The sequence below is a fragment of the Gigantopelta aegis genome, chromosome 6 (genome assembly GCF_016097555.1).
Source record: "Gigantopelta aegis isolate Gae_Host chromosome 6, Gae_host_genome, whole genome shotgun sequence".
In the NCBI taxonomy this organism is placed as follows: domain Eukaryota; kingdom Metazoa; phylum Mollusca; class Gastropoda; order Neomphalida; family Peltospiridae; genus Gigantopelta; species Gigantopelta aegis.
The window spans coordinates 22104011-22230312 of NC_054704.1; the positions used below are offsets into that span (position 1 = coordinate 22104011).

Below are 126302 nucleotides of genomic sequence, written 5' to 3' on the forward strand. Positions count from 1 at the left end.
TACCATGTAACACAGATTATTAAATAGAGGATATAATATTTAATTTTATTAAACGAGCTACTATGTATTAAGTTTAAGTCCAGATTGAAATAAGTTTAAGTTATATACCCGTGACAAAGGAAACTTATTTCACGAGAGACATAATCTCGATAATACATAGTAGTGAGGTTGGTATTATTTTTATTACCCACTGTCTGGATGTGCTTATGAGCTCCCATGAACTGTAACAGTTCTGTGTGCCAGTATCTAGAAACAGACTATAACTGTGTGAATGTACATTTACTTTCATCCGCGTTTAGTATATAAAATATATTACTCCAACTTAACTCTTTAAAATTAAGTGTGCTGATGCGTTCTTTATTTACTGGCGTGAACAGACTACCTCTTGCAGATAACTGATATGAGGTGTGTGTTTGAAAATGATAACGACAGACAAGCTGCTACCTGTGTTACTTTATTTGGATCATTATTATATAATTATGGGCCAAATTTACAAAGACTCTATTTGTCTTACACGTATCTGACTACAAATATTTACAATGCTTAAAAAAACAGCGTTTAAAAAAAAAAGGCTTTGTAAATTCGGCCGTAATATGTATTTATACATGTAAATGTGTTGGTATAAAAACATCGTCAAAACTGTTCTCACATGAATACTCGTTCATATATGTATATAAGTCTGGTGGATATAACATAACATTAATTTTGACGTCGCGTGAATTGTTTTCTTAAAATTTCCCGAGATTGCCACAAAACAGCAGCGCCATCTATAGCAGAAATAATGGTGCGCCACGTCAAATAATAATAGTTTGACGCACTATGACAGTGTGGGTCCAAATGAGGTTATTGGGGAGGGTGGAGAGATTCAAAGCATAAACGTACTTAAACAAATGGGAAAATGGGAAGAAAAACATGCAGGGTACCAAGGCAAATAAGGGAACACCCTGGCCAATGAGAAAGAATCGGGGCAGACAAGGACAAAAAAACAAAATATACCCACCTTTTCTGTGCAATACATGATTTAAATATATATATATGTATGTATGTATGTATATATATATTAAGAAACGCGTCATCACGTCAATTCTATAACCTTGGGGGTTGGGTTTTTTCCTAAATCTGAATTAAAATATTTGTAAATACTTGACTGGCATATGCTAAGCTTTAACTTCGCGTTTAACGATTCGGTTATACTAGGATTGCTAAATTAATTATGTTCGTTTCTGCAAAAATTCTTCATCATACCTGAAACCTCCTAGGAATCGGTTATACATTATATTAGCTATCTATATATGTCTCGAGGCCGAATGAGTTCGATTTAAACTGTGTTTAGAATTGCCCTACAACATTTTATTGAATTACTTTGCCATGGGAATTCTAATGACACTAATGTAATTTTTAAAATACCCCACGCAGTGTCATTCTTAAGCAAATGGACGAAGTATACTATTACTTTATAACTGTGTAAGACTTTTCAAATCATAAAGATACATAATAAAACTAATATAATACAAATTATATTGATTTGTTGTTTGTTACGTATGATCGTCTTTTGATGTATTTCAAAACAGCATGCAGACGCGTGTGCAGAAAATTGTGCATGTCTAGACCATTTAGAGTGGAGTTTAAATACAAGGGGAGGGGGTCGAGTCATGCAGGAATGCTCCATGACTGGTGCATGTATGTCAAATGTCGTGGTAGGTACTGTCCTGTTTATGTAAAAGTGTATAAATACATATAAATTAAATGGGCCACTACTTTTGTACCGAGTGTTTGGTAATACACATTTTTAACTAGAGTTAAATGGGACACTACTTTGTATTGAGTGTTTGGTATTACACATTCTTAACTATGGTTAAATGGACTTCCATTTTTATGGATGCCTAATGGTCAAGTCCTCAAGGTCCTGCAATGGCATATGCCATGCGAATCGGTGCAGTATATTCGAATCTTTTCAAAGGACACTGTTTTTAAATTTCATGATGAAGTAATAATTTTAGAGGAAAAAACAGTGATCATCAGCTTTGGAACACCAAAGATTATTTTCTGAAGAGATATAAGGGGTTTAAAACTAGGACCTACTGACCTTTTTTGCATAGGGTCCCAAGAACCTGAAGGGGACTGGATTTATCTCAGTCGGTGGAGTGTCCACTTGAGGTACTTGCGTCTCAGGATCGGACCACCTCGGTGGATCCATTCGACTGATTGGATTTTTTCTCGTTCCAACCAGTGCACCACAACTGGTCAAAAGCCGTGGTATGTGCTTTCATGTCTGTGGTAAAGTGCAAATAAAAGATCCCTTGCTGCATTAGGAACAATGTAGCGGGTTTCCTCTGATTACTACGTTATCAGAATTACCAAATGTTTGACATCCATTAGCCGATGATTAATTAACCAATGTGCCCTAGTGATGTCGTTAAACAAAACAAACTTTAACTTTTTCAAGAATCTAAATCTCTCCGGCAGTAGTAGTTTGTCTGAGGTGTATTCGACCCGCCCCCCCCCCCCCCTTCCCCACCCCAGTACCCACTTCATCCTCAACAACATATATACACACGTGTCACTTGAAACTGTCAAAACAATATGGTAGACATCCGATATTAGTGATTAAACGATATGCTCAAATACTAGTATCGTTAAACACTTCTTTGTTTTTCCTCTTTTTTTACTTTCTTTTTTCCTTTTTTTTTCTTTCTTTTTTTCTTTCCTTAGCGACAATATACCGGCACTCTATAATCGCCTAATCTCTAGGGAATGAATTTTGAGCTAGCGTAATGCCATACGAGTCTTCGGTAATTGTGTGGGATGAATTTCAGTCTGGCACGTAGCATTATTGCAAGTCCCAAATAGTTATGTCAAATCAGCGTCATCGACATACTGTTGACAAAGCATATCGATTAATTACCGATACCGTTATGGCGGTTATAGTTTATAGACACAGTACTAGTGTACGTATAAATATATATATATATATATATATATATATATATATATATATATATATATATATATATATATATATATATGTATGTAGTGTTTTATGGGTTCAAATAGACCAAAACAATTCCTATTGCCGATAATGTTAACGCTTACTAATAAAACTGATATAAGCAGCGTATCAACACACCCAGGAAGTACAGCAATAAAAAGTGTGGCAACTCACATCTAATCTACCTGCAAGAAAATGGGGGGTCACATACCATTTAAAAGATTTAATTAATGTTTTCAATAGCAACCGTCATTTTGCTGAAAATTGCAGTTCCATTTTGTTGAACCAGTTATGGATCACTGGTCGGTGCAAGTGGTTTACACCTACCCATTGAGCCTTGCGGAGCACTCACTCAGGGTTTGGAGTCGGTATCTGGATTAAAAAGACCATGCCTCGACTGGGATCCGAACCCAGTACCTACCATCCTGTAGACCGAGTGTGTTTGAAAATGATAACGACAGACAAGCTGCTACCTGTGTTACTTTATTTGGATCATTATTATATAATTATGGGCCAAATTTACAAAGACTCTATTTTTCTTACACGTATCTAACTACAAATATTTACAATGCTTAAAAAACAGCGTTTTTAAAAACAAAAAGCTTTGTAAATTCGGCCGTAATATGTATTTATACATGTAAATGTGTTGGTATAAAAACATCGTCAAAACTGTTATCACATGAATACTCATTCATATATGTACATACGTTTGGTGGATATAACATAACGTGACTATAGAATCAATGTAAGGCAAATATATATAGGTATATTGCTGGTCTCTGGTCAGCGCGCGCGTTAATTTTGACGTCGCGTCAATTGTTTTCTTAAAATTTCCCGAGATTGCCACAAAACAGCAGCGCCATCTATAGCAGAAATAATGGTGCGCCACGTCAAATAATAATAGTTTGACGCACTATGACAGTGTGGGTCCAAATGAGGTTATTGGGGATGGTGGAGAGATTCAAAGCATAAACGTACTTAAACAAATGGGAAAATGGGAAGAAAAACATGCAGAGTACCAAGGCAAATAAGGGAACACCCTGGCCAATGAGAAAGAATCGGGGCAGACAAGGACATAAAAACAAAATATACCCACCTTTTTTGTGCAATACATGATTTAAATATATATATATATGTATCTCGAGGCCGAATGAGTTCGATTTAATCTGTGTTTAGAATTGCCCTACAACATTTTATTGGATTACTTTGCCATGGGAATTCTAATGACATGTAATTTTTAAACTATCCCACGCAGTGTCATTCTTAAACAAATGGACGAAGTATACTATTACTTTATAACTGTGTAAGACTTTTCAAATCATAAAGATACATAATAAAACTAATATAATACAAATTATATTGATTTGTTGTTTGTTACGTATGATCGTCTTTTGATGTATTTCAAAACAGCATGCAGACGCGTGTGCAGAAAATTGTGCATGTCTAGACCATTTAGAGTGGAGTTTAAATACAAGGGGAGGGGGTCGAGTCATGCAGGAATGCTCCATGACTGGTGCATGTATGTCAAATGTCGTGGTAGGTACTGTCCTGTTTATGTGAAAGTGTATAAATACATATAAATTAAATGGGCCACTACTTTTGTACCGAGTGTTTGGTAATACACATTTTTAACTAGAGTTAAATGGGACACTACTTTGTATTGAGTGTTTGGTATTACACATTCTTAACTATGGTTAAATGGACTTCCATTTTTATGGATGCCTAATGGTCAAGTGCTTAAGGTCCTGCAGAGGAAAAAACAGTGATCATCAGCTTTGGAACACCAAAGATTATTTTCTGAAGAGATATAAGGGGTTTAAAACTAGGACCTACTGACCTTTTTTGCATAGGGTATCAAGAACCTGAAGGGGACTGGATTTAGCTCAGTCGGTGGAGTGTCCACTTGAGGTACTTGCGTCTCAGGATTGGACCACTTCGGTGGATCCATTCGACTGATTGGATTTTTTCTCGTTCCAACCAGTGCACCACAACTGGTCAAAAGCCGTGGTATGTGCTTTCATGTCTGTGGTAAAGTGCATATAAAAGATCCCTTGCTGCATTAGGAACAATGTAGCGGGTTTCCTCTGATTACTACGTTATCAGAATTACCAAATGTTTGACATCCATTAGCCGATGATTAATTAACCAATGTGCCCTAGTGATGTCGTTAAACAAAACAAACTTTAACTTTTTCAAGAATCTGAATCTCTCCGGCAGTAGTAGTTTGTCTGAGGTATACTCGACCCACCCACCCACCCCTTTCCCCACCCCAGTACCCACTACATCCTCAACAACATATATACACATGTGTCACTCGAAACTGTCAAAACAATATGGTAGACATCCGATATTAGTGATTAAACGATATGCTCAAATACTAGTATCGTTAAACACTTCTTTGTTTTTCCTCTTTTTTTACTTTCTTTTTTCCTTTTTTTTTCTTTGTTTTTTTCTTTCCTTAGCGACAATATACCGGCACTCTATAATCACCTAATCTCTAGGGAATGAATTTTGAGCTAGCGTAATGCCATACGAGTCTTCGGTAATTGTGTGGGATGAACTTCAGTCTGGCACGGTAGCATTATTGCAAGTCCCAAATAGTTATGTCAAATCAGCGTCATCGACATACTGTTGACAAAGCATATCGATTAATTACCGACACCGTTATGGCGGTTATAGTTTATAGACACAGTACTAGTGTACGTATAAGTATATATATATGTATATGTATGTAGTGTTTTATGGGTTCAAATAGACCAAAACAATTCCTATTGCCGATAATGTTAACGCTTACTAATAAAACTGATATAAGCAGCGTATCAACACACCCAGGAAGTACAGCAATAAAAATTGTGGCAACTCACATCTAATTTACCTGCAAGAAAATGGGGGATCACATACCATTTAAGAGATTTAATTAATGTTTTCAATAGCAACCGTCATTTTTGCTGAAAATTGCAGTTCCATTTTTGGGGGTACCCCGCATTAGTTTCATCCTCTGGTATATACTGCATAACAACTGTATAACAAATAAAAGTGTATTTATTTATTGTCAATGTATAATAGTATTTGCACAAATAATCAATGTCACATATTAGCTACTACCAATCACACCCACAGCTGCTTTTACTCCGTAAATTTTTGACAGTGCACATCGAACTTTGGTGCACCGAACTTTGACACGGAACTCTCTTCTTTGGTTCTATGCAACCTTTATCGCTGAAAGGTACCGACTTCGGTGGCATCGTAGTTAAGTTATCGGACAAAAGGCTGGTAGGTACTGGGTTCGCAGCCTGGTACCGGCTCCCCAACCAGAGCGAGTTTAATTACTCAATGGGTAAGACCACTACACCGACTTCTCTCTTACTAACCACTAACCAACTGTCCTGGACAGACATTACAGATGACCGAGGTGTGTGCCCAGTACAGTGTGCTTGAACCTTAATTGGCAATCTGATTAAAGTTAGTTCTACTGGTCTATCAGTAGATCTAACAGCAATGCGTGGACTCCCATGTCTAGGTGACATTTCATCTATAAATAACAATTTAAATATCGACCAATTACACTTCGCCTTTTATAGCGTTATTCGGGAGCATACAAATTCTAAAAATATCAGGCGAGACTATCTATGCAATAGGCGAACTTGTTGGTATATTTCAACATTAAAAAAACAGGAGGAAAAGTGAAGTAATAAATTCTGGATTGTATACTAGTATAAACAGATTTTATGGCTAGACCATGACGGTTTTGTTTTCGTTTTGAAACGAATTTTATATAAAATTTGATATTGAAATTAGTTTCCGGCATACTTCGTAATTCACCCGAATCATTTCGTATACCCTCGGCATAATCCCGAATGTTTTCAAATTCTTTTCAAATCATTGGCATGATTTTGCAAGTAAGGTTTTGATTGGTCGAATGAAAGGTCAACTGGACATGAGCTCCAACGAGCTGCTGTTAGATCCACATGTAATAGTGGAGCTAATTTTTTTGTTTTTTTGTTTTTTTTATTGTCCCCAGACCATTAGACAGTGCCAAGGTTGGGGAGCCCTGATACACCGCCTTACAATTTATCTTAAAATTAATATTCATACATGTGTAAACATACATACATATATACAAACATACACACATACATACGCATACACGCACGCACGTACGCACGCACTCACATTACATTCTATTCTGATATATGTAGGTACAAATCAAAATAAAATAGTATTTCCTTTTATGCACGTCTTATGGTCCAGGACTTTTAAAAAAGAAAAAGAAAAAAGGGTAACAACGAGAGAAGAAGAAGAAGAAAAAGAAGGAAAACAAGAAGAACAAGAAGAATAAAAAAAAAACAAGAAGAACAAGAGGAAAAAACCCTAAAGTTGATAATGAGTAACGAAGCAGAATTAAACTGATGATAATAACAACAGGAACAGCAGTCGGGCCTGTGTTGGAATGTTAATTTTAATTAGATTGCTTTATTGGATATAAGCACGAAAATAAGTTGAAATGAATGAATTTGAAAGGTGTTATTTGTGTACCTTTGTTATACAGTATTATGATTTTTTGTTTTCTTTAACGACACCTTTGAGCACATTGATTTATTAATCATCGGCTATTAGAGGTCAAACATATAGTCATTTTAACACAGTCATAGAGCAAAAACCCGCTACAGTTTTCCATTAGTAGCAAGAGATATTTCATATGCACCATCCCACAGACAGGATAGCATATACCACGGCCTTTGATATACCAGTCGCGGTGCACTGGCTGGAACGAGAAATAGCCCAATGGTCCCACCGACAGGGATCGATTCTAGACCGACCGCGCATCAGGCGTGCGCTTTACCACATAGTATTATGAGGGTAATTAGATGGCAATGTACATCACTGTCACGAAATATAGCGATGGCAAGCAGATCACATCGTGTCACCACTGTGATAATAGTTTAAAGGGACATTCCTGAGTTTGCTGCATTGAAAGATCTTTCCGACTAATAAAATATTTTTACGATTAAACTTACATATTAAATATATTTTCTTGTTTAGAATATCAGTGTCTGTATATTCAATGTGTTTCTGGTCGTCTTAATATTTGTAAAAAGCCCAAACTGGATTTTGTCTTTAGATTTTTTAGGAAATAAAATGAAATTTAACCTAGTACAACTATTAGAACGATCAGAAACACATTTAATATACAGCCACTAATATTTTATGCATAAAAATATATTTGATATGTAATTACGATCGTTAAAAAGTCTCCGTTAGTTGATAACGTCTCTAAACTTGCAGCAAACTCAGGAATGTCCCTTTAAGAAGACAACATTATCACATCTTTCCAACAGTCTCTGATCGATGTTACTCTGGCCGTGTCTAGCTGGAACGCAAGTGGGCGCCCCCCCCCCCCCCCACACACACACACACACCCCTCACCCTCACACCCCCACCCCACCCCCACCCCTCCACAGGAAAATACGATAAAAGTACAGTTTATTTTGCTTAACGACACCGCTAGAGCACATTTATTTATTATCGGCTATTGGATGTTAAATATTTGGTAATTTCGAGATATAGCCTTAGAGAGCAAACCCGCAACGTTTTCCCATTAGTAGCAAGAGATATCTTATATGCACCATCCCACAGACAGGATAACACATACCACGGCCTTTGGTATACCAGTCGTGGTGTACTGGCTGGAACGAGAAAGAGCCCAGTGGGCCTATCGACAGGAATCGATTCCAGACCGACAGCTTTACTACAGGGCCCATTCAATAATTATGTAACGTTCTAGGGTTTACGATAAGGTACGTTACTGCATGGGATATTCCAAAGTGTTACGTAATATTTTCAAAGTAATTGTCTCATTTCTATTCATTTCCCAGTCTGTAGCTCCACGCGGTAAGACGTGTTTGTTTCGCTGGTGCACACTGCACGTGCTTTCATGTGCTCGACTTGGGGATCCTTAATTTTGTTGTTTTTGTCAGCGAAATGCAGTTTTCTACTGGGATGTATGCGGCCATTGGAACTGATAGAACGCTGGAACGCTTCTCGTTTCGACAGTCTGCACCACCAGGTTGGATTCTTTTTTAGCGAGATTCCTCGCCTCCACGTCATTTCTCCGTCTAACTATGTTGACTTGTTTTTTCGTGACTCGTATGACGGCCATTCTGCAGAACGCCACGGTTGTTCGCGTTTAGTCTCTACATGTCCGAGCCTGTCCTAGCAGCACTGGAAGATTGACCGCCCCACTCTAAGAAGAAATAGGAAGCGGGGTCGGCCCCTACTACTCTTTTTCTAGACTTTATTTGCTTTATAGTGATACCATCTCGTATCCTCCGGAGTCGGGCCCGTCCGCACCACTATACCAACCCATGACGACTGGACTATACCCTAGTCTGATACGCTCTCTCGTTCAGACGGATCCGGCTTCTCAAGATCTGTATTTCAGCACAGCACTACACCTTCAACGTCTATCGACTGTCAATCTAGGGGTTTTCTTGACGGGATGCAACCCATCTCGTCCCTATAAGCTGTGCACCCAAACGGCCTTAACGAGGCCACTCACGTGGACATATCAATCGGACTTTAAACTTTTAGATCTGCGTTCAAAAGATTATGTCGAAATTACTCTCTTTTTTTTTAAATTATTATTAAATAGTCCGATCCTCTCTTCTTTTTCTTATTTAATTTTGGACCGTCCTTCTAAAATGCTCCAAATTATATAAATATTATTCGGCCGAGCAGTCAATTTTTTTTTTTTTTGGCATGTAAGTTTTGTTTTTTTTAAATTTATTCTATTAACTTTTTTACTAATTGCTATTTTCAAAATTCTGCCCATTTTCAACTCTTCCCCCCCCCCCCCCCCCCCCCCCCATCCCGAGTCAGGTCACCGATCTTATCGGAGGTCGGACTCGGGATGGGCGTGTTCGAAACCCTAGTGGTATATGGGCACGTTAAACAAGTTATCATCATCATCATCATCATTTCTATTTATAAAGTAAAATGTAGCCAGTCATTACAATACTATTTTGTTCTTTAACGATGATTTTCTATATCTAGTATTTATCAGCCCCCCCCCCCCCCCCCCCCCCCCAATAATTTTAGCTTTTTCTTGATATCCTTTAAATTTCGACTGCATTTAAAAGTTGTATCGAGACTAACGGATCGAGATTAATGGCGAAAGTTACTGTAACGGGCAAATAACCTTTGAATCATGCCCCCGCCCCCCCCCCCCCCCCCCAAATTAAATAAATAAATACCTCGAGTCTTCGGCGCTCATTCAATCCCCCCCCCCCCCCCCCCCCCCCCCCCAAATAATGTCCACCATGCTACGGGTCTGTATTTATTATCAAACCAAACAAAGTACATATAGAAAGTCTAATATTAATCTAATATTGATCGAAAAGCTGAAGTTTGTTTTGTTTAACGACACCACTAGAGCACATTGATTGATTAATTAATCATCGACTATTGGATGTTAAACATTTGGTCATTCTGACACGTAGTAATCAGAGAAAACCCGCTATATTTTTCCATTAGTAGCAAGGGATTTTTTATATGCACCTTCCCACAGACAGGAAAAAACATAACACAGCCTTTGCCTAGTTGTGCATTTGGTTGGAATAAGAAAAAAACGAAGCAGTTGAGTGGAACAACCGAGTGGTTCGATCATGCGACGCAAGCACCTCAGCCGAACATTCAACCAACTGAGCCAAATCCTGTCCCCAGTATTGTTCAAATTACATCATAATATTATGACACAATTTTAGAGAGGAGAGTGGTCTCGGTGTTACAAAAACGTTTCATGGTGGGGATAGGGGTATCAAATGTCAAAATTTACATTGGTTTTATATTATTGTTGAACTGCCGTACAGGTGAGAGTGGCTCATGAAGTCACGACATTGTCAAAACATTCTTTTGACTTCGTTTTTCAAACTGAATTATATTCCAGGATCGATCCCCGTTGGTGGACCTATTAGGATATTCCTCGCTCTAGCCAGTGCACCACGACTGGTATATCAAAAGTCGTGGTATGTGTTATCCTGTTTGTGGGATAAAAGATATCTTGCTACTAATGGGAAAATGTAGCAGGTTTCTTCTCAAAGACTAAATAATCAAATGTTTGATATCCAATAACCGATGATTAATAAATCTATCAATGTGCTTTAGTTGTATCGTTAAACAAAACAAACTTTAACTTTTTCGTTGTTCAAAGATGTGATTTAAAATGTTAAAGCCGCACGCCCTAGTTCCATCCAGCAAAAATAAATTATAATTTGGTTAATCTACAAACCTGTAACACACTTAGATCACGTTTTTATCAAATGGAGCGAAAAAGCAGGTTTTATATCGATAAATAATATGGGAATCCCCATGTCCCAATTGCTTGAAATAATTTTGAAAGTTAGTATTCTGATGTCACCGGTAGATGTCGCTCGAAGCACAACAATGCCTACGTCACGACAAATTTCACAGAGTGCGCACAGACTTGGGGTGCGTTCCTTTCACCTCTCCTGGACATGTTCCAACTGTTCTGTCCTGGTTGTATTCCCTCTCCAGATATCGTAAGACTTAGCAAAATTATTGGTTTTAAGGGTTTGTAACGTTTTGTATTGAGATACTTACTTGTCTGAACTTTATTGTTACTGAAAATGTTCACGAACTGTGAAGAAAAATCTCACAAATGAACAACAAGCAAACGACAACAAATCGGATGTTGATTGCGCGAACCGTGCACGAGAAAACAAACCGAACCAAAATGATAACGGTCACGTGGTATACCAACGTCTGTGACATTGAAATGGGAATATCCCCTCTAAAAATAGATTAGACATTGTCTGCTCAACGGTTTGTTCTCAGAGGCCCGTGGCATTTTATGAAATACGAAAAATGCATTTTGTGGTATTACAAACACCAGGATTACCAGGATTACCAAAAAACACTTCAGGTGAATGGAAATGTATATTCTAAATAATAAACGGTAAGTAAAGTGCAATTTTATTTGTGAAAAAATGGGTTTAATAGCGAAAAACAACGGCGTAATGGTTAACAACTACGGCGTGTCCCTTTAATGGTCTTTGCGTTCAGGTTTGAAACTACTTTGAAAGTTATCAATTATAAAATAAAAGAATTCTTCATATTCTCAACACAATTAAAAGGGACTGCTCCATTAGTTATTGTCTCACGTTTGCGAACTTCCTGACTGAAAGATTTTTGTCTGTCGATGCTAACGAAAGATTTGTGTCCGGCAGTGTCTCTCTGTGGATTAACAAAGGTGACAAAGTGGATTACTGGACTGTAATGACTTGGGATATACATTATTTTCATACTTGAAAACTCGTCCTAAGAGGAACATTATGATCAGGTTGCAACTGATATACTGGAAACGGACATCGTATATAAGAGTACATACAATCATTAAGGGATAAGGTCATTCTATACTCTTCCGTGTCAATGTAACTCATCACGAAGTATCGATCGCATCACTCGCGAACACTGTCGCTTGGTTTGGAAATCGCTTGTTAAGTCGGCTGCACTTTTATGGAAACAAGTAGAAATACCTGGGGCTAAATAGGGTTGTCGTCATATCTTAGAAGAAGGCCCGTGAACAGCTTTAAGCCTATAGATTTTAAAAAATTATTATTATTATTATTATTATTTTAACATCTACTTTTCTAAAAAGTTAAACTGTTTCTAACCAATATGACGGCCCTTGGCACAACTTCCGCTTTTAGTGTAATTACAATTGTATATCAATTACGGTGTTTGGGAAGACAGATGTTTCCAAGTTTAGTTAATGTGTCGCTTGCATGCGTCACAGATGAAAAGCTCTAGGTTACTTGTCTTGTAGCTGATAAATATTACACCTAATTACATAGGATACTATATGTTGAACAAATAACAGAAATGTAAATAAGGAATTAAGACTCGCAAAAAATTATGTCACCCGATTGCTTCCCCATGAGAAAAAAAAGATAAATAGGTTCAGTTTCACTGAACTGTAATTTACTTTCCATTGCAAAAAGATGATGCTCTCGCCGGCATAGGGAAAAACAATATAGCTGAAAACCCAAATACAAGTTACTTCCCTTTAATTTGGGAGTAATCATTGTTTCAAATATAGTTATCTATAGCTGTCTGATTTACGCCCAATTAATAAGACAATTTGTGAAACCAGTCTGTACATAATTGTAGCATTTAATGGCAAATTGTTTTCTCTGAGATACTTTTGATTAATTAAATGGGAATTTTAAATACAAATTTATCACCAGTCTATGCTCTCTGTGAATAAGTAAAATGGAGTCCAAACGTAAAAACGTGGTTTCTAAAAGATCAAAAAAGCCAAAAGATACAGAAAATGAAGATGTTAAACCTATTCAGACTATACCGACACCTAACATATCTGCAATTAAAAATAAACAACGCCGTACGGAACTGTATCGTGAAATGAAACGTCAAAAAAGAAAAGTAAGTGTGGTAAAGTAACAACCTGCCGTTACCTGGCAAGACTTCCGAACGCTTCATTTCCAACATTCAGTTTATTCAGGCTTATGTTTAGGGTTATCATGTTGGAACGTTTGGAAGTATTTCCGTTAAACTGATTGCACTGGATTGCATTTTGTTGATGTCCCAGTTTTAAGTTTAAGCATTTTCAGGGGTGCACAAATGTGAAATTGTGATAGTTGCCCGGTGGGCAACCAGTAGCTGAAGTTTGGTTGCCCAACATCATCTCTTGGTTGCCCACATATTTCATAAAATGTTTTATGAATATAATTTTGAACTGTCTTTAAAATGAAACTGAAATTTAAAATGTTTTTATTATCATTACTTATCAGTTTAGTTTTATTTCTTTTTTAACATTATTTATCTACAGCTCATCTTCGCTTAGGCTGAAAAAAAGTTTGTTTTGTTTAACGACACCACTGGAGCACACTGATTAATTAATCATCGGCTATTGGATGTCAAACATTTAGTAATTCTGACTCGTAGTCATCAGAGGAAACCCACTACATTTTCCCTAATGCAGCAAGGGATCGTTTATATGCACTTTCCCACAGACAGGAAGGCACATACCACAGCCTTTGTCCGGTTTTTGTGCACTGGTTGGAACGAGAAACAACCCAATTAGCTGAATGGATCCACAGAGGTGGTTCAATCTTGCTTGGGCTGTCACAGTCATAATACTTGATGAACTCAGAGCTCATCCAAGATTAAAAATACCTGTTGCCAAAAAAACTGCCAAATGGGATTTTTATTTGCCATAATGAAAATGTTTTAGCCAAAATTGTTTTGTGTAGTACTGTATAGAGTATTTATATATGAATATAAAACTTGTATCTTTTTCAGCTAATTATGTATAAACTGGAATACATCTGAATAACAAAATTATCCCCAATCAAAATCAAAGACAGCAATGGGGGTAGGGGCAGTTAAAGGGACACGCCCAAGTTGTTAACCATTACACCGTTGTTTTTCACTATTAAACCCATTTTTTCACAAATAAAATTGCACTTTACTTACCGTTTATTATTATTTAGAATATACATTTCCATTCACCTGAAGTGTTTTTTGGTAATCCTGGTGTTTGTAATACCACAAAATGCATTTTTCGTATTTCATAAAATGCCACAGGCCTCTGAGAAAAAAATGTTGAGCAGACAAGGTCTAATCTATTTTTAGAGGGGATATTCCCATTTCAATGTCACAGACATTGGTATACCACGTGACCGTTATCATTTTGGTTCGGTTTGTTTTCTCGTGCACGGTTCGCGCAATCAACATCCGATTTGTTGTCGTTTGCTTGTTGTTCATTTGTGAGATTTTTCTTCATAGTTCGTGAACATTTTCAGTAACAATAAAGTTCAGACAAGTAAGTATCTCAATACAAAATGTTACAAACCCTTAAAACCAATAATTTTTCTAAGTCTTACGATATCTGGAGAGGGAATACAACCAGGACAGAACAGTTGGAACATGTCCAGGAGAGGTGAAAGGAACGCACCCCAAGTCTGTGCGCACTCTGTGAAATTTGTCGTGACGTAGGCATTGTTGTGCTTCGAGCGACATCTACCGGTGACATCAGAATACTAACTTTCAAAATTATTTCAAGCAATTGGGACATGGGGATTCCCATATTATTTATCGATATAAAACCTGCTTTTTCGCTCCATTTGATAAAAACGTGATCTAAGTGTGTTACAGGTTTGTAGATTAACCAAATTATAATTTATTTTCGCTGGATGGAACTAGGGCGTGCAGCTTTAATATATTACTTTGATTTTTCAGTGGGTGAGGGGAGATATGCAGAGTTGGAAGCCAATGCCCTCTGCAAACACACCCAAAATTCTAAGGCCTAAGGCATTAATAAAAATCTGAGAGCCAATACTCTTCTTATTTTTTTAAACAGTGCTCATTATTTCTGTAAAATAGCAATCTTTATTTTGGTTTGAACTGCTTTTAATTGTATTTTAAAATAACCCATCTATTCCACACCCAAACAATTTCGTAATTTGCACCATTTTGTTGATTTCCACGTCGTGTTAAATGCTTGTTGATTTCAGCTTGTAAAATACGTAGCTTTGAGAATGCTGACTTCACGTTATGACAACTATCCATTTACGTCAAAAGGTTTTGATTAAAAAGATAATGAATTCAAATTTTACGGTCTTTTTAAAATCTAACAAATTTATATATTTTATCTAACAAATATCATGATTATTGTAAACTAATTGTATTCAGTGTACGTTTAACCGCAATTTGTATAAATACTGCATGTTCCTTTCCCGCAATCGCGAAATGCATGAGTGCGAAATTAACAAAGACAACGGAAATAAACAAACGAAACAGCAATTACCGGGTAAGTATTCATTAATGCGAACAACTATTTGGTGGTGGGGTTTTTTCTCACAAATTTACATCGAGATTTACTTGCGTGTAATCGTATTGTTTAATGTCTACAACAATGTCTTTTGACATGTGCAAGTCTCGGCTGACTGTCAAGCGTGACCTATATGCACACTGAGAACAGCCAACGAACGTTTTCCAAACGTTCGCGAACTATGCAATTGGTTCCCGACGTGGACATTGGGTTTAATGTGAAGCGCATAAACCAGTTTAGCGGACATTTTTGTTTTGCTCGGTCTACCTGAACTCGGCCCTAGCCTACTTGTCTTTGGCCCTGAACTAGCATGTGTATTGAAACTGACAAGCAATTTCGGTCCGTTTTTATTACTTTGGCTCAAAGACTTTACAGAGTTAAAATAACACGCTACAGATTTTTCTGACTTTTCTTGCATACATGTTTACTTTAAAATTAATAACTGTGATTATTAAAATAAGCAAACATTGTTATGCTGAATTCTTGATGACACCGCTTCTCGTTATCAGATCCCTGTTAATATTTGGTATTATTATTATATGTTAGGTTTCGGATAGATTATGTAACCGATTGTTCACATCGGAAGATAGAAAATGGCTTAGCCAAATTTTAAGCTCAGAACTGGATGCTTGTTGGTGTAGTTTGTGGCCTTTCACATGTCTTGTGTCCTTTGCTAATAGCCACCATTCTGAAACATATCTGTCTGCATTGAACTCGTCAAAATCATGCACGGTGGACGCTGAGTGGATGGCAGCGTTAGGGTGGATATTTATATTGCCTGTCAGTCAAGTTATTAGTTTCAATACTTTTGAATTGCCTGTTACTGTCCAAGTGTCGGGAAGTTTTGTTTTTCATTTTACTTGTTTTATGATTTTCTTGGTTGCCCGTCAGGGCAACTGTTTGACAAAGAATGGTTGCCCGCAACATATTTTGGTTGTCCCGGTTGCGCGGACAACCGATTTGTGCACCCCTGATTTTAGTGACCAGTTATCATTGACTCATTGTAGAATGAAGGAAGGCTGGTCAACTCACCCTAGCGGACGGACAACTCGCCCCAAACTGTTTAGTCAGCTCCAGGCCTGCACAACTTGCACGAACAACCGTTTCGGTTATGCCAAATAAAACGGATTTACCATTCATGTAAAATTTACTGAATGATTATAGTGATATCCCTAGAAATTTGACAAGGCATGGTAGACCAAACACTTTTGGGGCATTTTCACCATTTTCGGGGCACTTATTTTTCATTAAAAATACACAAAAATTAATTGAAATAAACATTAATGTAATTTATGTGCTTGCTTTAATAAATGAATGGCAAAAGATATAAAAGGCATATTTTATTAATTAATAATAGTACCTTTTTTGATGTTTTATAAAGGCAATTTTAGAATTAATTAGTGAAAAGGGCTTGTTTAATCTCAGGGCAGCATGGTGCTGATAAAGGCAAGATGGTGTTAGACTATTGAGACATGGTGCTGCACCATGCTAAAACAAGCTAGGGAAAACACTAGATTAGTCCCGGCAATGTACCAACATATCTTTATCGCGAGTAGAAACATTAGACTTGTTCCCGATGCAGTGCTTTTTCGTAGCTCATAACGTAACCAGTCAAGTTTGTATAAATATCTTGCAAAATAGGTGCATTTCCATTGGTTGTTAGAAGGCGTTATTACGGTTATAGCCGAATTTAACCAATCAAAAATGGCGATATTGTGATGGTCATTACAGTCTCAAACTGGATCAGCAACCAGGGTAAATCAGGGTCACAGTGACCCTAGTATTAACTGTAATTCCGAATCGGGTAGTGACAGTGATAATAGGATGATATGGCAGTGACAGTATCAGTATCCACTGTTCCTCAGGTGAGGAAGATGGCACCTAGTTTCCCACTCAGGACTGAATGCCATGACATATTATATACACATAAAAGACTAATATTATAAAATTAATGGTAAGAGAAAGAAAGAAATGTTTTATGTAACGACGCACTCAAATCATTTTATTTATGGTTATATGGCATCAGACATATGGTTAAGGACCACACATATTTTGAGAGGAAACCCGCTGTCACCACTTCATGGGTTACTCTTCCGATTAGCAGCAAGGGATCTTTTATTTGCGCTTCCTACAGGCAGGATAGCACAAACCATTTCCTTTGTTGAACCAGTTATGGATCACTGGTCGGTGCAAGTGGTTTACACCTACCCATTGAGCCTTGCAGAGCACTCACTCAGGGTTTGGAGTCGGTATCTGGATTAAAAATCCCATGCCTCGACTGGGATCCGAACCCAGTACCTACCAGCCTGTAGACCGATGGCCTACCACAACGCCACCGAGGCCGGTAAATAATGGTAAGCGATTGCCTTGCAGTGAATTCTTATTTATTCACACATAGTTATATGCACACATGATGATGTGTTTTATATAATAGGTCAAGCCTGACATTCACTATATTTTGGTAATTTATTGCAATAGTCTTAAAGGGACACGCCCTAGTTACGGCTAGTTGTTAACCATTACGGTGTTGTTTTTCGCTATTAAACCCATTTTTACACAAATAAAATTGCACTTTACTTACATTTTATTATTTAGAATACACATTTCCATTCACCTGAAGTGTTTTTTGGTAATCCTGGTAATCCTGATGTTTGTAGTCCACGAAAAGCATTTTTTTTTATTTCTTAAAATGCCGCGCGCACTCGAGAAAAAACCGTTAAGCAAGCGAGGTCCAATCTATTTTTAGAGGGAATCTTCCTGTGTAAACGTCACAGACATTGGTATACCACGTGACCGTTATCATTTTGGTTCGGTTTGTTTTCTCGTGCACGGTTCGCGCAATCAACATCCGATTTGTTGTCGTTTGCTTGTTGTTCATTTGTGAGATATTTCTTCACAGTTCGTGAACATTTTCAGTAACAATAAAGTTCAGACAAGTAAGTGTCTCAATACAAAACGTTACAAACCCTTAAAACCAATAATTTTGCTAAGTCTTACAATATCTGGAGAGGGGATACAACCAGGACAGAACAGTTGGAACATGTCCAGGAGAGGTGAAAGGAACGCACCCCAAGTCTGTGAAATTTGTCGTGACGTAGGCATTGTTGTGCTTCGAGCGACATCTACCGGTGACATCAGAATACTAACTTTCAAAATTATTTCAAGCAATTGGGACATGGTATTTATCGATATAAAACCTGCTTTTTCACTCCATTTGATAAAAACGTGATCTACGTGTGTTACAGGTTTGTAGATTAACCAAATTATAATTTATTTTCGCTGGATGGAACTAGGGTGTGCGGCTTTAATCATTATTATTTTTAAATATCTTAAACATTTGTATACATATACTTTTTACTTACAATTGCCACTCTGTTGTTTTTCAAAATTTAGTAAAAAAAAAAATTAATTATGTAAACCAAAATAGGTTATGCAAAAGCTTTTGGCATAACCCCTTTTCAGGTTATGAAAATTTTAAATTTGCGCAGGCCTGCAGCTTGCCTCAGCATTTAGTCAACTCGCCCCAATGGCCAATCCAATTTTACTAGATCCAGAAATGTTTGTTTACCAGTCTACAACCCCCTGCAACATTTTCTGCATATGCACCCATATTGGGGTGGTCTTAATATCGAATTAATTACCAATAATCTTTTAATTAATATGATTATTGTTTGGTACAGTTTGATTTTTTTTCAGTTTGTCTTAAGTAACTTATTATATACTCTTCAAAAAAAGTAGGGGAACCTGAAGTATTAATATCAACTATTAGACCGAACATACGTTTATGTTCAGGTCTGTTTATCAACACACCGAAGCACATTTCATAGTTTGCATGTGCATCACGCAGTTGCCCTGTACACGTGCGTGGGGTGTCATTCTCAGTTTTGATAATTTCCAGGAAGGTCAATTGATCACTGTGGAACATTATTTCTGTCAATCGTTTTCATTCTGTTGATCATACAGTTGTTATTGTTTTGTTTAAAATCATTTTTATTGTTTGAATTTGCAATTTACTGATAAAAAAAAGTTAACTTTCAAATTTCACTTTTGACCCCAATCATCCTTCAAGATCTTTGGTGGTCATAAAAACTACTGTAATACTGAACTACCAGTTGTAATGTTTGCCCAATTAATTCACTATTATCATATAACCATTCCCCACAGCTAATATACATGTACCTTACAATTTTTGCAATTGTAAATTCTTATTAAAGTTCCCCTACTTTTTTTGACGAGTATATAATTCATTAATTGATTAATTGATGGTATGTTAACATTTACAAAGTTAAGATATTACAATGAACTGTCAAACCTCCTTTAAAGGTTTTTTGTTTTTTTGTTTTTTATAAAAATATAAGTCTGTATCCCTAATTATTTCCTTAATTAGTTTACAAACTTTGAGATTGAAGACAGTCTAGACAGATGATACTGTCTTGAGGATCAACATTTTGTGACGGCAAAGCACCAATCAGTGAACGTTGCAGTCATCATTCATGCAAGCTTGGCATGTGTGTATTGATAAATATTTTACATTTTTCAAACACTTTGGGTTGGTTAACTGATAATTGGTGCTGGGTTGGTTAACTGATAATTAGTAGCACCAACTTTTATACGGTTTGGTTAGTACAGCAGATCAAAGCAGTTTAATCATTGTTCATTGCTCGATTTTTTTTTACCACGTACAACAATTCACGCCTTTGAACCCCAGTGCATGTTCTGGCATGAAATATATACACCATAGTAGTGGACGACTACATGTATACATATGAATATCTTCACAATTATGGACAGTAAAGTGTGATTGGGGTGAGTTGACCAACTGCTGGGGCGAGTTGGTAAGGGGCAAGTTGACCAGCTTCTGAATGAAGTGACCCATGTAAAATATATATCCCCCCACTATATTATATATATATACTCTATTTGATGAGAAAATCTAGCTATATTCAGGTTTCAAATTATTGCAAAACAACCAAAATGTGATAGTACATACAGTACATGTATTTTCAAATTAGCCTGGGCTTTAGATTGCATCTAAGTCACAATGGTAAATGACGTGCCCAAAATAACTATAAACATATCGATTACAAAACAATTTCATCTCAAAATCTATTTAAATGTTAAGCCTAAACTAGCTTGAAATAAACACAAAATAGAGTTCTGAATATTTACATCAATTTCAATTTCAGATCCTCAATATTAAAATGTAAATGTGCTCCTTAAAGATTTCGCTATGCTCAGAACACTAAAAAATATATGTTGTGTCCAGATTAGTGAGATCTAAAGCCCTGTTAATTTTAAACTCTGTATCTGAATTGATAGGCCTATATGTACATGTATCCAAAACAAGAAGGCTTTCAAGGATGAGCAAAACATTTCGGAAAATTATGTATATATATGAAATTTTTAATAAAATATTTTTCATTAGTATATATATATATAATTATTTCACCAATTTTTAAAATTGTTTTAGAATTGATGAGTGATACTACATGTAGCCCTACAAGTGCAAATGAAGGACATATAGTTATGTTGACATTGTATTTATTCATTTTTGTATTTCTTTTTATACCTGTAGATAAAGAATGCAGAAAAAAAGAAGAAGCAAAAGGAAGCCAAAGCAATGGGAGATAAGGTGATTATCATGTCAGGGTTTGCGCTTATGCAAGTGTTGTCACGGTTGTTTTCTCAAATTAATTGTATAATGCAAAAAAACGCACCTTATTATCTAAAATATATATTATACAAGAACACATTTGATTTTGAGGTACTAAACATGAATTCACTGAATATTGCTACTTGCATGACTGACAAAACAATTGATGCATTTAGGAATTTGAATTGCCCACAAATTATTTTCAATTGCTTGGAGCGATCAGGCGACTGTTACATTTTTTCATCCCTGCTTTGCTGTAAAATAATTAAAGTACATGTATTGGAAAGAAAATTTTAGGGTTTAAATGATCCAGCTCAAGGCTTGACTTACACAAATCCATGCTACATGTATGTCATTAAGTAACGATACTGTACATGTTGTGTATATAGAAATGTTCATTGTGACATCCTAGGTAACATACATATACATGTACAAAATAGTTTTGTCAGACACTCAGTTTGAAGAGAAAAATAGGGTAATATGAATGCATTTTTATTACGTAACATGCAGCACGCTCTGTTCCTGTTTTGTCTTTTTATTGATGTGGTGTATTTTATATTAATATTGTCAGATATATTCATGTTGTACAGGTATTTATATTGTATACTTCTTTTGTAGGCACCTCCGAAACAGATTCCCAAAACTCTAGAAAATATGAGAGTATCTGATGAGACAATGGTGAATCCACAGGATGAGGAGGTAAAACACATTACCCCAAATTAGTTAAATATCTCAAACTTGTTTAGACAATTCTTCAAATGGCAGTGTGTTATAAGTAACTTTTTAGAATGTACCTTTAAGCTATGAATAATTATTGCTTGACACTGTACAGTGTACAGGGCTTCTAGAATTTTTATAAAGTCCACTAGCCATGGGATCAGTGATTTTTAAAATTTACTAACCACAATTAAAAATTCACTAGCCTTACTTTACTTTAAGTTAATACAATTTTACTAAATAATAGTAATAATTGGATATGTCACCAAAGAGTGAGATAGAGTTTAAAAACACTAACAGTGGTGGGTTAGGGTGGGGTAGGATATTCATATTCATTTTAAAATAAAATTAACTGAAATATTTGACAATTTGTTTTCACTAGCCATTGGGCATGGCAATAGTAGTTATTTACTAGCCCAACATTGAATATCACTAGCCATGGGAGTGGGACTACCATAATCTAGAAGCCCTGAGTGTAGTTTTATATATCGCCAATTAGGCTGGGAAATTTTTTTTTGCTTGTTTCCTATTACATGCTGGAAAAATATAGGGTAGGTAGGAAAAACATTTTATTTTGGAAAATAATTTTATTTATGGATATTAAATAAAGGTGTTGACTACCGGTATCCAAAATATCCTCTGCATGTATAGAAATGCATCATGCAAACCAACAATATCATTCATCACAGTGTTTTCCCTAGAAATGAAGTATGGCATGGTAAAGTGACGTTTTGGGGGCATATTTTATGTGCAGTTTTAAATATAAGGTGGGTTTTTTTTCCATTTTATACAATTTTCAAAAGGACAAAAACCTTATGGCCATTTTCTTTTCTTTATCTATTTCATAACTTAATTTAAAAAAAGGAAAGTTCCCAGTGACCACTTACAAAAAAATAAGGAAACGCATCGAGATCTTACTGACATATTTAATCATTTGATTTGGCAGTAAACTCCATCAGTATCGGTAAACATTCCCTCCCCTAGTTTATCGGAAGGTCACTAAATTTCTACAAGGCCAGTTTGTAGCTGGAGTAAATCATTAAATATAGTTATTATTATCATTATTATTATTATTAATCGGAATACCTCGCTACGCTAGATGTAGAGTAAATCGGAAAAGATCGCATATATTTGTGAAAACAATTTTCCGACTCTTTGCCCGATATCTCACGAAAGTTACCGAACTTCAATTTGAAGGGAAATAACTCCATCAATCAATTGTGAAAACATTTCGTGGCTAACGGATCGCCAATAAAACTAAATTTGCGACAGTAAAACCACCGATATACGTCCGCAAATCGGAAAACACAGTATGGTTATCCCCTAAATGACACCAAATTAGTGATTGTGATAGTTTTGGAATGTTTTCATGGAAATTGTTGTTATATTAAAAAAACATTTTTGGATATACAAAAAAAGTTTTATGGTCGGCAGGTTCAAATTAGGGTCAGTCGGGTAACCGGAAACAAACAATATTTTATGATACGCCTTATCGAAAACCGTACGAAATCGAAAACCGTATTATTTTACTTCCGGGTATTTTGTAATGTCTGTCCATGTTCGATCGTTGACACGACAACAACTTCTTGTGAAGAAAGTACACTTCAAACAAATTTCCTTAAAAATGCGGAAAAAAAGGTAAGAATAAGTTTTATGCACAATGAAACTTATTATTACAGTTAATTTGTGCCCTGGAATCTTACTGAATGCAATGCAAATGCATGCCTAAACAGTAACAGGTGCATGACGGAATCCACAAAACCAAACACGTCTGCTAGCACTGCCGATTGAGTAATGATGGTCACTTCCGAATAGCCACTTTCAGGTCACGTGACTGTTTTCGAGGTGAAAAGCGAATTTTGTTTTGTTGCCATTACGTTGATAACGTCATAGTACGGTTTTCGATAATGCTTTTAAAATGACGTTTTCTTACCACCTGGTGCAATTCGTGATGGAACAGAGATAACTTGTGAGTATGTACTTACCTTTTTATACATTTTATTTCTAAATTGATCAAGGTAAACATTAATGTCGTTAAATTGATAGCCTGACATGACTGAGCATGCGCACCAGCCATTTCCTCTTAGTCGTACGGTTTTTGATTAAACGAGGATACATGTACTTGACTTTTTATACAAAGTTTTAAAATATACCTTTTTTAATATTTGTGTCAATATATTCTATTATATTGTGCTCTTACCCACAGCTCTTTACACTGGGGGGGGGGGGGGGGGGGTTTCAGGGTTTTTTTTATATACATAATGATATATATATATAAATGTTTTACTTTTCATTTAATCCTATTCACATACCTATAATTAAATTTTGTTTGCATCTATACACTTTACGGCAATCTGATTGGTCCACAGGTGTTTACTTTTTTGCATTCAAGTCTTGATGAATCGAAAAAATGTAAGCCACACCTACCCCTTCCCCGCGACTTGCACTACTTTTCTGTAACTAGCCGGATTATTCAGACAACCATAATTAGATATTTTGAAGAAAGCACACATGAAAGATACAAAAAGCAATAAAATTGTGACACCGATTCCATGTAATAGTGCACTTTTTATTACGATAAATTAATGGAGAAAACTATAGCAGAGTAGACATATAAGCATTGATGGAAAGCCATTGCTAATGTAATGAGACTCAGTCAGTGGCCAAAGAAATGTAGGAAAGTTCACACCTGAAAGTTACTTGTAAGCGTTCTTCTACAGCTGTTGACGGAAATTAAACGGTTCCCATGACAGTGTATATGTTTGACATGTTCCCTTCATGCACATTCATGAAATACTTGTATAAACTAAACACAAATTGGACAAATCCTTCAAACATAACTAAACAAACCATCAAAATGCAAACAGCTAAGACTAGCGAAACTGATGTCGCTTACCAAAATTGCATCATTTTCCAAATGACATCATTTATCAATCACCTGTTTAAAATAATAGTGAATGAAAATTTACATTCTTACGGGACATGAAGTTTAAACAAACAATACTACAGGCGAGAAATTTATTGTTAAATTATGTCTATAAATTTAATTACATGTATAAGATTTGACCACAATTGTTTTTTCATACAAGTATGAACCAAAAAAACAATGTGCATACTGTTTTATAACCCCCACAAACACACAGCCATGCAGTGTGCACATCGGTTTTTTTGGTTCATACTTGCATGAACCAACAAATAATTGCGTTCAAGTCTTAATTGTTGGACTCCCAACAGCCGATGTGTATTTTTGTGCTGGGGTGTTGTTAAACATCCATTCATTAATTCAAAATATAATATAAACACAGTCATAAGTAGTGCTGCTGGTACAGACATTAACTATTAAACAATAGTATAATGCAGGACATCCATACCAAATTGTTTTAATTATCTTAGGCCTTATTATAACATGGTTTTATTTATTTGCTTTAATTAATACTGAGTAAACATTTGCTAGAGATTAATAAATTATTTAACAAATAAGGAAAGGAATATTTGTTTCACAAAATTAGAGCACCATTCTTTTTTATAGCTATGGCTGTTTTGTGTAACTTAGTTATATCCATAGTAAAGTGGACAGTGAGGAAATCAACTGCCATCAGTTTTCACTGATCCTATTATCTCTTCAGATAACTAATTGTAATTTATCTCTCAGCCATAGTCTAATAATCTCTCTTTGGCTACATATTTTAATTTAAGCCCATAAAGATGACTTAAATACATGTATAAAACTAGCGATTACTATCATATCGTTTCTGTTTGGTTGTTTTAACAGGTCCTTAAGGATGAAGCTCAAGATGAATTGTCATCATACTTCAATCGACAGACAACACCCAAGATTTTAATAACCACAACAGACAGACCATGTCTAGTATGTTAATACTGCCTTATTATTCGTTATAAATTACCTATTTAAACAAGTTGTTTAGAATATACAACCTAATGAAAATTGTATGATCAATAAGAGTATATTAATTTTTACAGTTTTGTGTCAAAGTTAGGTCTTAAGTTTTTAATGACTTGTTATATATGTAGGTTATACTGGACTGCTTTGGTTATAATGAAGGAGACCTTTATTTTATGATTTGTTTATTTTTTTAGTCCCCTATTGCTCGAACAGGAGAGGACTATAGGTTTCATCTCTGCCCTTTTATATAATTTTCCAGATGGGGTTTTTCAGTGCTTTGAGATATTGAGCTGAAATGTTATGTATAGCTTTTTCATTACTGTTACAGATTAAATTTTAACATTCATGGCGATTTTATCCATTTTTGACAGTTATGGCCCTTGAACTTCCAGACTTTTTTGCAATGCTCAAAGATATTGAGATGAAATTTTGTATATAGCTTTATCATGTAGTTACATATCAAGTTTAACTTTCATAGTGATTTACCTATTTTTCACAGAGTTATGGCCCATGAATTTAGGAGATACAATGATTTGTTTATGCCTGGTAGGGGACATGTATTGCTTTAAATAGCAGTACTCAGAATGCTTGTTTCCTTTATTTTTTTATTTTTTTGGTGTGTACCAACTGGTGATGATTAAAAACGAGAGAAGGTGAGTCTATTGGAAAGAATTAGTTTTGTATCTTGTTCTTTTTTTTTTTTCAGCGCACCAATAAATTTTGCAAGGAACTCAAGCAAGTATTTCCAACATCTGTGATAAAATACAGGCGGGGTCTTGATTTGAAGAAGATTATTCCACAGGCAGTGGCTCGAGACTTCACAGATCTGCTAGTCGTCAACGAGGATAGAAAAACACCTAGTATCCTTCCTCTAGTACCTGTATGCTTTTCACTACTGCAGAAGGAAATCATTTTCATTGCATTATTTTCATGCTTATATCCAATTAAAGTTCAAGCACATTATCATGGGGTACACACTTTAACTATCTGGGTAAATCCAGGGGCATAGGCTGGGGGGGGGGGGGGGGGGGGTCAGATGACCCGCTGAATCAAATGGTCCACTTTCAGAACTAAAACATACAGGTTTATACATGTGAAGTTTCTGGTGGTGCAAAAACAAAATAGAAAAAGGGTCCACTTGGTTCATATTCGAACTCCCTCCAGGTCCAGATCACGCTACACCCCTGAAATTGTTAGTGGTTAGTGAGAGAGAAATCAATATAGTGAACCCACGGCTTCACAATGGGCCATTACAATGATCAGTTTAGTAGTACCGTAGCCAAGGTCGACGACAGTAACTTTTTGCACCCTTTTTTTGGCTTTGTACACAATAAATATAACAATGAGAGAAGATAAGTCTTTTCTTGCTATAGTTTTATATACATGTAACCTTTAGCTTATGTAAAAATCTGTTGATTGATTGTATTCATGACATAAATCAGCTTAATAATAAAAATAGTTTACTTTTGTACCATGCAGTGTGTCTAAATAAACAGAGTTGGGGGTGGGGGTTAGTAGAATTTGTTTAGTAACATTTGAGATGCCAATTTGATTTGAACAGGTACATAGCTTGTTTGGTTATAAATGGGAAGTTATATATTATATGGTATTAAATAGAATGTAAATTGTTTTAATATTCTTCATTTCAAACAGAAATATTTGACAGGCAGAGGATTCTTTGTTGAAATCTAGAAATAATGGCTCGGGTATCATAAATATTGTATAAAACAGTCTGTATTATTAAGGTACCAATAAAGAACCTTATTTATTATACCTTAATTTTGATTAGATGGATTAGTGTTTACACATTTACCAGACGGTCCAACAGCTCATTTCAAAATGAGTAATGTAAGGCTTTCAACAGAAATCAAGGTATTATTATTAATTATTACATTACCATAAATCGATTGTGTTTGTAGGAACGTCTTTAGAAATATTGTTTTATGGAATTGGAATTACGTATTGGTCATTTTCAAATGCTTGGATGAAATCTTTGTAATCTGGCACTTCGTGTATACTGGACATTTGAACAGTCCTCCTTGAATGTGAAATCTGTTTTATATCTATCGTATTTAACATCTGGACTACACTCATGAATTCTCCGTGTGGATCATTCGTACAAAATTTGCTGGCCTAATTGTTTCTTTGAACATGAATTTCAATATATATTTTATATCTCACTTGATTAGCAGTAGTATACATGTCACTGGGTACACTAATAATGGATCCATTGATGATGCAGCGTGATCTATTGATAGCACATACCGGTTGATGGTGCATGACATATTTACTTAATATCTAGTTATTGTTGTTACAGAGAGTTGGTCGCATGTCATCACATTATCCAGAGGTGATTCTCAATAATTTCAACACAAGACTGGGTCACAGTGTGGGCCGTTTGCTGGCCACATTGTTTCCTCATGACCCGCAGTTCCATGGGCGAAGAGTGTGTACCTTTCACAACCAGAGAGACTTCATATTTTTCAGACATCACAGGTAATTGCATTTATGGTGCTGGTTATCTATACACTTTGTTGCTAAGGAACAAACATCACCAATATCGCACCTTTACTGCTATTCATATCAGGGCTATTTAAAAAAATATCACAATGGATAGGGGCAAGTAACCCAATTACTCTTTATCTAGTAGATTTTACACTTATGCTGTAGCCCAGTGGTAAAGTGCTTGCCTGATGTGCGGTCAATCAAGGATCGATCCCCATCGGAGGGCACATTAGGTATTTCTCACTCTAGCCAGTGCACTACGACTGGTATATCAAAAGCCATGGTATCTGCTATCCAGTCTGTGGGATGGTTCATATAAAATATATATTGCTACTAATTGAAAAATGTTGTGGGTTTGCTCTCTAAGATTATATGTTCAAATTACCAAATGCTTGACATCAAATAGTCGATGATTAGTAAATCAATGTGCTCTAGTGATGTCATTAAACAAAAACAATCTTTAACTTTACACTTAAGCCTGGTATACATTATTTAGACATTTTGGCCCGAATTTACGAAACCTGTTTTTCTAAAGGAACACAGTGTAAGATATAAACAAGCTTATGGGTGTGGGTAAAGTTTTGTATGCTTCCATCAGAACTGTTCAAGCACGCCTGTCGTGGGCACAACCTTTGACTTCGCCATTGTTTTGTCCATGATGGGTAAACAGGCTTTGTAAATTCAGCCCTTTATCTTGTAATACAGTTTGCTGCATGCAGAAGGTGGGGGGGGGGGGGATTACTCTGCATGTAAATCTTTTTTTGTTTTTCTTTTTTTTTTAATGCTTAACAGTATGTTCATTAGTAGGTGGTAGGTAGTGAAAGCAAACACTCTGCTTAGTGGGTGTTAAAATTAAATTATATTTGATGAGTCCGACAAGTTTTAATCGCTTATTTAAACCTTACCAATGTCCAATAGTCTATCCTGACTTGTAATCTGCATTATCTTTTGTTTCTAACCAACATGAATCCAGTTGACTATTTGTTTTGTTGTTAAGTCCATGCATGTTTTTTTACAAATAATTATATTCTTCTCTTTATGTATTTATGTGTGTATGGGGGGGGGGGGGGGGGGGCGCGATGTGGAATGGCAGTAGGTGGACAGTGTTTGAAATAACCACTTGTCTGTTTTGTCCTGACATGTAAAAATCTGCTTGGACAAGCAAAATGTACCTCAATGGTAAACATTTTCAATGTAATTTCATTTTGAGCAAACAAAAATGCGGTCCTTGTACTTGAATAAAACATAACATTTATTTGGAAAATATTGCTGGTAGATTTCTCAGTGTACTTGTCTGGTGGCCTAATGAAAAATTTGGCTCATATCTATCGCTGGTGGATCTTTGTTGTCTTGGAGAACAATTACAAATTAAAAAAATTTCAAAAGTAATATTTTTATTCACAATTTATACAGGAACTGTAATTTAGTAATATGTAATCTGATTCTTCTTTTCACAGATATATATTTAGAAATGCTAAAAAGGTTGGAATTCAGGAACTTGGGCCTCGTTTCACACTCAAACTGAGATCATTACAGAAAGGAACGTTTGATTCAAAGTTTGGAGAATACGAGTGGATACACAAGGTGAGATATTGCTATGTTTTACAGTTCTGGTTAATCTCTGCATCATCTCATGTCTACACATTTGATACAATGTTATCTGAAAGCCCCATTCCAGGTTTTCAGGTAACCAGTGAAATTTATAGTTTTGAAATTTATCACACCATCTTGTTCTAGTATAAAAGAAATAGACAACTGTAACAAAAAACAGTGTTACCATTCAGCACTTGATTTTGGTGGTACAATGTATGACATAACATAATAATAATATTCTTTAGGTTCTCGTTAGGAATGCAATTAGATTAAGAGCCAACAAATTTATTCCCATTTCTAAAACACATTTTGAAATATTCATATCTTTGAGGTTTATAACATGTACTTCGATACTTGTTTCTTAATTCTTTTTTTATATACATATTTTTTCTTATTTATTTCAGCGACATGAAATGGAAACAAGCCGCAGAAAATTCTTCTTGTAGTCAAGTGGCATAATAAGACTTGTATATAAAACAAACATCATGTGTGTGATCAAAGAATGATTAAAAAATAAAAGTAATCTGTTCAACATCGAAATTGAATTGTTCTAATGGTTTTAGAATTTAAAAAAATAAAAAATTCAGGATTGAAAATTGCAGGAACGATCATTTCATTTGTGCAAAAGTTAGGGCACCATTTACATGGACATAATGGATTATGCGAAAAGAAAATTGGTTACCTAAATATTGTTGCATAACCCATAAAGGGTTGCACATGTTTTCAATTCTCAAACCTAAATTGTTTTGTTCTATCCACAATACCTCTTTGGGGTGGGTAGGAGGAGAGGCAAGAGATACAAGAATATTCAGTGCAAACTAAAGTTGCAGACATTCACTGTTTACCACCCATGTTTATGAAAAATGAATGGAGCAAAATGTTTTAAAATCTTAAAACATTTAGTGAAATGCAGACCATTATGTTGTCAGTGTACACTTTTTATTGAATTTTTAGTCTGCAAATGTTTCGGATGCATATGGCAATTTAATGTCTGCAATATATAACAACTGGTAAAAAAAAATTTGAAAAACAATAAAAGCTTAAATTAATTCCTATTTATATTTAAAACTAGTGTATCTAATGTCTCTGTCAATAAAACATCTTTTCTTCAATTCGACAGTATTCATCTGAAAGTTAATATTGTTTGTCCAGACTGTTTGCCTGGAAGTGGCTTGTACGTGAGTTTCTTTTTCTTTGATGATGCAAAATCTTCATTTACAATGTCATTTCTTCCATACCAAGAGGTATGTGAATCTGAAATTACAAACATTTTATTGCACAAATGAAATCTGAAGTATCAGAGTTGTACATAGTACTCTTTATAATTCATAGCAAGTACAGTGAAATGTTAAATATATTTAGGAATTATGAGTTTAAACATATTTGGGCATGACATAAATATTACAAAAGAGAAGTTGTGAATTTTGTATGTCGTACTGCAAAAAGCTTGCTTGTGTATCGAGCATAATGAATAAAGCTGATTTCCCCACTTTTCTTGTTGAATTTCAGGATAAAACCAATAACAGATTAATGATGTACATGTAGGTTATTGGCATATCCTTTTCAGGATGAATGGGGAATTCTCCAATATTACCTTAAAAAAATAAAGCCGATATCCTATATAAAGCCGATATCCTATGCCTGTACTCTATTTATTTAAAGTCCTCTGAATTACATTAACAGTTAAAACCAATTCTGTCACAAACCTTTCACAGCTGCACATTTTTGCCACTGGCTAGTTATTGGCATCAAATACTCCTCATCCTATAAAAATATTATACACATTACTGACACAGACTATCAGGATAGCTCACCTAATGGACAAAATTAAATGAACATAACATAGTATATACTAAAGAAAAATCCAGGTTGTTTTTGATGCTAACTGTTCCAGTACAATGATAGGGCAATCACTAAAGTCTCATTTCACAAAAATAAGAGAAAAAATAAATTCATCAGACATTTTGTGGCTGTATGTAGCTCAGTGGTAGAGCACTCACTTGAGTTGCGATGTGTCGAAGGTCTCTCTTTTTGTTACGTATCCAAGCATTTTCCTACAATTGGTACATCAAGGGTTGTGGTCTGTAGTGTTCTGCCTATGGGTAAGTACATGTAAAAGATCACATGCACTGCTGCTTTATCAGTAGTGGTAGCAGATGTCTTTTCTTTCTCGTGACCAAATGTCGAAATTAGCATGTATCAGACACCAAAATATGTTAAGGGTGTAAAACCAAAAAACGTTTCCTTTAATTGGATATTTTAATTTCAGAATACTAATAGGTTATACATATATTTCACATGGCCATCAATATATTTAGGCCTATGCATAGTCTTAAAACTGCAGAAGCAAAGCTTTTATAAGCGGTAAAACATAACTTTTTTTTTAACTAGGAAATGTTAATGCTGTTTCTTAATCTGATTTACTTAGCCGGTATATTCAAGATAGCATTTACTTACAAGTGCCCACAGTTGCTCATTACGGAAACATGTTCTAGGTTTTACTTTTAGGTTACCTTATTTTTTGCAGTGTTGTAAGTGTGTAGTTTTGGTGACTGAGGTTCAGGCTCGAAATCCATCGGAGGAGAATCTGGTCCTGTTGTCCACCTCTCGGTCTGGTTGTGCTGTGAATCTGCAGATTGTGTTGATTCAGCTTAAAATTAAAAACTGATATTTCAACATTCAGTGTAAATCCACTGTCTGTTTTTCTTTTATTGCAATAGTTACAATTACTGTTATCACATGTACTGTTGAACCATAAATAAATTATAACTGCGAAAAAAAAGAAGAAAAAAGACCCATTAACATTTATGTACAGAGAATATATACACGGTCCATCAATGAGTTTCAGAATTATGGTCATTAAAATATATTTAAGTAAAGTGTAATATTTGACGGTGGTTGTGAATCACTTTTAGTAGAAAACAAGTATTATGAGTCTATTGCTAAAGCAATACAAAAATGTGTCCAAAAAATGTCATATCATCTAAGTTCAAGGGCCATAACTCTGTTAAAAATTATCAAATTCCGGTGAAAGTCAAATGATCATTAAGTTTACTTGATAAAGCTATACATAAAATTTTAGCTCAGTATTTTGAGGCACTCAGTGTTCGAGATTAACGGTATCCCGATATCCCGGGGATACCAGAATTTAATTTTGGATACCAGACTTCAAGAACCCAGTATCCCACCGGGATACCATATAATGGGTTTGTTTTTGTGTTGTTGGGGTTTCTTTTTGGGGGGGAGGGTTGTTTTTTTTGTGGTTTTTTAATCCTGCGTTTTTATTTTTCACTGAAACAATGAAAGTCGTCATTTACTAGTGAAGTTAAGTAACGGTGTCGTCCACGTTTGTTACAATGTTATTTATGAATTTCATTTAAGTGGGATACTAAATTATCAGGTGGGATACCAGATTTTGAAATGTTAGTATCCAACTGGGATACTGCCCAAAATTTTTAATCTCGAACTCTGGCACTGCAAAGAAAAAGAAGAAACGTCTGGAAAACTAAGTATGAGACGAATGGACAGACGAGTGGAGAAAAAACCTACTGCAGAATATATAACTGTCATTTGTTTTATTTTCCAAGTAACTTACTTTCCACATTCCTTGTTCTTCTAAGTGGTTGAGCAAGTCCTACACTGATTCTTTGCAGTGGTGGTCTGATCAGGCTGTTAGCAAAGTGATGTTTTAAAACTGGTCTCCTTGGCAGTGATGTCATGCAATAAGAATCCTCTTTCAATCTTGTTAGTGGAGGTTGTCTCGACTTACGGAACTCTTCTGACCAGAAACTCTCACTAATCTTTTGTGCCTTTCTGATATAACTTGGTAGAGATTGTGATGATAAACCATCTGGCACAATATTAAAATCATCTTGCTTCTTAAACTCTTTAGATCTTGAAGGAATTTCAAAGTCAAATGGTCTTTTGTCAAGCATTGGCATTTTAAAACCTTTTCTTCTAGAGTGGGTTTCTGGTAGACATGTCTGATATTCTTCTAGAATTGTGGCATGCTTGATGGAAATAGGTGAGTCAGACTCTGTCAATTCAACAGAATTAAAATTACCCTTTTCCTTACTTTGAAATTGCATCCGGTTGTTAAAGAATTCATCAGAGGAATAAATACATTCTTTTGCCGTTGGTTTTGACTCTGTTTCTCTTGGATTAATTAAATGATTTACATGTGGCATGCTTTCCAGTAAGTCCCCTGGTCTTGTGTTGCCATGAACTGGTTGAGAGCTTCTACCTTGAGAATGAACTACAATTGTATTTTCAAAATCCAGATCACTGTCCAGGTCTCTGTGAAACTGTTTAGTTTTTATTTGTAGATTTTTTGCTTCCATTTCTGCCAGGACATACTGATTTGGTTTGTGATATTCCTGGGAATTGTACAGATTTGTGCTGTCATGAAATTCCTGGCTAGGATGTTCACATTGCTTCATACATGGTAAAGACATTCCATCTTCTGTGTCTGAAGTATCTGTTTGCAAATCATAAAGCTTGTGTTTACTTCCCAGTACCACTTTACATTCAGTGTTAGAAAAGTAAGTCTCTTCTTGAGGAATGTCGGTGATATCATATCTACTTGGAACTGCCTTTACTTTAAGAATTTTCTTGTCAATATCTTTTTCACACTTTTCTTCAATATTAGAGTGATCTTTTGGAAAACCATACTGTTGTGAGGGCATCTCTGCATAGTGAATTATTTCCCTTGCTTCGGGTTTGCGTATCATTGCTCCAGTACAATATCCTAGTTCTTTTTTATTATTATCTCCAGGAAAGGAATTGTCTTCACTTTTTGGACTGCCAGTACGTAACTTCAAACCAGAATCACACCTGACCAATTTTTGAAAGAGCTGTAAAAAGTACAAGAAAAATAACTTTTATTTAATTTTAATTAATTAAATACTTTAATTCTTTTTTAATAAACTGGTCTCTTACTAGCATGTATAAATGTATATTATATGTACAGCCTTCAATGGTAACATACATTTTTCTTAAATGTAACTGCAACTTCACATTCAGTGTCATTGAACATAACATTGTAATAAAAGAGATGAAACTAAAACTTACTGTATGACAGTGAGATAGGCCTGGCCCTATGCTATAAAACTTAGTCTAGACTCAAAGCGTTAACAGTCTTACATGTGTCTATACAAACAGCATGTAGTTAAAGGCTTGGTTTTATTACAACAAGTCTTCATCAATAAGCAATAAGCCATCATAATCAGAGAGGTAAACTTAAAGCAGATATTTACTGTAATGGTCTTGTTTGGTAGTTCTGGGGCAATGGTTGATAAAGTCCTAAAATCAGCTGACAGAAGTTGACCAAGTGAAGCCCTTGATAAGAGAAGCTGTGCACTGCAACAAATACAATAACTATTTATAAATCCTTTTTACTACAGTTTTCAAATAGTTTTGAATATAAAGGTATTTTTTCCTTAAAAAATTAATTTTATCATGGAATAAGCTTTAAGAATGTCTTACCTAAATGAATTCAGGCATGGAAAACCAAGCAGAAAACATTCTTCCTGTAAAATAATAAATTGAACAAATTACAACATGGCAAAGTTATATCAACTTAGTATGCAGATGTATATAATATAATTCAAAGTAGAAATGCATATATACCACACAGTAATTTCAAACAGAAATTAATGTAAATCTTTTTTCTTTTTTTTGAATATCGAAATGAAATAACAGCTTTAATACCGGACTCGTTTCTTCTTTCATCCATTTGCGACTCCAGTTGTCTTCCTTCCACACTGATGATACGTCTATGCAGTGGTTGCAACATGATCTAACCAGACAAGCCATGTCATCTTGGCTGGAGCTCAGAAGAATCTTTAAAAAAAAGAAAGTTCAATTGTTTATTTCCACATTGACTTTGTTGTCTTTTCTAATACCTTAAAAAAAGGCTATATGCATGAATACAAACATTACTCATGTTTACAAATATCCAGTGACTCCCCAACACACAAACCCCAGGTTCACTTAACTGCTCTTTGGTATAAATTAACAAATTGGGAAAAATTTACTTTTGATCATAGATTCCAATTAAAAAACACATCAGTAAAAAATAAGTTTTCAAAGTAGGTGTCAAATTACACTGTAATTCAAGGTTTTTGTAAATTTCAAGCACTTGTATAAACAAATGAAGGTATTTTTTAGCACAAAATCTATATTTATAAAATTAAAGCACTTTTCCTACACCATGCATTTACCATTTTTTATGTTATATTTTAGTTAGTATTAATTACCATAGTCACAAAAAGTCACATTTGTGTCATGGCCTAGAAAATCTATTAATTGCAACAAATTGCATGTCCGTATCCCATGTTGGCGTGTCATCTACATGTATTTAAAACGGTCTCATTCTGTCAAATCTAAACTGTGTAACTCTTCAGGTTATATGCATCTAAACTACTTGCCTTAAAAGTACACTGGAACTGGTCCGACTTGTTAGATATGTTGGCCAAAGCTGCCTGGAGCTTCCAGACATTTGAAATAACACCACTGGAGAATATGTACCTGTTGGTGTAACAAATATAATAAGAATTCCTATTGGGATAATTAAGGATATTGACACGATTAGCTTCATCAAAAGAAAAATGACAGACATTGGAGATAATTTTATTTTAAATTAGGTGAATTAGTTGGCACTGAAGTAAAATAAAAATGCTCAGTGGTATGTTATGCACTTTATTTGATAATATAAAAACAGTAGAGTAAACAGTAATGTCACATTTGAGTGTCAAGAATACTGGCCTTTCTGAATGTGACTGGCCTCGGTGGCGTCGTGGTAGGCCATTGGTCTACAGGCTGGTAGGTACTGGGTTCGGATCCCAGTCGAGGCATGGGATTTTTAATCCAGATACCGACTCCAAACCCTGAGTGAGTGCTCCGCAAGGCTCAATGGGTAGGTGTAAACCACTTGCACCGACCAGTGATCCATAACTGGTTCAACAAAGGCCATGGTTTGTGCTATCCTGCCTGTGGGAAGCACAAATAAAAGATCCCTTGCTGTTAATCGGAAAGAGTAGCCCATGTAGTGGCGACAGCGGGTTTCCTCTCCAAAATCTGTGTGGTCCTTAACCATATGTCTGACGCCATATAACCGTAAATAAAATGTGTTGAGTGCATCGTTAAATAAAACATTTCTTTCTTTTTCTTTCTTTCTGAATGTGAATGGCATAGTTTTTTTTATTGTAGTTATGAGTAAGCAACAAAAGAATGCAAACATGTGAATCAAATTTTATAGGTTATATGTGCAATATACCAGGTATGCAAGTGCAATTGAACTTACTGAACATAGGATTAACATAGCTCATCCTTAATCCGCAGACCCTAATAATGCAAATACAATCAATGTCATGCCTATCTGAGCTATAGATCTCATATTTAGTAAAAATCGAAATCCATTAGTAGAGTGATGGAATTTGATAGGCCACATGTACATGTATTAAGTAGCCTACTGTATGTTCTATGTACAGCTTATGTACAGGTTATATAATTAATTTTGTTGTATATTTTCTAATAGAGAAGATTTTTTTTTTAAAGTGAAAAGTGTCCCAATGAACCCCACTCCCCCTACTGTATGTTCTATGTATGGCTTAATAATAAAAAAAATTAAATAATTGAAAAAAAGAAGACTAGTTTCACATAATATATTGACTGAAATTTGCTTTCTTTGGTTACTAAAAATGCTATTCAGTTTTGTTCTGACATACTATAAGATCTAATTTGGCAACTAAGTACATTTAAACACAATTTATATTGTTCATATGTATGTAGTATAAAGTGCTCCTACTGGCACTATAGTGGGAATTTCCCTATTAGCTCAGTTGGTAGAGCACTGGACTCTCGTACTGAGAGTCTATTGTTCGAATCCCCTAAGTGGATGTTGATTTTTATCTGTTACACATAAAACATTGAGCAACATTTACTCACCCTTCTGTCTGAAACGAGTAGAGAATTACCCAGCAGAATGACAGCTGTAGACTGAGAGAAACCAGTCTCCGGGTTAGCTGTTCTACCTGCCAGTCTTCAGTAAAGTCTTTTAACAGGTGGATTACAACGCCATGCTTTTCATCAATCACTATATCAGCAAAGTAAAGTTTTTTGTCCAATAGCAGATTTTCATAGTCTCTTTCAAAGACAGCAATATTATGTCTGAAATATAATATTTTTTAAAGCTGTTTTCTCAACTTTAAAATATAATATGTTTTAAAGCTGTTTTCTCAACAAAATAAAATCACATATCAACATGGATATTTAGAAAAAGAAATAAAACGTAATTTTTTTATTTAGCAGGCAGACAAGATTCTGAATTTGCGCTCTAAAATTAGAAATGATCATAGAACAATTATTTCAAATATAATTCTGTCTGTATAAACTTAATTTTTGGGGTTTTTTTACCTTTTCTGACACCCATTAGCCAATGTTTATTTTTGTGCTGGGGTGTTGTTAAACATTCATTCATTTGTGTAGACTTTTAAAACTATTTATGGACATATGGATTATTAAAGATGGACAGTGTTCCGAAAGAATAGTTTAATACCATAATGATGGTCAGAACGTTCACCTTGACTCAAGAATCTGCAGAAGCACCTTTTCATGTGTGATTAAGTGAGACCCAACAACAGTAACTTGAATTAGGATCTCTGGTTTGAAGTCTTTGGTTGAGACTCTAGTATCTACAAATTAAAATAATTGTGATTCAATACGATATGACATTAATTTGGATGTTATTTATTAAGTAAAATAACAAGACAAAGATCAAAACAGAATTAAAGGGAATAAATTCATTTCTAAATGTCATTTAATTACGGTTATTGTTCTTTGCATTTAAATACATTATATATAAGCAATTTGCAGTTCATCATATGCACTAAATCTAATATCTAAATATTAACAAAGTTATTAACAAATAGACTTAGATACTAAAGGCCACGCTTAATTTGTACATAATATTTGTAACCTATATGTATATAATTTTATACACCTCTTTTTTTTAAGACAACCTCAAGAATATGGATACAATAATGAATAATTATTACTCAAGATTTACCAGAGGATGTCTTGCTAGCTGCATCATGAACATGGTATCCAATGAAGTCTATGTTTTGTGTGGCACAAGTATTTTCCAAGGAAGATCCCACTTGATACTCATATTCGATAACCAGAGTAAATGAATCCAGTGAAACACATTTTGTAATGTGTGTTACAGAAGCTAGCACACAGTTATGTCCTTGAATACTGAAATAAAATCAAAATAACATAAATGAAATAAACCATAACACTTGGGGGGGGGGGGGGGGGGGGGGGGGGGGGGGGGGGGAATTATGATTAAAAACAAATTTTGCCTATCACATGTAAGAAGTAAGAATATTCATTCATTAATATTTCTTTAGGTAAGTCTAGTCATGAGGTGAAGGGAATTAGTTGGGCTAAAACTGCCAAGACTGAAATCAAATGAAAGTTAATTAGTTCCAATTGCTTTTTAGAATTGTTGCAGAATGAACAGTCATGTTTATCAAAATAATCACATTTATTTTCTAAAATATAAGATTATGAAGTTTCTCCAATATACTGTATAGACAAACCTTTCTGTAGAAAAATCATCAGATGACTCAAGTATAACAGGAGTAATATCACTGTTGGTCGATAAAGCATTTTTCAGTGATAGCATCAATGTCTGCAGTGGTCGTTTAAGTACTATCAAGACCTGGAACAAGAATTCTGCAGAATTAAATGCTTTGTTTAAAATTTAGTGGAAAATATCAATTTTTTTTAAATTGTTTTTAATTAAACAAGTGAATGCAACTACATGACCAATGTTTATTGATTTGGAACTACTTATTTGTGAGAAACATAGTTAAATGGAATACATTAATGTTTTGCACTGGCTATTTCTCATTATGGTTTTATGAAATTATGATTATCATAAATACAACTGCAAAGACGTACTGGTGGGTACAAACATCTTTTATTTCTGTATTTCTTGTTCCAGCGAGTGCACCCCGACTGGTATATCAAAGGCTTTGGTATGTGCTATCCTGTTTGTGGGATTGTGCATATAAAGGATCCCTTGCTGCTAATGGGAAAATACAGCGGGTTTCCTCTCCAGGACTGTAAGTCAAAATTACCAAATGTTTGACATCCAATAGCCAAAACAAAAACAAACTTTTATTTCTGGGAAATGTTAATTATCTACACATGTATTATACATGTATGTCTGTAGTTGTGTATTTCTCTTACATCAGACTAAGTACTAAATGACAAGAAGCCAATTATACTTACCTGTACTACGTTTTCTGGAAGCTTGCTGTCTGTATTAAGAATAATTTCAACCTCCTTACAAACTGATGCTATTTTTGGGTGTAAAATGGATTTCTGATGGAAGCTGCATTGATGCAAAAACAATTTTTGTCTGACATCCTGCAAAGATCCTGTAAGTATAATAAATCTTGATCCACTTTACATTTACATTATAGCATTAAACCATCACAACAAGAAGCAAATATCTAAAATATACTTAGCAATAAAAAAAACAAGAGTACCGGAGAGGTACATGATACGCCCATCAGGAGTTTGATGGAAAACCCAAGATATTAATGAATATGTTACGGGTATGATTCAATTCTAATTATGTGAATTTTTTTTAATGGGATGGATGAACAGTAAACAGTGCTGACTTCTTCAAAGGCTAAACAAGCTTTTCCTATGATGTTCAGAATATAGACAAATTATTTTATTTATTTGTATCACAGTGACCTAGTAATCATATGTGACACACCACCATCCCAAGTTGTTCCTACATGTGAGGTTTGATGATCCTGTATGCATCTGTATGCAAGATATGATCCGGACAAGTATTTACTGTTATGTGCAGCAGACCTTGATAAGTAGGTCACAGTGACCTAGTAATAGTATGCGACACACCGCCATCCCAAGTTGTTCCTTCTTGTGGGGTTTGATGGTCCTGTATGCATCTGTATGCAAGATATGGTTCGGACAAGGATTTACTTTTATGTGCAGTAGACTGAAAAGTAGGTCACAGTGACCTAGTAATAGTATGTGACACACCGCCATCTCAATTTGTTTCTACATGTGAGGTTTGATGGTCCTGTATGCAAGATATGATCCAGACAAGTAAAAATAAATATTTACCACCCAGTACTGTCCGATGTTTTTCCTGCATGGCACTGAGGTAGCTTATTGCTGACTTGAGACAGCAGTGAACTAGGAGATCAGCAGCACCACAGAGCGCATGAACAATCAGCAGAGTTCGATATGTGTCATCAGACGAACCTGAACACAAATAACAGCAAACAGTGTACCAGGACAATTTTACAGTTCCTCTCCATATAATAACCATACTAGTCTATGGCAATACCATATTCAATAAAACGTCTTAAACAAATGTGCCATTTATTTTCATATTATAAAAGATAAGATTCTAATTTGAATTGCATTAACAACAGATATTTGTCATTTAAGTTGTTATTTTTATAATCTTAATTGTTTTGACTTAGACAAGCATTTTAAAGTATTAATGAAAACCAAAATTTTACCATGATTAAAATCATCAGTTTAATTTTTTTTAGATATTTATAATATTATCCCGGTACCCTATGTTTTACCTACATATTTACCCCCAAGAGACTGTTCCAACCCTATACCTAACCCTATTGGTGACAGTCTGCTGGATAAATTTCTGGACACGACATTCCCAGTTCCTAAATGATTTATTATTAATTACTGTCTTCATGCAAGTCGAGGACACTCTTTTCTCTTTGCTTCAAGAGAAACTTGGTGCTGTCTGGGTCCAAGGAATCGAAGTCTTGTTCCCTGCTGATCTCTCCTCTGTCTTTAAGAACACTGATGTATGGCTCTGCACAATTTCTTAGTGAACAGTAAACCTTTTCAAAGGGTTCTGAAAACAAAGATACTTTCTACTAAAAAGATTATTCTATTGAAAATGTTTAAGTAAATTCCAAAGCAAAATATTCCTTTGATCAGTTGAAGGAAGGAAGGAAATGTTTTACCGGTATTTATACACACTCAACACATTTTTATTTACGGCAATATGGCGTCGGACATATGGTTAAGGACCACACAGATATTGAGAGAGGAAACCTGCTGTCGCCACTTCATGGGCTACTCTTTTCAATTAGCAGCAAGGGATCTGTTATATGCACCATCTCACAGACAGGGTAGTACATACCACAGCCTTTGATATGCCAGTTGTGGTGCACTGGATGGAATGATTGATCAGCTGAATGACTGAAATCCCTTTTATTTTAAAAGTGGATTTCAATTAACCAGTCATCAAGTATACTTATTTTGTATTAAGATTGTTAAGTTCAGTAAATGCAGCTTCAAAATACATTAACATTTTTTAAACCAAACAACAGCACAGAAGAACCAACACTTCATAATAAACAAATGACCTTGACCTTAGCATGGGACTGGACTTTTAAACAGGTTTCAAGAGGTCCATTACAAAGAGTGTACACACTAATAACTGAAAAGTATACATGTATATAAAACAATTCCTGTTATTATATTTTTAGAGCATATGTAGAATAATACTTTTAACACAAAATAAATACCTGCTAACTTGATTTCCATCACTCTGTGTTGAGACTTGTGTTCTTCAGTAGATGGTTGGCAAGTCATGGGAGTAATTGGCTTTACAATGCATTGTGGACTTTTACTGGGCTTGTTGCACACTGTATCTATTGCTTAGAAGTGAAAAAAAAGAGGAAAATTATAATTTATTCGAATCAGATTCTGAAATTTGGTATTACTAACTCAAGAGTTATTTTAACTAAAAATAAATTAATATTAAACATTAAAATACATGTTGTAATTAAGAATCAATTTTCTAAATATGTTTAATCCATGTTTATAAGCTTCACACTGAACACTCATTTTCATCCAAAGCCTGAGACAGATTGTGGTAATTTAGTACTGAGGGCTGACAAAAATTAGTTACATGATGTACGTGTGTAGGTATATAAAACAACCTACCTGGTTTACTTTTAGAAATTATAGAAATGTTTCTCATTGACAAGAAGTTCTGAAGAGGATCCATGCATACTTGATCAGATGATACACCTTAAATGAAATGATATCTTATTTTATCAAAGACTATTTTAATACACATTGCCATCAGCTGTTATTTATATTAAACTTCTTGTAACAATTCAGTATCATTATCAACAAATTTTAACATCTTCATTAATACTAACACGGAAAATAATATTGGCAAGAACAACCACCACAACAACCCCTGCAATTGCTCACAGCAAACGGCAATGCTGTGGAGTTTTTCATTCTCCATAGCACTTTTTATTTTCACGCTATGTTCATATACCTAGCTGCAGGGGTTGCATAAAAATTGGTAGGGCATATCAAAGATAACGTACATTTTAAAATTATATACAGAAATAAAAATTAATTAAGGTCACCTAAAATGGCAGCTGTATTAGTGTCTTCCCGGACTTTCTCAGACTTGGGCCTGTTTTCAGAACCTGTTTCAGTTTGTTTCATAAATCCCAACATTTGGACCTGAGGACTGACAGCTTGGTAATAAAATGGTAATAAATAATGACTTATACAAATCAATATTTCTACAATCTGTTAACAATATCAATTACACACAGTAGGAGTAGTGATATCTGTACTATATTCAATATTATTGTGTATGCTACAAGTTTAATTCAATCATGTTTTGTTTTGACATATACCTGGCAACATTTATTTTCAGAAATGAAAAAATATATTAATTTTTTTTTTTAATGTTCTTGTAATTAGACATTTGATAGTCTTCAAACCTGTTTACAAAGATATCTACTGTTTACAAAGATACCAATGGATATCTGATACCTCATAACAGTATACACTTCTCATGAGTATCGGTACAACATATACATCAACAGGTATCAATCTGTATTGACCTTGAACTATGGCTGATAAACCTGATATATTGGCTGTTGAACATGCTTGTCTATCCATCATGCTGTCGGTCAAATCTGATTTTAAAAAATAGTGGAAGGTGTAATTAAGTTTTTTCTTAATTTTTATGTACATTTCACCTCCATTACCTTCATGATTACCTTCTTTTGGCTTTCAAAATAAGAACCATGTTACTGATTTCACATTGTGAGATATGCCCAAACAATCATATGAAATACTTTACAATTATTTATGCAGCTACTTTAATGTTGTGAATGTTATGTAAAAAAATATGTATTTTATCAAAGAAAGACAAATTAATAGGAAATTAAGTGAATCAAGTGTTAAATAATGTTAATTTTGACCCCATCACTAAATCTGGATTCCAGAAATTGGGTCTTTTAAACTTGCAAAGATTTCAAGAAATGATCAAAGCTGGAGCATGTAGTCATGTTTCGAAACCCATAATAATTATTCATCATTAAAGAAAAATGTAACTCACCATAAAACTGATCACTATCGAATTTGTGGAATTCTTCAATGAAAGATGAAACACCCTTTGTATGTTTTTCTCTTACTGTGTAATCCAGATTTTCAAGTTTCGATGCACTGACCATCAAATCCTTGATGATTTGGAAAATATCCCATGAAAGTTGTAATTCCAGTTCACCAAGTCCAGTTTGTGAGACAAGCTGCAACTGTTGTTTTACGTCTCTGATGGCAAGAAACTCTGTATTAAGACAAACAGTTCCACCTTCAGTATCAGGTTCTGAAATGGAAAAGAGTCCAGGTCCAATTTTTAAAGTCTAACATCACTATTTTGGTGTCTAAAACACAATTACGGTAACACTTGGTCTTGATATTGTCACCACTCCTATTGAATAGCAGCAAAGAACCTTTTATTGCACTTTACCATCATATAGCATAGTCTTTGGTATTTAAATCCTATGGCATTAAATCTATCATATCTATAGTCCTTCCCATAGGAAATGCCTTTTTTCATACTATGGAATTTACTACAAGTGATTTATTTTTGAGCTGACTGTTTTTTAAATTGCACACAAAAATAGTATTTTTTTGTTATTTCCAAAACAATTTTACTTTAAAAATTTCTTCTTAAATCAAACCAAACTGAAATTATTTACAAAAAGTATTTTTGTAGGAGGATGAGACGGATTATAAGTAAGTTCTCGACCACTAAGCTATATCAAACTCCCTAGGTTAAAAACAAATCAGAAGTTGTGCAGCACCTCAACTCTAAAATAACTAATGTTTCTAAAAACAATGCTTCCAAATAGATTTCCTTGTTGTTCAGTTTAAAACATTGCTCACAAATAGATTTCCTTGTTGTTCCATTTTGAACATTTTGTTTTAACTTGTTATTATATATACATGTATGCTAAAATTATAACAATATGAATAACACCTTGAAGACGTAAGGCTAAGATTTCATCAAAATACTTTTCATGTTGCCAAACTTTATTTGTCAATGTCTTCATCTCAAACTGTCTCAGAAAAATCCTGTGAAAACAAAGAAATATTTTAGACTGGCCAACTGAATGAAAACATACGAGAACATATTAACACTTGTAAACATAAAATGAATGACAATATTACTTTCTCAAAAGGTTGCTTTATTTAAATAATGTCAACAGATAAAATATCAAGAGGTTAAGAATTTCACTTCCTTTAAGTAGGTGGGAAGCAAAGGAATATTAATCACACGGTTATCTGGTGTCTAACTTACGGTTTATGCAATTAAGAAACTATAGTCATTGATATACCAGACATGGGACACTAGTTGGTTCGGAACAAAACTTGGCATTTAAGAAAATGAACATGGTAAAAACTGCTGTGCAAAAATATAATCTCCACAAATTTTTCTACAGCAGTTTTGCGATAAGTGTTTAAGAGAGGAGTTTAATTTGTCAGTATTACAAAAATAAATAATTAACTAATAATTTTCATTGCAAAATAAGAAAATTTAAAAAGCTGTGGCAATTAATCTCCATGGCATTGCCGAATATCGTGAGTAATTGCCAGAGTTGCACAAAGGACGATAGATTTTATGAGCCATTACACATCAGGTGACTACTCTATCTCTTAGGTATATGCACCCTATCCACCCTTTGGGAAAATACATGTATTTCAAATAGCTGGATACGGTATTTGTGACCTGACACACAGAAAGTTTATGCTTACACTTTATCTGTGGGTGAAAATGATTTAACTAGTGGTTGAAGAGCTTGGAACCTCTGCAGAAAATCTTCCGTTTTATTTTCTAGCTGAACAGCCAAAGCAGGTGACAGAAGTGGTGATTCCATGAAACCTTTTGATAAATCCAATTCATCTTTGGGGTCTAAGCACAACATAAGAATGTAATTTCGTTACCATTCATACAAATGAACATAGCCTATTTATCACACTATGATATTGTCAAATTTGCAATGATGCATTTAATATTTGTAATTAGACCGTATACAAAAATATATACATTTTACTTCAATTTGGCAAATAAAGCCAAACAAAATACATTTCTGGTCTCTGGTCAGCATGCACATCGATTCTGACCTTCGCTCGTCAAGCTTTTTTAATTATTATTTCCTGTGGTATGACGTCGATTTTTGACAGGCTTTTCTTGCTACTATGTAAAACCACATTTGGAGCCAAAATGCCATTGCCCATGAATTAGGACATGCATTCTGATTTCAATTTAAATATGTCCCTTATTTCCACTTTTTCTGTTCAATCCATACTTTAAAAAAAAAAAACTGCATCATCGCATCAATTCTGGAACTTTGGTCTGACCAGAGACCGACTTGTTTTTGTGCCTAATAGCTGGTAATATTATATAAAAAGTTTGTAGCTTTAACCGATACATGCTTCTATCAACATTAAAGATGAAGCTCATCCACCGTGGATGAAAGTTCAGAAATACTGAGAAATTTGCCCAAGGAAATAGCTGATAACATACCTGTACCATATGCTATTTTATGCTTATTAAGTGGCCTTATTCGAACACTGATATTAAAATATTAAAAAAACAGGGTGCATCCCCCCACCCCCCACCCCCCAACAATCCTAAAATTAACTTGTAAAGATCTTTGAATTTGTTTGTTGATTTTTCGAAGGGTGGGTGTGTTATATCCATAATTAATGTACTAGTACCATTATTAAGTTCCACAAATGTCCTTGTATTTATGACTATGGGTGAGAATGATCCAGATTCAATGTTATGTTTTCTTTCTGAAAATAGTTCATCTTGCACATCCTCAGAAGATTCTAAAGAAAAAACAAAAAAAAACATAATAAATGTGGTCATTTGAATAACGTATTCTAAAATAGATCATTCTCTTCATTTCCTTGGACAATCATGGTTTTATTTATTTATTACTGACTTGATGCCCATGGCATTGATTTGGGGAATTTCAGCGTCCTTTTACAAAACAAATGGGAATTTTTAGTTTCATTTCAGAAACATCTTAAGCTAAGTTAGAATTGTTTAAAAAAAACACACAATAAAAACAAACAAACAGAAAATAGGAATTATTTATATTTAGATTGGGATTTTTTACTCGAAAATTGGGAATAAAAAACAACATAGCCTTTGGGGAATGGTGCCATTTATCAGTCTCAAAACATGGGTGATAAAATCCTGATAATTTTGTTTTTTATTTAATATTTCTGATACTCAGTGCTGTAAATTAGTACTGAAATCATCAAATCATGATAAATCATTATACTTACAAAATAAAACTGTTTCAAAATGATCATTTGTTTTAATTTTTTTATTTAATTTTTTAATCAGATTTGTTTGGTATTTATATCAGATAATACTTACCAAGAAGTGGCATGCTTTTCAAGTAATTTTCATCTGTGTCTTTAATGAAAAAACTTCTAGACAATTCATTACTTGTTTCATGTTGAAACGGAGTAAGTATTTCCTCAAGTTCATTCTAAAACATATGTAAATAAAATATAACATATGACAAGTCTAGACAAGTATTCAAATAAGTAATTATAAGTAGAAAAAAGAAAAAAAGAAGAGTATTGAAAAAGTAAAATCTCATAACCTTTTTTCAGGCTCATGTTTTTTATTTATATACATATTTTTTACTCCAGTTATCTTAAGTGTAGATTTATAATATATTTATATAATTAAATTTTCTTTGCGTCTATATATTCTTTACAGCAATCTGACTGGTCCAGAGGTGCTTACTTTTTTTTTTTCATATCTCGATGAACTGAAAAAAATTAAGCCATGCCTACTATTCCCCACCCCACTGACTTGCACTACTTGCAACAAGCCGGATTATTCAGGCAACCATATTTTGATATTTTGAAGAAAACACATGTGAAAGCTACAAAAGCAATTTTAAAAAATGTATACGATAAATTAATGGGAAATGCTATAGCAGAGTAGACATGTAGATCTATTGATTTAAAAATAAAAAAAAAATAAAAAAAATTCTTCACTAATCATGACATGAGACTCGTTTGGTGGCCAAAGAAATCATGTAGGAAACTTCACGCCTGTAACTTATTTATAAGCGATGTTCTACAGCTGTTGGCGAAAATTAAACGGTTCCACCGACAGCATAAATGTTAGACACGTTCTCTTCATTCACTTTCATAAAATATAAACTAAACACAAATAGGACAGTTCCTTCCAATATAACTAAATGATCCATAAAAATGCACAGCAGCTAGAGGAAATGGCGTTGCTTATCACCTGAATCAAATAATAGTGAATGAATGTTTGCATTCTTACATGACATAAGTATCAATGAAGTTTACATAAACAATACTACAGGCGTATTTAAAGCTAAACAAAATAAATTCAGTTATGTATTGTTAAAGTATGTATAAAAATTTAATTATAAGATTTGACCGCAATTATTTTTTGGTTCATGCAAGTATGAACCAAAAAAACGATGTGCACACTTTTGTATGACCCTCTACGTGGAGTCATACAGTGTGCACATAATTTTTTTCCGTTCATACTTGCATGAACCAAAAAATAATTGCGGTCAATTCTTAAATAGACATATATGCTATTCTGACAATCTGCAATGTACATGTCTATGAATGCATAATTCAAAGCAGCATGTTAAATTGTTTTACTTGCCAAAAACTAGTCTATGAGTTATATTTATAATACATGTACCTCTTCTTTGTTGTTGTCCATGTGTTTTTCAAACACTTCAAAACCAATCAATGTACAGAGATCAGCTCCAAACTGATTTTCCGATGTGGTAGAAAATTTCAAACTGTCACTGAAAACAAAAATATATTCTAGGGTAAAAATTATCTTTCTTAAATTATATGTGAATAGAAGACTAAAAAATCAGTATATAGGTAACAAGTAAAAGTTATTTCCATATATTACGTTTATTTCTATATTAATTAATAATTTTAAAATACATGTATCAATCATACACATAGTTTAAAATTTAATTTATAATTATTTTCACATAAAACACAAGTTAAATACACTTTCCATATTTAAACTATTTGTTTCTAAATCACAATTCTAATTTTATTGTGACAGAAAACAAAGTTTACAATAATATTCATTTATAAAAACTTAAGTCAGTTTCATATTGTTTATGTTGATTGTTCATTTAATTTTATACAGTATGTAACATCATCAAGTGAAGAGGCATTCATATATATTCATATACATGTATATGGCCTGTTTGCCAATCCACTATATTTAATAAATTAATATCGGCTCTTTTTCTTTTTTTTTTAAAAAGAACTGGAAAACAAATTTTCATATCTCCTAAATTAAAGGGCCAAAATTATGTCAAAAATCTGTAAATTGTCATGAATGTTAAACATCTCAAGGCATTGAGCGGAAAACTCTATGTGGGACAGACAGATGGACAGACAAACACAGAGACAGAAGGACAGAGATGAAATCTATAGTCCCCTCTGGTTGAACGAGTAGGGGACTAATAAACCAGAATTACAGTTGACCTCTTTATACTTAATCTTAGCAATATTTACTTAAGATATGTACCCAAAAATAGTTTTTTCAGTGTCAACTTGACCATTTGCATCAGCCAAAGGATCCTGCAATGATTTGGAGTGTAGTCGCTTAAGTAACAGATCATGATGAGGAATTTTGTCTCGGATAATGCTGAAATTGTCACTGGTGAAAACATCTTCGAGGCAATCTGAAATTTATGTATTGGAGGTGAATACAAAATCTTGTGATGAGGGTAAGACAAACAAAAGGAGAATGAGTGTGTAATCTTGTAATCTTGTTAACAAAGTGCTTTTCACCACCAAAGGGTGGGTGTGCAACCTCTAAATCCAACCATATATCTAATGAATCATATCAGTGACGAAACCTGTGATCAATAAAACATAAAATATATATTACATTTAAATTACTTAAATGTCACCAGATAATTATTTTTAATCACAAGGTAATAATATCAATATACAAGTGTCTACATCAATTTGAGATACTTCATATATTTACAGTTAATCTATGTACCAAAAATTTTATCTTACTTTTCATTACACCTCGTTTCTGATAGGTGATTAGTTTTTCTCAAGTCTAGAGTTGTCAGGGATCATTGTTCAAATTAGTCAGTAATTTATTTGTAGTAATATTATAGGTCATACGTAATTACCTACATTTTCACAAGTGTACAAACCATACACTAGTGGGAATGTAGTTTGGCCAATGTACACTTTGAAAACCAAACACAAAATGTTAATAAGATTATCACTTATTTTTTATATATGCTTTTAGGATGGGTTGTGGAGGTAGTTAAAATAGTATAGTTTGTATGCTCATGAAAATCTTGATAACTGTGAGTGGTCCTTAGTAGATCTCAAAAAGCATTGGCATTGATATTGTAGACAAACCTTTCTCAAATCCATTTTGGTAGTTATCAAGATTTTCTTCTTCAAACACTTCAAATCTCTTTTCAGTGGTAAAGTCACAAGCACGAAGAAGGTCAACCTCATCAGAATCAGAACTGAACAAAGATTCTGGGTTGGAATTGGGAATAACTTCAAAAACACCTCCAATTTGCTTTGAAACAGCATCACTAAAATACAAAATGTTTAAACATTCAGTGGATCATTCATTTAGAAAATAAAAGAGATATAAGAATAAAATACTGTTTAAATGTTTTTATCAGATATATTTTAAAGCACAAAAGGGAGAACTTGTTCACAAATTACAGTAAGAAAGCATTTAGACACAGATATATTCTGAGAGGTCAAACATACCGGTACATAACATAGAAATTAATATATTATTCAGCTTACCTTTCAAATTTCTCTAGTATTTCATCTTCATCTATGTTACAAAGAACATTAATTTCCTTTAAACAGGTTCTTTCTAAAGTTGTAGTATCGTCATCAACTGTTTCTGAAAGATATAACATCATTTGTTTAATCGAAATACACGTATATACTATACAGAGAACACAGGTTGTATTTTTAAATTATCCACTTTCAACTGAACTTCATAGGTACAAAAAAGTTACAAAAAAGAAATAACCTATTCTTCAGGCAAAAAAAAGAAAAAAAGAGTCAATAATGAAATCAGAGAAAAATAATTTTGACAGGCATGATGAAGGTACTAGGAAAACAAATATTCACATTGGAATGCCTAAAAATGGGAACACTTTAAAAAAAAATCAGAACAATAAAACTTATTATTCTCAATTAGTAACAATACCTTGATAGTGCTCACTAAGCACAGATTTCCAAGATGAATAATCTCCTTTGTAGTCTTTGTGCACATAAGTTTCAGTTAGCTCCAGATGGTGTGGCACCGTTAGTAAAGATTGGCTGAAGAACTCACGTCGTTGGATTACTATCTGAAATAAACAAGAAATTACTGTGCTAATTCAACACTATGTTAATAAGCATATTATAGTTAATACACAACTGAATCATGTAAAATATATTAATAATTTAATAAGTAAACTAATAACTAATTATGTTTTACCTGATGCCAATAATTTAACCCAAGGTATCTGGGCATGGCAGGTAGGCCTACTCAACTCCAACTGAAAAAAAAATGAAACAAAAAAACATCAAATTACAATTGAGTTCTTATCTAACAAGCCTATAAAGCATGGACAAACATTCAAAGGCATTTTGAATTCCATATTGGGGCTGTTCAAGTTACAATTCACTGTGTTGAAACAATAATCTGTTTTAGCTGAAAAAATTACCCAGTGTGTGTTTTTATCCACACCCCTGTGTTTACAAAAAAACCCACCTGTACTTGCGGTACAAATAAATTTGTTTATTCCATGTGATATCTGACTATCATCTGGTCCCTGACAATTAACATATGGCTACAAGATTATTACATAAGATTTAGAATGTGACTGAAGTACAAATGTATGGGAGCATTACATGGTAAAAATCTATTCTTCAGAATCTGAAAATATCATTATATTTTATCATGATAATTTGAGACGATGCTGTAGTGTTGTAAAATGTGCAATTTGTCTTCACTGGGATAAATGTCCATCTTGACTATGATACACTGGCCTGGTTTTACATGCTGCCAAAATAAACAGATGTTTTTAGCTGATTCTAGTAAATTTTGTGTTAATATTTTTTTTTTCTATTTCAATATAACTTTAACAACAAAAAGTAAATATTTGAGCCTTGATTGATTATCACCACAAATTACACGTTTTTTGTTTTTAACGACACCACTAGATCAAATTGATTAATTAATCATCGGCTATTGGATGTCAAACATTTGGTGAAACATTTTCCCTAATGCAGCAAGGGATCTTTTATCCTTTCCCACAAACACTTGAAACAGGAGAGTAGGCTACGAAAAACACCTTTTTTCATACTATTTAGTCACAAAAACTAGGGTCATAATGTAATATATAGGACCAATGCATTTTGTTTTTTAATCGATGAAAACATTTTTCTTTCTTTTGTTTTTGATTCAAGAATATTGCACGAAAAACAAATAAGATCTACATTGAACTTCTCGCTTTTCCCGCCATCATCACTCTCGTCTGCTTTTATGTTTTTGCTAGAAGAGTTTGCAGTGATTATCTCCCTTTTTACCTTATCTACTGTACCTTTATAGTAAACAAGGTATGCAAACAGCCTGGTACAATAATACTAATAATAGTAATAATAATAATTATAAATTCTTGATCAATAACGTTACTCCTAATGTTCAATGGTATTTGGCTTGTTGGTTAGCTGTTAAATAGGCACGTGCTAATTTTCCTATATTGCAACAACGGAATCTGGCCTTTTCAACGAATGAATGACGTTTCACCGTTAACGTTCTATATTATCGGGGTTACCTGGCTGCAGCTATAAAATAATAATACATGACGAAATCAGGTCCAACACAATTGATATCTTTATGTCCCAATGCAAGAGCATAAATGCAATTTTAATGCAATACATGACATGCTTTGGCCAGATGACAAATGAGCGTTGCCATAATTAAGACAGAGAGATCCGTGACACTAAAGGATTTCTAGTGAACTGGTTCATGGGCATCAATCCAGCTTTAAAAGTGTGGGGGGGGGGACGTGTGTGTGTGTGTGTGTGTGCTAAACAAAAGGGGGGGGGACATTTATATAGATTGTCCCCCGGTGTTGAAAAGTGAGGGGGACGCGTCCCCCCTGTCCCCCACCGATCGACGCCCATGAACTGGTTATTTACCCTATAGGCCTATTATAATGATGTCGTCGGAACATGTCAAATTAATTTTATTTTATATATTTGTTTTTTGGTGTTGGGTTTTCCTTCATAATTTGATATGAAATATTTCACCTGTTCTTTTCATATCATCGTGTAAAGGGTAACAAAGAAGTGTGTTAGGAAAGCTTCTATTTGATAAATTTATATTTGAGAAGGTATAATTTATTTTGGGTCGACTATTAGCAGGCCCGTAGCCAGCATGTTTTGCGGGAGGGGGGGGGGGGGGGGAATCGAAATTCCATGTAGACGGAACTCATCAAATTTTATGCGAACGGAGCCAGTACACCGGGGTGTGTGTGTGTCCCTAGATTAGGCTATATATAGGCATATATATATATACATACATATATACATCATACATGTATATATATATATATATATTTATACAGGGTTTCTGCCAGAGTAAAATGGCTTTGGCGCCATACTCAACAGGGGCGTAGCGTGATCTGGACCTGGGGGGGGGGGGGGGGGGTTCGAATATGAACCAAGTGGACCTTTTTCTATTTTGCTTTTGCACCACCAGAAACTTCATATGTTTTAGTTCTGAAAGCGGACCATTTGCTTCAGCGGGTGGGTTTGTCCGAATCCCCCGAATCCCCCTAGCCTATGCCCCTGCCCAAATATGTTTGCAGATTTTTTTTTTGATTTTTTTTGTTTGGGGGGGGGGGGGAGGGGTTTGTTAACCTTTTGACAAAATTAATTAATCTTATCATTACTGTATGCTTTTCTTAACCCTAACCCTAACCCATTTTCATTCTGGAGGAGGTCCCCCATACCCCTTATTGACTGTGGTTGAAATCAATTCCATAGTGCCATACCCAAAAAAAAAAAAAAAAAAATCTGGCAGAAACACTGATATAGAACCCTTTGCCAAACAATGAAATATCTTAAAATGTCGCTGAAATAAAAGTGTTATCAGTCACTCAGTGACGATAACACATTTTAGAGTAAAAAAATTACTATTTCACTCAAAAAAAATGTGTTATCGTCACTGTAGAAAGTTTTATCTTCAATGTAAGAAAGCCAGGACTATTTTGAATCTGGCGTTTTAAAAATAAAAGTAAATTGCCAAAAGTTATATAATACATAGAAAATTTCATGTTTTTTGTCAAATATGATTTATATCTCATCTTGTGATGTTTGCAACCATATCACACTCGTCAGGCTATCCTCTATGTATCAGCTGCGCGCAAAACTGTCATCATCACGTCATGTGACCTTCACTGAATTAAATTGTGTATATACTCTTCAAAGAAAGAAAGCATATTTTGAATCTTTAACGATATTTACATGCATTTGTGTCTGACCAAAAAAGAAGAACAAATAACTGCAGTTAATCTATGCTTCCACTCTAATCTGTAAACTCACTAATATTGTTACGTGATATGTTGTCAGTTTAGACTGTGTTGACTTTCTGAAGACCTTTATGTATCTATTATCTTGTAATAAAATGCATTTTTGATCTAACTATGCCTTTCTCTTTTTGAATCGTATATAATAGGCCTACATTATTATTATACCGCTATAACTGATTTGGTGACTGAGGAGTCCGATGGGTAGCAAACCCGGCTACGTTGTCCCGGTCATTTGGGGACAAGGACTTTTATATGTAAAATCCGCTAGCGACGGGTCTGATTAGACCTATATGTATGTGTCCATGTCTTTGACTTTGATAGTGTGCAAGTGCAGGTCCAAGAAAAAGGATGAAGCAAAGTCTACGGTATGTTAGAAAAGCTTCCAGTTGATATATATTGTCACGAGAAGCTTTAATTTAACATGGAGTTCATAATGACTAGTAGGCCCATGTATGTGTCCATATCTTTAACTTTGAATCAAAGTTTAATCGTTTTCAAATGCGGATCCAGCTTGAATTGTTCAAAGCCCTTTCCCTATCCGTATTTTAAAGTGCTCCGAACATCTTCGGATAGTGTTTAATGTATGAATAAAAATTATTTCTTTCCTTTTGGAATCATGTAATATCTTGGGCGGGATAAGCGTTTCTGCTTTTATTTAGGCCTATTTCCACAATCTTCACGTAGGACTACGGTTTAGCCTACTAGTCAGTCGTGTTTTTGTTGTGGCTGCTGTTACTGCTGCTGCTGCTTAACCAGTTTCAAAACAGTCGTTGCAGTTTAGGTCTGCCTACTCATAAATCTGACAATTTTAGCTACAGTCATTCGACTTAATTAATCCTGGGCGTTTTAAAGGAGAAAAACATTTTCTTACACACCCGTTGGTGAGAACACCATGCGTTATTTTTTATAACACATGGTTGTTTACACATGTACGTGTGTTAACAATTTCAAAACATACGACTGGCTACTCCTAGGTGATGACCAAGTCACCACTGCCATACACCCAATGAAAAACTATACACGATGGAAATCGATTATATTGTGACGTATAGTTAACCTGACATCATGGGTTTGTGACGCGTAAGTTAACCACAAATGCAACGGCTGTAAATAACTTTAAGTCGAAGAAGACTTAAAAACCTGGATTTTGAGGATATGCAAGAAATAAAATAATACATTCGTGTCCGTTAGATACCATTTGTCTCACAATTCGTTGTTTAAAAACGTATTAAACTTATCGTTAAGATACATTTTAAAACAACTCGTGAAATAATGCATGGTATCTAACGGCCATTCATGTATTATTCTCTGTCACACCGGCAACCAAAGCATCTTAATTAGTGTATGGTGTCGTTTCTTATTATATACTTTCCTCAAAAATCAGATTTAATAATTTTATGAAGAAATATATTTTAATTATATATACCAAGTGCACATAAATATTTGTAAAAAAAAACCCCAAAACTTGCCAATATTTATGATGTAATTTGTTTTGAAGATGGCTAACTGGACTATTTAAAAACATTTCAAGGCCAGAAGGTGCAGTTAGAATGGGTTTTAATTTAAATGTAAGAAATAATATATATATTTAAACCTAGCCAAAAATCGGCACTGCAGGTGGGTTTGGTTTTGGGTTTTTTTTTATTATTTTTTTATTGTTTGTTTAGTTTATTCAAAATGTTAAATTTATAAGAATAAAAATTTTGACATGCTTTTATAAGGCCAATTCATACTATCCTGGGTAGTCCTTGGATACAGGCTAATGGTTAGTAGTAGTGTTAAAATTAACAGAGTTGGAGCTGGTACCAGTCAGCACAGAAGTCGACGATATAATTTGATATGATGTAATTTGTTTTGAAGATGGCTAACTGGACTATTTAAAAACATTTCAAGGCCAGAAGGTGCAGTTAGAATGGGTTTTAATTTAAATTTAAGAAATAATATATATATTTAAACCTAGCCAAAAATCGGCACTGCAGGTGGGTTTGGTTTTTTTTTTTTTTTTTATTTATTGTTTGTTTAGTTTATTCAAAATGTTAAATTTATAAGAATAAAATTTTGACATGCTTTTATAAGGCCAATTCATACTATCCTGGGTAGTCCTTGGATACAGGCTAATGGTTAGTAGTAGTGTTAAAATTAACAGAGTTGGAGCTGGTACCAGTCAGCACAGAAGTCGACGATATTACCACAATATCACCAAAAGCTGTGGAATGTGCTGTCCTGTCTGTAGGAAAATGTATACAGAAGACCCTTCTTGCTAATGGGTAAATGTCGGTTACCTCTGAATACAACACGTCAGAATTACCAAATGTTGGACATCAAATAGCCAATGATTAATTAAACAATGTGCTCTGATGGTGTTGTTAAACAGGGAGAGAATTCAGTGGAATCATATTCAGACTAAATCAAAGGAAACGTCTTGTTAATTACAAAACATTTAAAATATTCACAACAAATAAAAAACTAAGAACAATTCCTGAAATAATTTATTTCTAAGACAGGATCAATGTAAATATTACAGTGAAGGACGGTATACTAATATCACAATACATTATATATCACAGTAGAGCCTAACATTATTTGTTTGTAAATAAATAACATATGTCACAGGAATATGAATAAACTAATAAGCAAAAATTACTTAATTGGAATATATATCACAGCCATGGGGAATAAAAGCTTTACAAAAAATATCAACAAAATAATTTGTAACAACTAAAGAATATTTTAAATCAAACTTTAAATCATGGATACATGTAGTTTAAATGTTGTTAGGTTTGGCTTTAGTAACTGTAATTTGAAGATCACTCATAATTATGTAATGGGGCAGCTTATAAATGGAAACAACTTGTATCAATGGAAATGTTTTCAATGTAGCTATAAAAAGTAACATGGAAAAACCTGATCACAGTATTCTATGTGTTTTTGTTAACAATTAACAGTCTGTAACAGATTATATTATATCGTATACATACATGAACAAATAACTTTACAATTTTAAACCTGGAGGTTAACTACGAGATGTACATGTACATGTATATAGATTGAAAGAACTACACCAGTTCCATTCTTATCGTTAATAATAATAACTTTTTTTTATATAATACTTTCTTGAGTTATGTATGACAGCCACTGATGTTAAAAATGTTGGACTACATTGTTAGAATACTGAATATGAGAAATGCATATTAGTCTCAGTTATATGAGGTAGTCTATATTGTACATTGAGACAAAAAAATAATATGTAATTAATACACACTATTTATATATTTGAAATGGTGCATGTACAATCAATTTAACAACAAGAAAAATACTAACACCGATTTAAAGTTTAACCAAATATTGTAAATATAATTTATATATGAATCAGTATCATATAGGCATACCGGTATGTGTACATTTTTGTGCTGTGTGTCTATAACTAGTGGTCATCCACCCTCTGTGGGGCATGTCAACAAGTCAAAACCAACACAAATTGGTTGTTCATGATATATCGTAATACTTTACTATTTCAAAGTATTTTAGTAGTACAACCCACTAACAAACAATATGTTCCAAAGAGGTAAAACACTATAATGAGATGTCAACATGAAATTTGTCAGTTTCTATTCCTTATGATAACTTCACTGCAGTCTATTCTTTTAAACATAATTATTTAGTAAAACAAAAATCAGTATTAACCTGACTATCCTTTCTTAGGATTATGTCCTTTCTAAAATAATTTTCAATAAACATTCACCAAAGCATATGACAAATGAAAATTATTTCACTCAAAATATAAACTTTATTTAATCTGGATGCAAATAAATAAGCTTTCAATAAAGTATTAAAAACAAACCAATGCATAGTTTATGTTCATCTTTTTCTGAATGATTCTTTTGTTATCATTAGCTGCTTTACCTTCAGGACATCCTGGGTTAAACATTTCCAGACATTTCCCACCAAGAAAACTGCATTTGGGTTTTTTCTACAATGTGTGATTTGTGACAGATCATCTGCATTTTTATAATGCACATATATTACAATAGTGATGGGTATCTTATCTAGATGCAACATGTATGTCACCTATCAAAAAGGAAATTAAAATATACACTTCGTTCATTTGATGCACTACCTAAATGTTTGTTGGTGATAATGTTTTTGGATTGAATTTTATTTCCATATTTCAAAGCCAATCTCGGCTGCCTAGAATGGTAAGATATCGATGGATGTCAACTGTTGAACCATGGGCAGCCTCACCAATAATCCTGGCAATTACATGTTCTGGAATTCCAAGGTCGTAGCCTTCATTGTGAAGTTTGGTACTATCCCAAACTCTGTTTGTTGGAAGTGTGCCTGCAATGTAAACAGAAAAATTATCAGATTATACATGTATATGATTTGTCCTGACAGTTCTTCAACCCATTTTAATTGTAATTTTTTTTTAAAGTTATTGTAGGCTGGTTTGGAGTGCCAATGTTTTCCACATGTATTGAGACAAGATCAGAAAACACTGACTGTTACCAAATGCTAGCTGGCTGGCAGAAAAATATAATTACATAATATTGGACAAGATATATAGAGAATAATACATGAGTGGCCGTTATATATAGGCCATTGTTTTCAAATATAACTAACAAGCAAAAGCGAGTTTGATATGTTTTTAAACAACGAGTTGTAAGATAAATGGTATCTAATGGACACAAATGTATTATTTTATTTCTTACATAAGTTTTAAGCAAATTTTAACACCTTTTAGGACTAAAAGTTATTTACAGCCCTTGCACTTACATGTCACAGACAAATGATTGTCAGGTTAACTATACATCACAGTGTAATCAATTTCGATTGTGCTGTTTTTTCATTAGATGTATGACATCAGTGACCTGGTCATCACCTAGGAGCAGCCAGATGTATGTCTTGAAATTGTTGACACACATATATGTGTAAACAAGTATGTGTTATAAAAATAAACCTGAATCATGTTCTCAGCAACAGGTGTGTAAGAAAATTACGTAACACACATAAGGCAACTATGAAAATGTAAATTTAAAGTGTATGATAATACAGGCTGGTTAATATACTGACCTGTATGTCCTCTATCCTGATCGTACAGAGCATTTGCCAAATGCATAAACCTGGGGAACCATTCCGCTTCATTTTCACGATGAGAGACATTTCCTTGGTTCACCTGTCTTCTCATATTCTGAAGAAAAAACCCACAGATATCTTTTAAAGTACTGGTGTTTAAAGTATTTGAAATATAAAGTCAATTAAAACCCAAAACATATTCCTCACCTCACAAAAAAGTAAAGAGGCACATATATTGGCCATCTCAAAAGTTATTCCTGGTCCATTTGTATATTCAAATGTGTTGCATTTCTATTTACACTCTTCATCAGTGTTTCTCATATTCGAAACTAACAGGCTATTATTACACGTGGTTAAAAATCTCTTGGTTCATATCAAAGTGTTACATCCCTCTAGCAACATAAAGTGGGACGTAACATGATGACATTATACGATTGGCACACTATGACCGTACCGGAATGTTAATCAAACAAGTTCAGTTATATAAATTGAAATTAATTATGGGTAACATAAAGCTCATGACAATTGAAAATTATTTCACGAGGGACATAAATATGATACGAAATGGAAGCTTGTTTGATATTTTATAAATTTGACATAATGCTGGTACTTACTTCATACTCAAGTTCCAGACCTTGCAAGTTTTGATTCATTTTGTCAATGTTATCTCTATGTGATTTCTGGGGCTCATCATACCGCTGGGATTGGACATTATGATCTCTGCGAGGTGACTGAAAGAACAATCAAACACATGTTGCTTACCTTTTGTAGTAAGATTATGCTGAATACTAAGAACATAATTATCCAAAGATAGTCCAAATTAACAAACTGAATGTATTTGTTTCATTTTGTTTTTAAATTTACAATATTACATCCATGCCAAGTATTACATTAATTATGTGCAATAATGATGACTACAATATACATGTACCAGTATGCTATCACATGGAGGTGTTAAATGATCTAGTAACAAATGTAAATATCCTCAATATATTAGGACAAATACATTGCTAAATTAACCCAAATCAATTCATCACATATACTGCAACACATTTTGTTATTGTTATTGATGTGCCTAGGTAAAAGTGTCTAATAGTTATCGCCATTACTTGAAGATCCTATTTGAAAAATGCAGGAATATATATATTTTTAATTTTCCGCTTGCATAATAAGCAAAATGTGAGTCAATGACTGCAGTCCAACTTAAAACAACTTACATCTTCCTTCCTCCAAAGTGGTGTGTCAGGAAGTCCACCATCAGCTGGTTTTGGCCAGTTTGGCACAGGAGACCGGTACTGTTTGGCATAGTCTAACGGCTTCTTGCTGTCTGGCAGATGCAAACCAGTATGAGCGGGTTGTACACGTTCCAAGAACTGGACAAATTTTATCCAGCTGTAAGGTAAAATACCAAATATTAGAACACTGTTTTTAAATAGGAAATGATAATTCAAGAAATGTAACTGAGGAAATAATTAACTCTTCTTCAAATTGTTTTTACATATTAATACTGATTTTTAGATTTTTCAATTACTTATATATGTACATGTATAATAAAATAATCAATAATGTCCAAAACTTTTTTAGGAACCTGCAATTAATTTAAACTAAAAATAATCAAATAACTGAAAGATAATTAAAGTTAAGATGATAAAACTTCTAATTTTAATTTCTGTGCAGTTTATTAACATGCATGAAAACAGCTACCAATTAATGTCTTAAAGCTAACATGGCATTATATGTCAGTTTTATACATTACAGATCCGCAAAACTAATGTAAACCTGCTTTAAAAAAAATTTAATCTCATTCCCAATACTTATTATCTGCACACTATGTTTGTATTAAACTATGACAAACATTAGACCTGCACACTATGTTTGTATTAAATTATGACAAACATTAGATCTGTACACTATGTTTGTATTAAACTATGACAAACATTAGACCTGCACACTATGTTTGTATTAAACTATGACAAACATTAGACCTGCACACTATGTTTGTATTAAACTATGACAAACATTAGACCTGCACACTATGTTTGTATTAAACTATGACAAACATTAGACCTGCACACTATGTTTGTATTAAACTATGACAAACATTAGATCTGTACACTATGTTTGTATTAAACTATGACAAACTATTAAACTATGACAAACATTAGACCTGCACACTATGTTTGTATAAACTATGACAAACATTAGACCTGACAATTAAATTATGACATTAGATCTGCACCCTATGTTTGTATTAAACTATGACAAACATTAGACCTGCACACTATGTTTGTATTAAACTATGACAAACTTAGATCTGTTATGTTTGTATTAAACTATGACAAACATTAGATCTGTACACTATGTTTGTATTAAACTATGACAAACATTAGACCTGCACACTATGTTTGTATTAAACTATGACAAACATTAGACCTGCACACTATGTTTGTATTAAACGATAACAAACATTAGACCTGCACACTATGTTTGTATTAAATTATGACAAACATTAGATCTGTACACTATGTTTGTATTAAACTATGACAAACATTAGACCTGCACACTATGTTTGTATTAAATTATGACAAACATTAGATCTGCACCCTATGTTTGTATTAAACTATGACAAACATTAGACCTGCACACTATGTTTGTATTAAACGATAACAAACATTAGATCTGCACCCTATGTTAGTATTAAACGATACCAAACATTAGACCTGCACACTATGTTTGTATTAAACTATGACAAACTTTAGACCTGCACACACTGTTTGTATTAAACAACAAACATTAGACATACTGGTACTGGATTCTTGGTCTTGACCCATCTCGACTAATGTCTTCACAGCGGTTCAAGATCTGGTTGAGAAGAGAGTCCTGGAGGGGAAGTCTGTTCAAGCGACACACTTCCTTGATCTGTAATCAACAAAGCCACTAGTTCAGACAATACCACACAATATACTCTACTAATTAGTACTACCTGTTACAGGCAAAATACATTTTTAAGGTGCCCAACTACAGTATCATGCAATATTATTCTTATAAATATAATTATATATGGGTGTACATAATAGATACTACCGTATATCTTCGCCTATAAGTCGAATTTTTTTCACCCAAAAATTATTTTACAACTTGGGGGGTCGACTTATAAGAGGGTAAAAAAATTTCAAAAAAAAATATTACTGTTTTGGGGATTATTTTACAAGTTTTATTGTTGAAGTATGCCATGTATTTATACTCAAATATGTTAATTTGACACATTTATTTTTTATAACCTATTTTTTTTGGCATTAGAACGGTTTTGGTTATGCGAAAAGGCGTACGATCTCACTCACATGCCAAGACAACAGTCCACTTAGTTAAATTAACAGCCATCACTAATAGTAAAAATGTAAACAATACTAACTACCTGTTGCCTGAGTTTATTTTGAAATCTGGTCACTGGCATTAATGGTTGTTCAAACAATGTTTTGGCGGTGATTAACTTCATGAATATTACTGAGCTTTCCCTTAAAATAGACTGATCTCTGCAGTTCACCATCTAGAGCAATAGGTTGCACTATACCAATTAATTTCCGGCTGGGTCGAAGTTCGAGGTGTACCGAACTTTTGATAGAGAAGTTAACACCACAAGTCCTGTGATTGGTTATAAATGTGAGTGTGTTGGTTGTAAAAAAAATTAGTTTCATCTGGGCTAAAAATGTATGCAATTTTATTTGATGTAGTACCACCGTGTCAAGTAGCCTTGTGCTTGGAACATGTATGGGGTACCTGTAAAAAAAAGTACTAAAATTTTGTGCGAAACTAGGGGTGTTGCAGAAACATCTGGTTATACCGAAAATGAGCCATGAAAGGTACCATTTTCTGCAGTTAATACTTTGAGGTAGGGGTTGTAGTACTGATATTTATGGGTCACAATTTGGTTGATATATTGCATATAGTGTTTTTAAACGCAAACGTTAACATGGTCGCCTATGGGATTTGAATTGGTATAGTCCAACCTATAGCACATATTCAGTGCATAATAAAAAAGATTATGATTTTTGTGATTTAATTAAATTAAACTACACTATTTGATTAATTAGCCGTCACTCGGCCATGCAAGTTCACAATGACCTTGACCTTGACAATAATTACTGTACATAGCTCTGAATGGAGTTTGAACAAAAATTAGCACTGAGGAAAAGTTGGTTTTGGCCTATAATTCATACTATACAGATTTGAATGTTCTTATTTACATGGTGTTTGACTTGCCATATACAACTGCTCTTAAATATGTTAATATATCTAGGCAGTCTGAACTTAGATTTTAATAGCAATTTATTTTTATATTAAAAATAACATGTGCCAATATTGGAATAATGTCTTTAACTTCTATAAACATAGTTAATGTTTCATGTGTGTACTTCTGTTAGCTTAACTTTTAAAGACCTTGATTTTTATTGTCCTTTTGGCATATTTATAGGGTGCTAAGTCATATTTTAGACAAATTTGTAGTTTTAGGGGAAACATTTTTTTACTTTGAAGAATTTTTTTACCAAAGCCATAATTAAATTTTTTGTCACTATTGTGCCTTCTGTTCTCATTTATACATAACAATAAGCTTGTTAAACATATCTTTAGGTCTCCAGATCAACTCTTTTTTAAAAATAATCACTTAGTTTGCTCCCATGAAGTGTATTTTAAGTGTATACTAGATTTGGAACCAATTTTTCCAGATTTGATTATCTACCTTGGTGTAATTTGATGATTTATTTTATTGTTAATGCTGTATTATCCAATGTTAATAGCTAAATGATATGCTGGATTACAGATTGTAGGAATACATCCAATATACATATTGTATTGATCTGGATTAGAAAATAATGCAATAAAATAGATGTTCGGGTAATTATGTCACTTAAAAACAGGTTTTTTTAGTAATGAATCAAAAATAAATATGCGAAAGCTGCATGATAATTCCAGATATAACAAATTTTTAAAACCTCCAACTACAGTAGGGTATACATAAAATATAGTCAGGAATATTGGTGGCTGCCAATGGTTTTGATGGTCCAATTTGAAAATCTGCATAGCTGATGGATTTGAAATTCCCGCACATGGTAACTTGAAGATGCCCACACTCAGCATACAGGATTTTCTTCCAACAGTGATGTGCAGGACATTAAGTCATTACTTCATACAGATGCAGTCATGTTGGTTTTTCCTTCCTCAGACATTGTATTTTTTAATACTGATATTTCTTTGATGTGCCTATTGAGGTCTTCATAATCTAGGGGTCAGTCAAGTACATGTGTTTCAATGGAATAAGTTTAAGGAGTTGAGGTACTCTGAATAGCCATGCTGTCTCTACATATATAGCTGAGCACACACACACATCTGACAATAAATATCTTCAGGAGTATTATTTTTTAAAAAATTATTTTTTCAAATATGACATATTGCATTTGTACAAAACTGTACAAAATACATGTGTTTTGTGAGGTGTACATTAAATTAGGTTGCACTGTAGAAACAACAGTTTCAGTGAGGTTGTCAGTTTATGTCAGAAGACACCAGATCCTGGTTGTCATAAAAACACATGATTCACCACCTTTTGAAACATGTATGTTATCAGTATAGGTTGCACTATACCAATTAATTTCCGGCTGGGTCGAAGTTCGAGGTGTACCGAACTTTTGATAGAGAAGTTAACACCACAAGTCCTGTGATTGGTTATAAATGTGAGTGTGTTGGTTGTAAAAAAAATTAGTTTCATCTGGGCTAAAAATGTATGCAATTTTATTTGATGTAGTACCACCGTGTCAAGTAGCCTTGTGCTTGGAACATGTATGGGGTACCTGTAAAAAAAAGTACTAAAATTTTGTGCGAAACTAGGGGTGTTGCAGAAACATCTGGTTATACCGAAAATGAGCCATGAAAGGTACCATTTTCTGCAGTTAATACTTTGAGGTAGGGGTTGTAGTACTGATATTTATGGGTCACAATTTGGTTGATATATTGCATATAGTGTTTTTAAACGCAAACGTTAACATGGTCGCCTATGGGATTTGAATTGGTATAGTCCAACCAATAGGGACACACATCATTTGGTACAAAAACCAGTGTACTTTCCAGAGTTATCCTCCTTACATGTATTAATATGGCGGCAAAACGTGATACTTTCAGTTTTATCGTAGTGATCTGTTGTCAGTGTTTATAAATAAAGTCGTTGTCTGTGCACAAAACCATCTGTACAGTACTATACAGTAACAGTCAAACAGCTTTCACTCTCTACTAAGGGAATATTTCGTTTTGATGCTATGTAATAATGATAGTTTGATTGGAATAGTCTGATTATATTGCGATGTACAAAACGTGAAAACCGAAGTTTGTAAAATAATTTTCTTTTGTTCAAATATTATTGTTCTCATGTGCTGAAAATAAGAAATATTTCAATATTTATAAGTAGTTTTTCATGGGTCGACTTATAAACGGGTCAATAAAAAAATACGTTTTCAGGGCTTGAAATTAGGGACTCGACTTATAGCCGAGATCGACTTACAGGCGAAGATATACGGTAGTCATTTAGAACATGAGCCAGTCCACTTCATTTATTCAGTAAATATTGTTTTAAAAAATTCACAATTATCAAACTTGAAGTATATGAATGATAATTAATACCCCACCTCCTGCCTCATAAAGGTGTAATCAATTGTGTAGTGATTAAGCAATCAGACTGCAGGCTGATAGGTACTGGGTTGGTCTGCCGGTACAGGCTTCAACCTAGAGCAAGTTTAACGACTCAGTAGGTGAAAGGCCACTATACAGACTTCTCTCTCACTAACAACTAATCAACTATCCTGGACTGATAGTCCAGATAGTGTGCCCAGGACAGTGTGCTTGAACCTTAATTGGATATAAGCACGCAAATAACTATAAATAAATGAATGAATGTTGATCTTGTAAGAAATATTTTTATAAACATTTTTTTATTTCAAAATGTGTACATGCTGGCAGTATACTTTACCCCTTAGTGTATGGTTTGTATGTTCACGACTCCTGCGCTAGTTCCAACTTTGGCGACTCCGGAGCAGTCACCGACTTTACAGGTGGCCCCCGTTGAGTCACAGGCCCAACCAGTCGCCGTTGCAAAGAGGAAAGCAACCGCTCCCCCGAGCTGGCAACCAGACAAGCCATGCCCTCCTACGCAACCACTGAAACCCAACGTTCAACAAGCTGGAATGTGATCACTGCAGGCCGGCAAGTTAAACCATCACTTCAGTCAGCTTGTGAGGAACATCGACGACGTCCGGCAGGTCTTCAGTCGCCCAAGCACGAGGCCTGCCAACCGTTGCCAGCTAGTCGTGCAGGGGGAGACTTCGCTTTTCACAAGGTCAAGCTGCAAGAGGGACGTGCGGCGGTGTGTGTCACCGTATGCCACCTGGACAACCCGATGCTACATCGAATCCTTAAGGAATTTGCGGGGATAGACTACCGTCCAAACACCTAAGTGTTAGCCGGGTCAGTCTACAGGCAGTTCCTCCCACGGCTTGACACCACCAACTTAATTGGGTCTCCTTAAACAACCTCCTACCAACCTCCTTTGTCTCCATGAGTATGGACTTTTTGTCAGACTTAAAATTTTCGGCCGTCACTTTGAAAATTTTGTTTATTTTTTTATAAATAGTCTGACACCCTTTATTTTTAGCAATCCGTCTAAATTGCTCAAATCACCTTCAAACTCTGGATGAGCACATGGGTATTCTCAACTGTGCTAAATTTTCAAAATTCCGCCCACCTCAAACTGGCCCCACCCCCTCCTGCCCCGGAATTGGTCACTGAACCTTATTTGGATATGGGCACGTAAAAAGAGTTCCCATACCAAGACCAAATTGTTTAATGTGCACATTCAGAGCAAGCTGTTTTAGCGCACGCCTGTCCTGGGCACAGGTACCAGCCTCTACCGGTTCATCCGTCCAGGACAGGAACCATACCAAGAACAGGTGACCTGTTTTATAATGACCTGGGCCACATTTTACAAGTGTTAAAATCACCTTCAGTGCATAATATACCGGTAACCAGGCACTTGAGGTCAGTTTAGCACTATGAACACTCGTAAAACAAAGCCCTGGACATGATAGTTATATGTACCGGTACTGTTTATCAAACTGTAAATAAATAGCTATGCACCTGTTCTGCAGAGAGAGTTCCCCTGAGGTCGCGGTCGGCCACCTGGAAGTTGGCGATGAGTTTTTCGAAGTCTATGGGTTCCGGAGAATCACGCAGCTGTTGCTCAGTGAGACTCAACAACTTGGCCGTCTCCTGGTCCGGGTACACTGGAGTCGGGGGCTTGCTGCTTTTACTATGGAGTGAGAAATAGTATATCAGCATTGAAACTATGTTATAATTATTATGTAGTTTTCCTTGGTTGAATTATTTGATAAGTATATATTAAAAAATGATCTAGAATATCTAGTACAAATATAAAAACTCATTTGCAGAACTGAAAATGGATATAATATTTATACACCAAATATGATATCACTGATAAAGTAATATAAGCATATATACAACAGACATTGTTTTGTTTTCACACAATGGTCTGAATCGAATGTACTTGCCTTAGCTGCTTTGGTTGTTCTATTACTCTGAATCACCCATTATTGTTTAAGTACAGTTGACTGCTCTCTTGTAAAAATAATACTGAAAATGACTGTGGATGAAAAACATATTGCAGGGTCTTTCTTGGAAAGTTGCGGGAGGGGGATTCTTTCAACTATTTACCAAAGAACAAAGAGAGAGACAGTTTTTGCATGGTACTAATAATTTAAAATAAAGACTTGTGTGAAAATCAGGAATTTTTCAGCTCATTTAGATTGAAGATGTTAAATCAATTTTATACACCTTGAGAGTTGAAAGGAATTTTTTTGTCTATAGACATTAACTAATCAGAATGAGGCTATTGACATATACTAATTAGAATGAGTTGGTGTAAAAATTTATATATTTTATATTTTAAGTTACTTCAACTACTTATTTAAATAGTTAAGTGTTCATTATTGTGTTGTTGTTGTTGTTATTATTTTTCTTATTATTATTAAAGGGTCATGACAGCATCAACAAAAAGACTAGAAGCGTATAATGAGATAATGACAGGCTTTACATGTGTTTCTTTTAAATAGTAAATCTGCAGATATACATGGCTAACAGTTATTAATTCCTTAATACTATAGATTACATTTTTAGTTATAAAAATAAAGAACATGACTATTGTGACCATGGATTTAGAAATTTGCCTCTGGTGAGTAAAACTAATAATGCTGTAATTACAATGGTGTACCGGTATGAGCAGCTAGTTTTACAGAAACTACTTATAATGAAGTATTTATCAAACAATGAGGATTTTTGTTTTCCTTTCTTCTACTTACTGGACAGTTACACCTGGTTGGTTGTCCGTCTGGTAGTATTGTGGTCTACTGTAAAAATCTCTAGGACTGTATAGTGCCAGAGGCCAGCTGCTCAATAAAATATCCAAACAGCCATTTTATTATTTTATTTCTAACAAATTTATATCTAGAATTTTAACTAAAACATACATTTTTGCATTTCAGATTAAGAAATTAGTTAATGCCACAAAACGCAGGCACTGAAGGTGATTGTGATAGTTTAGTTGCAAGCACTTTTTGCTTATACACACTACAGAACAAAACAGAACTTAACATTCTATGTCTACAACAAAGTACAACTTACAAAGCAAATGGTCTTACTATATTTGTAGGTTGTTTTTTCTATTATGTATTTCAAAATATCTATTTAAATTCCTATTTAACACTTTTTATGTCATTAATTATCAAAAACAAAATCAAAGTTCAGTAATGAAGTTAAAGTTTCTATATGGTAGCTTTAGTTAAGGAAAGCATGTTAAAGCATAAATATAGAAATTGATTTTCTGCTCTAATGTGCAACAGACTTCTTAAGACACTAACAGCTAAATGACAAAGTGGTTATATCTGGTGATGGTGGTGATTAATTATATTTAAATGTATAACATCCTTTCTTTTAAGCAAAATCTTTTACAACATTTACAAAAGGAATTTTTTTGTTAACTATGTCAAACTGATAAGAATAGGTCTTGGATAAAATAGAAGTAAATCTAATACATGTGAATGTCAACACCGAAGAGCTGGATGCTTATAATTGATATTTCTTTCCTGACAAGTACAAAATGAAAATTAAAGACAAAATAACTTTAATTCTCCTTACTGTTAATTATATAAGAAGGTTTAAGAGATACATTAAACAGAAACAATTCTATATTAGTCAACTTCTCAGATCAGGGCTTTAGATCAAAGTAATATGGACAGGTTTTTTTTTATGTTCTTAACACTCCAAGGTCATTTTAGTGATGTAATGTTAATAATAGTTGGTAAAAAGTTGTACATATTCAGAAATGCATTTCAAGTTATTTTACGGTAATCTCATTACAGCTGAACATTCTGCTGATTTTGAGGTGAAATGTTTTTAGGTTAACATGTTTGTCTTAATTTGGGCACACCCTTTATTACCTCAGTGTTGTTACAATCTAAAGCCCTGCAGATACACACATTTACAACACTATAAAAGCCAGGATTTACACGTAATACAAATGTATCACAATGTCCAGCAAACATGTAATAGATAAGTAATTGGGTAATATACATGATATGCAGGTAAACATTTGGAGATAAATGAAGTCAACACCTTTGGTAGTTCAACTTGATGGGTACCGTTAAGTGCATGTATATGTGTTACGGTAACAAGTTAACTTTTGGGATAACATTTAAACTTAAAGGTAAACTTTTAAGGATATCTTATTACTTTTTCTAATGTAAAATGTTTGATGTTTCATACCATTCACAGAGAATGAAATACAAATTGCTACTGGCCTCGGTGGTGTTGTGGTTAAGCCATCAGACATAAGGCTGGTAGGTACCGAGTTCACAGCCCAGTACTGCATGGCTCCCACCCAGAGCGAGTTTTAATGACTCAATGGGTAGGTGCAAGACCACTATACCCTCTTCTCTATTACTAACCACTAACAACAACCCACTGTCCTGCAGAGACAGCCCAGATAGCTGAGGTGTGTGCCCAGAACAGGGTGCTTGAACTTTAATTAGATATAAGCATCAAAATAAGTTGAATGAATGAACAAGTTGCTGTAGATGGGTATGTTAAATTCTCTTTTAAATACCACAACATTTCACGACATACAATACAGCCACAAGTTTAACAAGACAAAAGTTAATAACAACATTAGCAATAATATTTTTTTGTTTACCACTGTGAATCACAGAAAACACATCATTGGTCCAACAGCACAACATTACCTTACCAGATAACTTTGCAGAACAAAACTGTGATATTAGTGATAAACAACCCACGTTATAACTGTCTCACCATTCATTTCAGTTACATTTCACTCAGTGTGATATTAGTGACAAACAACCCACGTTATAACTGTCTCACCATTCATTTCAGTTACATTTCACTCAGTGTGATATTAGTGATAAACAACCCACGTTATAACTGTCTCACCATTCATTTCAGTTACATTTCACTCAGTGTGATATTAGTGATAAACAACCCACGTTATAACTGTCTCACCATTCATTTCAGTTACATTTCACTCAGTGTGATATTAGTGATAAACAACCCACGTTATAACTGTCTCACCATTCATTTCAGTTACATTTCACTCAGTGTGATATTAGTGATAAACAACCCACGTTATAACTGTCTCACCATTCATTTCAGTTACATTTCACTCAGTGTGATATTAGTGATAAACAACCCACGTTATAACTGTCTCACCATTCATTTCAGTTACATTTCACTCAGTGTGATATTAGTGATAAACAACCCACGTTATAACTGTCTCACCATTCATTTCAGTTACATTTCACTCAGTGTGATATTAGTGATAAACAACCCACGTTATAACTGTCTCACCATTCATTTCAGTTACATTTCACTCAGTGTGATATTAGTGATAAACAACCCACGTTATAACTGTCTCACCATTCATTTCAGTTACATTTCACTCAGTGTCCCACAAACAATTACATAATAATAATATGTATGTACTACATGTATCACCTACTGTTCTTGTGAAAGTATGGGTAATGGGGGATGAGGTTATTAATTAATTAATTAATGATTAAGTGTCTAATTAAGAAACATTAATAGTCTTTTTCTTATACTTTTTAATACATTAAACATAGTTAATTGAGAAGTGTTTCAGTTCTAAAGCATGCTACAGGTACGTGGTCCATTATTCTGTTATTATGTGGCCAGCCTACCGAACATAATATGTGATTACATACAGTCATACATGTAGTTTAGGAGACTATATATTTAATGTTTCAAGTGATCCATTTCACTGCAAATTTATAACTTTGTTTTATTAGTCTTTGAGAATTTAAATGTAAAACATTTTGTAAATGTAAACAAAGTTCATCACAACAAAAAAACCACCCCATTATACCTGACCAAAATCAACGTATTAAAAGCATCAAAATTATGATATTGTGCATTTTATATTTTGAAGAAGCAGCTACCTCCAGCTAGATGAATCTGTAATATGTTATAAAGAGCTACCAATGGAAATTATTGCTAAGATATTTTTTATTTAAAACTATTAACGATTGGGTGCCTAGCATACATGTATGCAGATATTGCAACTTGGTCAAGTGTATAAAAAAAATCCCCAACCCTATACTGCCACCACAAAACATACTCCTAACAAATAGCAACAACACTAAGACAGCACATGCAGCATACACTGGCTTTTGATATACCAGCCGTGGGGTTCTAGTAAGGTGAGGTAAAAACACACTGGAGAGATTAATTTTATAACCCATCACATGACTGGCAAGTTCTCTATCACTGAGCTATATCCAACCTTAAAAGTTGCCAATGGAATACAGGAAGTATCTAACAATACAAGAGTATCTGTATTAAGCAGCCAACTGTTTGAAATTGCCACTTTTTGAAACTCCCATAGATATGACTGTTTAATTAGATTAACACTAATGCAATTCTAAAAGATGAAATTACTGGCAGGTTGTAATAAAAAATTGACTGTTAATTAATTTGCTACAGTTAAGACTGGTGATTATTATTCTATTATGAAAGTCAAACTCGATCAGTAACTCAACATAATAAAGCTATATAAACAATTTCAGCTTAAAATTGTGAAGCATTGTGAACAGGAAAAGTGGACAGACAAACAGATAGAGACAAAACCTATAGTCGCTCTGTTTGGACACGCAGGGGACTATTAATACACTATTATACAAATTAATACAAACCTGTGTTATGTTAATTTTGCAAAGTTACATTTAGTATTACAATTATTATAATCTTAATTAATATTACTGTTAGATATAAAGGGCATAAGACAATACGACAAGCAAACTAAAGTAAGCAACATCTGGATTAACACAACAAAACACCATGGAATTATATAACATTATTCAAGAAATCATAAATTATATGTTCAGTACCTGATACAAACAATATAAAGTTATTTACGTCAATGAATACTCTTTCTTACATTAAGTGAATGCCATGATAATAAAAATTGTAGTTAAAAATTGTTAAAATAATTTTTTCAATTTTTATTAACATAGAACAAGGTTGTAAACACATGGCAATGGTGTAGTGAATACAAAGTTAAACAAAAGAATTGACAGGACAGAATTTTTTTTTGAAAACACTTGCACATACCAAAACCCTGACCATTGAAAGAAAGGATTACATGACTGTTTAATGACTCCACAGCACTGTTTCAACAATGGTTTTTTTGTTTCAGAGGTAGTGGTTGTGTCACAGTATCTAGGATCTTTTACATGCACCTAATTCCCACATATACGACATGCAGAACAACTTCTGATATATCATTTTGCTGGGTCAGTGCAGAAGTGTTGTACTGTTATCTACAATGGTATGTATTTTCATATTCATAAAAAAAAAAAAAAGTTGGGCATGTTGTCAATGTCAACAAAAAATCACCAAGACGTTTTCTGAACTGTATATGTTACCAATGTCATTATAAATCACCAAACAATTGTGTGAACTGAACTATCATTTAATCATAATATGGCATGTCATAATTATATGAAGAATATATTTTAATTTTACTTATTTAATTCTTGTTTTCTCAATATGAAAACTCTGAAAATACAGCATTCTCGCACTGACACAGTGAGTTGTGTACCTCAAGTATAAGCAATCTACTGGGTTATATCCCACTCCCCATGACCAATGAAGTTAGGCATCAGAAAACAACTGCAACCATCCTAAAATATATTCTTGTATGGGAACATTTTGTTTTCAAAATTTTGATTAGCGACACTTCTACTAATTTGAAAATTGTGTAGCAATCTCTGAAATTTGCATAGTGAATTGTGACAAGATACTGAACAAAATGTTCCCTGACTTAATGATATATATATATATATATATATATATATATATATATATATATATATATATATATATCATGATGTGCATAAAAAACTATAATTATCATTCACATACTTCTCTTCTGATGTCTGTTTTATAGCAGTGCCAATAAATGAAAGCAGCTTTTCATAGTTCACCAGTTTAGGGTCATCGCTAGAAATAAATTGTGATGCTGAAATTCTAAGCAAGTCTGAAGGTAAAACAATCTGAAATATGAAACAAATTGAAAAAGATTAGGGAAAGACAGAAGGTTTGTAACGCATAAAATGAATATGATATGTGATATTTGCACTGTGAATTAATACAGTTAAGAACTGACCTCAATTATTTTTTGGTTCATGCAAGTATGAATCGAAAAAAACAATGTGCACACTATATGACTCTGCATAGGGGGCCATACAAAAGTGTGCACATCGTTTTTTCGTTTCATACTTGCATGAACCAAAAAATAATTGCGGTCAAATCTTATAATTAAATTTATATGCATACTTTAACAATAAATAACTGAATTTATTTTGTTTAGCTTTAAATACGCCTGTAGTATTGTTTGTGTAAACTTCATTGATACTTATGTTGCGTAAGAATGCAAACGTTCATTCACTATTATTTGAATCAGGTGATTTTTTTGTAATTTTGATAAGCGACGCCATTTTCGCTAGCTGCTGTACATTTTTACGGATCATTTAGCTAAATTGGAAGGAATTGTCCTATTCGTGTTTAGTTTATATTTTATGAAAGTGAATGAAGGGAACATGTCTAACATTTATGCTGTCGGTGGAACCATTTAATTTTTGCAACAGCTGTAGAACATCGCTTACAAGTAAGTTACAGGCGTGAAGTTTCCTACATGATTTCTTTGGCCACCGACGGAGTCTCATTTCATGATTAGTGAAGGGTTTTTTTGTTTTGTTTTAAATCAATGTGTATAGATCTACATGTCTACTCTGCTATAGCATTTTCCATTAATTTATCATATAATATTTTTTTATTGCTTTTGTAGCTTTCACGTGTGTTTTCTTCAAAATATCTAAATATGGTTGCCTGAATAATCCGGCTTGTTGCACAAAAGTAGTGTGTCAGTGGGGGGTGGGGGGTGGGGGGAGGGTAGAAGGCGTGGCTTAAATTTTTTCAGTTCATCGAGATATGAACGAAAAAAAGTAAGCACCTCTGGACCAATCAGATTGCCATAAAGTGTACAGATGCAAACAAAATTTAATTATTATATAACAACACTACTCATGCAGCCTTCAAAATAATTAGCAAATCAGTCTTCGCCAAGTGTAAAATCATGAGCTGAAGGTCTCTCTCCTGAAATGGTGCTAGGTGAGTATAATCACAATGGTGTTTCAAATAAAATATATTAAAATTTGCTACTGTCCTAAAACTTCCCTGGAGAGTATAGAGCGGAGCAGGATTTCTCACACACCTTTTTCCTGTCAGACTGGCAATTTAGTATGCAAGTAAAGTGCCAACTGTAACTCAACGACTTACTGCAAACTGCAGGTCTAAATGTCTACTTTCTTATTATAAATGGATCCACATTTCAAATGTGTATGTTTAACTTGCCCTTGAGCTGTGTACCCCGGGTTCAGGTGATACCAAGATACATGTAGCTCAAATGACAACTGACAGCAAGTATGGAACACTGCCCTGTCAAGTAGTCTCATACCGAAATAGAAATACTGCAGCTTCACCATTCATCTCATCATCATCCCAGTTTGTAATGTAAAAAAAAAAAAAAAAAAAAAAGTCTTTGTCTCTGGTTTCCTCTCTGAATATCTGTGTGGTCCATAACCATATGTCTGACACCATAGAACCGGAAATAAAATGTGTCGAGTATGTCTTTAAATAAAACATTTCCTTCCTTCCTGTGTTAAATCAGGGCTTCTAGAATTTTTATAAAATCCACTAGCCATGGGATCAGTGAATTAAATGTTTTACTAGCCACGATTAAAAATTCACAAGCCCTACTTTACTTTAAGTTAATAATAGTAATAGTCAGATATGTCACCTAAAGAGGGAGCTTAAAAACACAAACATTGGGAGGTTGGGGTGGGGCCCGGATATTTATATTTACAAAATACTTAAATGCAACATTTGACAAAAAACAATTCACTAGCCATCAGGCATGGCAATAGTAGTTATTTACTAGCCCAACATTGAATATCACTAGCCATGGGAGTGGGGCTACCATAATCTAGAAGCCTGGTTAAATGTTTGTGGTATTAACCCCACCCCCGCCCCCTCAAAAAAACAAAACCCCCCAAAAAACCCACTTACCCGTGAGCTTGTGAGAGCAAAATCGACATGTTTGTAGTCGCACCATCCCGACAGCGCCTTGTCGTATTCCGTCATGATGAGGTATGCCTGTTTGAGCTGCTCCATGTTGACGCCTTTCAACTCGGCTCCGATCTGCTGCAGAATGCGCACCTCGTCCTCAGGCGACAGTGACACTGACTGCTGGTGGGAGTATGCATCGTTCGCCATCATGCTCACATTCATTCTCAGATCATCATCCGCAAACCGCCTCGTTCCCTCGGCACGATGAGACACTGCACCATTCCTCGACCACAGTGGAACATTCCTCGGGCTCGCATTCGCAGGGTAGTACTTCCCCGAGCTGTCCATGTTTGCCTGAGAACGCTGCATCACGCCAGGTTCGGGTTCAAACACTGTAGATGTTTTGTTTTTGAAGCGGTTTTGTTCGATTGGTTGAAGCACAGAGTATCTATGTGCCAAGTCCTTTGAATCTGGTCTCTTTGATGCAAGGAATGTTGGTTTGGATGTTTGGTTTATTGACAAATCCTGGAAAAAAAATTCCAAAATAGTTTTATTAGTACTGGTACTGAAACACAACTGGAAAAATGTAAAAGCCTATCAAAATTATCAGCTAATTAACAATTAATCAAATTTCATGATCAAGTACAAACAAATACATTCTTGTTCCATAGTCCTTGGTGCATTTAGTTTTTAAAAAATTCTTTATTCACAATTACAATGATATATTATTTATTTACTAAAAAAATAAATTACACATGCAATTTAAATTGTATTTACATGTTGAATTGAAACACTATTATAAATATACTATAATTCAGGAAATTAGCAGAACAGGATAATATTGCAAAAAAAAAAAGCGTCTAGATGTTGCGAATATATTTATTCACAAATTCATATATTGCATTTATAAATATAAAAGTCCAATGATAAAAGAAAAACACTACATAAACTTGTAATGAAATACTTGCATTCTTGTTTACTGAGGTTGATAGTGCTATCTCAAGCACTAATGACAAATAGATTACAAATGTTAAAAATATGTCACTCATATTACAAACTGATTAAAACATTTTAAAACATGTCACTGATATATTCCTAATTACCATTAACAAGTCCTGTCATTTGCGAGCCATAGCATACATATGATATGTAACATTATCTTTGTTCTTTGCGACATTATCAATAGCCAGTACCATTAATCAAGTATGGAATTGATAAATTAAAAAACAAAAATTATTCCCAAAGTTGTTGAAAAATACACGGTTTACAACATGTTTAACACATCATTTTGTTGTCGGAGGGGTGTGTGTAAGAGCTGAACTACTCACAATAATTTAATGTCACGTTAATTTCCTAAATTACAGTATATAATTTTTAAAAATTATTTTGTCCAATAACAACTGGAATTAACCCTCCAAAAAGTTTAACATGTAAACCGATTTAAATTCTCCAATGTACTGTTGTTATTAAATGATAATTTAACATTTAATGTACAATCAAAATATTTCACTAAATTTTCAACATTAACTGTTTTACTGACCCACATTCCCTACCTTCTATCTTCCTAAACATGCACCAGTTTTATTAATTTCTCCACCATTGATACATTCATCCATCCATCCATCCAATCAACCAACCCCTTAGAATCCATATCAACTTACCAACCCACCCACCCACTCATCCATCCACCCACCCATCCATCCATCCATCCCCCAAAACCTATCCATCCATCCCCCAAAACCTACCAATTGATCCATCCAATCAACCCCAGCAATACATCCATCCATGCAACCAAACACTCATCCTTTCATCCATCTATCCATCCACTCGCCCATCCATCCATCTATCCATCCACATAAATATACTAAACAACTATACCATGCCATTGTGGGAATATATGTAAATATTTATTTTAGTATTACTGTTAGATATCCTGAAATGGAGGGAGTGGGGAATATAAGGAGCATTTGTATAATTCAAATTCCATGTCACACTTGGTCAACTGAGAAGAAGAGCAAACACCTGCTGCCACCACATAGGCTACTCCTATCAAAACACAACAAGGAAACTTTTATATGCATCTTCTTATCAATAGGCTGGACAGTACATACTGCAGCCTTTGATATATCAGGCATGAGGAAAAAGTAAACTAGAGCACATTAATTTTTTATCTTATCATTGGCTATTGGAAGTCAAACATATGGTCATTCTGACACTGTTTTTTAGAGGAAACCTGCTGTTGCCACATAGGCTACTCTTTTACGACAGGCAGCAAGGGATCTTTTATTTGCGCTTCCCACAGGCAGGATAGCACAAACCATGGCCTTTGTTGAACCAGTTATGGATCACTAGTTGGTGCAAGTGGTTTACATCTACCCACTGAGCCTTACAGAGCACTCACTCAGGTTTTGGAGTCAGTATCTGGATTAAAAATCCCATGCCTCGACTGGGATCCGAACTCAGTACCTACCAGCCTATAAACCGATGGCCTAACCACGACGCCACCAAGGCCGGTCAGGCATGAGGAAGACAAAAAACCCAAGTATATTGAGGGCAAGCAATCTTGTGACCAATTGTACATCAAGTGTGCACTCTTCCACCAAGTTATATCCTGCTCTGGTGTGAGCAAGTATGTATATAAATACTCATTGTTAATGGTAATAAAAGGTCACAAGCTTTATATTCCAGTATTCAACAATCCATGGGCCTGCTCTCAAAGATTTTTTTCTTATCCTAAATGCATTTTTTTAGGTGTTTTTACTGATATTGTAGATAGCATTCTCTCATTCTAACAGATAGGTAAGATATAAGACAAAGACTGAGATAAGCATCACTTGTAACCATGTTTACATTGAGATTGGAGTCACTGTCTGCTGGTTTCCTCGTTTCCTCAGGATGCTGGGCTCCTGCACCATTCCTTGACCAAAGAGGAACATTTCTTGGGCTTGCATTTGCAGGATAGTTTTTTCCCATCGTCCCATAAGGGTCATGCTTCTTGGATGGTGCACCATTCCCCGACCAAAGTGGAACATTTCGAGGACTTGCATTTTCAGGATAATAGTTTTCTGCATCATCTGAAGTCCCTATATTGTCCTTATTCTGTTTAATATTGGGCCCATTTTGCTGATAACGCCTTCTAGTTCCAAGCTCTGGTTCGAACACAGTGGATGTGTTGTTTCTGAAGCGGTTTTGGTCAATGGGATCAAGCTCAGAATAGTTATGTGCCACATCCTTTGAATCTGGTCTCTTTGATGCCAGCAATGTTGGTATTCCAGTCGTTTGGTTTATTTTCAAATCCTGGAAAAATATTCCCAGATATTAGTACTAATGTCTGGACAATTCTAATAGTCTACCAAATTTCAATCAGAAATTGATTTACCCATCCATTACTAATCACTACTAATCACTAATCCATTCAGATCCACCCATCTATCCATCCATCCATCCATTAATTTATTTATACATCCATCAATCAATCAATCCAATCAAACAAACACCCATCCACCAATCCATCTGCATTTATCCACTTACACCAAACTAACCCATATCATTCACCAATTCACCAAAACCCATCCATCCTACTATCCATTATACATCCATCCATCCATCCATTATCCATTCACTGATAATCCATCCATCATCCATAACAGTGTTCTACACTCGGTTTTATAACTTACTCTTCTTTGGCTAGTGGACAAATTTTTTTATTAGCCAAGCTAAAAATGTTACTCGCCACAGTGTGACACTACTCATTTTTTTATCATTTATGAATGTGTTGTAACCATCATAACATTATAGATGACTTATGCTGCTAAATTAAATAAATAGCTTGAAACAGTGAAATTGTTTAGTTTTCACTCAGTCATGAATCTGAAATGAGGACCATTTCAGAACTGATCGCATGAGGGAGGTGGGAGGGACTGTAATTATAATTCTATGCATCCCATATGACTGCTATTTTTTTCCTACATATCCTACCGTTTAACTAAAATATTATTTTGTGGGTGGTGAGTATACAACAACAAAAAAATCTCTCCCCTCATTTGATTTATGCCAGCAACATGCTTGCTAATTTTTCTACAATAAGTATAGTGCATTGTGTCAGTATTATCATCATGTTGAAGCCACAGAAACTGAAGTTTCATTACATTTTCTATGTTTTTTGGCTGGCTCTGTTTCGGTTTCAGCTGCAGATTTCTCAGATTGGCTCAATTCATTTGACTTTTAAGTACTTGTTTCACCTGTCTCGTCTTCTTAATTAGCATTTGAAGTTTTAGATTTTCTTTTTTTTAAAGAATTGTAATATTTTACAATTTTGCCGCTTTGAAAGTTTTCGCTGTGCTTCTACATGATGGGCAGAAACAGTGCATACATCTACACACTAAACACAGCAATAAAAAAGAAAAGAAAAATGCTAACTGGGGCTGCATTCGATTTGAACGATTGTAGAAACATGTGTAATGCAGATCAAACGCAACATCTGTGTCCGTTCAATAATTACATAGTGGAAACTTTGGCACGTTTATTTTTTACCCTGCTCCACATAATATTTTGTAATGTTAAGGCTACTATTCCTTCTAAAATTATGTAACACTTTGTCACCCCGTCCACTTTTCACTGCCACAGTTATGCAATTTAACCAACATTATTTGGTTTGCTTTTTTCTTTTCTTTTGAATTTATTATTTTAAATAAATAATTGATTAAAAATTCATCTAATAGAAAATATGACCATGTAATGGTTGCCAGTATTTAGTTTATGCTTTAAAAAAAATCACTTTTTAAAGACGTTGTCGGTAAGTAGGTCTGGACCAGCAACCCCTCCCCTCCCCCATAACGTTTGTAACGCATTGCATGGTGCATCAAAGAGTGTTACGTAACTGTTGAAATGCTTATTTTGTAATGCATTGTTTAATAATCAGTCTCCATTTTGCACGTTTGGTTACAATGTGTATAGTATGAACAGTGAGTGAGCAACCTTTACTTGATTTTGTACCAATAATGTACCATAGTGAATCGGTTATGTATAGTACAATACAGTACTCGGAAATTCTTTATTACATACATGATCCAGAAATCGATATCAATTGAGATATTCCAAATGGTTGTCTGCATTAAAATAACACACCAATCGAAATACCTGGATAGTTTTTGCAAGTATCTGGATTGTTTTCGCCAAATCACTAAAATCAACGATGAGTTCCGAATGGTACCGACAATTAATACGGAATTCACAGTGATCAATCGGACAACTTCGTAAATAACAAAATGTTCCGACTGCACAATGATGTCAACAAATTACATTTGTTTTCGCTGTTAGGACTCTGAACGCACATGGCAAATAATTTAATACATAGACGTTTTTGGAGTCAGTCGCCAGATGGCGACGATAATAAATTCAATCAGTCGCTATGTCAACATTTTGGTTGCATTGGCGACCATTTTGGTCGCAACGTAGAACACTGCATAAACTATCCATCTTGTCCACCAAAACCCATCAATCAGTCTCATCCACTAATCCACCGAAACCCATCCATCCACCCAAATATATTCACCCAAATCTCACCCAGCAATATACAAAAATCCAATCATTCATTCGATGAAAATATTGTTTATGATTCAGTTGCATTTTTTGGTTTCTGCTGTTTCAAAGTACAATCCTGAAGGTGTGTATAGTAAAATGTATGTGGAATATATACAGAAAAGTTACCAGCACCACGAGATGAACAAGATGAAGATTAGTTGTATTAACAATTTATTTTGTACATTTAATATCTGAATAAAAGTAATAATGACCAGGTCTAAAAATTTATATATAATACTCAGTCTGTTTAGGATATTTCCAATACATGTATTTAACCCTATAATTTGTTAACCACTTTGGACAAGACAACTCCTAAAGAAAGTGAAGAAGAAGAAGGAAATGGTTTATTTAATGATGCACATTTTATTTACAGTTATATGGCATCGGACATATGGTTAAGGACTATACAGATATTGAGAAACAAAACATGCTGTCCCCACTTCATGGTCTACTCTTTTCGATTAACAGCAAGGGATCTTTTATATGCACCATCCCACAGACAGGACCATCCTGCAGAGCCTCAATTTTATAGCCTCTCATACACTCCATTTTATACTTGAACTATCCTTCATTTTCATACTGATACATGTACCGGTATATGACACATTAAGCAAATGATAGTTGTTTTTGTTTCAACTTGATGTATAAGAACTAAGCAATAAGAGACCTGGGGTTTGTTTTACTGAATAACGGCAGATCTACAGCAACTAGAGTCTATACATTTGATCTCCCAAATGTCATCACTAATAAAAAACATTACATTTTTATTTGTATTTTTTCACTGTATAAAGGTTTTCATAAAACAGTTTTTTCAGGTTATACAAAAGTCATGTTTTTTAGTACATTTAAATTGTTGTGAATGTTTCAGGACAGTGTAATGGATTAAAGACAACAAATGGGATTTACAGTGGCATACCAAGTCATTTTTTTAACATGTTGAGAACTGTTGCATCATATTTTACTGTTCAAAGTGAGTTGTTCATGACCACCTTAATACACATACTTTTATGTGCAGGACTGTATTTTCGGTTACTGTTTTTTAACTTACTCAAATGACAATATAATCAATTGCATGCTGAGTAACAAAAAAAAAGAAGAAAAGATTAAAATAAGAATCTGAAAGTGATTATACATACACGTAGGCACACAGTTTGGGTTAATAACACTGCAATTTGAAACACTGATTACCTCCCTTGTAGGATGAGCTTTATAATTACAATTAAAACTTGACCATACTATATATGCCAATAATGGAAACAACTCTATGGGAATCCTGAGTGAGATAAACAGTCTGTACAGAAACTTCACGTTAAGAGAGAGCCCTACCACTAAGCTTCATCACTCTTCATGAGATCACTTCTTATATGCCAACCTCAGTGGTATAGTCATTAAGCCATCAGCCTTAAAGCTGATAGGTGCCGAGTTCACATCCCAGCATTGACTACAAACTGAACAAGTTTTAATGGTTCTATGGAAAGATGAAAGATAACCAAATGTATTTCTCTTTCAGTAATCACTGGCAACTAATCATTAACCACTTTCCTAGACAGGCTAGATAGCTATGGTATGTGCCCAGGACAGCATGCTTGAATCTTAAAGGTTTGCCTGTTTATACTGATGAAATCTCATTATTACAGTATGTATATAATGTGTGGATGGCATACACATTGTTTTATGTATAAAAAGTCCAGCACTGTAAATTCTTTTTTCAATCAATAACAATTATTCAATATACTGGTGTATATATATATTACTTTTTTTCTCTCTTTTTTATTTATCACAAATAATTATATAAATCAGTTGGGGAAAACTGGATAAAATTTAAAATAATGTTAACTTTTTAACCTACTGTTCACTGAAAATATACTGGTACTTAATTTGCATCTTAATATTAAACATAGCATTTGCTTTCTTACTGTTACAAAGTTTATTTTATTTTATAAAATGACACAGCAGAATAAACCAATATTTAGGGCTGTTTGTAAACATTTTCTTTTGTTCAACATAACAAAAACACGGATTGTTAATATAAAGAAAACCAGAATGTCTTAATAAAAAAACAGCAAATAATACAATACACACTTAAAGGTACATTCTCAAAGTCGCAAGTGACATAGTTAATTATTTTTACATGTACGTGTAATTGTGATAAATAATTACATATTTATTAATTCCACAGATATTCTTTGCATAATTAACTGAAGAATATCAAAATTGTAATCAGTGGTTTCTTCAAGAATCATTAACAAAAGCTATAAAATACTGTATATGAAAAATATTGATCTTGTATGCCTTAAAATACAAACCAGTTAAAACTTTCTCAATATGGAAATGCAATTATTCTGTGTTAACTTATCGGTCACCTTTATTGTATATTGAAATAAAATAATTTTAAAAATAGTAGTAAATGGAATTATTTTAATGCAATGTTTTGCAGGCATGTAATTGAATAGTTATAATTTTTATTTCGCAATAATAAATATGTTTATCATTTAGTAACTTTGAGACAGCCCCTTTAATTCTAGCAGGCACCACAGCACAGCACCAAACACATGCAGAAAACACACAGAATGTACCTGTGCCTGGTTAGCAACAAGGTAACTTCTAATGATGTCAGGATTGATCTCGTTCGGTTTGTCTGTCAGAGGCTGAAATGTTTCAAGTCGAGGTAGAGGACGTGGACTGGTTTCAATATGTCTGAAAAGCCAAAATACCATTTATAAGTTTTTTCAAAACAATCCAAGGAGTGAAAGTATAGCAAATTAACAATAAATTGTAAAATAAATGGTAAAATAAACATTGGGCTACTTCTCGTTCCAGCCAGTGCACCAAAACTGGTCAAAGGCCGTGGTATGTACTATCCTGTCTGTGGGATGGTGCATATAAAAGATCCTTTGCTGCTAATCGAAAAGAGTAGCCCATGAAGTGGCAACAGTAGGTTTCCTCTCTCAATATATGTGTGGTCGTTAACCATGTCTGATGCCATATAACCGTAAATAAAATGTTTTGAGTGCGTCATTAAACAAAACATTTCTTTCTTCCTTTCAAACTTATAATTGTGGCACTGATGGCAACTGTCATAGGACAAGTGATTTACTGATGGTAGTTTGTTGTTTTGCCACTGTATAAACATTTCTGCCATCAGTTAATTAAAAATATATAATATTATATATATTTTGTGTTTATTTGTTGAAAAAGTTACTCTTTCAAAATTGCTGTAAAGAGGCTCAAAATGCTGTAGATGAGTCTTTTGCCAATGGCAAAAACCGTTCAAAATTCTTACACTCAAGACAGGTGATACAATGTGACATACGTACAAATGAGTGTGTGAGATATGTGGTAGTTTATAATTTATACAACATTCAAAAGGATATGCAATGTATCTGGCAGAGATGTATTAATTTATTATACTGAAATTAAAAGTGCTATCTGAAAATTACAGTGTCACATTTCACAATTTTACATTTATTTCTGATAAATAACTACAAATTGTAACATATTTCTATGCTGAGTAATCAAAATTGAGCAAGTTGACAACTGGCAGCTAGGTAGGGCATTCAAAATAATAATAATCTGCATAAAGAAAGCAATCTTCCTGGCAACATACACCTGGCATAACATTACAAAGTATTTGCCTCAACTGGACACAAACAATTTCATTAGTTGTCCTCTTTTACTTTTACTTCTTGTTTCTTAATTGGCAAAACTAATTTTGGCATTTTAAGATTTTCCTATAACAGGGCTTTAAACTGCATCAAAGTTGAGGTGATAATGTTGTGCCCAAAATAATAATGCCCAAATTAACTACAAACATGCTGACCTCAAAATGTTTTACCTCAAAACTACTGAAATGTTGAAATTTAATTACATTAAAATAACTTGAAATGCATTTGTAAATATTTATTTATTTCAACTTATTTTCGTGCTTATATCCAATTAAGGTTCAAGCACACTGTCCTGAGCACACACCTCAGCTATCAGGGCTGTCTGTCAAGGACAGTGGGTTAGTTGTCAGTTGGTTAGTAGTTAGTGAAAGAGAAGAGGGTGTAGTGGCCTTACACCTACCCATTGATCCCTTAAGAACTCGCTCTGGGTGGGAGCCGGTACTGGGCTGCAAACCCTGTACCTACCAGCCTGTAGTCCGATGGTTTAACCACTGCGCCACCGAGGCTGGTTGTAAATATTGTTAACTCTCCAGCAGCTGCTAATGACAGTACTGAACTAAAACAACCTTCCTGTGCTCAGAAAAGATAAAAGTCCCCGTTGTGCCCAATTATTGAGATCTAAAGCCATGTATAATGACACTAAATCCATGCACCGATGTCTGTTCTTATTTTATCTGTATTACCAGTTCATGTGCAGTCACCCCATATTTACTCTGACCTCACACCCTGACATACTTAATTCTAGGCATAAAGCACCAGACCAGAATATATCTCTTGTATTCAACTCAATGGCACCAGTATTCCAAACAGACAGAATTACATGGCCTTAAATCATATTATCGTTTGTATATATTGAACAGGATTGGACTAGTTTTTCTTACTGTGTCCCCAGTGTCCTGACAGAGGTATTGCTGTCAACAAAGACAGTTAACTTGCTGTGATTTCTCTTTCTACTCTCAAGCAGAAAATCTAATCATGGGATTTTCACGCTGACAGCTACCTTTATGAACACATTTGCATTCATCACCAACAGTAATAAATGTTTCATGCTTGGCTGAGCACACCTTCATGGAATTGGGTGTTCATAAAAAAGTAAAAGATCACACAGTTTGAAATATATGACATGAATATCAATTTATATAATATATTTCTGTTGATATCATCATCTCAAAATGCCTATTTGGTCAAACTTACCAAAGATAATTGCACATTTATCTTAAATATGTTTACTATCTTTAACATGGACAAAATATAATGTGTGCCCATGGCTAAACACCTGTGTTTATTGAAAATTATTAAATATACAGCTGTTTAGCAAAGTGGGGGGTGGGTATAATTTTTGGCATACTTCCATCAGTCAATATTAACATGCAAACCCTAGAACCTACCAGTGTTAAATCTGATAGCTTCATCACCACACGAATCAATGAATAACATGTACTTTGATGGAGATAAACAATTTCAACAAGAGGTCAATCTATTACAGTGGCAATAATAACAATATACATTGTATTGTACTTGACCAAGCATCCCTAATAATCAATATGAATGCATTTATCTTTATTCAGTGATCTTGTCATAATCTACTTCAAACAGGAAACTGGAACTAATTCTCTCATAATGTAATTTTTACTTATTGTCCCAGACAAATAAACTGATTTAGCAGACAATGTAAAGAACATTATGTAGAGAATATTTGCCAAATTATCAATGCATTATGTATGGACAAAAGTACTGGAAGGGTAATAGAGATCCATGCAGTAGGTTTCTATGAAAGAAAAGTCCAGGTAAGCTGGCTAGTATTTGAATGCATTCATTGGCGAAGAAAATGTTAAAAGGTAAAGTAAATATCTGTCAATCATAAGTTATCTAAATAATAACATGTTTATAAAGGTGTTGACTATTCTCATGAGAAAACTGCTATAGATCAATAACCAGTATTATTATATTGGTATTAAAGCTTCCTTGATAAGGCATATCTTTAGTTACTGTTTTCTAAGGCTATTTTGTATCAGGAGATTTTTAATATTCAATCAGTTAGAATAAATCATTTGTGAGTATTCAATTTCTGTTACTTGCTATCTTTACTCTAGGCAACAAAGTCTTATCCATATCAGTGATCGAAGAGTAGGACACATTTCAATTGTTTTGCTTGAACACTATCAAAACGGCAACAACATATCTTATATTGCATTAACTCTAAAACTATATGTCAGAATTACTAAAAGTTTGACATTCAATAGCCAATGATTAATAAATCAATGTGCTCTAGTGGTATTGTTAAACAAAACAAACTTTAACGTTATATTGCATTAAGGTAGCTGATGATATCCGTTGATAGCCAAAACACACAAGTTTACTAAAGCTGTAAATGTGTTGGTGTTTTGTATTAGTAAAAGTTGTTAAATAATGAGGTGGTGAGAATGTAAGTTTAAGCCCATTCATTATTAAAATCAAGTGTTGATATGGACTGTAGTGAGTCATACAGCCTTAGTAGGGCCATAAGTAAGTAAGGCTGCAAGAGAAGTGTGAAGAATGGATTTGATGCACTTTTGTTTCGGCACTGTGCACTAGCTGTACCTTTAATTGTACTAAATGTTCAGGGAGATGATCCATAAGTTTGTGTGTGTGTTTGTTTCGGCACTGTGCACTAGCTGTACCTTTAATTGTACTAAATGTTCAGGGAGATGATCCATAAGTTTGTGTGTGTGTCTGTTTCGGCACTGTGCACTAGCTGTACCTTTAATTGTACTAAATGTTCAGGGAGATGATCCATAAGTTTGTGTGTGTGTTTGTTTCGGCACTGTGCATTAGCTGTACCTTTAATTGTACTAAATGTTCAGGGAGATGATCCATCAGTTTGTGTGTGTGTTTGTTTCGGCACTGTGCACTAGCTGTACCTTTAATTGTACTAAATGTTCAAGGAGATGATCCGTAAGTTTGTTTGTGTGTTTGTTTCGGCACTGTGCACTAGCTGTACCTTTAATTGTACTAAATGTTCAGGGAGATGATCCGTAAGTTTGTGTGTGTGTCTGTTTCAGCACTGTGCACTAGCTGTACCTTTAATTGTACTAAATGTTCAGGGAGATGATCCGTAAGTTTGTGTGTGTGTCTGTTTCGGCACTGTGCACTAGCTGTACCTTTAATTGTACTAAATGTTCAGGGAGATGATCCATAAGTTTGTGTGTGTGTGTGTGTCTGTTTCGGCACTGTGCACTAGCTGTACCTTTAATTGTACTAAATGTTCAGGGAGATGATCCATAAGTTTGTGTGTGTGTTTGTTTCGGCACTGTGCACTAGCTGTACCTTTAATTGTACTAAATGTTCAGGGAGATGATCCATAAGTTTGTGTGTGTGTGTGTCTGTTTCGGCACTGTGCACTAGCTGTACCTTTAATTGTACTAAATGTTCAGGGAGATGATCCGTAAGTTTGTGTGTGTGTGTCTGTTTCGGCACTGTGCACTAGCTGTACCTTTAATTGTACTAAATGTTCAGGGAGATGATCCGTAAGTTTGTGTGTGTGTCTGTTTCGGCACTGTGCACTAGCTGTATCTTTAATTGTACTAAATGTTCAGGGAGATGATCCGTAAGTTTGTGTGTGTGTCTGTTTCGGCACTGTGCACTAGCTGTACCTTTAATTGTACTAAATGTTCAGGGAGATGATCCATAAGTTTGTGTGTGTGTGTGTCTGTTTTGGCACTGTGCACTAGCTGTACCTTTAATTGTACTAAATGTTCAGGGAGATGATCCATAAGTTTGTGTGTGTGTTTGTTTCGGCACTGTGCACTAGCTGTACCTTTAATTGTACTAAATGTTCAGGGAGATGATCCATAAGTTTGTGTGTGTGTGTGTCTGTTTCGGCACTGTGCACTAGATGTACCTTTAATTGTACTAAATGTTCAGGGAGATGATCCATAAGTTTGTGTGTGTGTTTGTTTCGGCACTGTGCACTAGCTGTACCTTTAATTGTACTAAATGTTCAGGGAGATGATCCATAAGTTTGTGTGTGTGTTTGTTTCGGCAATGTGCACTAGCTGTACCTTTAATTGTACTAAATGTTCAGGGAGATGATCCATAAGTTTGTTTGTGTGTTTGTTTAACGACACCACAAGAGAACATTGATTTATTAATCACGGACTACTGGATGTCAAACATTTAGTCATTTGTTTTACTTTTAGTCTTAGAGGCAACCCACTACATTTTTCCATTAACAGCAAGTGATTTTGTCTATGACTGGTTAATCCATAGAGATCAATTGATTAAAAAGAAGTATTAATTGTATTAGTATATGTATGGGGTTGGAATGAGGACATTTTGTCTATGACTGGTTAATCCATAGAGATCGATTGATTAAAAAGAAGTATTAATTGTATTAGTATATGTATGGGGTTGGAATGAGGACATTTTGTCTATGACTGGTTAATCCATAGAGATCGATTGATTAAAAAGAAGTATTAATTGTATTAGTATATGTATGGGGTTGGAATGAGGACAATTTGTCTATGACTGGTTAATCCATAGAGATCGATTGATTAAAAAGAAGTATTAATTGTATTAGTATATGTATGGGGTTGGAACGAGGACATTTTGTCTATGACTGCTTAATCCATAGAGATCGATTGATTAAAAAGAAGTATTAATTGTATTAGTATATGTATGGGGTTGGAACGAGGACATTTTGTCTATGACTGCTTAATCCATAGAGATCGATTGATTAAAAAGAAGTATTAATTGTATTAGTATATGTATGTGGTTGGAATGAGGACATTTTGTCTATGATTGGTTAATCCATAGAGATCGATTGATTAAAAAGAAGTATTAATTGTATTAGTATATGTATGGGGTTGGAACGAGGACATTTTGTCTATGACTGGTTAATCCATAGAGATCGATTGATTAAAAAGAAGTATTAATTGTATTAGTATATGTATGGGGTTGGAATGAGGACATTTTGTCTATCACTGGTTAATTTATCCTTTGTGTCAGAATTTCATCAATTATTCCGTGACATAAGACTTTTTGTCTTTTATTCTAAAATTAATGTATTAAAGCCAGGATTTATTTCATTTTGGGAACATTAAAATATCACACTTAACTCTTGTGTGTTTGACACCATACAGCCATTGTTTACACAGGTAATTAGCATTGAAATGTTACCAAGAAAACCTTTTTCTTTTACCTGTTTACAAAGACCTGGACAGTATCAGAAAATGAACATGATCAATCTGAATTCATTTAGTCTCTACAAACTATCAAACAGATCACATGAAATTAAACTCATTATCATCAGCACTCATATCCATGGGTGTTTGCTTATAGCAACAGTATTTCAGTTTGAGCTAATATTAGTAGAAATATTTTTATCAAATTACATGGGCATACCATTACAACTTTCTATAAGAGCTGGGTCAATAACCTTTTAAGTTGTCATGTCAAGCATCTAATGTACACAGTGACATTTGGTAATGTACACATCTTTGGCCACTCCTGAAGAAACTTAAGTCCATTGTCAACCACACAGCAAATAACCAATAAATTTAGTTATTTCATCACGGAAGTGAATTTGAACCTCAAAGTGAGTAATTAATTAGCCTTGTTTTAACAAATGAAAAAGCATATAAACTGGAAGGGCATAAATGGACATTCATGAAAGACTGAATGAAATAAAAAAAATAAAAAAACCTATTATTTATATAACAGTGATAAAATACTTGTACATATGTAGTAATTAGGAAGGCAGAATTTATGATAATTTTTTAATGTGCCATTAAACCCCCCCTCCCAACCCCCCCCCCCAAAAAGAGAAAAACCCTACACAAACATACATTATTTGTAATCAAAATTAATATTAAAATACATATATAGTGAAACCTGTCTAAACTGGACCATGACGAAACCAGAATCCTGTCAAAACCAACCAAGTTTCATGGCCACAAATTTTCTAAATTCTAAAATGCGACCCTTTAAACACTGGATCCTGTCTAAATTGGACAAATATTAGGTCCCCCATGCAGAGTGATTTGGTTTAGACAGTTTTCACTGTATTTAAATGTTCAACAGAGTGTCAATGTTGTTAATACATTGTTATGCAGTATACTAATGCATATATACACACCCATGTTACAGTATCAAATTTTTATTTATTACCTACTATACACGTAATACTCTAAGTAACCTAAGAATATTCTTGGAATTACGACAACTGCACAAAACAATTATTTTTTAATGGTTTACCCATTTTTGTTTTAATACAAATTATTTTCAACATGCAACCAAGAAGTCAAATTTATCAATCCACGGGCATAGGAAAGTGCCAAAAAGTGTGTGTGTTGGGGGGGCACACACACATTTATACAATCAAACCTGTCTTGTGTGGTCACACAAGGGAGTAGATAAAAGTGGCCGCTTAAGACAGGTGACCGCTGATTACAGGTTGCCACATAGTCTTTAAAACATTTGTTGTTGTTTCTTGTTTTACCATTTGTACTGCTAATCAATGGATGTATGCTTCACAGTTGACTATAAATCAACTTATGACATGTCTCCTTCAGAAAAAAAATGCAAATGGAATGTATTAAATTAACCGTTCTCAACAAGTTTCTTTTCTTTTTCTATTTAATTATTTAATTCCTACTTAATGCAGTGTATTGTCATAGTAAGTGAATCTACAAATGTCAAGCGTAGCCTGCCCAGAGGCAATTAGATGCATTGCAGAGTCATACTTTCTTAATTAATACACAGTAGAGATGTCTGGACTGAACGGGTACTATAGTATTCCTGAAGGTGTGAAGATCGGTTATTTGCTGCACCTTATGGCTGTTGTTATCGCTTTTATATAATAGTAAACATTTAATGTGGCCACTTAATACAGGTATTTTAGCGATTTGGGATCCAATTTAGGTGGCCGCTGGCCATGTTAGACAGTTGACCGCTTATTACAGGTGCATTTACATTATAAATCATTTGGGAGGGAAAAAGTGGCTGCTTAAGACAGGCGACTGCTGATTACAGGTGACTGCTAGAACAGGTTTGACTGTATATATAAATAAATATATATATAAAAACCATCGCTGCTGCTACAAAGTGGGGGGAACATGCCTCCTTGCCGCCCCCCCCCCCCCCCCGCGCTTCCTACACCAGTGCAACCGTATGACCTTGTAAGCTTGCAAGGTGCCATTTTATTTGCAATAAAGTAGCCATTATATGCTGGTTGTCGGGTAACAAATGACCCTATCTTTGAGACTCATTCATTCAACTCAAGTCATACAAGGGAAAATAAAAATGTAAAGAAATACTGGTTATACACTTCGTGAGTACTCTATGGCATTGATTAGCCATCAGTTACAAACAAACCCTATCAATATGGTGATCAATGAGATGAAAGAAAGCTAGTCCAATTTCCCAGGTTACGTTCTCTCACATCGTAACTTTTATATACTCAGTCGGTTTGGATTACTGGGCTATAAATGAGACTGTAAAACACGAGTTGAAAATGTCCTATTGATTTGGCTTTAAATTATTTTACACTATGTTATGCTGTCAAGTGCTGTGACATGTCTGGAAAGTTATATATAATACACATCTAAACAAAAGTTAAGCATCACCTATACCTTCTTTGTATCATTCACAGATTTAATGGCTGATTAAAATCTTTTGTCAGTTTCTTAATGTGTAACGTACATGTACACAAACATGTAATATGCAAAACGGCCATAGTGTACACATTTCTCCAGGTGCATATGCAGGGTTAGAAACCCTCCCTGCTTAAGCAAATTTTCTTTTTTTCTAATACATTTTCTGGGGGAACATGTGCCCCCCCCCCCCACCCCCATAAACTTCACTCATTAGTTTAGACCCCCATCCGCTAAAATTTCTGCACACATGTCTGACATTTCCATTTCCTTTGTATAAAAATATTTCTTATGCCTACTTGTTTTTCCAGAATGGCCTTTGATATACAAGTCGTGGTCAATAAAAGTATTACAACATCAAGGTTTATGGGATGCAGATTTATTAAAAACTAGATTTATGTAAAAGATTGGTTCATAGGAAGGCAAGTTTATGGTTACCGTATGCACGATATACCAATTATTGATTATTGATATACATTCTAATTTTTTCATTGCATCAGAAAATTTCATCAAAAATAAAAGAGGAGGAATTTATAACAGTTTTTGCGCATCAATAAAATATGAATTGTTAGTATAAATCTGGATAATGTTCATCTCTCAACGAGGCATGCATGCATGGAGTTAATACGTAGTAAAACAAATACTTCACATACTGAATGGGGTAGATACTGAATAGGAAATAAAACAGTTAATATTTTTGTGAAGAAACAACAAGTTACATGTTTTTATATGCAGTGAAACCCCTCAAAAGTAGACTCTCCAATAACAGGAAGTCCCTCAAAACCAGATATTTTTCAATGTCCTTTTTTAAATACCAGTACAGAACAGAACCTCTTTAAACTGGAAACCCCTTCAAACCAAACTTTTACTTGGTCACCTGGGTGTCCAGTTAAGAGCGGTTCACTGTATTTACGTTAATAGGTCTGCCTTGCTATGTATATCAAGTTACATTAACAATTGACACACATTTTTTTTTCTCCATTTCTATTTAGATCGAACCTTCAAGGTACTTAAAATGATATTAGAGCTTTCTTCTTTTTAACCAGAAACTTGACAATAACAGTGAGGCTATGAACAAAGTAAGCAGCTTAACTTTAGATTGAAATTAAAATAATGGTTCCAACAGAAGGTTAAAAGTTTGTGTTATTTAATGACACCACTAGAGCAGATTGATTTGTTTTAGTAGCAAGGGATATTTTATATGAACCATCCCTCCGTCAGGATAGCACATACCATGGCCTTTGATATACCAGGCATGCCGCCCAACAAAGGGTTTTGATGGGTGGTAATCAAGGAACCTCGGAAAAGCACAATGCAATCTAGATATATTCTGTTACCAGTTAGGCTGTAATAAAATTAATCTTAGTTTGTTATCCCTGCCCGAGCTGAAGAAATATTTAAGGCCCATGCACATTTTTTTGGTTTTAATTGGCCATAGAAAAGAAAAAACAAACTAATTGGTCATCGATGTGTGTATGGTATTTCCATTGTTCTAAAAATATAATGAAAAATAAAACTCTTAGATTAATTTTGAAAACAGTTTGGATGAAAATCTAGAATTTAATTTATTATGACCTTTGACTATAATCAAGTATGCACTTTTACAGGTGTTTTAAGTCATTTTATTGAATACTGAGAATATATGTTAAGAAGCAAAATGGGAAAGCTATGTTTTTAAAAAAATAAAAGTTATTAAATAACTTACTCAATCGGCTGCCTCTTTACAACTTTTTTCAAGTTGCCACCAATGATTTTTTCTTCAAATGTTACTGAATAATCATTTCCAAATGGAGCGTACTGGACTGTTTGGTTGTATCCAGTATTTACAAGTGGGAACTCTGCCCGTTCACTCTGCAATGCAAAAACAGAATACTAAATTAAAACCAAAAGATGTGTTTACAAGCAATTACATCTATTTGCAATGTAATCATATCAATTTTAATGTTAGGTAATACCAATCTAATATCTTGTTATATATACAACTAATTTTTGTTGAAAGATAAATGCATTTAGTAACAACTTTACACATTATTTAATCAGCAACTGAAATTTAAAGGTATTTGGTAAATGTATTTTTCTCAAACTTGTAACCATATGGTTAAAGACTACTTTCCATAAAATCTGTAATGAACAAAGACTGATGCAGATCTTCTGTGACAAATCTGCAAAAATGAAAAGGTTTCAACTTGTCTGATCCATTGCTGATCTTATGCATATGTTGGTGACACGTTTCAGGTTTTATGGACACCAGACTTAAAAGCAGGGCTAGCTCTGGCACTCACCAAATTTTCCAACTGCAAATTTCAAAAACAATTGGCAAATTTTATTTTAATTTGGCAAATAAATTTCATGTAATAATTGTTATTTTATTAAAAAAAAGAGGGATTTTACCATTTTTAAAGTTTAAATAGAAAGAACAAGCAAGGAAGGTTTTATTTAACGACACACTCAACACATTTAATTTATGGTTATATGGCTTCAGACATATGGTTAAGGACCGCACAGATATTGAGAGAGGAAACCCGCTGTCGCCACTTCATGGGCTACTCTTTTCGATTATATCTTTTTAATCTTTTATATGCACCATCCCACAGACAGGGTAGTACATACCACAGCCTCTGATATACCAGTCGTGGTGCACTGGCTGGAATGAGAAATAAAAATTTAAATAGATTATTTGTCGAAATTTTCTGCTCACCCAAAGCTAGTCCTGCTTAAGAGTGAGAAAAAAGCAGCAAAATAGGTCAGTTTGTTTTCCATTAACGACAAGCCTGAATGGCAATGTGATATGCACATTCCCCTGGTCTTTTTTATGAAGCATTGAGCAGAAGTGAGAAACCAAATACTGTCTACTAAGTATGATCGATCCTATGACCTTTCATACCCTAGGCTGAAACTCTACCACTAAGCTAAATCCAGCTTATAGTGTACATAATATACATTTACATATCTTCATGAGAATTCTCCATTAAAATATAACCCTTACTAATAGCAGACAAATTAAATGGGTATTATAGCTTACTGGTAAAGTACTGGCCTGAAACATATAGGGAGTCATAAGATTAACCCTATTTAGTAGTCATATTAGATTATTTTCCGTTCTAAATCTAGACCAGGGTAGGTTTACTTTGTTGTGGAAAAATGCATATAATTAAGACCTCTTGCTGCTAATAACATTGTAGTATGGCATCTGCAGATTTCTTCTCCAACATCAACTATTGCCTAATCATAACAGTAACCTGATATTTTTTATTATTATTGTTATTATTATCTTGCTAATAACTAAGTTAATTACCAAATTTTATATCATTTCAAGGTTATTTTCATGCTTATATTGAATTAAGGTTCAAGAACACCAGGCCTGTAGCCAGAATTTTGAGGGGGGCGGGGGGGTGTCGTTTAGGTTTATGGTGAGGTACAAAGTGCCTCACACAAAGGCACGAAACACCCGAGATGCTTAGAAGGGTCTGGGGGCATATTGGGAAAAAAACAAACACCAGTGGGAGGTGGTTGACCCTCCACTGGCTACGGGCCTGAACACCACTGTCCTGGGCACATTATCTCAGCCATCTCAGTTCTGCACTACAGAAATTAAACTAGTCACTATTTACAAACTGAGTTCACTATAATTATAACAAGAATTTCAGTTGGCTTATGTTTATTTGAATGAAAATATTTCAAGCAATATATCTGATCAGAATTGATGAACTTAAATCATGACCTAATAATCTTGATTCGTGACCCGATAATCTTGATTCATGACCTGACAATCTTGATTCATGACCTGAATTATATTGATTCATGACCTGAATAATGCCCAAACATGCATCTATACAACAGCAATGCAATAACCAAACCATAACACAGTACTAAAATATTAATATAAAGCCATCTTAAAACAAAACAAGTTACCATCATTCTTCTTTTGTGAGACCGTGGTGATGGTACAGGTTCGACTGGCCAAATCCAAGCCATTCTGTGTCTCCGTGATGAATGTTTAAATAACAGAAAGCATAACACACCAATGGCAACGAAGTGATCATATGCCAAACTCGGGTTTAGAGTGTTTTATGAAGAGAGCAAACAGATAGAGTTGTCCAACCTGGCTTTTTTGTTATCAGTTTCTAGGCAAGAACATGTACGAGACTATTGAAACTCTGGTGTCGACAGGTGAGCAGGTTAAATTATAAATATGGCTGTCAATGTACACAATGCCCATACACAGTCTGCACCACAACACACACAAAAAAACTTTACCAGTACGCATATTTCAAAATGCATGGGAATGATTTCTATATAGTGAAATAAGCAATGGTGTGTACAGAGGTTTCATACAATGAGCAAGCACAATTATCGGGGGGGAAATCTATCAGGCCTGATGGGATCAGTGACAAAGTAATTCTCTCAATGCCTCGTAGGAAGTCTTGATAAATACCACTGTCAGGAGCAGAAGATTATTCTATATATATACCCAATGAAAACACTTTATTACAAGTGCAAGGGAATTACCATTGTGCCTGGGGTATTAATGCTGGATTAGACTGTGACAAATCTCTCCACATGACCATACCATAAGAGCAGTGTAATGTATGCACAAACATATTATGATATAAACACAGGTGTCTGAAGATACTTGCAACTAGGACATTTTATATTAATTTTTCTTTTAACTGAGGGGGGGGGGGGGGATCTTTTATTTAAGCAGTATAATGCACACCACAGTCTTTGAAGAACCTTGAGTGCATAGAGGGCAAATCGATCTTGCAACCCACAATGTCAGATGAGAGAAGAAACCCATTGTTGCCACAGAGGCTACTCTTATACTGACTAGCAACGAGAAATATTTTATGTACAGGGGCGAGACGTAGCCCAGTGGTAAATTGCTCGCTTGATGTGCAGTCGGTTTGGGATCGATCCCCATCAGTGGGATCGATCCCCATCAGTGGGCCCATTTCTCACTTCAGCCACGACTGGTACATCAAAGGATGTGGTATGTGCTATCCTGTCCCTGTCTATGGGATGGTGCATATAAAAGATCCCTTGCTGCTAATCGGAGAGTAGCAAATGAAGTGGCAACAGCCGGTTTCCTCTCTCAATATCTGTGTGGTCTTTAACCATATGTCCGATGCCATATAACCATAAATAAAATGTGTTGAGTGTGTCATTAAATAAAACATTTCCTTCCTTCCTCCTTTTATGGACTTTCTCACAGGTATGATAGCATATAGTATGCAGGGCCCGAAATAGCAGTCCAATGTTTAGACATAGTAGGTGAATAAAAAAACCTGCATGTAATTTTCCAAGTATGTATGATCATCTCATCTTCTCTTTAGCTGAGACTGAGCTTGTGATTCTGTGATGTTTTAATATTATAATGCTCTAAGATACATATAAGAGGTTCTAATTTTCCACACACTGTCCAAACCCACCACTTACTCAGTGCTGTATTATTTCGACCAGGACATTTTTTTTCTTAGCCGGATGCATTTCTTTTGGCCTGCTATTTAAAAAAACCTAACATCAGGCCATATTTTACTTCCTATTTCGAATCTTGAGTATGGTCATGAATTAATATGCCAGTCACACTGCACTTGCTAGAACAAAAAATACTGAGATAGGTTTATCCACTCAAGGGTACTGATGTTACAATCCACTGCACCTCAATCGAGCACTACTTTACCACTCAGCCATATCCTATTCCAAAACTATACCGAAGGAGACAGCTTTGGACTTAAAGAGAGATAAATGGATAAATGATACGAAAAAAAGGAAGCTCAAAATGTTTGGTGGTGCATAAATTATAATTCAGTAATAACATTTAAGATATGTCAACATAAGTAAAAGCTTTGGGTTGTTTATGTTCTCTAAATGAGGTTAAAACCACAAGCTGTGCAGATCAATGCAGCGACTTATCACAACCAGCTTTTAGTGGGTAGATCATAATCATATGTTATGCGAGTGGATAAATTTACTATTACTGTTGGAATGCATATGATCTGGTAATCCAAACTGAAATAAGGAAAGAAAAGGAATGTTTGTCTAATAACCCCACTGCACATTTTAATCTACATCTGCTGATATCTAACATATGATAACCATATCACTGAACAGTAAAAAGGTGCTCTTGTCATATAGGCTATAACATTGGTGAAATTAACCTACAAATCTGGATAGTATAGCTCACATAAATGGGGTTTTTTAAATTCAAATTATGTTACCATTTGAATGATGTCACTAAATTAAGATCTCTGTAATAATAATAAACTCATAGTCATCCATGACACTTTCATGATTAAAACATTTTTTTAAAAGTTTAATACAAAATTGCAATTGAACGTTTTTGTTTGTTAATTACAAATGCACGGGACTGTGTTTGAAAAAATAAATTATAATTTAAACAACTGTTCCATTTACAACATGAATATGAATATGAACTGAAATTAGGTTGAGATTTTATTTACAGTATTTAAAAAAACCCCAAAACAAACAAAACGCACAAACATAATTTAACAAAAAAATAAAAAATTGTTAGAACATCACAAACATACTGATGATAATAATGAGATGTATGGTGAAGCCACAGGTTTTTCCTTTTCAGTGTGGGACTTGCTGTCATTTGAGCTAATTTAGTATCACCCAAACCTGAGACATTTGAGCTAATTTAGCTTCACCCAAACCTGAGACATTTGAGCTAATTTAGTATCACCCAAACCCGAGACATTTGAGCTAATTTAGTATCACCCAAACCAAAGACATTTGAGCTAATTTAGTACAGTATCACCCAAACCCAAGACATACAGTATCTGCAGTGCCGCCAGGTAGGCTAAATTATCCTGGTTAATTGTATTTGACATTTATAGTATTTGGTGTCGGGTTGTAGTAAATCAAACCAAATGAAACCAAAACAATGGTATCACAATGCCTTTTCACCAAGCTTTGTTAAGGAGTTTTCTAGATCATATTAAAATGTAGGGGTGGGGGCTAAAACGTTCAAGAACCATTGACAATCATATTTTATTACCGACGAGGTACAGCATAATGAGGGTCATATTTATCGTACGATTTCCCTCGTATGTCATAACTAAATCGTATGTCCTCCTGACATTGTCGTTTAACGATTGGCTGTTATAAGAGTACATTTCTTTCTGATTGGCTGACACGACATTCCACAGATACTACTTTCTTCATTAATACATTTTTATTTCGAGTGTAAGCTGATCACATGCCGTAATGACAAATATGTTTTTAATTAATTTAATAGAACATTAATTGATTATTTATGATAACTTGTATTATATTACGATGTAGTTGTGACACATCAAACACTTAATTATGAATATAACGTTCACAACTGTTAGAAATCTATACTAAGGTCGACGAGTCACTTTTCGCACCCTTGTTTTGGCTTCGTACATAATAAATGTAGCATATTTTACCGTAATTTCACTTGAAAGCCATATTTAGTAAAAGGTACAATGTTTCAATCACAAGATTTTATTCAAATACATTCAGGTGCGTTAATAATGTTCAAAAAAAAAAAAATTCAATAGCAATTTTGCACTGGAATTTTTCCAGCATTCTTAAAACGGAAACGTCATGTACCCAATTTATAGTTATTGTAAAGAGATGCAAAGTGACATCATTCAAATTCAAAACTAATTATTTCAATTACTGTGTTTTGTTTGCTTTTTAATATACACATGCTTTACAATTTACAGCTGTTGATACATGTGTACTCTTTACTTATGGGCGTATAAATATCACGTAACTTTAGAACAGGTTGTGATTTGGTTTTCAAGACATCAATGAACAAAGATTACTCCGCCGTTAAGGAAACGTTAGTCTGTAAACAATGACTGGAATGTTCATTTAGCAAGACAGTTCTACAGTAATAAACAGAATGTTACATTCGTGTCCATGACAGACGATGTTTACGACACTCGTGCCTAAATTATCGCATTTCCCTCGCTCTCGCTTGGGAAATATGATAATTTAGGCACGCGTGTCGTAAACATCGTCTGTCATGGACACTCATATAATATCCTATTTATGGCATGCACATTACAGTTTTCTATTCTCAAAAATTTTTTTTTTTTTTTTAATTACATGTATCAGATCAATTAATCTCTAGTTATTTATCACAAATAAATTGTTCAATTATTAAGTATATATTGTTATGCTGCAATGACATCCATAGCTCAAGTCACCTCCAGCCCTTCCCTTACTGATATTGATGTCAGTGTTCGAGATTAACGGTATCCCAATATCCCGGGGATACCAGAATTTAATTTTGGATACCAGACTTCAATAACCCAGTATCCCACCGGGATACCATATAATGTGGGTTTTTTGTTTTTTTAATCCTGCGTTTTTATTTTTTGCTGAAACAATGAAAGTCATCATTTACTAATGAAGTTAAATAACAGCGTCGTTCACGTTTGTTACGATATTATTTATGAATTTCATTTAAGTGGGATACTAAATTATCAGATGGGATACCAGATTTTGAAATGTTAGTATCCAACTGGGATACTGCCAAAAAAAAAAATCTCAAACACTGGATATGTAGGGGAAGGTTAGAGGAAACTCTATGTAATGCTTTGGCAATCGTCAGCAACCAAATGGTTACAAGCTACTGTGTCTAAAATACTAATTTTTCCTAGTTCATCAAGATTAACTTCGACTGCAAGTGCAAGCTGCTTGCACTTGCAGTCGAAGTTAATCTTGATGAACTACCATTTTTTTCTAAATCTGATGCCACAGAGCTTTAGCTTGATTATACATAAAGAAACTCGACATCCCTATGCAAATTGAACCTACACTGTACTTTCTTGTGGTGACGTTGAACAAAGTGTGTTGGTACTGGTTAACAACATGTAAGTTTAATGTCATGACTGGACTCGAGAATAATCAAACTACAGCCCTGTGGCATTAGATTTAGGAAAACAAATTGTATTTTTGACACAGTAGGCCTATAGCTTGTGAGTATTTGGTTATCGACGATTTCCAAAACATTAAATAAGAGTTTCCTCTAGCGTTCACCTACATATAAGGGGAGGGCTAGAGGTGACTCGAGCTATGACATCCAAACCACCTAAAAGGTGACCTTTCAATTTCAAAGGCGTTTCGGTCCGTTTTGGATGAATCATTTATTTAAAAACGTATCCAAATATGCCAAATATCATGAAATATGCTCATCCATGAAAGAAGAATGCGAACTGCCCACCATGATTACAATATATGTACATGCGACAAAACAATATTTTTGATTATAATAAACAACTGGAAATAGATGCACTTCCTAAATATTTATAAACAAAACTCAGCCATCTTGACGTCAAAACGACGCCAAATGAAAGGGAGATAACGCCCAATCAATACGAGTACTAAAATGCAAACCGGTCTTGGGAAAATTGCCAAAAGAAGTAAAGGGCTGTTTGAAAAAATTTATCTCGGGATGGAGGTGGTGTATTTTTAAACATTTATTTTTATATTATTAGTAGCTTTATCATAATAAGTTCACTAATTAAAGACATCATTTCATGGTTAAATGAGATTCAGAATAGAGTTAAAGTTTTGTTTTGTTTAATGACACCACTCTAGAGCACATTGATGTATTAATTTATCATCGGCTATTGTATGTCAAACATTTAGTAATTTAGATATATAGCCTAGTCTTAGAAAGGACACCTGCTACATTGTTCCATTGGTAGCAATGGATATTTTATATGCACCATCCCACAGACAAGACAACATGCACATGTATATCACGGTCTTTGATAAACCAGTTGTGGAGATTCAGAATAGATGTATAATACGGTTAATCCATTTCAGTTATTCCGTTGGTGTCCTCCAAATTAATAATAACGTTAAACATAATCACAGTATTACATGTTAATGTTGAATAGCACTCGTGTAGGCTACCCACTGGGTATTTCTCGCTCCATCCAGTGCACCACGACTGGTATATCAAAGACCGTGGTATGTGCTGTCTTGTGTGTGAGATGGTGCATATAAAACACCCCTTGCTACTAATGGAAAAATGTTTCCTCTCTAAGACTATATGCCGAAATTACAAATAGCCGATTATTAATAAACCACTGTGCTCTAGTGGTGTCGTTAAACAAAACAAACTTTTCGTGTAGGCTAGTAGGCTATAGCATAGCTAATGAAATATTGTCCATATCGGCGGACCCAGAGAGGGGCACAGAGGCACTCCTATGTCCCTCCTCACCCGTTTGAAGTGCTTTTTGTAATGACTGTTGAGTTTTTTAATACAATATACATCACTAAATTGCCGTGAATAAGCGTCTCTGGGCATCTTTATTGTAAAACATTTCGGGGAGCATATGCTTTTGACCCCCTCCCCTACAGATCTCGGCTCGGTTGGATTCCACATGACACACACACACGCACGCACGCACGCACGCACGCACACACACACACACACACACACACTACAACATCCTGGATCCAACCCTGGTCTACCTAAATATGGTTCATGCAATTTCAAACATTTCTATTACCGTATGACTGACGTGTTATTCTGTCTGTGGTAGAGTTAGGCCTAAAATGTATTTTGTTCAACGACACCACCAGAGCATATATTTTTAAATCATTATAGCTGTTCAGGAATGTCAAACATTTGATAATTCTGACATATAGTCAAAGGAAATCAGCTACATTTTCCCATTAGCAGCCAGATATCTTTTATAGGAACTTTCACACAGGCATAGCAGTTTATACCGCGGCCTTTGATATAGTATAGAGCTAGATCCCGTCCTTGTATGTGGAAGAGTGCAGTAATAAGAGTAGCGTATGTGGTGGCAGCAAGTTTCTTCTCGAGTGTTGCTGCTGATTAAACAGGGTGCTATGGTGTGGTCTCCCAGTAAGGAAAAGAATGGGATACTTATTTAACGACACATTAGTTAATTTTCAGCAACATATATTTAATTGATGTTATTTCGATATTTAGTCGATAGAGCAGTAATTACAGACATGATACATTAGATCGTACTGGACAACTGTTTTATCGAGTGTTGATAAGGCAGTGATAGGCTACGATCCGATATATTACAGTCCTTTTCAATTCTGATATATTGACTCAACAACGTTTCGTACTTCCATACCCCAAACATATATTTCAAACACACTACTTGAGAATACTAAGAAACGCATTAATGTTTTCTTTTCTCGGGAACAGGCAAACATAAAGACAACAGACGTATATTCATAACCACCACTGCACTGTAGAAGGTGCGTATTTAATGGTCAACAACAAACGACTATTCATCTATATGTGATTTGTTAGCTTTTATCACAATTGTCAATATCCACAGTTCAGCCCTTGGAAACGCCAAATGGCAATGGCCCAAGTCCACTAGGCAATTCAAGTTGCTTTATTGATCAGACTTCCATGTACAAACGCACCTATTGTGTTATTTGTGTGTTCATCAAATGCTAATGTGTATGCGTACACTACATTAGAATGTGTGTGTGTGTGTGTGTGTGTGTGTGTGTGTGTGTGTGTGTGTGTGTGTGTGTGTAATACAAATTTGTCTGTACATGACCGAGTTTAAAGTAAATTATTGCAGATAATTTAACATATATTTGTAAGATATATAAAAATAAACCTCATTAAAAATATGATTAATAAAGCACAAAAAACAAACTAATTAAAAAAAAAAATATCTAAATATTAAGAACCTACACTGCGTCATGCTTCGGACCTACTGCATTTATCCACATGGTATTATATAAAGTACATGAATTCAACCACAGCACTTCAAATACTCGTACTCATGTACTTAAATAATGCATTTCAAACAAGAAGAGTTTCAAACGCAGTTCGGAGTCAAAAGAAATGCACGTGAAATATAAACCCAAGTTTGCCAACTGTTTGACTGCAAGAGCGTGTGAATAATACCGACCTTTCTGGAACGAGTGTCACAAATTCAATAGTTACCTCTTTCACACTAAACCACTGAATCATTTCTACAGTTAGGCAAGCTGCTCAGTAAACCTAATTAGTTACAGAAAAGGCATGAAACTAAGTCACGTTATCATCTGTATTAGCTATGTCAAAATGCCACTGTATATTACTCCCACTTATCCATAAACACAAAATTCAGCTAGGCCTATGAAGAATAAAAAAGGAGAAGAAACGCGTTGTCTCCTACCCACTCCTAAGACGAGAAAGGGACGGGGATAGACTGAGAAGCTCCAGCTACGTGTTAATTTCCATTAAAGGTTCATGCACGTCCATCCATGGTACGAATTCAGAATCTTTGGGAATCTTGTACAGGGCATTATATGGTGGTGAGGAAGGAGAGATTTAGGTGTATATAATAATAATTCAAAACATAATTATGTACAAATTATTTTGTTCAATTTGTCTAATAATCCTAAAATAAGGGGTAGATGGTGGTTAAATAATTGTGTTTTCATATATATGAAAGTATGGAAGCAAAGAAATATTAATTTTGTTTAACAAGACCTCAGCACATTGTAAACTATGCTTAATAGGTTAATGGCCAAACAGTCGCCCATCGGCAGACAGTGAAAGAAGGGAACATTGGTTTCAAAGCAGGCAATTATTTGTGGAAATACTTAATAATAAATACTTCTGTCGACAGTTATCAATGCAGTGATAAAATAGTGCTGAAGTCTTGATGCTATTAACCCAAAATGTGACACTTAATCTTAAAGAAGGATTCATACAGATTAAACTTTATTTGTAAATGGGGTTTATGTTATCAGAATTAAATGTCACTGGTTTACCCCCATAATAAGCCTTGAAACGATTCCTTGGAACATGACGGGGCAGGCTTATTTGTAACTCTATAGATATGAATTATTCAAACCAATTGTCAGTCTTACATTTACATGTATGTGTAAAGTTTGTTCAATCAAATAAAAGTTTTGCTAACTTTTGTAACTACGTTATTACCTGAAATACATTCAAACACAATTAAATGTCGTATGTTCATACTCTTAAGTGGCCGTTTAAAACAGACTTTCTTGTAACTTTATTTTACATCTATATTGTAAATATTCAATGCAAACTTTGTAAATACACGTACAATCAAAATTTGAATAGTATCATTTAAAAAACCAAAAAAAAAAACAAGAACAAAAAAACACCCAAACCCAACACACAGATAAACATCCAATAGTACATATTTATTGACTAGAAATCTCGTGGACGTCCTTATGTAAATACTGAGCATCCCACAAATACTATATCTGGTTAAAATATCTGGTTCATAAAACAATAAAGTTAACTTTCAGTTACACTTTTAACTGAAAAAAGACAGTTTAAATACCAGGTGATTTAAATGTTTTTTTAAATGAAAAAATAAAATTAAAATTAAAGTTAACTAAAACAATAACAAAACAATCCAGAACTGCACTAATGCCAACGCAATGTAGAATATATGAGAACAATCCACTAGAAAAATCAAACATGCATCTTAAATTAACAAGTGGCTAAAATATTATTACTTTTAAACCTACAGAATAGCAATAGAGAAAATAATAAATTTAAATGTTATGTTACGTACGATAAAAAAAAAAAAACTACTTAAAACTGTTAAGGAAAATACTTACTCGTCTCCCTAATTTCGGCATGATTTGCTTAAATGCCTTCTCTCAAAGCACAAACATTACACAGGGCTTATCCTCCGGCCAGTTGGCAACCTGGTGTATCAAACTTTCCAATGGGACTAAGTTGTGTGTGTGTACACTGATAGCATTTACATTTGAATGGACAACGTGTTGATTCCCTTCACGCCGTTGCTGTTTACTAAGTGCCGCGGCTACTGGGTCTCCGGTTAGCCAGCGCAATTGCCATCATATCCGGGGTGTGCACTTTTTATTTATGAGTAAAAGCTAGTTCATATTATAATGACTGCTACCCGTATAATGAATGATAGAGTGACAACTGTAGCAGAAGTTATGTAAGGGCGCCGATAGATTTAATAAACTGTCATTGCATGTGCTGCAATTTAATTTTACTTAGCGGATCAAAGGGATGTATTATGGTTGAACATTGGAATGTGGAACCAAATGAATTGAAAACACGCTGTTCAAATACATATACATAATATATAGGTGCATTAGACTTGACAGCAAGTCATATGATAGGGTTGTGTATCTATGTGTGTCTAACCCCGTAACGGTTCAGGTACATTCGCCCTGGACACGTGCCGGGAAGATTGCAAAGGGCAGAATAAAGTCGTGGTTTAGAAGTTTATTTTATTTAACGACGCCACTAGAGCACATTGATTATTTTTATCTTATCATCGGCTATTGGACGTCAAACATATCGTCATTCTAACACTTTTTATTTTTTTAGAGGAAACCCGTTGTCGCCACATAGGCTACTCTATTACAACAGGCAGCAAGAGATCTTTTATTTGCGCTTACCACAGGCAGGATAGCACAAACCATTGCTTTTGTTGAACCAGTTATGGATCACTGGTCGGTGCAAGTGGTTTACACCTACCCATTGAGCCTTGCGGAGCACTCACTCAGGGTTTGGAGTCGGTATCTGGATTAAAAATCCCATGCCTCGACTGGGATCCGAACCCAGTATCTACCAGCCTGTAGACCGATGGCCTCGGTGGCGTCGTGGTTTAGATACACACTTAAATATTCTACTCTCGAACCTCTATAGTTTTTTTTTCTTCTCAAATATATAGCAAACTGAGGGTCACAAGTGCAAAACTTTAAGTATTTACATGGCACTAATGTTTAATATCAATAAGTAACTGGTCAAAAATGTAATATATGCTATATATGACCACCAATAGATCTTAGAACTACAGGACACGTTTCATTTATAGTTTAAAAAAAACGTTCAACATTTTGCATAAATTGCCCAGTGTGAACACTATTGTGACATCTTTTTTCAGGTAATGAGGAGGAAACGCTATGCTGCAACATAAGCTACTAATGAGATATTTCATAATTGCACCTTACCACATGGTATATATATATATAGATATATATATATATATACCATGACATGTGTCAACATAAATACACACGCACACACACACACAACACACGCACACACACACACAACACACACACACACACACACATATATACGCATACACACATATACAAATACACACATATACATATACATACACATACACACATATATACACATACACATACACATACACACACACACACACACACACACACACACACACACACACACATACACACACACATACACACACACGTACGTCCATATACTAGACGCACTATACATGCAAATATTTTACAAATGTATACAAGTGTTGGTACTTTAATTATAGTAAACAATCTCTACCGATATCAATGTTAAACAAAACAAAAACAAAACAAAATAAACAAACAGACATATGTAGGCTTTAGAAATTAAAAGCTACTGAACAGAAAGCTCGCTGCTGTTAACAAAAAGTGATATTGCTTGATAGGAAAGGAATATTAGTTATATTGGAGACTGCATTAATCTCTTTTCGCAAACAAACTGTGTGTACACACTCGGATTACTGGAGTCTCCAAACAGATTCAATCAATACGAGGTTTCCATTCTTTATAGTATTTGTATTTGTAGCTCCGGAGACCAAGTGTGACTGAAGGGTACACGAAGAACATTCCTGTCATTTATATGGCTTTTGCTGTTGTGTTTCAGAGGTGTGGTGATGGTGGTGTTTTTTTTATTTCCTTTAATTGTGGAGGTCTTTGGTGTGTTTTCGGGGGTTTTATTGCTTTTTGGGAGGGTAGGTTTGACACTTCATTATTGAAGGGTAATCTGTCATGTCCGTATGCAATTGTATTCCATATGGCAGCACACGTACCTTAGGTAAAAAGTTATAGTTTGTTTTCTTTAACGATACCACTAGAGCATATTGATTTATTAATCATCGGCTACTGGATGTCAAACATTTGGTAATTCTTACATATAGTCTTAGAGAGGAAACCCGATACATTTTTCCATTAGCAGTACGGAATCATTTATATGATTCCCACAAATATGACAACAAATACCACTACCTTTGATATGCCAACCGTGGGCACTGGTTAGAACGGGAAATCCCCAATCAAATAATGTGTACACCGAAAAGGCGGGATCCTGCGACCAAAGCAAGTCAGACGAGCGCTCTACCGACTGAACTAGATCTCGCCCCCTTAGACAAAAATGACTGTAGTTAAATAAATTAAGAACACTGGAAATACTATATTATGGTCTCAAGTTTGGACACCAGAACGATAAAAAAACAGGGAAGTCAAAGGCGAGAAGGAAAATCAGACGATGAGGGAAGAATTACCTGAAATAAAATGTGAAATCGATTTTTAAGCGGTTTGTCCAAGAAGCTCACGAATTCACTTCACTTTCAAAAAGTTTATCTTCGCTTGTCACCCATAAACACTTGAGAAAAGCTCGACAAGCTACGTGGGACGTATTAAATACCTTTTCATCTATGGCCCTGTAGCGTTGATAAGCTTAAAATATTGATCTTAAATGATATTTTACCCATCGGTACACAGCGACGCGCCTCTCGCACCTACAAAGGTGTGAGACCCCCTTTGTGAAAACGGAAAACAGTCGTATCAAGTAACACGCGTGTGTATGCATACAGGAGGTAGAACTTTCACATGCACTTATTCCTTTTTAATGTTGACCTCGAGGGGCCAGAAATCACTGACAATGAAACACTTGCGTAACCAAACTTTTTAAATGGGGTGGGAACACATACATAGGGAAGGAAGGGTTTTATTTAACGACGCATTCAACACATTTTATTTACGGTTATATGGCGTCGGACATATGGCTAAAGACCACACATACATTGAGAGAGGAAACCCGCTGTCGCCACTTCATGGGCTACTCTTTTCGATTAACAGCAACGAGAAATAGCCCAATGGGCCCGCCGATCGATCGTGCATCAGGCGAGCGCTGTACCACTGAGCTACGTCCCAGAATAATGCAATGAAAATGGATATTGGTATTGTGTAATGGAATTTTGGGTCAATGTTGAAGGGAGGGGTTAAAACACGTAACAAACCAAGCGCGCGCATGTGTGTGTGTGCGTGTGTGTGTGTGTGTTGTTTCTGGAGTCGAAACCCCTCTCTGCTGAAGCAAATTTTCTTATCTTTGTTTCAATATATTTTCTAGAGAGCTTATCTAGACACCCCTAAGATATCGCTTGGACATCACGCCCTGCCTCGACTGATTGACTTTGATGAGATATTCAGATCAGGTGCATGTTCTTTACATCATTAATTTCAGTCCAAATAAAGTTTGTGTTGTGGTAAATACCTGGTATAAAAAAAGTTACAAGTGAAGTCATCAATTTCTTTGGGCCATACTGTAAAACGTTTCCTTATTTATAGTTTGAGCATATCGAAAGCCAGGAATAAAGCTTATTCCCACACTCTTCTTACGAGTTGTTTAAACATGTATATCAAACGAGCGAAAACGAGTTGGATAAGTTTTAAACAATTTGGTATCAAACGAACACGAATGCTGTATTCTGTTTGCTACATACACTCCAAACCCAGATTTAAAATACATTTAAAACAAATAAATCACAGTTCAACGGCTGCACTTGTAGAGCAATCAGTTTCAGATTAACTTATACGTCAAAAGCAATCAATTTTGATCGTGACTATTTAGTTGGATGGTATGGCTAAGATAACCATGTCATCAACTAAGAGAAACCAATCGTATGTCTTTAAAACAATAACACACGTATGTTATTGTAATGTAAGACAATAAATAACCATGATGTTCTTCCCATCAAGTGTGTGAGAAAATAATAATAGGTTAATGACGTAGATAATCAGCTTTATCCGCTCGACAAGCCAGCCGGAGTTCCCCAATATTACCTTCAAAGGATAAGTCGATAACCTATGCCTATGCCATTAACTTGTTTTTCTCTATTATTTTCTGATAAATTTGCGACTACAAAAATACATGAACATACATAATAAGTAGCAATATTATAATAAATGTTGAATATACCATTCAGTTAAAAATATATATATATTCGGGTAACAGATATATCGCCAATCTAGATCACATAGAAATGTCGTTGAAAATTAGCCATGTTGAAGAGTGGGTCGAGTCAGTTGTAGTTGTGAAATATTAGTTGTGTGTTGCGCTATGTCGGTTAATGTTGTATCCATTAGTAAACAATATTATACGACATGTGGAGAGAGAGAGAGAGAGAGAGAGAGAGAGAGAGAGAGAGAGAGAGAGAGAGAGAGAGAGAGAGAGAGAGAGAGAGAGAGAGAGAGAGAGAGAGAGAGAGAGAGAGAGAGAAAACCCCTCACCTCCATCCCCGAGAGAGAGAGAGAGAGAGAGAGAGAGAGAGAGAGAGAGAGAGAGAGAGAGAGAGAGAGAGAGAGAGAGAGAGTGAGTGAGTGAGTCACATTAATAGCCAGAACAATCTATATATTACGTGGCGTTATATCTTACAGTCAGAATATGTTGAATGCATTTATCCTTGAAACAAACAATTTATTGAAATCTGTCACGAAATATATATTTCACCGAAATATTTTATTCAAACTTACTTTATTTACGAAGATATGGAGTCATGGTGATATACGTTTATATCACGGCTTGTGTTGTAGGGTAGTCATTTTTGAAAGGCTCAAAGTATAACATTAACAAAACATGCCACAATAATATTATGTACGTATGTGAATTTTATTGGGATATAAAACCAAAAAAATTAAAATAATAATCGGTCGTTATTGTTGTGGTGGGTTTATTTGGTTTTCTTTGTGTGTGTGTGTGTGTGTGTGTGTGTGTGTGTGTGTGTGTGTGTGTGTGTGTTGACAACGGTGGTACTAAAAAAGAAATGTCTTAATGAGTAAAGGTAACATATGCTAAAATATTCGTAATATTTAAAAATATATTTGTAGTTTAAATTATAATCTATATATATTTGTTCTGTAATATTTTGCTGATGGGTCTGTACGAAATATTTTAATGCTTGTAGCCTAATGCTAAACTGATTTATTTTACGTTCTGGATAACGCGTGGAACTGCCCCCCCCCCCCCCCCCCCCCACACACACACACACATTAAGCTGTAGTCCCTTTAATACTATATAGACGGGAATATCCGATGTACTGGAATGATAACTCAAAATGTTTTTGAAACACACCACGAGCACCATGTCGACTCCTACTCTAACTCCCCACTCCACCTCAAACGACTTCCTCAATTCTTAGATACAAGTCTTCGTGTTAATATTAAAAAAACACAAAAAACAACAACACACACACACACACACACAAAACAAACACAAAACAAACCAATAATAAAAAAGTACTTATTCCCATTGTCAGGGTGGATATATTAAAACATATTTGAGCTGTTTCTTAACCTGTCTTTGATTGAAACAAGAATATGTATAACTAATGTTTTATTAAATGGTTTATTATGGAGTGTTGGGTATGGTATGTCATACGTGCAGTATTATATGCTTTGAACATGTTTAGTACATACCACAATCAATGAGCAACAAAAACATGCGAACGTTTCATATTGTAACACACACCCACCCCCCCCCCCCCCCCACCCCCCAAAAAAAAACCCCCGTCTAAAACAGTCATGGACTACAATTAAATACAACAAACTACAATTAAATATAAATATGCGAACAAGAACTCATATAAACACTGTATAGTGATATTTTTACTTTAAAAAAAATATGTTTTGCTTAACAATTTTCCGAGTTACTAAATCAGCCCATCAGTTGGTTGTGTTAAGCAGCCTAACTTTGGAAGCAATAATTGGAGTCACTCGGACCGTTTGAAGGTTTGAAACTGGCTTCGGTGGCGCGGTGGTTAGGCCATCGGGCTACATGCTGGTAGGTACAGGGTTCGCATCCCGGTACCCACTCCAACCCAAAGCGAGTTCTTAAGCTAGGCCACTACACCCACTTTTCTCTCACTAGCCACTAACCAACTAACCTGGACAGACAGCCTAGATAGCCGAGGTATGTGCCCAGGATAGCGTGCTTGAACCTTAATTGGATCTAAGCACGAACATAAGTTGAAATGAAATAAGGTCTGAATTTGATTTGAACGTTTTTGTTAGATGGTAAACATAATGTACGACTTTTTTTTACCCAGTTAAACATTGATTTTGGGGCTCCGTAAAGTGAGGGTTATGACCAATTGCCCGATTTGCATTCCCATCAATAGAGGTACATTATACATTATACACAAGCCATAGTTATTGGCATTGAACAACCATGGCACCACAACTTGTCAAAGGCCGACGTATGTGCTTTCCTGTCTGTGGGCAAGTACATATAAAAGATTCCTTGCTACTAATGGAAACATGTAGGAGTTTCCTAAGACTATACGTCTTAATTACATGTTTGACATCCAATAGCCGATGATTAAATCAATATGCTCTAGTGGTATCGTTAACAAAACAAACTTTTTTTGAACAACCATGAACTACTTTGGGTACGATTTGTGCTTTCCTGGGGGTTTTTTCGGGATGTTCGTCTTGTTTTATTTATTTGCTTTTAAATTTTAAATAAGCTGTCCTTTCATTTTAAAACTTACACTGGGAAAAGCTCCCCAACCCCATTACACTTGTCTTCAACAACACTACTGCTAATAATGCACAATTATCCCCTACCTTAAAAACATACAACATTGAATTTACTCACCCTTCTTCATTGAGAACACCCTGTATACAACGAAAACGTGTACCGTAACCAAAGTTTCAGTCTACTAGGATTTTAATTCAAGTCAAGTTTACCGTTTCCAGGCAGTATACACATCATCCTGTTTTCATAACCAGTCACACACCTAGTTCATTATGGCAACAACGAAGTACCCAAACCCCCTTTCACTCACTTGGGCGTCATTTGGGTATTAACACGATTCTAATCGAGTGTCTGAAAGCTTCCCATTATCAACAGGAGTGTATAGTAGTTACTTTGGCGCTTTTCATTCCGTTTGTTACTTGGAGTCAGTACTTCACAGAAATGAGTTTCATATAACGATTCATATTGTATTAACTATATAATGCATACATATAATAGAATACATTCAATGCATTGGGCTAGAGTGTCGAAGAATCCAACTTGGGCATTAAGTTAATATTTATATCAGTCACCTAAATTTGTTCCATTTCTTTAATGCTGTTTTCTTGAAATTAAAGCACACTGTTTAATAAACACTGGTTACTAGTTTCTATTATATTGTAATTTAGACATTTCATTTAGTTTTAAACATTCTACGTACAGGGTTTTTGCCTGATGAAAAAAACAGAAAAAAGGAAAAAAAAGGGTTAAAATTAGAACTTTAAAATCTTAGAAATTAATGTTTTTATACGTTTTGGTAAGATCATAGTACGAGAACTACTTTTTAAAAATTTTGCAGTGAAAAAATTCAAACGATTTTAAACCCATAACCACCTTGTAGGGACACTTATGATCCGTTTTGTTTTTATAGCTTTCCCGTATATTATTTTCCAGCAGAAAACCGGACATCTTCTGGTTCACAGCGCAACAGATCTTCAATATTATTCCTTTTCCACAGGTTAGACCGGACATCTTCTGGTTCACAGCGCAACAGATCTTCAATATTATTCCTTTTCCACACAGGTTAGACCGGACATCTTCTGGTTCACAGCGCAACAGATCTTCAATATTATTCCTTTTCCACACAGGTTAGACCGGACATCTTCTGGTTCACAGCGCAACAGATCTTCAATATTATTCCTTTTCCACACAGGTTAGACCGGAATTCTTCTGGTTCACAGCGCAACAGATCTTCAATATTATTGTTTTTCCACACAGGTTAGACCAAAATTCAACTGCAGTCGCGCAATCACAAACGTTTTATGGAACAGACAAAAAACAACCAACCAAACATTTAGATAAATCTGTGTATTTTAGATACGGTACATGACATTTGAGCAACCAGTACTCCATGACAGATATATCAAAAGCTGTGGCATGTGCTGTCCTGTTTGTGAGAAAGTTCATATAAAAAGATCCTTTACTGCTAATGGAAAAATATAGTGGGTTTCCTTTAAAATTATGTCAGAATTATCTCATAGGCAGCGGTTAATAAATCAGCCTTTTCTTATAGAGTAGTTAAACAAAACATACTCAACTCGAGTTTTTAAATTGACTGTTTTAGCACGAAGTACCCTCTAGCTGTCCTGTCCCGGAATTGGTCACTGGCGAAGTCAGAGGCCAAGTCCGGGGTGGGCGTGCCTGAACCTTTGTGGATGTGGGCACGTAAATAGAGTTCCCATCCCATCTCTAGCTGTTATAAAAAAATTAGCATAGATGCTGGAAGGTCCGTCGCCATATAACCGTCAATAAAATGTGTTGAGTGCATCGTTAAATAAACCATTTCCTTCCTTCCTTCCAGATGCTGGAAGAGGATAGGGTAGGACACAGCCCCCACCCAAAGTCTGAAACCAAGAATTGCAGTTTAATTAAAAATGCCATACTTGTAAAAAAAAAAAAAAAGATGATGTTATGACAGCATATAAAACACACAAAGAAAGCAAACAAGCTATTTTAATTTTTATATCCTGCATAACTAAATATCGTAACAAGTGTAACCATGCAACTTAAAAAAAAAAAAAAAAAAATCATCACCATTCATCAGCAAAGAAACAATCCACCATTAAAAAAACAGATATATAATTTCAGAGTACCGAGATATGCAGGTACAAATTGAACAACAAAAATGTAAGATGCAGAAGATATAAAACTTCCACATCATAATAAAATTTGACATTAATTTGCAATGTATTTGCATACAAATAACATGTCCAACAAAAATAGAAAATTCGCCAAAAAAAGTAAATTAAGTATATAAAACACATCCAAAAAAATCAAACCAACAACTTAAAAAACTAACAAAAAAACCCACCAACTAAAAACCCACAAAAAACAAAAAGTAAAAACCAACATAAGAAAATTAAGTACTTAAAATATATTTAAAAGACTAAATATATGCTGGTATTTAATTCTGATTACAAGATAGAAGGTATATTGTATTATTTATGGCATATCGTTTCCATCAGGATTTAATAGAGCTAAACGCAAAGTAAATATTTCACACAAATACTGGTGAAAATATATATTAAATACATGTAATATGTCTGATGCAAAATAACAAAAAAACATAGGCATTTATTTTCAGTTGCTATTTTTATTATATTGTCTAGGTAAGAACAGTATGAATTTTTTCATAACTGCATATTTAACAAAAACAAAATCATTGCTGTAGTATTTTTATGAATTTATGCAATTTTTCATATGTAAATGTTAAGTTATTTGTTCTATTCATTTACTGTAATAGAACACTGTATATCTTTAAGTTACCTGTATTGTGATCTCAATTGTACCCCCATCCCCAGTGCTGAAGCAAACCTACCTATGGCGATGTTTGGACAAAATGAACTGGCCTCAAATGTTTTTACCATACTTTTTTCAACATTCCACCCACTATATTAGTTGTAATCAAGGTACACATGCGTAGTGATTTGTTTGGAACTCTATATAGTTCTTAGATAGTAATGCAAGTATGAATAAACACTGTTATCCACATTTAGGATTTAAATTTCAGCTCCCCCCACCCCCCGAAAAAAAATGGAATCTGTACTCCTCTGAACTGTAGGTTCGTATGAATTTTGAAAAAAATCCCCGTAATATTAAACACCTGAAAATTAATAAATCACATTTTATTAACATATAATTTCTAAAGCTTTCTTCCTTCCTGGACATTACATCCAATATGAAAATCCAACATGTTATTATCAAGTATAAAGTCCATGATCCTTAAAAAATAAAAATAAAAATTACATCATAGCTGACTAGTATTGTACATTGTCTAAACCGACATCGGTCTAAATTGGATTTCTGTGTAAACCAGCTCAATTTCAAAGTCCTGCCCAGCTACCCATTTATCTATTAGCAATAAAACTCTGCCTAAACTGGATGATGTCTATTCTGGATGTAAGATACAAATTCAAGAACAAAAGAACAGTTTATGCAGTAATTAGCTGTCTACGCTATCATGCGATTTTACCTTTTTAACAATGACAGAATTTCACCAGTAATGTGACATGAAGTAATCATGCTTATTCGAATGTTAATAGACTGAATTCAGTTTAGTCAAGAGTGCACTGTACATTTGGTCGTTTTGTAAAGGGGAGGTAACTTGAACATCCTGCCCTTTGTGCAATTACAGACTATTATAAAAAAACCCGATCTTCTGAAGTGTATAAGCTAAATGAACACATCAAAACCAACTAGTATTGTACATTGGCTGCCTTTAGATGATGATAATAAATAATAATAATAATAACAATAATAAGAATAATAATTAATAATAATAATAATAATAATAATAATAATGGCTCTAGTTATCTCTGTTCAAACCATAATGCAAACATGATATTAAGTACATGTATTACTTGTATAATAGATTTTATGGAAAAAAAACCTTGGTTAGTTATGGAAATGCATTAAGAACAAAATTTACCTGAAGATATTGTAATGCAAAAATTACACCAAACAGTTACGTGAATGTTTTATTAGGCTACTATAAGAAACCATTAATATAACTTAATTAGTAACTGGTAGTTGTGAAGTGTGCTCTGAAATATATATGGAATATTAGAGAATTACAAATTAATCAATCCATCAATTAAATATCTGCATAATTAACACAAAAATATCAAAATAACAATAAGCTGGCAATGGGCTTAAAAAATAAAAAGTACATAGAACAATCTAAACCAAAATTAAAAAATTGTCTCCATTTGTTTCTTTCTTTTTCATCTGCAAACATATATTGTATCTTTTTCATTATCATGTAGTTTAGGATATAATCTTTATATAATCATAAATACTTTTAGTTGGAAACCATCATTGTGCAACATTAATAAAGTAGATAATAAACAGTAAATTTAATAATCCTAACTTTATAGACACTATTTTTGGCAAATACATGTATGTAACTCTTCAACAAACTGCAATCCTTAACATAAAAAATAGGTTAGATCATACAGATGTATGTACGAAAAATGGAGATTCAAATGTATGCAATGCAGACAACACTATTAAAAATACAGTTTCTGCTACTACACCTGTCACTAAAATTAACTAACAAGTGCTGATTGTACTTAAATACTACTTAAAAACATTTATTATCTAGTCACTGAACATGAAAATTACTTTCAAATTATATGGTGTAAAATATCTCTACCAAACTGCACATTCATATAAGTTTAAAATTATAATATGGTGTAAAATATCTCTACCAAACTGCACATTTATATTAGTTTGACATTATAATATGGTGTAAAATATCTCTACCAAACTGCACATTCATATTAGTTTGACATTATAATATGGTTTAAAATATCTCTACCAAACTGCACATTCATATTAATTTGAAATTATAATATGGTGTAAAATGTCTATACCAAACTGCACATTCATATTAGTATGACATTATAATATGGTGTAAAACATCTCTACGAGACTGCACATTCATATTCAAATTATTTCACGCTCAGTGGGACGGTGTAAGGTCACATACATGGACAGTGTAAGGTCACATACATGCACTGCAGAGTCCATGCACGTACCACTGGTTTGGTGATGCTGCTATTTCACCATTCATTTCATTATTATCTCAACTAACATGGCTTACACTGTACTAACGCATGTTACTTGCCTTGCATGTTAACTATTGTTCTCAAACTCCTCTCCCAAGCCCATCAGGGAATAAAACAACTTGTCTCTAGTGTTCAGGTTCATTTCTCCAGCTACCCTCCTGTCCCGGAATTAGTCACTGGCGAAGTCAGAGGCTAAATCCGAGGTGGGCGTGCCTGAACCTCTGTGGATATGGGCACGTAAATAGAGTTCCCATCCCATCCATCCATTTCTCCAGCTAACATTATATTGTCAGGCCAGTTTTCATTTTTAAAGGTGGAACTGAAAGTATTATTTGAAAGTGGATATTATCTTAAAGGTTAGTCTGTATTTTGTTTTATTTAATATATGTATGTTTTGTATACATGCATTGTTAGTTAACACCATTAGAAAGTACTGTGGCTAGTTATTGTTTAATTACTTTATGAATATATAAAGTAATGATTATTTATATTGGGTATATAGATTAAATTACATTGAATAAATATTTGTTCAAGATAGTTGGCTTAAAGAAAACTTACAATCTGAATGTCATGTTAATTGTGTATTTGTATGTGTTTTAGTTTGTGTTTAATGATAAGTTATGTATTAACTGTGTAATTGTCAATAGTTTCTTTTATATGTATTGTATTTGAATTGTAGATTGTCCTGTTCTCTTTCCGTGTGCTGGAGAATCCAGTTTATCTTACACCCAGCTGTCATCTACCTGGTATGAGTTTTTATGTATTATGTTTGTCAAATATCAGTTTTTTATGTATAACTGTGGTAGTGTATTTATTACATGTATTTGCTTTATGTTATCAAATGTTTTCATAGTTTGGCATTAAATACTTAGGATTATCCTGCTTTAAATCCTATTTACATTATTTTTATGATGAGATGAATATGATTAAAAGATATACATTTGCTTAAATTGTGATATAAATGTTATATGTATACGTAAATTATTTTACTTGGTGACATATACATGAATTCTATATGTATTCTATGATGTGATATTTATTGTTGTTTTATTGTTTTTGTAGGGTGTTTTTCCTTGTCTTCATTTTGTTGTAACATCGAATAAATTGACTGAACCCACCCGTAGCTGTTTTCCTTCATGTGTTTTGGAAATGTGAAAAAATCTGATACTGCTACATATATATATTATTATTTTTTCACAAAAGAGCACAAGAACACACTTCCGGAAGTAGTGCACCAAACTATTACCAGTATTGCTATCAAGTACATGTGTATTTCACAATAACACTCACAAATATATTGTATATATCATATAGGGATGTTATAGAAGGGAACAAAATATTAACATTTACTTTAACCATAGAGAATTCTAGGTAAACCTGTAAATTCCTGGCACCTTTAATCAGTCTAAAAAGTAAGTGGAGAATAATTAAACTTGAAAGACAGAATGTGACTCTTTCTCCCATTTGTAAGACAGACCCTTTCCATATCAGCCCAAACAGAATAAATCTGTTGTTTTGACGTAGGATGTTTTTATTTATTTCAACAAAACAAGGAAAATCTGATGTGATAGGTAAAGTATAGTGTTATTTTTTGTTTATACATTTAATATAAACCATTTTGAGGTATGTTCTTTTTAATGGTGATAATTATATTATTGAATGAGGAACCCCCCCCCCAAAAAAACCCAAACAAACAACAAAAAACAAAACCCAACCTTTTGGACTATTTGTTCCAAAAAACATTTATTTTTGTTTAGTGATGGGAGAAAAAAAACCCCAGTTTACTTATGTGGGTTAGGGCTATTCCACACTTGGGTGACTGACAACAAATTACATTTTGTATGTACCCGTGGGTGGAATAGCCCTATCCATATGAATGATTATTTCAATCTTTCAATGGCTCTCCTCATGTGCATACAGATCATATTTTAAACCACAACAATAACATTTCTAATAATATATAGCACTGCCTACATGTACAAGTAACTGTATATAAAAAATGTATACTTAAAAAGTAGTTAATTCATAACCAGGAATATATATGGAGAAGTAACAGTATATATGTGTAATCTTAATAATCCATCTTCATAAATCAAGGCTAATATTCGTTCCTCGTATTTAGCCTTGATACATGTCGTCAAGAAATCGTGCCACAAAATGCTTAAATTTCATTGGATGCGATGAGATCTGATTGCAACGAATCGCAACTCTCCTTATAGATTCACTTGTTATTGTAAACAAAGATGGCAGCGTCAGCGTCCGTGGAAACGTGTCGTGTTTGTCACGATATGTTAAAAAAAAGGTTTCGGCGGTTAATTTTTGATATTGCTTTGAAGATTGTCACATGTTACCGATGCTGTGATTGGTCAGCGATGTCATCGTGTAAGGGACATAATCGGTGTTACAAATTTTCTTCCAATAGAGGGCGCTAGTAGTGGATATCAGTAATCTTGACTACATGTATCAAGGCTGAATACGAGGAACGAATATTAGCCTTGATTTATGAAGATGTAATAATCAGGACTAATTGAAATCTCTTTTATATAAACGTTTTAAACAAACTGAATTTTCAATTCATTTTATCCAAAAAAAAATAGCATTTTATACACTGTACACAACAGAAAAAACCCATGTAACTAATAACAAAATGAAAGCTTCATTTTAACAACTGGATGAGCTTCAAATACTAATCTGACATTTCTAAATAAACAAACAAAAATGTAATAATAATAATAATAATACAAAGTTTAAAATAATTCATGTAATGATAATAATATAGTAATGATACTAATATAGTAATGATAATAATATAGTAATGATAATCATAACTCAGTTGTCATGAGTCAAATCAAAAACAGACCGATAACTGTAAAAAAAAGAAAAGAAAAAAAAGAAGCAAAATAGTAAACGTTTGCATAATTTAAGGTTGCAAACTCGTACAAGATCAGTCTTACACTTTTTTAGGCGATAGGTATTCATGATATAAAACAAAGTTATTTCTAGCATAAAACTTGTACATCTTTGGTGCATTGTAGATTTGTATACATGTATATGCAACAGATACATCAACCTCCTCTCAGGGGATTTGAACCAGGACCCGCAGGATGAAAGTCCAGTGCTCTACCAACTGAGCTAATAGGGAAATTCCCACTATAGGTACTGCCATCAGAAGCATGTTATACAAATACTGCTATGTATAATCTGGATCTCTAATGAACAGAGGGGCCAATGTCATAACTTAAGTAAAACCAATAATCAGATTAAAATCGAAACCAACCATAAGATTAAAATTCAAACCCATACCTATATGTAGATAAATACTGAAACCAATATCAAGATAAAATACATTCAAACGTTAAGATAAACAAATAAACACCCAATAAACACCTCTTGAGATTATACTCTGAACTATGAAACAAAACTGACTAAACTTAATTAAGCCAAGTATCTGAACACTACATGTAGGATGTATACAAGGGCCTGACATAAACTCTATATATCTACTTGTCACATAGGTCAAGTGTGTCACCATTTTCATATGTGCCGAGTCAAACTACATTTAAGTGGTGTCTCAGTAAGAAGCAACACTGCGTCAAACATAGCACCAATTCTTAAAGGGACTATACCGTGTTTTAGTTTGTGTTTAATGATAAGTTATGTATTAACTGTGTAATTGTCAATAGTTTCTTTTATATGTATTGTATTTGAATTGTAGATTGTCCTGTTCTCTTTCCGTGTGCTGGAGAATCCAGTTTATCTTACACCCAGCTGTCATCTACCTGGTATGAGTTTTTATGTATTATGTTTGTCAAATATCAGTTTTTTATGTACAACTGTGGTAGTGTATTTATTACATGTATTTGCTTTATGTTATCAAATGTTTTCATAGTTTGGCATTAAATACTTAGGATTATCCTGCTTTAAATCCTATTTACATTATTTTTATGACGAGATGAATATGATTAAAAGATATACATTTGCTTAAATTGTGATATAAATGTTATATGTATACGTAAATTATTTTACTTGGTGAAATATACATGAATTCTATATGTATTCTATGATGTGATATTTATTGTTGTTTTATTGTTCTTGTAGGGTGTTTTTACTCGTCTTCATTTTGTTGTAACATCGAATAAATTGACTGAACCCACCCGTAGCTGTTTTCCTTCATGTGTTTTGGAAATGTGAAAAAATCTGATACTGCTACATATATATTATTATTTTTTCACAAAAGAGCACAAGAACACACTTCCGGAAGTAGTGCACCAAACTATTACCAGTATTGCTATCAAGTACATGTGTATTTCACAATAACACTCACAAATATATTGTATATATCATATAGGGATGTTATAGAAGGGAACAAAATATTAACATTTACTTTAACCATAGAGAATTCTAGGTAAACCTGTAAATTCCTGGCACCTTTAATCAGTCTAAAAAGTAAGTGGAGAATAATTAAACTTGAAAGACAGAATGTGACTCTTTCTCCCATTTGTAAGACAGACCCTTTCCATATCAGCCCAAACAGAATAAATCTGTTGTTTTGACGTAGGATGTTTTTATTTATTTCAACAAAACAAGGAAAATCTGATGTGATAGGTAAAGTATAGTGTTATTTTTTGTTTATACATTTAATATAAACCATTTTGAGGTATGTTCTTTTTAATGGTGATAATTATATTATTGAATGAGGAACCCCCCCCCCAAAAAAACCCAAACAAACAACAAAAAACAAAACCCAACCTTTTGGACTATTTGTTCCAAAAAACATTTATTTTTGTTTAGTGATGGGAGAAAAAAAACCCCAGTTTACTTATGTGGGTTAGGGCTATTCCACACTTGGGTGACTGACAACAAATTACATTTTGTATGTACCCGTGGGTGGAATAGCCCTATCCATATGAATGATTATTTCAATCTTTCAATGGCTCTCCTCATGTGCATACAGATCATATTTTAAACCACAACAATAACATTTCTAATAATATATAGCACTGCCTACATGTACAAGTAACTGTATATAAAAAATGTATACTTAAAAAGTAGTTAATTCATAACCAGGAATATATATGGAGAAGTAACAGTATATATGTGTAATCTTAATAATCCATCTTCATAAATCAAGGCTAATATTCGTTCCTCGTATTTAGCCTTGATACATGTCGTCAAGAAATCGTGCCACAAAATGCTTAAATTTCATTGGATGCGATGAGATCTGATTGCAACGAATCGCAACTCTCCTTATAGATTCACTTGTTATTGTAAACAAAGATGGCAGCGTCAGCGTCCGTGGAAACGTGTCGTGTTTGTCACGATATGTTAAAAAAAAGGTTTCGGCGGTTAATTTTTGATACTGCTTTGAAGATTGTCACATGTTACCGATGCTGTGATTGGTCAGCGATGTCATCGTGTAAGGGACATAATCGGTGTTACAAATTTTCTTCCAATAGAGGGCGCTAGTAGTGGATATCAGTAATCTTGACTACATGTATCAAGGCTGAATACGAGGAACGAATATTAGCCTTGATTTATGAAGATGTAATAATCAGGACTAATTGAAATCTCTTTTATATAAACGTTTTAAACAAACTGAATTTTCAATTCATTTTATCCAAAAAAAAATAGCATTTTATACACTGTACACAACAGAAAAAACCCATGTAACTAATAACAAAATGAAAGCTTCATTTTAACAACTGAATGAGCTTCAAATACTAATCTGACATTTCTAAACAAACAAACAAAAATGTAACAATAATAATAATAATACAAAGTTTAAAATAATTCATGTAATGATAATAATATAGTAATGATACTAATATAGTAATGATAATAATATAGTAATGATAATCATAACTCAGTTGTCATGAGTCAAATCAAAAACAGACCGATAACTGTAAAAAAACAGAAAAGAAAAAAAAGAAGCAAAATAATAAACGTTTGCATAATTTAAGGTTGCAAACTCGTACAAGATCAGTCTTACACTTTTTTAGGCGATAGGTATTCATGATATAAAACAAAGTTATTTCTAGCATAAAACTTGTACATCTTTGGTGCATTGTAGATTTGTATACATGTATATGCAACAGATAAATCAACCTCCTCTCAGGGGATTTGAACCAGGACCCGCAGGATGAAAGTCCAGTGCTCTACCAACTGAGCTAAATAGGGAAATTCCCACTATAGGTACTGCCATCAGAAGCATGTTATACAAATACTGCTATGTATAATCTGGATCTCTAATGAACAGAGGGGCCAATGTCATAACTTAAGTAAAACCAATAATCAGATTAAAATCGAAACCAACCATAAGATTAAAATTCAAACCCATACCTATATGTAGATAAATACTGAAACCAATATCAAGATAAAATACATTCAAACGTTAAGATAAACAAATAAACACCCAATAAACACCTCTTGAGATTATACTCTGAACTATGAAACAAAACTGACTAAACTTAATTAAGCCAAGTATCTGAACACTACATGTAGGATGTATACAAGGGCCTGACATAAACTCTATATATCTACTTGTCACATAGGTCAAGTGTGTCACCATTTTCATATGTGCCGAGTCAAACTACATTTAAGTGGTGTCTC

The 126302-nt window shown here is 34.3% G+C and overlaps 3 protein-coding genes across 10 annotated transcripts; 1 reads left to right on the forward strand and 2 right to left on the reverse strand.

The window, feature by feature from the left end:
* Nucleotides 1-13152: 13152 nt before the first annotated feature.
* LOC121375170 (ribosome production factor 1-like) lies at nucleotides 13153-30768 on the forward strand. Of its 2 annotated transcripts, XM_041502448.1 has the most exons (9): nucleotides 13153-13450; nucleotides 21436-21492; nucleotides 22132-22212; nucleotides 26003-26098; nucleotides 26841-26994; nucleotides 27924-28006; nucleotides 28452-28630; nucleotides 30097-30223; nucleotides 30637-30768. In XM_041502448.1, exons 1-9 carry the CDS (start codon nucleotides 13280-13282, stop codon nucleotides 30676-30678), a joined length of 990 nt encoding a protein of 329 aa, XP_041358382.1. In that variant the 5' UTR covers nucleotides 13153-13279; the 3' UTR covers nucleotides 30679-30768. The 2 variants fall into 2 exon arrangements, with proteins under 2 accessions (XP_041358382.1, XP_041358380.1); XM_041502446.1 differs by having other exon boundaries at nucleotides 30097-30768.
* A 386-nt stretch (nucleotides 30769-31154) lies between these two features.
* Nucleotides 31155-53203, reverse strand: LOC121375169. 3 transcript variants are annotated; one of them, XM_041502443.1, is made up of 31 exons: nucleotides 53180-53203; nucleotides 52176-52236; nucleotides 51903-52044; nucleotides 51488-51590; nucleotides 51080-51264; nucleotides 50220-50376; nucleotides 49362-49470; nucleotides 48036-48150; nucleotides 47363-47476; nucleotides 46397-46553; nucleotides 45621-45715; nucleotides 44697-44963; nucleotides 44197-44271; nucleotides 43708-43821; nucleotides 43268-43354; nucleotides 42847-42978; nucleotides 41994-42167; nucleotides 41402-41542; nucleotides 40532-40680; nucleotides 39835-39956; nucleotides 39300-39487; nucleotides 38814-38925; nucleotides 38180-38401; nucleotides 36661-36760; nucleotides 35942-36073; nucleotides 35717-35760; nucleotides 35488-35590; nucleotides 33828-35085; nucleotides 32746-32882; nucleotides 31939-31996; nucleotides 31155-31486 (listed from the first exon to the last, which is right to left on the reverse strand). In XM_041502443.1, exons 2-31 carry the CDS (start codon nucleotides 52209-52211, stop codon nucleotides 31356-31358), a joined length of 4959 nt encoding a protein of 1652 aa, XP_041358377.1. In that variant the 5' UTR covers nucleotides 52212-52236; nucleotides 53180-53203; the 3' UTR covers nucleotides 31155-31355. The 3 variants fall into 3 exon arrangements, with proteins under 3 accessions (XP_041358377.1, XP_041358379.1, XP_041358378.1); XM_041502445.1 differs by lacking the exon at nucleotides 44197-44271; XM_041502444.1 differs by lacking the exon at nucleotides 53180-53203 and having other exon boundaries at nucleotides 52176-52844.
* A 4550-nt stretch (nucleotides 53204-57753) lies between these two features.
* Nucleotides 57754-107782, reverse strand: LOC121375469 (uncharacterized protein C1orf87-like). Of its 5 annotated transcripts, none has more exons than XM_041502938.1 (13): nucleotides 107612-107782; nucleotides 95709-95854; nucleotides 85284-85404; nucleotides 79975-80421; nucleotides 77125-77649; nucleotides 74920-75050; nucleotides 69768-69854; nucleotides 68530-68701; nucleotides 63155-63270; nucleotides 61569-61743; nucleotides 60966-61082; nucleotides 60349-60466; nucleotides 57754-59616 (listed from the first exon to the last, which is right to left on the reverse strand). In XM_041502938.1, exons 1-13 carry the CDS (start codon nucleotides 107630-107632, stop codon nucleotides 59447-59449), a joined length of 2346 nt encoding a protein of 781 aa, XP_041358872.1. In that variant the 5' UTR covers nucleotides 107633-107782; the 3' UTR covers nucleotides 57754-59446. The 5 variants fall into 5 exon arrangements, with proteins under 5 accessions (XP_041358872.1, XP_041358873.1, XP_041358871.1 ...); XM_041502939.1 differs by lacking the exon at nucleotides 107612-107782 and adding an exon at nucleotides 103230-103350; XM_041502937.1 differs by lacking the exon at nucleotides 107612-107782 and adding an exon at nucleotides 97916-98925.
* Nucleotides 107783-126302: the final 18520 nt, after the last annotated feature.

Coding starts and splice junctions, on each gene's coding strand:
- LOC121375170 (XM_041502446.1), top strand. CDS start 13,280: ATGGAGTCCAAACGTAAAAACGTGGTTTCTAAAAGATCAAAAAAGCCA. Junction 26,099..26,840: donor CAACAGACAGACCATGTCTA/GTATGTTAATAC, acceptor TTTTTTTTTCAG/CGCACCAATAAATTTTGCAA. Junction 28,631..30,096: donor ATATTTTTCAGACATCACAG/GTAATTGCATTT, acceptor TTCTTTTCACAG/ATATATATTTAGAAATGCTA.
- LOC121375169 (XM_041502443.1), bottom strand. CDS start 52,211: ATGCCCAGATACCTTGGGTTAAATTATTGGCATCAG. Junction 51,265..51,487: donor ATACTAGAGAAATTTGAAAG/GTAAGCTGAATA, acceptor TTTGTATTTTAG/TGATGCTGTTTCAAAGCAAA. Junction 48,151..49,361: donor TGGACAACAACAAAGAAGAG/GTACATGTATTA, acceptor CATATGTTTTAG/AATGAACTTGAGGAAATACT.
- LOC121375469 (XM_041502937.1), bottom strand. CDS start 97,978: ATGGCTTGGATTTGGCCAGTCGAACCTGTACCATCACCACGGTCTCAC. Junction 68,702..69,767: donor CAACCAGGTGTAACTGTCCA/GTAAGTAGAAGA, acceptor CTCACTCCATAG/TAAAAGCAGCAAGCCCCCGA. Junction 59,617..60,348: donor TCAGGATAGAGGACATACAG/GTCAGTATATTA, acceptor TTTACATTGCAG/GCACACTTCCAACAAACAGA.